Source organism: Notechis scutatus, chromosome 2 (genome assembly GCF_049901735.1).
Source record: "Notechis scutatus isolate UNSWTSFEM ecotype Mainland chromosome 2, rNotScu1.2, whole genome shotgun sequence".
In the NCBI taxonomy this organism is placed as follows: domain Eukaryota; kingdom Metazoa; phylum Chordata; class Lepidosauria; order Squamata; family Elapidae; genus Notechis; species Notechis scutatus.
In genome coordinates this window covers 267521856-267632500 of record NC_142010.1, presented here as the reverse complement: position 1 = coordinate 267632500, position 110645 = coordinate 267521856, and the positions used below count along the sequence as shown (strand labels likewise).

The window sequence follows — 110645 nt, the reverse complement described above, 5'->3', positions numbered from 1 at the left end:
AGGCCGCTTGTGGAGAGATTAAATGTGTTGTTCTGGGAGAGCTTGAATAGAAGACGCTCCCAGTGGTGTGTTCCCTCCAAAGCACAGAATCACAAAACATTCAGTGCAGCTCGCTAAGTGAGCTTAATCGTCTTCCCACAAAACCCCTTTTAATGCTGGAGTTCTTAGAAGAGGTTGGAGCTGCACGGAGCAGCCCTGGCGCAATTAATGCTGTTGCGGAGGGGCTGCCCCCCCTCATTATCTCCCGATTTACATTCTTCTTTCGGTGTTCAGCCTTTGTAGAGTCAGTGGATGCTTTCCACCCACAGGCCAATTATCCTAATTCCAGTAACTCTGTTAATGGCGCTCCATGTTTTTATTTGTATTTATAATTATGTTTTTTTTTGAAGAAATCTAAGGTTGACGTGAGCTCTTATATCCCTTTTCCTTTGGAGCCTTGTACCCTACAGAGGAAGGTGGCTGCAGGGCAGAAAGTTTGGCGCTCCAGAAATCCCGAAGAAGGGCTGAAGCTGGCCTGGCTTTTCCCCCTTTTCTAACAAACACAGGCAAAGCATGAAAGACGAGGCTCAGCTCTAGCCCACTGGGAGGGTCGTCTTCTAATCCCCTCACCAAGACGGCTTGCCTGCACCCTGGCTTCTCCCTGGCTTAACCATGGCTTGAACCATAAATTGGTAGGGAGAAGCAGTAAACACCAGTTTGCAGGCCCGTTGTGGGGTTTGGGTTCACTGTTTTATGCCTTTGGTTCATCGCCAACCTTTCTGCCACCACCCCCCCCCCCCCCCAAAAGCAGGGCTCCTGTCAAGTTTGCCTTGGGTGGCATCCATATCGTGGCTTAAGCCAGGAGGCCTGTCTATACCACGATTCAGCCATGGCCTCTTCAGCAAAACCCTGGATGTTTTGAATCAACAGCCTCTCTGGCTATCAGTTGGCTAAACAGTCAATCCAAGTCAGACCCTGAATCCGATTTGACGTTTGTTGCAATCAGCATTGTGTGTAGATTGAAATAAGCTCAGGAATAAGGACCCCAGTTCCCCTCCCTCCCCTCCCCCCCTTGCCTTCCAGTGCTGAGTGGCTGCCTGGGTCTCTGGGAAAGGGGACCTCTTGACCGAAGAAGGGTCATCCCCCCTGAGCCTGTTGCTCTTTCACTTGGAAGGGGGTTTCGAGGAAAACTGGTGTAGAAAGTGCGCTTGAGGTCCAAGGAAGTGCTGGGTGTGGCCCAATGCCATACAGGCTGACTTCACACTGAAACGAAGCCACCCGTGATCTATACTGGCTGAGCTCTTACATCTTTCCAAACCAAGCATTGCCCCTGCCTGAAAGGTACAGGGGTGGTTAAGGAGCTGAAGACAGAAGGGGTTGCTCCCACCACCAGCTCTGCAGCTGTGTGTGTCTTACAGGCATACGAGATTTTGGCAGTTCACACCACCTGCTCGGATGTCATATGGCTCGTTCTGGGCTCGGCCCACTGTAAAATTCATATTTTTGCTGTAAAGGCCATGGATAAACAAACAATAGCTTGACCTGGTGAGAGAGAGAAAAGCCAGCTCTTCCCTCTGGAAAGCTCCCAGAAAACTGAGGATGCGGAGTGGGGGGGTGGTTGGTCCTTCAGAGTGGAAGGTGGTTGAATGACACGATTGGTGCAATTTAGAGGCTGGTGTGAGCATCTTAGCATTTGGGGGGAGCAGCTCCATTTAGTGCACCACCTCGCCTCACGTTGCCAAAGCTGCATTGGTTTTCTTTTGTTGTGCGGTGTTTTTGGTCACAGGATCTATGTCTATGCTTCCAGGAATAGGAGCCCTTTTTTGAAATAAGGAAGCTTGCCAAAATTCAAATGAAGTGCAGAGATTTTGCCGAAGTGCTGTCAGTGTTTCCCGGGTTTTTAATTCAGTTCACTTGGAAAATATTTATAGTGCAGAGGGACATCAAAGTGACTCTCTGCAAACATTCAAGTGCTCAGTAGCCGTTCATCTTTCGAGTATCTGAACCACCTGCAATGTTATGTGCTCAGCATTTCTTTATTATTTGATGGCCTGCTTTTAAAGATCACGCTCCTTCCCTTTGAACCTAAAATTGACACCAGGTTTGAAAATGGTGGTATCAATTTAGCCAATCTATTGGGAGAAGCCCACACTAAGACATACAAATTTGACAGTTCAAGAAATTAGGAGGTTCAGGTCTCTCTCCTATTTTCTGAACAATCCTTGGATTCTGGCATTGCCAGTTTCATTCTTGCATCCTTATTGCATTCCCCCTTAATGCATCCCCCTTTGTATTAACATAACATGGCTATTTTGTGGCCAGGTGTCTTAGGGACGCCCAGGAACACTTAGGCACACATAGCTCTGCTTTCATGCACATTTAAAAAGAACCAGGAGAGAAAAAGTTCAGTATCTTTAATAAACACAATATAAAATCAGGCATCACGTGCTGCCCTCGGGGTTTGTATCTGGGTCTCTCTCTTCACACCCGATGCTTAGGTGGTTTGTGCTGATGTGCAGAATGAGCCCCCGTGAGGTTGACCCGTCCCTTTCCGCATGTCTCCGTCCCTGGTGAGGGTATTAATCACTTCATTTATTGAGATTAGATGGCTGGCGAATTCTAATGGAAGTTTTTTGTCCACTGCTACCTAGCTGAGTGTCAGTGTGGGCCTGGTGCTTGAAAGGACGGATGAAGTGGGGATGCTGAAAATGTTTGTGTTTGGGCACAGAAGTGCGGTGTAAAGCAGGGGTGTCCAATCTTGGCGACTTTAAGACTTGTGGACTTCAACTCCCAGAATTCCCCAGCCAGCATAAGACTACAAGTCTTAAAGTCGCCAAAGTTGGACACCCCTGGTGTACAAAGTGCAGATAAGTGTAAGTGAAGCTTTTTGGTGCTGTGAAAATGTTCCGTGGGAGAGACGTTCAACTGAAACAGGAATTCTCTCCCAATAAAGCCGAGTGCAAGCCAGAGAGAGAGAGAAAGACAGAACTAAAAAATCATTCCTCACAATGAATCCCAACAAGCCGCCTCTCTTCCGCACACAAAGCACGGCCGGCCCAGAGGACTTGTGGATTGGGTTACAGCCAGTACTGCTTGCTGCAGATGGGAGGCAGGGAACAATGGAGCCGAGCTTTCCTCTTGTAGCTGGGGTCGTAGTAGTCCCACTCAAAGGGGTCGGCTTGCTGGCGATGCACAACGGGTGTGTTGGGGCTCCCTTCGCTGTCGGTTGACAGGATCCGGACAGAAACGCCTGGAGGGAGGGAGAGAGAGGGAGAAAAGCAGCCACGTTATCAAGAGATCCTGCCAGGACTCTCGTTATATATCAACCTAGGTGATTCTACGTTATCGCCTAAATAGGAAACCTTTATGTGGCACACCATGCTAGCGATGTGCGGGGGAGGTGTGCAGAACTACGAGGAGAGAAATACAGAAAGGAGCCCAAGGGAGACCTTGGCGAGAGGAGGAAAGAAGGGGGAAAACATGGCCAGTTGCCCCTCCGAGTCTCCCTTGTTTTAGCTCTCACTTTTCCGCTCAGCTGGCGGGCTGGAAGAAGAATCCAAGGGTGCCCCAGGAGGCAGAAAGGGAGCCTTTTCTGTACTCGGTGTCTCATACCCAGATTACGTATTTGTTGGCAGAGTCGAGTACTACAGAAATGCTATTAAAAAATCCCACCCTCCTTATGTCTCATCGCTCTTCATTAATCACCCCCCTTAGCGGAAGACGATCTGGTTGAGTGTTGGTAGATCTGTCAGGAGCTTAAGGAGGTTTGGTGTCAGAAGCAATCACGTTCTTCAGCTGTAGCCGAGGAAGGCGTCCGCCTTCGAAATGTCAGAAGAATTACTAGCTCAGAAGAGCAGGTTGTGGTCACTGCAGCTCAAAGGCCTTGGAACGGTCTTGGGGAAGAAAGTCAAGGAGGTCCTTCCAACCATGGCAGCTGGGCTGATAGCCCCATCAAACCATCAGCCAACCTTCTAAGCTAGTATTTCTCAACCTCGTCGACTTTAAGATGGGTGAACAACTCAACTCCTCCCAGAATTCTGGGAGTTGTTGTTCACCCATCTTAAAGTCAACTAGGTTGAGACATTGACTTGGTCTTCACAATGTGCTCAACTTAGTTCAAAAAGGGTTGTGTATGTAAACCATGGGTCTATTTTGCCTTTAAAGGAACCAAATAGACCAGCCATGGCCAACCCTGGCCACTCAGGACCTCTTTCTGGACACCGATTGCACGATCAACCTCTGCCATGCCTCTTGCTGCCTCTCTGGCCTGGCAGAGGCCAATGAAGTCGAGGTGCCTTGTGGGTCTTTTTCCCAGATGATAAGTTGGCACAAGGGCTTTGTCAGAAGGAGGACTTGATAGGCTGGGGGTAAATCAACATTCCTGTTGACCAAAGAGGGGCCGTTTCCCAGGCTTCAATCCCTTCTCTGGCCATTTTTGTGCCTGCTCATCCAACAATCTTAGTAGCTGCAAAATGGAATGTGCGGCCTTGTTCCTTGGGGCCACCTGATCCTTTCCCCACCCCAGGCAGGGGAGTGACCTGCAGGGTGGAAGGTGGACTGGGGCAGGTCCCCAGGTTGCTCAGCCACTAGCTGTTGAAGCCCCACCAGCATATACACTCATTATTCCTGGGCACAGGAGAAGACCAAGGCTGGGGGGGGGGGGGCTTCTGCCTTGTGGCCCCCACTTTCCCTGTCCCAGGGCTGCCTTGCTCTGGAGCTCCTTTCCCTCTGCCTGTCCCTCCAGGCTCCCTGAAATCCCTGGGAAAGGAGGCACTCGAGTCACCTCCGGCGCAACACAGCCGTCTCCTCCAGGAGGGGCCTCCTCTGGGCATGTGGCCTTGCAGCCCTCCGTCCCCCCCAAGACTCCTTCCCAACTCGTCTGCTGCCTTTGACGCTCTGGGGGGGCCAAGAGCTCCAACCCACCAGGAGCCGCTCATCATTTCGGCCCCTCTTGGCCCCACTCACCAGCACTGGCACCAAAGTCCGAGTCGAGGCCGGGCCCTTGCGAGGCCGTGAAGTTGGCAGAGTTGAGGTGGGTCCTCCTGTCCCCGGGCCGGATGCTGCTGCCAAACTCAAAAGGCCCCGTGCTGGAATGGGCGCCCAGTGCCACCCTGCTGCTGCAGCTACGGGGCTTCCTCTGGGTGCTGGTGTGGCAGCTGGAGAAGACTCGCTGCAGAGAGGGGAGGGAGGGGGTTGCCAGGAATCTCCGGGGATCTGTTCCCAACTCTCACCAGGATCCTTTTGGCCAGGCCAACCTGGCACCAATTCCACCCCTTCCAGCCTTTTCCATCCTGAGCTGCCCCGCCCTGAAGGAGCGGGGAGGGGGCAGCATTTGGGGCTGGCTCAATGCTTCCAGCTGGATTAGCTCATTGCCCCATCAGGGAGCTCGGACCCCGAAGTTGGAGGGGGAAGCAAAGCCCTCGTTTAAGTGGGAGCTTCGACCCCCCGCCCCCAGCAAAGCAGGCCGGAGACTGGCTGGGAAGCTGCGGCTCGCAGGGAGAGGCAGGCAAGAGGGTCCCCAGGGTTCGCCCCCTACTCACCCCAGTGCCGGAGGAGGTGACAAGAGTGTTGGGGGCACCAAGACGAGGTGCTTTTCCAAGTCGGTGGAGGAACCGGCCGCGGACGGCGCCCTCTCTCCGGCCCGAGCAAACGGGGACTGGATGCGGGCAGGTAGGACGCGGCCGCCCTCCTCCCGCAACAGGGCGCCCGGGGCCCGTCGGGGCTGCACCCCCGGTCTGCGCGAGCTGCCGCCGGGCCATCCCGCCGCCCGGACTGTGCCTGAGCACGGCAGCCTTGGGGGTCTCCGGGAGGCCGCGGGGGGGCGTGGAGGGGCCCGTGGCGGCCCCCACCCTCCGGCAGAGGCGCCAGCGCAGGAGGAGCAGCGCGCTGAGCAGGAGCAGCAGGAGCAGGCAGGGCACCAGCAGCCCCAGGAGCAGGCGGAGGGAGCGGCGCAGGGCCCACACCTGGCCCGCCAGACCCCGCAGGGGCTCCATCGCGGCCGAGGCGGAAGGGGGGCAGGGCCGGCCGGCGGATCTTAAGGAGCCCCAGCTGCGACGGCCGGAGATGGGATTCAGGTGCCGGAGAGCCGCTCGCGGGGCTTAAAGGCGAAGCGCTTCGCTCCCGGGAGAGCTTGACCGGCCCTGCCTGGGGGCGGCACCCGCGGACCCCCAGCTGGGGAGGGGGCAGGCTGGCTTCGCCCGAAACTCTCCCGCCTCGCCAGCCCCTTGGCACCAGCGGCTCCCTTGCAGCTGACGGAAGCCCCGGAGAAGGAACCCCTCGCCGGCTGCCCTGCAAAAGACACCGCGGGGGAGCAAAGCCCTCGCAGCAATAGGGGTCCTTCTGTGGGCACTCGAGGAGGGGCAGCCCCTCCCCCTTGCAGGAGGGGTACTGTGGACTTCTTTGCTTGGGGGGGAGGGAAGGGCGAGGCTCCTTTGTCCAGCGCCGGGTGCAAGCGGGGTCTGGGGTTGGGGGGAATGATTCCATGGCACAGGAAGGGCGGGGCTGGTAGGCCTTCACACTTTGTGCTTTTCCAAAAGGCAACAAGACTTTCTTTCTTAGGTTTTTCCTCTGAAAATGTTTCGCTTCACACCCAAGAAGAGAACGGAAGAAGCTTCATCAAGAAACATTCTCCCAAAATACTGCTGTACCCCAACTTTCCCCAAAACAATGTAACATCACCCCCCACCCAAAAAAAAACAGCACCCTCTCCAGATCACCCTGGCACAAGCAGCCCTGTGGTTGCACTAGCTGAAAGACGTTTGGAGCCACAATCCTGCACCCCAGGCTGGCCCTCTCGTGTGGGGGGGGGAGCCCCACCTGCCCCATGGCCGGCCCAGGGTGCCCCCTTCTGTTTTCAGTTGTGATGCGTTTATTTCTTGCCCAGCCCCAATCCCAGTGAAAGCCCCCTCATGTTGGAGGATGGGGGGGATCGCACTCCTCTGGGGGAGAAGGCCTGCTGGGTATGATCCCCCCTCCCCTTTTTGTGCAGGGGAGATCCTTGGTAATGGAATCTCCAGCTAGACTGGAGGGAGGGGTTAAGGGGGGGGTGGCAGCTTAGAGTCCTTGCACTGTAGAAAGTGGCAGAGTGGAGATTCCTCCTCCCTCCCTCCCTCCCTCCCTCTTCTCCCTCGTCTTTCTGCTTTCTTCTGTTCCTCCTCCTCTCTCCTCCCTCCCTCCCTCCTTGGAATGGAATCTCCAGTTTAAGCCCTGCAGGAGGGAGGGGTGAAGAGGGGGCGAGCTTAGCATCTCTGCAGTGCAGAAAGTGGGGAGGCCTGATGTCCCCCGGAATTCCCAGGGGTTCTTGCAAGGAAGTGGACTGGCGATCAGAATGCCTCCTGCTCAGACTCTTCCCAGATGGTTCTGGTGGCTTCTTCTGTCTGATGGGGCCTCTCAGCAACGTGACCCCGAATCAGGTTAGTCTCAGAGGGGCCCTGACGGAAGGGGCAAATCCCTGGCTGGCAGGCTGCCCAGCTCTGGTGCCCACAGGAAAGCCTCTCTTGCTCCAACCCCAGGGGCCAAGGGAGCCCCTCGCCCAGGACCAAATCCCCCTTCCTGGTCTGCAAGGAGGGGGCTGTGCCATGTTCCCATGTTGGAAGAAACGTCCATCTGGGTTCAGTTCCAAGGGGGAAAAGGACACTGGAAACATGGAGGCCATTTGGAAAGATGGTTTAATGGTGGACAGGACCGCATGCCTTGGGGGAAGAAAGAAGGAAGGAGATGCAGAGGGTCCCTGGGTTTTATAGCCTCTGTTGGGATTTGAATTGGAGCTTGTATTCTGATTGGTTGTCAGACTCCCATAGGACCCTGCAGAGGCAACTCGGTAGGCTGTCCTGAGTCCCAGGCTTGGTTGAGCCTTGCTGGGTGATGATGTAATGAAAGGGCTTTGGGCAATTCCTATCATAGCTCTACCTGGAGTAGGTCTTTGTTATGTAAAATAGACTGGCCTAGGCCAGAGTAATGGTCCATTAGGAAAGGGGGGGGCTGAGTTTCTGCCTCTCTGAGCTTCTACTTTTCTTTTTAGGGGAAATATTCTGCCTTTTCAAGTATATCCCATTTCTCTAGGAGAGGGGTGGGTTTTAATTTTCAACCCCATCACCTTGGCGCCCCTCATTTTGGACTGGCACAGACTCCCCCCCCCCGTCTGGGTCCCTGGGCTTCTATTGCTGCCCCAACACTCGGAGCCCCCTCTGAGCCCCCCCCCTCCTTTCCTTCCAGCACCACCAGCCACTCCCTTGGCAGCTCCCTCCCCCGCCAGGGCCGGTCTGGAGTTGCGATTGTGTGGATTGCACCGCCTCCTTTGCACCTCCCACGGCCTCCAACCAGGTCAGCCGGGAGAGGCTGAGTCACAGCGGAGACCCCCTCCCGCCCCCCCTCCTGGGCTTGCCCCTGGCTGCCCCTGACTGGGGGCTCCCTCTGCCCCCTTCTATTTCCTCCCTGGCACAAGTGAGCAGCCCCACCAACCCTTGTCTGCACCCCACCCCCAGTGCAGGAAAGAGGCTTCCCCTCCTCCCCCAATTGGAAGCTGCTTTGTGGGCAGGGGACAAGCCCCCGTCCCGCTCCTGCGTTGGCTCTGGGGCTTCCTTCACTCAGCATCCCTCCAGGCAAGAGGACCTCTGAGCATGGGCAGAGTGCCCTTCTCTAGCGCGTAACCCATTGTCCTTTTTTGGGGTGGGGGAGGGACCTTCCTAGGGGCACCGCGGAGTGATGAAAGCCTTCCGGGACGTCACACCAGCTCTCAGCCAGCTGCTCGGCCATCTGGGCCCCAGACAGGCGGGGAGCCGCGTGCCTTCCCCCGCCGCTGCCGTCGCTCAGCCCCCGGCTTTGCAGGGAAAGCGAGCCCGCCAGACGCCTCTTCTGTGCGCAGCAAGAGCGCGGCAGGCGCTGCCCCCGCGCGGCTCTGCCCACGGCTGACGAAAGCCGTGCGTGGCAGGGAACCAAGGCGGGGTGGGGGGAGAGAGACGCAAGCTGGTGGTTCTGCCTGGGGAGAGAGGCAGGCTGGGGACCAAAGGCAGCGTCCCCCACCCCACCTGAAGCCGCTTCCTGCCCTCCCTCCTCCCTGGGATCTGGGCAGGAGGGGAGCTGAGGTGGCTGCCCCCCCCATCCCCTCTCATCCCCTCTCCCACCGGCTGTTTGCTGAAGGAACTCGGGGCGCCCACAGGAGCTTCATCCCTGGAACCTTTCAAGAAGAGGCTGGCCTGGCTGCCATCTGTCAGAAATGGTGTAGGGCCTGCTGGGTGGGTGGGGGTTGGACTGGATGACCTACCAGGTCCCTTCCAACTCTGTTAATCTGTAATCCAAGGTGCCCAGTTCAGTTCATGGCAAAGCTTCTCCCTTTAGACCCCAAACCGGACGGTCTCCCCTAACAGTTTCACTTTCATGGATGCCGAAGTTGATCAGAAGGGAGAGAGGCTCACCACTCCCCAAGCCCCCTTTGCCATTCCAGACTCCGAGCTTTCTGCCCCTCCTGGTTTTGACCCCAAGCCCCATTTGGGCACCTGGCTTGTGGGGGAGGGGGGGAGGAAAAGCGGCCCAGGCAGGGCAATTGAAAGCCCTCCACCCTGGTCCTTGGATGGACTCAGCTGAAAGGCCCCCCAAAGGTTCAAGCCACAAGATTATGAAGAAATTGCAGGGTTTGCACCCCATGTGCGGCTGGGCTCAGGTGGGTTGGAGGAGTTTGTGGTTCAGCCGTTATCTTGGCGTGTTGCACCAATGCATTCGACCATCACTTCGCTGCCTTGTAAGCTCTGGCTTGTTCTATATAGACCAATATTGATGGTTTAATATATTTATATGGGCACCCATGGGGCTGATTGCTTCTTGTTTTGTATTAGGTTTTGAGCTTAAGTCACCAAGAGTGAGTTCAGCGCCCATATAAATGTTCTTAAATAAATAAATAAATTCAATCCCACAGATGACGTGGTAAAATGCCTCTTCCACCAGTCTTAGGCTCTTCTTCAGGCCTGGAAGCCAGACTGACCATCCAGATCTTGAATCCTTTGTCCAGCACAGGGGATCTCCAACCTTGGCTGGCAGGACGATTCTGGGAGTTGAAGTCCACAGGTGTTCAGATCCCCTATCAGGGGTTTATATGCCAACCATTTATATACACTTCTAGCAGTTTTCTAACTTTGTTAGAAAATCAAATTTGGTGACTTGAAATTTGGTGATCACCCAATCAAATTTGGGGATTGCTGAAATCGCCTGATTCAAGCCCCTTTCTTACTGGTGAAGTTTCCTCCAGCCGCACTCTCCACCACGTCTTGCCATGGGGTGCGTAGCTCCTGTGGGCCTCTTTCCAAAATGCACCCTGTTGCTGTATCCAAACGGGGATCTCAGGGAGTCCTCAGTCCTATCAGCTGATGGGGAGCTTCTCTGCTGTCATGAGTTTGCTGTCACCAACATCAAAGCTTCTGTAGGAAGTTAGCACCCACCCGTCTCCCAGAAAAATGAAATAGCCTAGGAAATATGAAAAAGGCAGAATATTTCCCCTAAAAAGAAACTCATAACCAGAAACTCACCAAAGAGGCAGAAACTCAGCGCCCCCCCCCCCACTTTGCTAATGGGCCATTACTCTGGCCTAGGCCAGCCTATTTTACATAACAAAGATCTACTCCAGGTAGAGTTATGATAGGAATTTCTCAAAGCCCTTTCATTACATCATCACCCAGCAAGGCTCAACCAAGCCTGGGACTCAGGACAGCCTACCGAGTTGCCCCTGCAGGGTCCTATGGGAGTCTGACAACCAATCAGAATACAGGCTCAAATTCAAATCCCAACAGAGGGTATAAAACCCAGGGACCCTCTGCATCTCCTTCCTTCTTTCTTCCCCCAAGGCACGTGATCCTGTCCACCATTAAACCATCTTTCCAAACAGCCTCCATGTTTCCAGTGTCTTTCTTCCCCCCTTGGAACTGAACCCAGATGGACATTTCTTCCTTGCAGGAGGGACCTCCGCGGGTGGGGGGGGGCGCAGGGAGCATCTGAAGTCCACACAGGTTCTCTTTCCTACGGATGATGCCCTCAGGTTTACCCTTAAGGCAGCTGTTGGTCCTGCCTCCAGTTCCCTCCCCAATTTATTTAATTATTTGTGTCCGTTTATTATTTCTACAAATAACTCAGCGCAATGAAGACATCCAACCGGACTTCAGAGCGGAAGAAGCTTCTTGGACGAGGAGCAAAAGATCTTCAGAGAAAAACCAGGAAGTCCAGTTGCCTCCTGGAAAAGGCAGCCGTGACCGGAGTGACTGAGAATCTCCATACAGACATTTATCCCCCATTATCCTCCCTCCACCTATTTCCCCCACAACAACAACACCCTCCTGTGGGATGGGTTGGGCTGGGTTGGGCTGGGGGGTTGGTCCAAAGACACCTGGCTGGTTTTCTTGCCTGAGGTGGGACAGGGACGCAGGCTCTCCCGTTCCCCAGCCCGGTGCCTTCACCACTAGACCAAATGGGCTCTGCTTGACCACCACTAGGTATTCCAGCACCTGGCCTGTCCAGGGAGGGGCAGGAGACGTCCTGGGTGGGCCTGCAGAAAAGAGCTGCCTCGGGCCCCTGCCTTGAAAGGGCCCTGGGTGTCCCAGGAGGAGGAGGAGGAGGAGGAGGAGGAGGCATCCCCAGGGCTTCTTTTCAGGTGGGCAGCCCCCAAAGGGCTCTGATGGGGGGGGGCAAAACCGCTGCCCACACCTGCAGGGCGAGGCCAGCTGGATGGGGTTTCTTGGGGGGGAGGGCGGTGTGGGGGCTGGCAGGCCTTTCATATGAATCAAGCAAGTGTGGGACGAAGGTGCGAAGTCAGACGTGGCTGCAGAGTGGGGCAGATGCTGAGTGGCATCACAGCACCTCCCACTCACCTGGCAGCTGCCGCTCAGGTAGGAGAGCCAGCGGGAGTGACGCTGCCTGCCAAAACCAGCCCAACTGTGGGGCTCCTGCAGAGAGCCGGTTGCCTGCCAGTCCCAGGCTGAAGAAGGGGGGACCACCTGCCCAGGTGCTCCTCCTCCCCCCTTGCAACACCTTCCCCCGCCTCATGGGATGGGATCCAGCAGAGCCCTTGAGCGGCAGAAGCGGCGCCCTTGGAAGGCCTGAAGGGGAAGCTCGCCTTGGCCCTCCCCTGGAGAGCATCCCGCCCCCGCCTTCCGGGCTGGGTGGAAAGAGGCCCCCTTCCCGGGACCCTCCCCGGAGCGCCACCGCTGCAAGGGCCGCCGGCTCCTCCCGCCGAGTGGAGAGCCGGCAGGTTCGCGGGGGGGTGGAATCTGCCGCCCTAGATACCGTAACCGTAGTAACCGGCGGCGCTTGGCAACCGGGCCCCGGCCTCCCCCCGCCCGCCCAGCAGAGCCTCTCCGGGGGCGCTGGAAGTTACACAACGCCGGGCGGCGCCCCCGTCACGACGCCCAGCCGAGAATCCCGCCACGCGCGGAGCGGCTTCCGGCAGCCGCCGCCCCCGGCCTGGCTCTGCGCCGAGGATGCGCTGCTCCGGTGGCCCCGCCGGCGTCTCGGGACGGGGCAGCAGCTCCCCGCCCAGCCCCCAGAGCCCCCTGGGCCTCTCCCTCCGAAGGGACCCCGGACGGGGCAGCCCTGCCGGCCTCGGGCGTCCTTTCGCTCGAATTTGGGAAGCCCCCCCGGAGGCCGCCCTCGTCCTCTCCATCCAGGCCTTTGGGCCGGGGCTCTTGGCTCCTCCGCAGAGGCGCCCCAGGCTTGCCCCGGAGCAGCACTTGCCACCTGCCCGGCCTCCTCTGGGCCGAGCATGGGATGCGCCTGGGTGGGCCACGCCTGGGAGGGTCTGTGGCACAAGGCCGGGCTCGCCAAACAGGGCAACTCCCAGAATCCCCCAGCTCAGCTCTCCTCTCCTCCTATTCCTTCTCTTTTCTTCTCTTCTTCTCCTCTTCCTCCCCTCCCCCATCTCCCCCTTCATTCCATTCCATTCATCCTTCCCATTTCTGCCCAGGGATCATCCGGCCTGCCAACTTCCTCTTGAATGCTGACACTATCCTTTGCTATGCCCCAGCCTCGGGCAGATCTGGATGGCAGCATTTTCTCTTGGAGTCCATTTGCACGCACGCGCGCACACACACACACACACACACACACACACAGGCTGTGTGGCACAGGGCCTCGGGCACAGCCCCGCCAGGCTTCCTTCTCTTCCCTCCACATGCAGAGCCAGGGATGGGCAGCCTGAGCAATTGTGCAATTGTTCGCCAGCTCCGTCTCCGTCGGCTGAGTGGGGCAGGCCAGCCTGGCTCCTGCCACCTTCTCTGCTGGAGATGAGGCTGGCTAAACCGGTCACTCTGCCAGAAAAGGAAGAGCGGGCTGGGCTGGTGGATGCATTCCGGGGCATTTCTGCCAGGCGGTCTTTCTTTTCAAAATGGGCAGGAGCCAACCGCTGATTGTTCTCCTGCAGCGCCTTGATCAACCTTGATGTCAGGCTGCTCAGCCTGAGGTTACCCTGGCTCTCTCTTGCCCGTTGACAGGGTGAGGGCAGCCCCCCTCACCATGCCCGTCTTCCTGGATTTCTCAGCTGAGAAAAAGGGCAGGGGGGCTTTCCAAGGCAGCCCCCTGGGCCCCCTGCCCGCCTTCTCTTCTCTTGGTTGCTCTGCTTGCAGCTGTTTGAGTGGTTTGGCTTCCCTTGCCGCCTTGCCCTCGTCTCCAAGCAGGACCCTCACCCCTTCCTTCCTTCTCTCCCCCAAGGACCCCTTGGCTGGTTCTGGTTTCTCCTGCGGGTTTCAGCCTAGCTTCCCTTGGGCGGCCCTGGACTACTGGTAGGTAGGGTCTCCGTGAGAGTTTCTCCGCCTCCCCTCCCCCGCTTCTTCCTTTTGACCAGTCAAAGGTTCTGCAGGGGCTTCCCAAGTGCCCCTCCCCCGTTTGGTTTCTCACGGGGGAGGGGGGTCATTGCATCTCCACTGTATTTTTGGTTTTTAGCCCTCCTGCACCCCCTTTCTCCTGCGGAGTTTGGTCCATGGGATGTCCCCTAGTATTTCAAGCAGGCTAACAGAGTAACAGAGTTGGAAGGGAGCTTGAGGTCTTCTAGTCCATCCCCTTGCTTGAACAAGAGACCCTATACCATTCTAGACAATATCTTCTTAACCCCCACCCCCTGCCCCAGTGATGGAGCACCCACAGCTTCTGGAGTCCAGCTGTTCCACGGGTTAATTAATTGTCCTCAGTGTCAAGAAATTTTCTCCTCAATTCCAGGTTGCTTCTCTCCTCGATTAAGTTTCCATCCGTTGCTTCTTGTCCTGCCTTCAGGGGCCTTTGGAGAATAGCTTGACTGCCTCTTCTTTGGGGCAGCCCCTCAAATATTTGGAAGATGCTATCATGTCACCCCACCCCACCCCCGTCTTTCTATTTTCTGCTTATTGTGGTGATCCGTATTTGCATCCTTGTTTCCCCCCCAGAAAACTCTCCTTTGGCCCCTGGGGCTCATCCTGGCTCTCTGTCTCGCAGCCCTAAACATGCGATCATAGGCCTGGGGGGCCTGGGGGGGCTTTGAGCAGCTCTGTTCCAGCCCCTTCCTGGATGCGGGGAGGGAGGGAGCTGGGGGGGCAGAGGGGCTGTTCCTGGGGTGTGGAGTGGGGCCTTTAGTCCTCACACTTTCGGCCAGGCCTATTTGTGGGCAAATGCCTGCCTTGAAAGGCTTCCCGGGAAAGGGAGGGGGCGGAGGGGCCCAAGGACACTCTGTGGGGGGAGCCTTTCAGTGAGGGGGGAGGGCAAACCGGGGCTTTTCAGAGAAACTTGCCCGGCTGCCAGGCGGAATTCCAGAGGGCTTTTGTGCCCTGAAGGGAACAGATACAGCAAAGAAAAGGCTGCGGGGTGTGTGTGTGTGTGTGTGTGTGAGAGAGAGAGAGAGAGAGAGAGAGAGAGAGAGATTTGAATGGCAGCCCCTGCAGTGCCAGGCAGAGAAGCCTCCCGGGTCAAAATGGCTCCCCGTTGCTTTCGTCATGCAGGGTGGCCACTGGGGGTGGGGGGTGGGGGGTTTATCCTGGGTCTGTTCAAGAGAGAGAATTGGCAGCTTCTTCACTCTCTTTCCTTTCCACCCAAGAGAGGCATCCCGTAAGAGATCTGGGGGGTGTCTGATAGTCTCCCCCCCTCTTATTCTCTCTCATCCTCCCTCCCTCCCTCCCTCTCTCTCCTGCCTGCATTAATGATGGTTGCAGCTTTCCACGGTCATCTGATCGTCATCTGTGACCTTCCCAGCTGGCTTCTGACAGGCGTTGGGGGGAGCCGGATTTGCATAACCAGGGCAAAAACAGGCAGCTGACGTAACAATAGCAACCACATTACTTAGGGACAGAAACCCTGGTCCCCATCGTGGTCATAAGTTGAGGACTACCTGTAATAGACCATCCTGGCTGGGAAGTTCCAGGAATTGAGTTTTAAAGTTGTCCCCCCCAAAAAAAACAAAAACAAAAAAACCCCGTTCAGACACAGAGAAATATTTAACAAGGAACCTGATATCACACTTTGATTTTGATGCATCTGTACTAAGTACGATGTTGATGTGCCCTTTTATCCTTATTTTCCGAGTGTAAATTTGGTGATTGCTGTAGGTAAACAGTTTGATTCCCAGGCTTCTAACTCTGTTTCCACTGGAGATCCTCTGGTGATCTGTAATTGGAACAGAATCACGGGGTAGGAAGGGGCCTCGGAGGTCTTCTAGTCCAACCCCCTGTCCAAGTAGGAGACCTTGTACCATTTCAGACAAGTGGCTGTCCAGTCTCTTCTTAAAAACCTCCAGTGTTGGAGCAGCCACGGTTTCTGAATGGCAAGTTGTTCCATTGTCCTCCCTGTCAGGAAATTCCTCCTCAATTCCAGGTTGCCTCTCTCCTTGATGAGTTTCCATCCGTTGCTTGTTGACCTGCCTTCTCTGGGGCTTTGGAGAAGAGCTTGACCCCCCCCCCCCTCTTCTTTGGGGCAGCCCCTCGAATATTGGAAGGCTGCTATCCTGTCACCCTGGTCCTTCTCTTCACTGGACCAGCCAGGCCCAGTTCCTGCAACCGCTCCGTATTTGGCCTCTGCTTGGTGGATGAACCTTTCACAGGTGTCCTTTGCGCTAGAAAGGAACTTTTCCCACCATTCCCACCCTACAGACTTTCCTTCTGAGATGCAATGGGGGGCTGGTGGGGGTGGGCTGCTCTTGGGTCAGGGGCCTGGGGGGACAGATGGGGGGGCTGGTTAGAGGCTCCGTCTCCATCGGTTCTCCCCTCTGCGAGGAGCCAGAGTCGGTGTGCCTAAGCCTCTTCCTGCTGGATGGGCTCCCAGTAGGAATTGTCCAGGACATCCTTCCCACTCAGGCCAAGCAGAAACAGCCCTAGAACTCCAAGCATCTCCCCAGGCACAACGCACACACCCTCCTCCTCCTCCTCCTCCTCCTCCGTCCCAGGTTGTGGGGGTTGCCCGAGAGGGGAGCGGATGGGGAGCGGCTGCCTGGAGGGCTGGATCTCTTCCCCGAAGGACCCTCTCCGCTCTCCATCCGGGATGGACTACAACTCCCATGGCTGCAGAGGCAGGGAATCCAGGGGGCCCTGGGATAATCCACTGCACGGGTAGTCCTCAACCTACGACCTCAATGGAGCCCGGTTTCTGTTGCTAAGCGAAACATTGGTTAAGTGAGTTTTGCCCCGTCCTATGACCTTTCTTGTCACCGTTGTTAAGTGAATCACTGCAATTGATAAGTTCATAACCTGGTGGTTAAGTGAATCCGGCTTCCCCGTTGACTTTCGCTAGTTAGAAGGTCGCAAAAGGGGATCACGAGATCCCCCTTCTCAAGGACGCTGCCACCGTCGTAAGTCTGAGCCCATTTGCCAAATGTCTGAATTCGGATCACATGACCCCCGGGATACTGTAATGGTCATAAATGTGAAGAATGGTCGTAAGTCCCTTTTTTCAGTGATGCTGTAACTTTGAACGGTCGCTGAATGGAGTGCTGTAAGTCAAGGCCCACCTGTAGTTGGAGGAGGCTGCTGTTGTGTGTGGGAGGGAGGGGCTTCCCAGAGGTCATCTGGACCCAGAATTGCTCAGACGTGGGAAATGCTTGGTGTGAACTTGGCTACCGGGGCCTCTCCGGGAGGCTCTGGGCACCCCGAGAAGACTCTGCCAGGGCCCTGCTTAGCCCGGTGTGAGGGGGGGAACAGGCTCCACCTGCCCCAAACTTTGGTTGCAGGCAGAGGCCCTGATGTGCCCAGGAGGCTTCCAAAACCTGCCATCAAACCACAAACTTTTAATCTGGCGGAAGGGAATTCTTTTGAAAATGCAGAATAGCCCCATCAGTTATATTAATTATATCCATTACCCTAATTACATTTTAATTAAGATACAATCACGAGAAACACAACTAAAGCTAATTTACACCAATTTAGCCCTGGGAATCCTTCCCTGGGCCTCTGCAAAACCTGCTCGTTTCCTCAAGGTCCCCGGAGAGGTTGGGGCGCTGCCTTCACCTCCCTCCCTCCCAAGAAGAGTATCTCAGCCCTTTCCCTTTCCTGGACTGCATCCGGCCATGGCGGCCATGGCGGCCTTCTCCTCCTCGGGCCTTTCGTCCTTCCCCTCAGTGGTGCTTCCTCTCAGCCTTTTCTTTTTGGTGGAAGAGCAATATAAAAAACATAAAATGAAACGGGTCGCCATTATCTTGATAGGGCCCAGGTACCCACAGTGTCAGCCTTCAAGACTCCTTTCTTTCGCTATCTTTTTGGCTGCCATAGTAACGGGGGGGAGGGTGAAATAATTGGGCTTTGTGGGGTGGGAAGTGTGCTGGAGGCTTTAGAGAATGAACTGTATAACTTGGGGAAAACTTTATTGCTTATGCTTACTTGCTTGCTTACTGCGCAACTGCGAGTCTTTATCAAACCAGCCCAAGGTCAACGGCCAGATGTCTACACCCCCCACCTGAAGATGCCCCACAGGACCTTATACACATCTTCGATTGGATGGACCATTTGAACTATGGTGGGGGGGAACGTTGCCATCACTTTGTATGTGTTTTTTTGCGCGTAAATCCTCAGATCTAGAATCCTTTTGATGCTACCACTTGATTTCCAGTAAAAGTTTTTTCTCTCTATAACAATGGAGTCCAAGGGTGTCTTTCTTGGATTTTGAATGGAGTCTGAAATGCTATAGGTTCTCCTGCTTGAGCAGTGGGCTGGACTAGAAGACCTCCAAGGTCCCTGCCAGCTCTATTCCTATTCTGTTCTGTTCTAATTATCTTTCTACTAGCATTTGCCCATTTTAAAATTGTGAAGTCCTTGGTGTTTCCTGAACTTGGTTGGTTTTTTGGGGGGACGTTTCATGACCCAAATTGGTAACATCATCAGTGCTAGAAGGGAAGTGGGGGTAGCGCCTTGTTTATATAGACCAGCCTGCCCTGCCAGGGTGATGATGGTGGGGTCTTCTTCTTGATTAGTCTATTGACTGTTGGATTGTTTGACAACCAAGAATGCTCCGACCAGCACTTGCATACAGAAAGCGAACCCCACTCCCTTCCAGCACTGATGATGTTGCCTAGTTTGGTCATGAAACGTCTGCAAGAAAATAAGCCAAGCTCAGAGAGCACCAAGGACCCCTCACGTCAACCCAGGGCTACAAACAGTCTCTTCTATTGGCATATTAAAATTCTATTTCTTTCTTTTTAATACCAAAGTAGGCAAATCAATCTCTTTCCTACAAATAAATCTCATTCCATTCTGTTTCTCTGGTGGATGGAAGCTTTGAAAACCGGGCAGTGTACAAACCTGTTTAGTAAATATTATACCTAGCTTTTTTATTTTCTTTAATTTTCAGATCCACCCCATCTCGTACAGGCGTCTTCCTTTCCACCCCCAAACGCCACCTTTTTTCTTAGGAAGCGGCCTTTCTCTTTGGGGCCCGATTTCCCAGCCTGCTGAGACTCTCCGGCCCTGCTGGGCGTTGTCCAGGTGGCCCCATTCTGAGCCACCCTCAGGCCTGACAAGCAGCCCCTCCACCCTGTTCCATCCAACACAGCCTCGGTTGGTGCCGCTTTCCCCTCCGATTAGGGGAGCGACACTGGCGTTTTTCCAGCTGTCGTGCCCAAATGTGGCTTCACCCAGGTTAAACAAGTTGCACAGCTGCTCCTCGGGCAAAGCACACCCATACATTAACATTTTTTGCATTGTACACCCTCAACCCCTGCAGCCTTACTTTTTTTTTTAGCATTCTCTCAAAAAATCATGGCCATCCTTCCCACCGTCCTGTTTGTGGTCCTGGTTTCTGCCCTTCCGCATTGCACGATGGCTGTCGTGTGCTTTAAATCTCTGTTTTCCTCTTTACAACCCCCCTTTTTTTTTCTTCCCATGCAATGAATTTCTCTTTTGGAATCCTTCTGACAAGCAAAGTCAATGGGGAACCCAGGTTCATTTAACGACCAGGTTGCTTATTAAGTGTGCTGATTCGTTTAACAACCGTGGCAAGAAAGGTCGTAAAATGGGGCAAACCAAATGTCCCACTTAACAACAGAAATTTTGAGCTCAGTTATGGTCATACTTCGAAGACCGCCTGTATCGAATGGAGGCGATTCTGGCCCCAGGTTCCTTCTGGCCTAGAGATCCAGGCCTCGGTTGTCCCAAAGATGCTTTCTCGGCTTTTCCCTTCTCCAGGTGGGACTGGCTGGAGGGAAGTGAAAGGTTTTCCAATCCTTCCGTTCCCCACCAGCCAGTCAAAACGGAAGAAACTTCTTGGATGACGATTTCCAGCAATGGGTTGCAGCATCCAGAGCTGCGTTTCTCAACCGGGCCATTTGTCTGGACTTCGACTCTAAGAATTCTGGGAGTTGAAGTCCACAAGGTAAAAGCTGCCAAGGTTGAACCCCCCCCTCCCCCTGCTCTACATCATGTGGGGTTTGAGATCGTGGGGGTGGGGGAGGCGTCCGTTTCCTCCAGAAATAGCAGTGGCTTCGGGCACCAAATTGGCACCTAGGGAGACAGGAATGGGTGGCGAGAGCCGTCACATCCAGCCGGTCCTCTGAATCATGTGCTCAGCTGGGAGCTGCAATTATCTCTCCCCGACTTCCTGTTGATTTGGGAGGCCTTGGCACAGATAAGGAGTTTGGGCCGAGCTCGGATGGAGAGCAATAAGGCCACCCTCCCTACGCTCTCTCTGCTCCTTCTGTACACTCCAGGCGGAGAGAATCTACCTGCCCACAAAGGGAGGAGGGGAAGTGACTTTCACCCCGGATCCCTGTGGATCACGGCTGGCCCCGTGAGAAAGAGAGGAGGGGACACCTTGTCAGGTCAAGAGTGATCAGTGCCATCACGCTTTTGGGGGTGGGTGGGGGAGGCAGCTGTGAAACGGGGCATTTTTTTTCTGCGGAGGTCAAACATTTATTTAAAGCCAGACACACCAAAATGAGTTTTATTATAACACAACAGCCTCATCCCAAATGCACAGAAAGTAGAATCAGTGTAAACATGGCTTCGGCTGCGTTCACACAACAGCCTGAATTAGAAAACTAACTTAACAGCAAGTATAGCCTGGATCTGAATCCCAGAAACGGTGTGGCTAGCGGATGGGAGCTAAACAGCTTGAAACGGATATTCTAGTCTCCCTTTATTTCTTTGTTGGTAAAATATTCTGTGTATACCCAACTGCACCCCACCGTATAACACCAATGCAATTATTGAATTTGTGGACGACATGACCGTGGTGGGGCTCATTAATAAGAACACTGAGTTTGCTTATAGAAAGGAAGTACAAGGGCTGACACTGGGGTGTAAAGAAAGTAATCTTACACTTGACACCCCCCAAAACTAAAGAACTTATAACTGACTTCAGGAGAAAGAGAGGTATACATTTACCATTGTACATAAATGGCGAGGAGGTGGAGAGGGTTGGTAGTTTTAAATTTCTGGGCACTTCTATCTCGGAGGACTATGAATGCTAACATGCTTGTGAAGAAGGCACAGAAGAGGCTGCACTTCCTGAGAATGCTCAGGAAGATAAATCTATCTCAGCATCTACTTCTGTCCTACTACCGCAGCACCACTGAGAGTGTCCTGACATGCGGCACCCTTGCATGGAAGGGGACCAGCTCTGAAGTGGACAAAAAAGGCTCTACAGAGAATCATTAAAACTGCCCAGAAGATCATTGGGCTCCAGCTACCGGCCCTGGATGACATCTTTGCATCTCGCTGTTTAAGGAAGTTGCACAACATTCTCAGAGACTCTTCCCATCCTGCTCACAATCTTTGTGGACTGTTGCCTTCTGGCAGAAGATGCAGAGCCATTCAAACTCAGACCACACGAGTTTTCTGAACAGTTTTTATCCAGAGCTATAATGACACTTGACAATGCACTTGAGGACCACCATCAGTGAGCTGTTGGACAGGATTACTTGGTCTGTTGTGTGGATGCTTGTGTGTTTTTAGGAGGGGGGAATTTTGGTGGGTGGGGAAGTGTTTGGGGATTGTGTGTGCATGTTGGGTCTGGTCTCTGGGTGTGATGTGAATTTCGTATGGCTTTGTTGTGCACATACGTACAGTGACAATAAAGAATTCAACTCAATTCAATATAAATTTAACAGTGGTAAGTCAAGGACTACCTGCATTATCTCCAGGTGGGAGACTTGCCATTGTACTGCAGCGTCCCTGGAAGTTGGGCAGCATATTAACATGAGAGACAGTCCTCTACTGGCAACCAACTTGTTTACTGACCGCTTGAAGTTACAACTGCACTGAAGAAAGTGATTTATGACACGGCTGTTGGAGCATCCCTGCAGCCATGTGGTCAAAGTTCAGAGGCTTGGCAACTGGCATGTACTTATGGCGGCTGCACTGTCCTGGGATCACGGGTTCCCCATTTGTGACCTTCCCGGCTGCAAAGTCAATGGGGGAAGCCGGATTTGCTTAAGAACCGCATGATTCACTGAATAACAACTGCAGCGATTTGCTTTAACAGCTGTGGCAAGAAAAGTCGTAAAATAGAAGAAAGCTCACTTAACGACTGGCTTGCTAAGCAGCAAACATTTTGGGCTCCGATGTGACCGTTGAGGTGCTTTTTTCCCTTGTGCAAATGTTTCTTGCTCTGACTTGGGTCTGCATCTCCACCTGTTCTCACATGGCCCATGTCCATCCATCTGATGAAGTGGGCAGGGCCTAGGAACTCAATTCGGTTTGCCCAGGTGCCCATCTCACCTAGGGGGCTCTGGGGGCTCCCTCCCCCCTCCCCCTTGAGACCAAGGCAAACGCAGAAACGAAGAGGCACACTTGCAATTAAAGAGAACAGAGTCTTATATGCTATGGGAATTATTTTATCAGTGGCTGGAGAATAAATATGGACATTCGACATTTTAAAAAGATTAGTAAACGTGAATAAAATTAAATATGTGAAGATGGGGATTGTTATAATAATTAGATACGTTCCGTCTATCAGTATCAAGTAAGACTAGAGCATCAATACTAAAGTAATGAATGTGTATCAACCGTAATTGTTATTGCAGAAGGTATTTGTACCCAGACGAGACGAGGGACTGTTCGCATAAAAGGAAAGAAAAAGAATCCAAGGCAACGCTAGGAATGAACCCAGAAACGTGTTAAAAAGCCCACAAGGCACAGCATGAAAAACGTGGTCAGCGCCCGAGTGGGATCCGATCCTAAGAATGCGACCCCCCCCGGCAGCCCCCCCCTCCAGAGCCCACCCAAGGGGCCGCCCCGCCCCCACGGCCATCCCATAATTCTGGGGAGGGGGAGGGGGGTCTTTTAAGGCCGCTGAGGCTGCCGGACTCCAACTCCCAGGATCCCCCAGCCAGCTTGGCTCTGACGCCCCCGGCTTTGCCGGCTGGGGGAGTCTGGGAGCTGAAGGGGCTCCGAGCCCAGCGGGCATCAGGCCGTCCCGACAGAGACTCTCCGGAGCGCGGAAGCTCCCGGGGGCTCCTGGCCGAGGGAAGCGGGAACTCGGCTTGACGGGATCGTGGTTTGTTTAGGAAGCCCCTCCCCCTACGAAGGCATCTCTGCGATTCCCGGGGGATCCAGCTGGAAAGGCTCCCTTGGGGGGGAGGGCTGGCCGGAGAACTCGCTCGATCCCGGGTCAAGGGAAGCAGAGAAGCCACGTTACGCTCCGGGCGCAACAAGCCAGGATCCGGCGCGGGGCGGAGCGCGTAACTTCTACGTGCTCCGAAGCCCCGCCCACCGAGGGGGAGGCGCTCCCTCCCTCCGCCGCCTTTGTGACGTCACGGGGCTTCCAGAAGGCTCCCGCGGGCTTTCCTACGGAAAGGCCAAGCGGAGCGCCGGCAGCCAATGGGAGCGGCGCGCGCGGGGTCCGGGGGCGGGGAGGGAAGGGCCGCGCGGCCCGCCCTCGTCTCCTAGAGACCAATGCCAGCGGAGAATGGGCGGGGCCGGCGGAGGCGAGACCAATGGGGGCCGAGGAGCGCGGCCCTTCTCAGGAGGCGGGCGGGGGGCGTGGCCCGCTCGGCCTTCCTCTTCTCCAAAGGGAATGGGCCCCGGATCGAGACGGGCGGCGCCCAAAGCCAATAGCGCGCTGGGGCGGGACGGGGCGCGCCGTTGCTAGGCGAGGGCGGGCTCCCGGTCCGCTAGTTGCCCCGGCTCGGCCGAGCGGGTGGCGGCGGCGGCGGCGGCGGCAGGAGGCCAGGCGCGGGCGGTGAGTGGCGGCGGGGGGGGGGGCGGGCTGGGCTGGGCCGGTCGGGCGCCGCCTCCGCCTCGGCAGGTGCCGCCGGAGAGGGAGGAAGCGGAGGGGAGGGAGGGGCGGCTCCGGCGTTGCGGCGGGGGCGGCGGACGCGCTTCTCGGCATTCCTCGCCAGCCAGCCGCGCTCGCCGCCGCCGCTCCGCCATGCCCGCCGTCCTGCTCTTCTGGAGCCGCCTGGAGAGGTAGGGCGCCGCTGCCCCGCAGGCTCCCCGGCTGGCCCCTCGCCCCGGAGGCTCCCCTGCCCGCACAGCTGACCTCGCGGGGTCCCGCCGTGGCGGGAGGAAACGGGCGTCGGGGACGGGCCGCCCTTCCGATGGGCTCTGGCGGGGGAGGTCTCCGAGCCCGGCTGGCCCTTCCCGGCCGTGGGGGTCCGCGGGGGTCCCGGGCGGAGGGCGGGCGGGGGAGCCTGCGGGGCGGCTGAGCCCTCCTGCCCTGCCCGGCGGCCGCTCTCCAGGGCCTCCCGGCGGCTGCGGGTCGGGGGTCTTCGGGGCGGCGCGTGTCCCGATCCCCTCCGGGGCGGGGGCGCCGGGGACCCGCGAGGCTGGCAGCTTCCCCGCCGCCGGGTTGGGTCGGGGGCTGCTTGGAGTTCCCCAGCCCAGCCTTTCCCCCGGACGCCCAGCGATGCCAGTCCGGTGCGCCCCCTCCCCGCCCTGGTTGGGGCCCCTCGCCGGTGCGCAGCCCGGAGCTGGACCCCCCACCCCCTCCCGTGCGTGGGGTTGGGACCCTTTGCTGCCGCCCCACCTGCCGGGCGGTTATTTCCGGCTCCTGATCTCATCCCTTAACTTCGGGGATTCTTCCTTTCGGTGTCAGCAGCGCCGCTGGCGTCACCCGCCGCCTCCCCGAGCAGCGGCGGCGGCGCATGGAGAGCGGCAGCCCCCCTGCTCCCCTCTCCGGGCTGAGCCGGATTCTGGGCTCAGCCGGGCAGCATCGGGCCACGCGTGGGGGGCCGTGGGGTCTCCGCAGAGCCTGGCCCGGCGACCTTCCTTTGCGCCTGGGTGCTCCGCTCTCCCGCAGGGCTGGATTGCAGCACCCATCATCCCCAGCCTATGCTGGAGAGGAAGGGGCCCCCTCCTGAAGGGACGAAGCGGGGTGGGAAGGTGGGCTGTGGGCTACCAGACAGGGTCTCTCCCTCTCCGTGTTTTTCTATCCCCCCAAATGTCTGAAATCCAGCCCACGGGGGAATGAACGGTGCCCCTTTCCGGCCTTTGGTGCCCCCGTGAGAGAGGGTGGGGCCTTCAGGGGCAGCCTGGAGCTGATGGGGGGCGATGTGCCGCCCTGTTGGACTTGGCTGCCTCCGGAGGCAGGTGGGATGGGGGTCTCCGCAGTGCCTCCAGGGGAGCCTCAACCGGAGCATCCTCGCCCTGGGCAGGCGGCCCCTCCCTGCCCTTGGGATGCCAGCTGCGGGGAGTCCCGGCTGCTGCCGCCACGGCTGAGCCCTTGGGCAGCCCTTCCCTGCCGTGGTGGGCTCCCATTCGGGCGTTCTTTAAAAATAGCCTGCCTCCGCGGCAAGACGATGCCTCCTCCGTCTCGCAGCCCCATCCTCTGCCGGCGTCTCTGCCGGAAGGAAGGCGCTGGGAACGTGTGTGTGTCCCTGGGTGAACTCCGGGCCGAGCGCTCGCTCCCTCGCTCTCTTCCGAGGCAATCTGCTGCCCTGTCTCGTCTGGGGAGAAGCGCCTGTCCTGGGCTGGGAGGCTTCCCCCACTGCCGGCGGTGGCCGTGGCGATGGCCGGCCGAGGCTCCCAGGGTCCCGCCTGCTTTCCCCGCCCGCCTCTTTGTGAGCTGTCTGGGCAGGGCTCACGTGGTGCCCTGCAGATGCCAGCTCGGCCGGTGCCGCCCCCCTTCCCAGCTCTTCCCCCCTGACCCGGCTCCCTCCCTCCCTCCCTCCCTGGTGCAGGAACAAGGAGTGCACGGCTGGCCCCGTCTCGGCCATGGGGAAGGACTACTACAAGGCCCTGGGCATCCAGTCGGGGGCCAACGAGGATGAGGTCAAGAAGGCCTACCGCAAAATGGCCCTGAAGTACCACCCGGACAAGAACAAGGACCCCCACGCGGGGGACAAGTTCAAGGAAATCGCCGAGGCCTACGACGTGCTGAGCGACCCCAAGAAGCGGGCTGTCTATGACCAGTACGGAGAGGAGGGTAAGCGGGACCCCAACGATTCTTTGCCCCCCCAAAAAAATATTCTCCTTGGCCAAGGAGCCCTGAGTCAGCCCCCATATCCCCTCCCTGGCAGGCGAGGGCGAGGGGGGAGGGGCAGATCCAGACCCCTTTCTCCCTGGGGTCCCTGGATGGGATTGGTGCAGGGGGCCTGGCTGCTTCTGCCGGGGGTGTGTGTGTGTGTGTGTGTGTGTGTGTGTGTCTTTTCAGGATGGGCCGAAGGGTGTGGGGGGGCACAACTTCTGCTTCCTTTTCAGTCCATTCTGCTGCTGCTGCTGCTTCTTCTCTCTCCCTCCCCCTCTCTCCCTCTCTCCCTCCCTCTCTCTGTCTCTCTCTCTCTCTCTCTCTCTCTCTCTCTGCTGTGTGTGTGTGTGTGTGTGTGTGTTTGGACCTGGAGAGCCATTCCCAATTTTAGTAATCCTTTCCTAAGCTATCCCGGGCCGTTTGGCAGCGAGGGAGGGAGTGGGGCAACTTTTGGCAGGCTGTGTTGTTGTCGTTACCCGGGCGCCTGGGAATAACTTCCAAGAGCCCAGGAAAAAGCCCTAAATTTAAATAAATAAACGGGGGTGGGGGTGGGGTGACTCCCGGGCTTCTTCAGGTGCTGAGGGGGAAACCTGGGGTAAAGAATTTGGGGTGCAGCTGCTTCCCCTGGAAACTTCCTTCCTTGCAAACAGTCCCCCTCCTCGAGTCACATTGCAAAGATCTGCTCTGCGTTTGGCAGGTTGTGAAGGACGGGGGGCAGGGAAGGGGCACCCAAGGTCTCTGCGGGGAGCCGGAGGGGCCACCGAGGCCGGAGTGGGGCCCTTCTCTCCAGGGCCTTGCCCCCATTTCTGCCCCTCCTGGGGGAGGGGGCCTTTCCTTGGGGGAGTTGGGGGCCCCCTCCAAAAGGGTCTAAAAATAAAAGGCCGTTGCTGTCATCTCTGAGCGGGCCTTCTAATTATGTCGGAGTGACTGGCAAGGCCCGGTTGGTCCTGTCACTGGTGCTGGGGGTCTGCGAGGAATTGGGGGTGGGGGGAAGAAGTCCACTGACATGTTCCTCCCTGGGAAGAATGAAGTCAGCAGGGAGGGAGGGCTGGAGGGAGGGAGGGCCTCCCCGTCCCAATTTAGCCCGTTAATCAGAGAATGCCCACGGGGGGGGACGGGGGGGGGGGACACTTTGGCCACAAAGTGGGAGACTTATATTATTAGTGGCAGCCCCTCCCCCCCTTTTTAGCCGAGCTCTCCCTCCTGGGACGGGGGCTGCCGCTGCTGCCGCTGCTGCCGCCGCCCAGTTATGGAAAGCCAACAGCTGTGGGGCAGCTGGTCAAGCAGCGTCCAGAAATTGCTGCCCCAGCCCTCCCTCTCCCTCCAGGCCTTCGGGCCCCTGCTTGCCCTGAGCACCCGGGGGCTACGGAAGCCCCCTTTGAAACAGGCAGCTGGGCTGGGCTGGGAGGAAGAGCCGAGAGCGACGGGAGGAAACCCACCAAGGAGAGGAGCAACCTGGAACTGGGGAGAAAGTTTCCTATCCGTGAGAACGATGAGCCAGGGGAACTCCTTGCCACCAGAAGTGGTGGGTGCTCCGTCCCTGGAGGCTTTTAAGAAGAAGGGACTGGACAAGAGTCACTGGTGTGAAATGGTCTCTCGACTCCTGCTTGAGCCCAGGGCTGGACTAGAAGACCCCCCGAGGTCCCTTCCAGCTCCATCCGGATTCCCTTTCAGGGCTGGCTTTGCTGCTGCTGCTGCTTTCCTCCGACTCTGCTTTTGGGGCTATCTCAGAGTCCTTTTCACAGAGAATTTGGATCGGGGGTCCCTTAGAGGGGCAAGAGCCCCCCCACCCCCATTTTCGCAAAGGTTCTGCCCTTCCTGCATCGGGGAGTGGGGGGGGGAGGGCAGAACCGTTGTGCAAATGCTCCAGGGTCGCCTTCTGGACGCCTGCCCAAAGCACAAGGTCTCCATTGAAGGACGAGCAGGAGCGGCCCTGGACTGGCGGCTTGGTCCTTGCAGAGGGTTTCCTTAAGAGTCCGACTGGCTGAAGGGCTCCAGACGTGGCCACTTTAAGACTTATGGACTTCAAAGCAGGCCGGGGAATTCTGGGAGTTGAAGTCCACAAGTCTTAAAGTGGCCAAGGTTGGAGGCCCCCGCCTTAGACTCTGGTGGTCAGCCTCCCCTGACCGAAATGGCCATGGAGTGCAGGGCCCATAGCCCTTAATCTGGACCCCATCGTTGCAAAACTAATGGGAGACATCAGCCAAATGATATACAAACAACCAGAATAGAGCTGGAAGGGGTCCTGGAGGTCTTCTAGTCCAACCCCCTCCTCAAGCAGGAGGCCCTACTCTATTTCAGACAAGTGGCTGTTTCCAGTCTTTTTTTTTTTTTTTTTGAAAACGTCCACTTCCGGAGTCGAGCTGTTCCACTTTTTAATCGTCCTCAGGAAATTCCTCCTGAGTTCCAGGTTGAATCTCCCCTGGATGAGTTTCCACCCGTTGCTTCTCGTCCTGCCTTGAGATACTTTGGAGAATAGGTTGACCCACCCCCCCGCCCCCCCTTCTCTGGGGCAGCCCCTCAGATATTGGAACCTGTCTGTCATTTCACCCCCCCCAGTCCTTCTTTCTTCGTCTGAAATGCTTCAGGGTCTCCTGCTTGACCTCCCAACCTTTGTGTTAGACGTGCAACCCCCCCAGGAGTTTGTGCCATCCCGGGGGCCCAGTGCTGCGGAAGGTGGAGGTCGAGGGCCAGAGTAGGTTCTGGGTGGCCCAGGCTGAGGGCTGCGCTCCCACAAATGGGCTCCCCCCGGATGGTGGGCAAAGGCCGTGGCTCCAAGGGGCATCTCTGCTTGTCAGGGTTCCAGCAGTTCCTCCAGTTCAACCACGAGCCTCGAGCCAGACTCCCAAAACTCCCCCAAAGGATTTATTAGAAGTTAACCTGCTGGCATTAGCCTGGGCGTAGCCGACTCTGAGAAACAAAATTCCCTGCCCCCCCCCTTGTTCCTGCTTTCCCCCCACCCCGCATCCCTCTGGGTGTATCTCCCAAGGAAATGCGTCCATGGCCCAGAGTCATCCATGCTGCTCTCCAGTTAGACTTTGGCAGGGCAGAAGCTTCAGCCCCCTGACCAGCCTCTGAAGAAAATGTGAATAAGGACAACCATAAACTGTGTGTGCAAAACGTTTGATGAGTTGGCCCTGCTCCCCTGACGGTTCCTCCCTTCGGTTCCCTTCCAGGGCTCAAAACGGGCGGGGGTCCCTCGGGGCCTTCCGGGAGCACCTTCCACTACACCTTCCACGGAGACCCTCACGCCACATTTGCCTCCTTCTTTGGGGGCTCCAACCCCTTCGACCTCTTCTTCAGCAGCAGCCGGTCCCGGGTCTTCAACGGCTTCGACCACGAGGACATGGACGTGGATGACGAGAGCGACGACCCCTTTGGCGCCTTCAGCCGCTTCGGCTTCAACGGCCTCAACGGGGTGCACCGGCGGCACCCGGAGCCCATCCACATGCGCCGGAGGGTGCAGGACCCGCCCGTGGTGCACGAGCTGAAGGTGTCCCTGGAGGAGATCTACCACGGGGCCACCAAGCGCATGAAGATCACCCGCCGGCGGCTGAACCCGGACGGGCGGACGGTGCGGACGGAGGACAAGATCCTGAACATCGTCATCAAGCGAGGGTGGAAGGAGGGCACCAAGATCACCTTCCCCAAGGAGGGGGACGCCACCCCCGACAACATCCCGGCCGACATCGTCTTCGTCCTGAAGGACAAGCCCCATGGCCACTTCCGCCGCGACGGGACGAACATCATCTACACGGCCATGATCAGTCTTAAGGAGGTGGGTCCTCGGCCGGAGGGTGAGGGAGGGGCGGGCGTCCCTCTCGGGCACAGGGGGGGGGGCGAGGCAGACGGGCAGGTAGGAGAGTTCGATGCAGAAATAAACCCTGGGAGGGTTCAAGAAGAGGTTGGAGAACGCTTTGCCTGAAGAGGTGTAGTAGGGTTTCCTGCCTAGGCTGGGGGTTGGACTAGAAGACCTCCCAGGTCCCTTCCAACTCTGCTATTCTATTCTGTTCTGATGGAACTCCTTGAGGATGGAACGTTGGGCACAACCGGTTGCCTCCGTTGGCTTTCCTGGGCCTCGGCTCCCTTCCCTCGTTCCTCTCCTGCGTCCCCTAGGAGGACGAGAAGACTTCAAGAGTCCCAGAGTTGGGGTCCCCAGGAGGTGGTCTCCTGTCTGAGGGACTAGAGACCCTCTGAAGGGCCCCAGAAAGGAGGAACAAAAGCCAGCCAGCTCCGGGCGTCTGTGGAGAGTCTCAGCCCCCATCCAGGTCCTGGTGGTCCCAACGGGGCTTTTTTCAAGAGGCAGCTGGGCCTTCTGGGTTGTCTCTGAAGGCTTTTCTTTGAAGCTCCTTGGAGGAGAAGCGAAACGTCTTCAAAGAAAAGCCAGAAAGTCCAGTTGCCTCTTGAAGGGGGGAAAAAAAAAGGCACCTTTGGGACCACCATGCTGAGGTCTTCTCCAAGGAAGCTGGCAGACCTGAGTCAGCAACCTTCTCCAGTGTGGCCAAGATGGAGCTTCAACCAAGATGGAGCTTCAACCAAGATGGAGCTTCAACCAAGATCTGTCTTGGCCGCCTTGGAGAAAATTGCCCTCTGCCCCCCCACCCAGTGGTTTAGAAGAAGCCGGCCTTTCTCCACCTGCCCTGCTGCCCACGGGGTTTTAGCCAAGGGTCCCCCTCTCCGACCTTGGCAGCATTAGGACAACTCAGCTGGCTTTGCTGGGAGTTGAGTTCCACAAGGTGGGAGACCCCTGCCCTGGGGGTGGCTAAGAGTCCAGGCCCCACGCATAAGGCCACCTTCCTGCCTTCTTTCCCTTTGACTGAAGACACTTCAGGGTGTGAAGAGAGGGGACCGGGGGGGTCCTCGGCCCTACTTCCCACCAGAGTAGCCCCTCAAGCGTAAAGCAAAAGGAATCTCTGCCCCCGAAGGAGCAGCTGCCAAGGGTGCGCAAGCTGCTCTCAGAGTCAGGCTGTTCCCTTTCCCACCCTTGGCTGGGGGTTCAGTGGCTGCTCCTGAAAAGATCGGGCCAACTGTGCGTTTCCCAGCTTGTGTGCGAGAGACGCTTCTGTTCCTGCCACCTGGGCACCAGCGCCCCCCCCCCACCGCTCTGCTTCTAGGGAATGGGGGGGGCAGCGGCGTTTGCAGTTTTAGGAGAGGGGGTGCGATGGGCCTCTGGTGTCCATGCAGCCCCTGAAATCCATCGCCAAGAGGCTGGGGTACAATAGTCCTCGACTTGTGAGCACAGTAGCGCCCCACTTTGCTGCTGCTGCTAAGTGAAACATTTGCTAGGTGGATTTTTCCCTGTTTTATGATTTTGCTTGCCGCAGTCGCTAAGTGAATCGCTGCACTTCTTAAGTTAGTTAAGTGAATCTGGCTTATCAAGAGGTCACAAAAGGGGATCCCGGGACCGTCATAAATAAGAGTCAGTTGCCCAGCGCCTGAATTTTGATCACATGACTCTGGGGATGCTGCAACGGCCGTAAGAGTGAAAAACAGTCATAAGTCACTTTTTCCAGTGTTGTCGTAACTTCGAACTGTCCCTGAATGAGCAGATGCAAGTCGAGGACTAGCTGTGCTGCAGCCCCCTCCCCCCACAAGCTGGGGGACCCTCCCTCTTGATTCTCCTCTGCCCCTGCCCTGGGGGGGTGGGGGGGTCCCAGCCTTGTCCGAAGGCGCAAACCCCCTCCTCCCGAACTGCCCTCCACCCCCACAGACTCAGGGGTTCCCCGTCTCCTGGTGACGCGGGAAGGGAGTTGGCGGGCGAGTAAATCTCTGAGAAAGATTAACAAGCCCTCGGCTCCTCCGGCGCAGCTTCCCTGCTCTTCCCCGAGAGCCTCCGAGGCTGCTTGGCTGGCTCAGACAAGGGCCGGATTGAGGGGGCCGGCCGGCCAGCTGCCGCCTCTGAGCCGTTCCAGCTCGGGGCACAATGGCGTTGGGCCAGGTAGCCACGAGGGAGAACGGCCTGCATGAGGGGGTAGACCTGGCTGGACCAGAAACGAGGCTCCCCGCTGGGAGGGAAGAGATGTCCTACCTCATCCTGGCGCTGAGACCGGCATTGCCGTGCGCGGCTGAAGGGAAGCGGGGTGGGAGGCAGGGAGGGGCCTCGGGACATTTTGTCTGTGCAGAAATGAGAGGTCAGGTTCCCAAAACCAAGAAAGATACATTGAGAATCTCTACGCAGCTTCCCTGCTCGTTCCTCACTTGCGGACAGAATCTTGCCAGACCGAAGCAGACTATTTGCGCCACAAAACAGGCACGCTGGGAACCGTTAGGGAGGAGCTGTCTTCACTCTCTTTCTCCCACATAAATTTATTCATCCCCGTCAGGATCCACATATTTTAAAAAAAGACACATTGTCAGCCTTCCAAGCAGAATTTTTGTTGTTGTTCCTCGCCCCTAGACGGAGTCTTGCCAGACGAAAGCACGCTGACTCTCCCCAAAGGCCTCCATTCTGGGAACGGCTGGGGAGGAGCCTTCTTCGCCCTCTTTCTCTCACACAAAGTACATGAGCCGAGTGGTCTCTTGCCCCTCCGGAAGGCACCTCCTCCCTCCGGGGAATCCAGACCACGTCCCATCACAGGGGGGACCTTGGAGGCCAGGGGGCCGAAAGGCGGGTAGCCTGGTGTCTGTTTTGGGTTTGTGGTTGATTAACCTTGCTGACCGTACCAGAGGTGGTGGAGGCAGGTCTCCCACGTTTCTTGGGTGCGAGTCTCTTCGGGAGGGGATTTCGGGGGGATCTGGGCTCCAGCCTAGGACCTCTCAGGGCTGCTCTGCCTTCCCATCCTGGGTCACAGCAGCGCTTGCTTTTTGGCAGCCGGCGGGGTCAGCTGTGGGCAAAAAATAACCCCGTTCTGGTTGGGCCCTCCTGGGCCTTGTGGAAGTTGGCAGGAGCAGCAGCAGCATCGCTCCAGAGTTTCCACTCCTGGACGTCTGCCCAGGCCGGAGAAGGGAGAAGGCCTCTGGGGGGGCTCCTGCCCTGCCAGCCTCGGAGGCCGCAGGCTGCCCTTCCACCGGCCCACCGAAGGCTCGTCCCCTAGTCCTGCTTAGGTTCCCCGAGGCCTGGGGCTGCGGGAGGCCATCAAGACTCATCCTCATGTGGTCTTGCCAGGGCTTGAGGATGGTGAGGCCTGCACGATGCCCTGCAAAAGCTCCGGGTTTCCTGCTGGTCTGCTTGCGGCCGGCCTGGCACGGCACCCGGGCTGGGCAGCGAGAGCCACTTTGGGGCCTCTTCGACCCCCAGAAGTTGCCCTCCAAGGGACCCTGGGGGTCGGGGTTCAAGTCGTGGCGTTTGCGACCCGCAGCGGCTGCTCACCCCGCTTCTCTCCTCCTCTCTCGCAGGCCCTGTGCGGCTGCACCGTCAACATCCCCACGGTGGACGGGCGAGTGATCCCCTTGCCCTGCAGCGACATCATCAAGCCGGGCACCGTGAAGCGGCTGCGGGGGGAGGGGCTGCCTTTCCCCAAGGTGCCCTCCCAGCGTGGAGACTTGATCGTGGAGTTCAAAGTCCGCTTCCCGGACAGAATAGCCCCCCAGACCCGCCAGATCCTCAAGCAGCACCTGCCCTGCTCCTAGAGCGGCCGGGCCGGGCCTGCCCACCTCACACACTCGCTCGCTCGCTCTCTCTCTCTCTCTCGCTCCGCCAGCTGGCTTTGCTCTCCAAGCAGCAGCCGCACTTCCTGCTGGGCCGCGTTGCACCCGGGCTGGGCGTCGCCCCGGGACCCTCCCTGCCCCCGCCCCACCCCCCTCCGTCCTCTGGCCGCTTGGCCTCCTTCAAGGGCTCCCCGTTTTTGGATCCGGTGTCCCTGCTTTGCGAGAGTCTCGGGGGGCTCCATTCCCTGGGGACTTGACTTCTCCTAGAGCTGGGGAGGGTCTCCCCAAATTTTGCCAAGGAGCACCACAGCCCTGTAAATAGAACCGCCTCCTCCCCTGCCTGCTCTTTCCGTTCCTGGCCTCCCTAGAGGAGCCGGTGGGGGGGTTGCAAAGCCAGCCTCGTCCTCCAGGGCAGGGGGTTGGGCCCTCCCTCCTGTTTCTGGCACCGAGAGGGCCCCCCTGACCCTGCGGGGTTGGCCCCACAGAACTTCTCCAGCCCTGTCTGGGCTCACAACAAGGACCTGCCATTCAAGGGTGCTTCGGACTTTGTATTCGAATAGAACCTTCATGAGGACTAACCTCTCCTTGGCTGTGTTGGCTTTTCATCTGAGTTCTGGGGGAAGGGCTCCCTGGGGAAGGGGAGAGGGAAGGTGCAGCGAGCACTGCCGGAGGCTGGGAGGGGGCCTGGGGGCCGCCTGATGTTGATTTTTTTGGGGGTGGGGTTGTTTCCTGGGAGGTGGGCGAAGGGGGGGGAGGGGCACCACGGGGTCCAGAGGCTGCCTTTATTTTCACTTTTAGAGGGAGAATTTTCAAGAAACGTTTTCTTAATCCTCGACCATTACGTTGTGTTTTGGGCCAGCACTGGCAGGGAGGCTGGGTCTGTGGGGTGGGTGGGTGGGGGGAGGGTTCGGGGGAGGCTTTGCAAGAGAGCATCTTACCATCCTCTTCCTCCCTCCCCTCCCCCCTCCCCTCCCCTCCTGACTTAAAACCCGGGGTGAGATTTTCCACTCATCCTTTTTGTTCTGAATTTTCTCTTGACTGAAAATTGGAGGTGCTTCCTTGGGGGTCCCCTCAGTCCGTCCCTGCCAAGGCTGGCCCTCCATTGGGTGAGGGGGAGCCGAGCTTGGCTGAACCCGGGAGTGGAGGAGGGGCCGCCCCCCCAGCCGCTCCCTGCACGGCTGGGCAGAACCAGGCGCTTCCCGCCTGTACAAAATGGCCGATGGTTGGAAAGGGGGCGGCGCTGCGGGGGGACCAGGGACTCCATGCCTGGATGCTTCCGGCCTTCGGGGCCCCCCCTTTTTCTTGGCACCCTCCGGTGGTTGTGCGTGTGTGTGTGTTCCCAGTACGTGGGCTGCTGCTGACCCGGCGGGCCGAAAGGAAGGGGGGGGGGATCGGAGAGGGCCATGCCTTGCTGGGGTTCCTCCATTTCAGGGAGACCCTGGGTGGTTTTATAGCGTTTTTTGGAATTCCTCCTTTTGTAACGTCCTGTATTAATATTTAAAAAAAAATAAAGTATTTTAAAAATCGGGGGTTGTGTCGTCTGTTAAAGACCAGGATGCCCCCCAACTCCTGAGTCTTGCCAGGAAAGGAAGACCCCCCCCCCCCTCCAGTCCCCCAAGGCTTATCTGGGCACTGCCTGTCCTGTGGGGTGGGGGGGGTGAAGCTGTCAGCCCAGAGATGAGGCGGCTGGCCGGGCCCTCAGCCAGATGGGGCCACAGGGCCCCACCCTCTCTGGTCCCTCCCCCCCGCCTGAGTTGGGGCACCTTTTGGCATCGAGCACCGAATTCCCATGGAAATGCCCGCCTGGGAGGCTTCTGTGAAGTGCAGCTGGTCCTTGACTTACAACAGCTCATTTAGTGACCATTCAAAGTTACAACGGCACTTATCACCGTTTTCCGCAGTTACAACCTTTTCCCCACCATCAGACAATCAAAATCCAGGCGCTCAGCAACTGACTCATCTTTATGACGGTCGCTGTGTCCGGAGGGGGTCAGGCAATATCCCCTTTTGCGACCTTCTGCCAAGCAGCGTCAGTGGGGAAATCAAATTCACTTAACAACCACGTGATACACTTAACAACTGGGGCAAGAAAGGTTGTATTGGCCAAATTCCCTGTCCTGCTTGGCTACAGAACGTTTCGGCTCAGTTGTAAGTTGAGGATGCCTCTGCCAAGTGTCCCCAGCCCCCCCCAGCCCCTCTTCTGTGTGGCCCCCCCCCCAGGAGAGGGATGTGAGGAGCTGCCCCTCCAGGCTGGGCTGCCCTTTGGATTCAGGGCAGGGGGGTGTTGGGTGTGTCTCGGCCTCCTTGAGGCCCTTCCCAGGGACAGGAGGGGCTGAGGGGCTACGGGACAAGGCAACTGGTACCCAAGTCAAACTAATCCCAACGGGACCAGAATCACAAAACAAGCCAGAGTCGATCTAGAAACACAAAGAGTTGTAATAATGGGGATGGAAACCAGCCATAAAAGCCACGGAATGAAACGGTTCCCAGAACGTTGGGTTGTCCCGGGATGAGCCGTCCCAGAGCCCCTGAGGAAGAGGCTGCCGGTGCTGGGAGGGGCCGGTGGGCCTGGGTCTGCCTGGAGGGCTCCGAGGCCCCTTCTCTCCTTCCCAACGGACCCCTTCCGGCAGCCAATCCCCCCCACCTGCCTCTCCGCTGGGTTGAGAAACGTTTCTAAGGGATGTGAGGCCTGGAGAGGAGGGGAAAAAACACTCCCGATCTGTGCTGCTGTAATGTCACCCCCTCCCCCAGCGCCCCCCCCCCCTGCACGCCTGGCCAAAGCCTCCCGGTCTTCTTCGCCTTATAGGGCAGCTTCTCGGCCCGGGATGCTTTCCTGCGCAGAGTCCCATCTCCTCTGACGAGATCCAGGGCTGAGGGGTGGGGGTCAGGCCAGCAGCCAAAGGGGCTTGTCAGGCAGGGGGGCTTCTGGGTTGTCCCGGAGGAAGGGGCTACTAGGGTCAGTGGGCTCCGCCGAGGGTCCGTTCTTGGGCCAGGCGCTTTGGCCTCGGGGCCTGATTCAGAGGAGCGAATGGGGAAGTGCCAATCCGGTTAGCACAACTGGAAAATATTACTGAGGACGCAAATCCTGATTCAGGATGACCTCACAGGGCTCCTCGGGGAGCCAAACCCAGGAGGAGGCTGGTGAGAGGACAAATCGGAGGCAGGAGTGGGAAGGCAGCGGGGGGGGGGTGGGGGGGGGGGGAGGGATGACGAGCAGGCCCCCAGCTGGGAAAGAAGAGCAAGCAGGCTGAGGCAGCAGCTCAAAGGCCAACAGAAATTCCATCTCCAGCTGTCGGAGATTTGACTTCCATAATTCTGCTGGTTAGACCTTGGTGAATGTCCTGTGTCCAGTTGTAGCTAAAATCAGCCTTAAGAGGAGAGGAGAAGAGAAGAGAAGCAAAAGAAAAGAGAAAAGAAGAAGAGAAAAAAGAAAATGAAAAAAAGAAAGGAGAACAGAAAAAGAGAAAAAAAGAAAAGAGATGGATCGGGTAGGATAGAGCAGAATAGAGTAGCGTAGAAGAGTTAAAAGAACAGGTTAAAAAGAGTAGTAACTGAAGAGTACAGAGGTCTGTCAATCCTGTCAGCTGAGCCCCCTTGGCTTGACTGGATGCAGAACTCTAGATGTGGCCTTACTAAGGCTTTATAGAGTGGTATTAGTACCTCACTTGATCTTGATTGTGTCCTTCTGTTAATGCAATTTAGGATTTCATTGGCTTTTTTGGCGGCTGCTGCACACTGCTGGCTCCTATTTAGCTGGTTGTCCACTAAGACTCCAAGATCCCTCTCCCAGTTCCTGCTATTGAGCCTGGTTGCACCCAGTCTAGATGTGTCCTTTCAGTTTTTCTTGCCTAAGTGGAGGACTTTATTTTCCTCTACACTGAATTTAATGTTGTTAGATATGGCCCAGTGTTCTAGTCTGTCAAGATCCATCTGGATCTTGAGCCTACCTTCTTGGGTGTTAGCTATTCCTACCAACTTAGTATCATCTGCAAATTTGGTAAGTTCCCCTTCTATTCCCTCATCTAAGTCGTTAATGAAGCTATGGAAGAGTCCTGGGCCTAAGGAGTCCTCCTTCCAGATGGACAAGCAACTTCAGGCTGAAGGTACCCTGTTTCTCCAACAATACGGCCTCCCCCAATAGGAAGTCCCAGCATGTTTTATAGGCATAAAATCAAATTAAGCCCCTCCCCAAATTAAGGCCTATATTAAACATGCAAAATGGGGGGAATGGCGGGGGGGGCCTTGCCGTTAGGAAGTATTTTTGTTGCATACCCGGATATGGTGCTGCCTGCGTTGACTTTGGCATTGGTGGGGCACTTTGTATCGGGAGACCTTCCACCACCGTTGCTTTCCCTTCTCCCCGTGCTGCCGCGGCCTTTAGAGCAACGCTGCGGCGTTTGGTGCAGCCATGCGCGGCCAGCCAGGGCTCCTCCCTGCAACTGGAGCCCAGCGGAGACACTCGGCTTCAGGCGCTCCTGTCGCCACCTTCCCTTTGCCTTCGAAGGCAAAGCCAATTCTTTTAAAAACGACGCCCTACTACCGGTACGACAAAGCCTCCTCTGCCTGAGAGGGCAGCCCAACCCCACATGGGGAGGCGAATCTCCCACGGCTGCAGCGCAGGATTGGCCCACCCCGGGAGAAGCTCCCAGCCGCCATCCTTGCCTGGCGCCAGGCAGAGCGTGAAGAGCTTCGCCTGGGGCGCCCAGCGCAGCTGACAGGCGGGCCCTCCTGCCCGGCGGTGGAGTTCTCACCAAGGCAGCAAGCGCCTCCCCACCGGGCCCTCCGCTCATCCTGCCAGGGCCGCACCAGAGCCGTGCAGGCTGGGCAGAGCCGGGAAAGCGAGCCGCGGGTGTGCGCCCATCTGCCAAGCGAACGAGCCAGGCCGACCTGAGCTTGGCTTCCTTCCCAAGTCCCTCCAGCCCAAACCTGAAGGGGCCACCGGGAGAGGCTGCCCGAGGCTGTGATAGCGCCCACCCGTCCGCAGATAGGGAGGCGAGGCGACGACAGCGCTGCTTCCCTGGCCGGCGGGTCTGGCAGAGAGAGCCCGAAGCCGCCCGTCCTTTCCACCCCTCGCCCAACCCGTCCCCGTCCCCATGCATCTCCAAATGTGCCGGCAGCTCCAAATGCTGCAGCGGCACGAGCATCGGGTAGAGGTACTCACTTGGCGGGGCTCAGCTTGGAGGAGGACGTGGCACAGGCTGTCGCCTTGCCTCCCTGTCCACGGATGGATGGGTGCTATCACTGCCTCGGGCGGCCTCTCCTGGTGGCCCCTTCGGGTTTGGGCTGGAGGGACTTGGGAAGGAAGCCAAGCTCAGGTCGACCCGGCTGTTTCGCTTGGCAGGCGGGCGTGCACCCACGGCTCGCTTTCCCGGCGCTGCCCAGCCAGCATGGCTCTGGCGCGGCCCTGGCAGGATGAGCGGAGGGCCTGGCGGGGAGGTGCTCGCTGCCTTGGTGAGAGCTCCACCACCGGGCAGGAGGGCCTGCCTGTCACCTGTGCTGGGCGCCCCAGGCGAAGCTCTTCGCGCTCTGCCCGGCGCCAGGAAGGGATGGCGGCTGGGCGCTTCTCCCAGGGTGGGCCGATTCTGCACTGCGGCCCTGGGAGATTCGCCTCCCCACGTGGGGTTGGGCTGCCCTCTTGGGCAGAGGAGGCTTTGTCGTACCGGTAGTAGGGCGTCGTTTTTAAAAGAATTGGCTTTGCCTTCAAAGGCGAAGGGAAGGTGGCGACAGGAGCGCCTGAAGCCGAGTGTCTCCGCCGGGCTCTGGTTGCAGGGAGGAGCCCTGACTGGCCACGCGTGGCTGCACCAAACGCCGTAGCGTTGCTCTAAACGCTGCGGCAGCACGGGGAGAAGGGAAAGCAACGGTGGCAGAAGGTCTCCCGATACAAAGTGCCCCACCAACGCCGAGGTCAACATCCAAGCTGTCGCCGCCAGCCTGAGGATGCAAGGGGGGGGGAATTAAGTCACCCCCGAAAAGACGACCTAGCCGTTTTTTCAGGGGTCAAAAAAAAAAAAAAAAGGCCCGGCCTTATTTTGTGAGAAACATGGTAGTTATGCAAGTATGTGGATTTCCTAAGATTCTGGGCATCTCTGTTGGTCACACAACAGAGCACAAAAGCACCACAAAGAATGTTCTTTCTGCGCCAACTCAGGAAGCTCAAACTGCCCAAAAGGAGCTGCTGATCCAGTTCTACAGAGGAACGATTGAGTCTGTCATCTGCACCTCTGTAGCTGTCTGGTTTGGCACAGCAACCACATAAGACAGACACAGACTTCAACAGACAGAACTGCAGAAAAAGTGGATACCACCACCTGGCCCCAGCTATCTCTCAGCTCCAGGGCTGCCTCCTTTCACAATCTGGGTGTGTGTGTCTCTGTGTGTACCAGATCAAATAAAAAGTAGTTGAGCTCAAAGTTTGCAAGTCTTGTCCACGCTCACATTTGTGGTTGTGTTCCGGATGCATTCTGGTGCCTAAAAGAGCCAGTTGGGCTGGGCGGTTCAGGCGCTTGCAGGGAGACCTGGACAATTCTAGGCCTCCCTCAGACGTGAAAGCTGGCTGGGAAACTTTGGGTTGTTTTATTGGGGAGGGGGAATGGGGGGTCAATTTGCAGAGTCTGTCTTTCCCTGGGGGGGAGGGGGCATCACTGGTGCTTCATCCAATTAATCAGTAAATCAGCTCCCCTCCCGAAGTTGTCGGTTGCTCCATCACTGGAGGTTTTTAAAGAAAAAAACTGGATAACCGTTTGTCTGGAATGGCACATAGGGGTCTCCTGTCTTGGGCAGGGGGCTGGACTAGAGGACCTCCAAAGTCCCTTCCAGCTCCAGGACTCTATGGTTCCAACTCCACCCACTTTAAAGCCTGCTGGTGGGGGAATTCTGGGAGTTGAAGTCAGAGGGAGCTCCAGCCTGGAACTAAGGAGGAACTTCCTGACAGAGCCATGGACCAAGGGAGCGGCTTGCACCGCAGAGTCCTGGGTTCTTCGCGGACGGAGGTTCCTAAGAAAAGATTGGACGGCCATTTGTCTGGGATGGAATTAGGACTCCTGCCTTGGGCAGGGGGTTGGACTAGAAGACCTCTACGTTCTAGGCTTTGTATGCAGTCAGAGTGTCCCACTTCTGGCTCTCTCTCTCTCTCTCTCTCTGTCTCGGTGCCCGGCTGCCCTCTGGTGGAGAGAAACTCCAGGAGCAACCACAGGAAAACCCAGCCTCTACTCTCTGCTCCTGCATGAGGAGGACCCGGCGGATTCCATCCCAGAGGCCATCGCAGAACCACTGCACCCCATCTTTCAAAAACCCCGGAGCACCAGGGAGCTACCAGAGGACTGGGAAAGAGCTGAGGTGGTTCCCATCTTGAATACAGAATAACTGAATTGGGAGGGACCTTGGAGGTCTTCTAGTTCAACCCCCTGCTCAGGCAGGAGCCCCTAGACCACTTCAGACAAATGGCTCTGCAATCTCTTCTTTAAAACGTCCAGTGTTGGAGCATTCACAACCCCTGGAGTCCAGCTGTTCCACTGATTGATTGTTCTGTCAAGAAATTTCTCCTTACTGCTAGGTTGCTTCTCTCCTTGATGAGTTTCCACCTGTTGCTTCTCGTCCTACCCTCAGGGGCTTTGGGGAATAGCTTGACCCCCTCTTTCTTTGGGGCAGCCCCTGAGATATTGGAAGTCTGCTATCACGTCCTCCCTATTCCTTCTTCTCATCAAGCTAGACCTACCCAATTCCTGCAACCCTTCTTCATATGTTTTAGCCTCCGCCCCCCTAGTCCTCATTGTTGCTCTTCTCTGCACCCTTTCTAGAGTCTCCGCATCTTTTTTACGTCGTAGCAACCAAAACTGGATGCAGGATTCCAAGTGTGGCCTTACCAAGGAATCATAAGGCGGTACGAATGCTTCCCGTGATCTTGATTCTCTCCCTCCGTTCATGCAGCCCAGGACTGTGTTGGCTTTTCTGGCAGCTGCCACACACGGCTGGCTCCTATTTCAATGATTGTCCCCTAGGACTCCAAGATCCGTCTCACAGTTACTACTGCCGAGAGAGGTACCACATATACTGTACCTGTGCACTTTGGTTTTCTTGCCTAAAGAGAGAACCTTTTTTCACCCTTGAATTTCGTTTTATTAAATAGTGCCCAATGTTCAAGTCTGTCAAGATCCTTCTGTACCTTAAGCCTGTCTCCTGGAGTGTTGGCTATTCCTGACAGTGTGGTGTCATCTGCAAATCTGATGAGTTCCCCATCTATCCCCTCGTCCAAGTCATTGATGAAGATGTTGAAGAGTCCTGGGCCTAAAACAGAGCCTTGGGGTCCCCCACTGCATACTTCCCTCCATGTAGATGCAGTTCCATTGAGGACTTCAAAAAAGGGGGAAAGAAACAGACCCAGGAAACTATAGACCAATCAGCCTAACATCAATACCTGGGAAGATACTGGAAAAGATAATAAAAAAACAGATCTGCCAACATCTAGAAACAAGTAAAGTAATAACTAGCAGTCAGCACGGGTTTGTTAAGAACAGATCATGCCAAACCAATCTTATTTCATTCTTCAACACAGTGACTAAATTAGGAGACCAGCGAAATACTGTGGACATAATATGTTTAGACTTCAGCAAGGCATTCGACAAAGCAGACCACAACCTACTTCTTGGTAAGCTAGAAAAAGTGGGATAGACAGTATCAACACCAGATGGATTTACAACTGGCTAAACAACCATACTCAATGACTAGTCTTTAACAGGGCTATGTCTACACGGAGGGAAGTAAGCGGTGGGGTGCCACGAGGTTCTGTCCAAGGCCCAGGACTCTTCAATATGTTCATAAACAACAGTTGAGAGAATAGAAGGGGAACTTACCAAATTTGCAGATGACACCAAGCTGGCAGGAATAGCTAACACCCTAGATCAGGGGTGTCAAACTCAGGTCGTCATGGTGTCATCACGTGATGTACTGGGACTTCCCCCCCCCCTTTCACTGAACTGGGCATGGGCGTGGCCAACGCGAGACATCTCCGTCCCGTGGACCAGGAGGTTGACAGCCCTGCCCCAGATGATGATAGGCTCAAGATCCAGATGGATCTTGACAGACTTGAACACTGGAGAATTCTGGGAGTTGAAGTCCACAAGTCTTAAAGTTGCCAGTTTGGGGGCCTCTGGTGTAGACAGAGAACCAGCATGTTGCAAGAATCCTGTATGTTTTTGATCAGTGGATTGTGAAAATACATTGAGAGGCAGTTTTGTCTAGTGGCTAAGTGTTGAGCTAAAACTCAGGAGGTTCTGTGTTCTAATCCCACCCTTGGCATGGAATCCAGCTGGGTGACTTTGGGCCAGTCATTCTCTCTCAGCCCATCCCACCTCACAGGGTTGTTGTTGTGGGGAAAATAGGAAGGAATGTTACATACATTTTCACTGCCTTGAGTTATTTATAACAATAATAAAGGCAGGATAAAAATAAATAAATAAAATTTAAAAAAAAAGATTAACTCAGGAAACAATTGCTTTGTCTGAACCCAACAGTCGAGTTCCCGTATATCTGGGCTCTGCTTGGCCATGAAAGATGCCGGATGGTTTTTCCAGCTTATAAAAAAAAACCCTACAGAGATTCTCCGCCACCATCCAGGCCCTGGTTGTCCCCAAGGGGTTTTTTTCTTCTTGGATGAGATGCTTCACTTCTCCAAGAAGCTTCCTCAGCTCTGACTGGATGGAGGGGAAGGGAAGGATTGATACTCCCTGCAGACAGCCGGTCATTTGCATCCTTTTAGAGGGTCATTGAGGCCACTGGGAGGTTTCTCTGTGTCTTCAGGGTCCCCTGAGTGGTGCAAATGGATGTGAAGCCTTCTTGGAACGGCTGAAAGGACCCTGTTGTAGACTGGAGATAGAGGATGTCGCATCCCTCCCCCTCTGTTGAGGGAGGGCTCTTCAATTCGGACACAGCTGGCCTCTTTGACCCACTCTTTCAAGCCAGCGGTGCTCTCTGCCCAAAATGTGGACTATGTTGGTGGTGCTTGCCTTGAGTAGCCACCAGATGGTGGGGTAGCTCTTTGCAAATGCTTCTCCTGACTTCCGGTCTCCAGAATTAAAAGTTCTCAGCGATGCACCAGGCAGGGTGTGCCAACATAAAAGGGAGGCTCCTGCATGGAGGGCAAACTAAGAAGATGGCACAGTACACCGCACCGCAGTGTTTCTCCACCTGGGTAACTTTCAGTTGTGTGGATGTCCATTCCCGGAATCCTAAGGGTTGAAGTTCACCCATCTAAAGTTGCCAGGTTTGCTTGAGAAACAGGGTTGTAGGAGGAGGGGAGGGAGGAGAAAGAGGATCGTCCGTCTGCCATCAGAGTTCAGTTCGACTCTGAGCGCCCAAGTCTCTTGCAAGACGAGCCCTTCTCCCCTGGTCTCCAGGTCTTCCCAACGAAGGCTGGAAGCAGAACCTCCACAAAGAGAGACAACTTCCAACCAAGTTAAAGAAAACTTTAAGAGGAAAGACAAGAGCTTTTGGGGGTATTCTGAACAGCCCCACCTTCCCCACTTTTTAATACCCTCCAGGGACTTTTGCCTTGACAACGCTCAGCAGCCGATAGCTAGGATTGAGGATCGCGGTGTCCGGCTCACCTGATTTCTCTCTCTCTCTCTCTCTCTCTCTCGGTGCAATTCATTCAGCGGAAGGGTAAAACGGCAAAGGCCCATTTGGAAGTCAGGCCCTTTAATTTTCCTCCCCCCCCCCAAGAAATGGTCAGAAATATTGGAAACGGCCATGGCTGCTTTGCAACTGAGTTTCCAGGACCTTGGAGAAGTCCGGCAATTGGCCAGCTTTTCCAGGGGGCTCAGCCCTGCCCCTCCCTCCGTGGCCGGGGGTGGGTGTGGTGGTGGTGGAGGTGGGGGCAGGAGAAGAAACCTATGCTAAATCCCTCCCCTCTCTTTATGCCTCCCCCCTCCCTTCGGCTTGGGAAGAAGGCAGCAAAGCGGGGGTTGGACTAGATGACCTACAAGGTCCCTTCCAACTTAGTTATTCTATATTCTAAATCCTTCTAAAGTGAGAAGCTCCTCCTGCCAGGATTTGGAGGGCTGGGGTGGGAGTGGGGGGCACAGCTCTGTGCTGCTGCTGCACTTCCTTCCTCCGGGACCATCCCCAGGCGGTGTTGACCATGAGGGAGCAATCCAGCCTGGGCGCCGCTGGGCTCGGCTTTCTCTCTGCCCCCTTTGAATACTTACCTGGAGCTGCTGGGGACGTCCCCAGGGGTGGGTCAGAGCCAGGTGTGCGCCTCTGTCCCAGGCCAAGTGAGCGATGCTGGGGTGGGGAGGCTGTGGGGAGGGGGCTCTGGATGGGGGACAATAGGCTTTGACTGAAGCCTGGTTAGGCGGAGTGGCTGTGGGTCTCTTCTGTATCTTGTGGAGGGGGGCGGGTTGCCTTCTTTGATCCTGGGCGGGATTGCATTGCCCCAACAGGCCTGCTGTGCAATCTGCCCCCCACCTCAACTCCCCCCCCCCGGTGCTGGACTCATGACTCCTGCTGGAGGAGCAGGTAGCAATTGTGGTCTTTGCTCAACTTCGGGTTGGGCATCACTGATGCCCCCTTCCCGGGTGAAGAAGCCCCCCTTTCAGTCATTCCTGCCCCGATCATCTCCCAGATAAATTACTGCAATGTCTGTTCTGCATGGGGCTACCCTTGAAGATTGTCTGCAGAGGTGTGTTCTGACCCAAACCTTGTTCCAAGGGAAAAAAAACCAAACAGAGGTAACAGCAAAAACTTTTAATGATTCTTTGCAAATTCCATTCCTTCCTGGTTAAAAAGGCTGTTTCAAACTCATTGTCTCTGATAAGAACGAGCCCTGCCAAAGTTGTGCAAGGCTGCCAAGAACACCAGGTCAAGTTACTAAGAAATATTTCAAACACAAAGAGTCCCCAAACACCTACCAGGATACTCCGAACGTCCACAAGCCTTGAGGGCAAGAACTTCTTTGCTTCCTGCAAAGAACTCTGGTTTCTCAGCTGGCTTTTATCTTCTCAGGGAGGGGCCACTACCTTGCAGCTTTACTCCCGAGTCGCCTGTGCTGCTGTAGCTGCTCTTTCCTACGCGTGCTGGGCACAGGCTCCTCGGGGTCCTCTTCCTCACTGCTGACAGCCTCCACAACCTCCGAAGGCAGCACTCCACTCCCTGATGGTCCTGGCCCCATCCCTGCATCACACGCAGGCCCCTCATCCGAGTCCTCACTCTCCGAGACCTCAGCCATCCGCACCTGCTGCTGGCGAACCACAACAAGATGTGAGCAGTTGTCCCTGTGGCACCCCTGTTGCGTGAGGTGCGACCGGTTGCTGGTTTGCTTCCAAATCCAATCCAGGTGCTGGCTATCACCTTTAAAGGCCTCCATGGCCTGGGACCAGGTTAGCGGAGGAGCCGCCGTGCCCCAATTACATCGTCCCATCTGCAAAGCATGACCGTGTTCACCGCGCTGGTTAGACAATATATAGTTAGTTTAGGAATGAGAGCTGCCCCCTTAATGAATGCTTCATGGGCAACGTAGTTGATACCTCATGGGAGATGTAGTTCATGTCGCGGGGTCACATCTATAACCCTGATTGGTCACTGACTTTATGTTTGGTTGGGCTGGGGGAGTTTTTGGGCCTTCTCACCTGGACCCCAGCATTGTGCAGGCGTCTTCCTCTGCTATAACGCTATGGGATGAAGATAACCGTCTTTTCACACTATGGAGGCAAAGATTGGACATTCAATGAATCTCAACATAACGGTGAGTTATACTTTGAGGATGCCTAATAAAATCCAATCAATTAACTTTGCATGGAAGCCTTTGTAGTGTTGGACTCCTTGTCCGGTGATGTCCAGAAGCGTGGGGCATGAAACTCACTGTAACACGCCAAGACAATCCCGCCAAAGGCCTCCTGTCCCTGGCCTGGCTCGTCCAGGCGCTAAGCCGATGGTTGAGACATAACCTCCCCACCCCAGTGCAAGGCAGGCCCCCTGGGAAGCTTCCCGCATCTGTGTGTGGAAAACCAGCATTCCAGGAATGATCTGGGATCCTAAGCTTTATATCCCACACTGAGTAGAAATGGAAAGTGCAACAAAAATCTTTATTGCACTACTTTCGTTTTTTTTCCCCCCAATTTTTTTTTTTACAGATTTTCATAATTAGAAACCAATTCTAGGAAAAAGGCCAGAACCAATCAAGGACTGGATGGAAATCACTTTCTTTTCTACCATGTCTGAACTGGCCAAGAATTTTCTATGTTTATTAAGTTTTAAAAAGCAGATTCTCTAAAATGTTGGCCTTCCTTCCTGGCACGTCCCGGAATGCTTGTATCAGTGGCGGAATCTCTTTGGCAGACGGTCAAGCCAGGAAGACTTTCACTTTTCTTTCTTTTTCTTTCTTCTTTCTCATCTATCTAGATCTATCCATCCATCTATCCTTCTTTTTTTAAAAAGCAGCAGATGCTCCTAAACTCCTTTGCAAATTAGGAAGAGCAACCGACCTTCTGTCTTACTCTGGATTTTTCTAGGAAACATGTTATTGTGGCTAATTGTATAACTAACTTTCTATAAAGGTTTGCACAAATAACTTGTTACTAGTGTAAAAAAAAAAAATCCTCATTTATTCCAGGCTGTAATTGTGGCCTTTGTTTTTTGGTCCCTGGAGATGAGATTAAAATGTACCATGTGAAATCTTGGAATAGACGGCCAGGGTCCTTGTCTATATTTCCCGCCCCCCCCCCCCCCATGCTCAATGGATAGCTTGTTAAGAATAAACCACATGGAGGAAATAACCCCCCTAACTTAATTATGCAACCCCTGCAATAATATTGCAAGAAGACCAAGTAATGTACATCATTTATTCATATCACAGAGTTTGGGCTGCCTTACAACAGAATGAACAGGGTCTCTTGAGAGGGAAGGGGAGGGGACCCCTGGGGTTTGGTTCAGGGATTTAGGCATCTCTGGGGAATTGGGTGAAAAGGGGGGCTCCTCAGTCCTGAAAGGGTCTTCCAGAAACAAGTGGGGCGCACTAGGAAGGCCATACAGTACCTTCTCAACGAACATCTGTTGGTCTTCTACATCTCAGGTTCAGCAGGTCAGCTGGTCTCCTGTTTCTCCTACCTTTGGGGAGCTCTTATCAAGAGGTGAGACCTGTGTGCTCTTCCCCTCTGGCGCAATCTGGTTTCAGGGCTGACGGGGGGCCCCTCCAGACACCCCAAACCAGGGCTCTCCAACCTTGGAAACTTTCAGCCTGGGTGTTGAAGTCCCCCGGGCTTAAAACTGCCAAGGTTGGAGAGCCCTGCATCAAAGCATCCCAAGGCCCGAGGGATTCCCTTGGGTTGGAACAGCTCCCGGGGGCTTCACAGAAGGAGAGGAGGCCTGGGGGTCTCAAAGAGGCTTCCCCCCCCCAAAAGGCAGTTGGGTTTTCTTGGTGTCTTCTACCGTTCCAACTGACTGGTGGAACGATTTGGAAGGTTTATACTCCAGTGTAAAAGTCCAGTGCAGCGGCCTAGAGGATGGCGCTCTCACCTCACAAACAGGAGGCTGTGAGGTTCAATCCTAGGCAGAGGCTAATATTTGGAATATCTCCTGCTTGAGTGGGGGGTTGGACTAGATGACCTCCAAGGTCCCTTCCAACTCTGCTATTCTATTCTATGTCTACTCCTTGCGGACAGATGGTCATTTGCATCCCTTTTAGAGTCATTGAGGCCATTGGGAGGTTTGTCTGTGCCCTCAGGGTCCCCTGAGTGGTGCAAATGGGTGTGGAGCCTTCTTGGGGACCACTGAAAGGACTGTGTTGTAAGCAGGAGGTGGGTGGTGCCGTATCCTTCCCCCTCTGTTGAGGGAGGGCCGTTCCATTTGGACCCCTCTTTCAAAGCAGCAGTCCTCTCTGTCCAGAATGTGGACTTTGCTGCTTTCAAAAGAATGGACTTCGTCTTGTCCTCATGGTTTTGTTCTTCTGTGTTGTGTCCTGTGTTTGTGAAATGGTTGTTTTGAGGTGCTAACACCACTCTATAAAGCCTTAGTAAGGCCACACTTAGAGTCCTGCATCCAGTTTTGGTCACCACACTATAAAAAAGATGTTGAGGCTCTAGAAAAAGTGCAGAGAAGAGCAACCAGGATGATGAGGGGACTGGAGGCTAAAACATACGACGAAAGGTTGCAGGAACTGGGCATAGCTAATCTAGGGAAGAGAAGGACCAGGGGAGACAGGAGAGCAGCCTTCCAATATTTGGGGGGCTGCTACAGAGAGGGTCAATCTATTCTCCAAAGCACCCAAAGCCCAGACAAGGAAGAATGGATGGATACTGAACAAGGAGAGAGATTCAACCTGGAAACAAGGAGAAATTTTCTGTCAATGAGAACAATCAACCAATGGAACAGAAGTTGCCTTCGGAAGTTGTGGGAGCTGCATCATTGGAGGCTTTCAAGAAGAGGCTTGCCTGCCCTCTGTCAGAAATGGTGTAGGGTCTCCTGCTTGGGCGGGGGGTTGGACTAGATGACCTACAAGGTCCCTTCCAACTCTGGTTATCTGTTGTGTTTCCCCAACATACAGGTCTGTACATGTCTCGCTGCACTGCACTGCATAGACCCCACTGCTCCCATTGCGTCTGGGTCTTTTGTCCTCGGGGTGGACAAGCTTCTGCCTCAATGCCTTGAAAGCCAATGACCAACCCTCCAGAGTGCTAAGGACCAGAGGACCCGCTAAGGAATATAAACCCTTCCCTTCTCCACCATTCAGTCAGAACTGAAGAAGCTTCTTAGGATGAGAAGCAAAACATCTTCAAAGGGGAAAAAAAAAGCAAGAAATCCCAGTTGCCTCTTGGAAAAAAGCACCCTTGGGACAACCAGGGCCTGGAGGATGGAGAATCTCGGTTAGACGTTCAGGCACAAGGATTTTCTTCTTCTGGCCTTATGATGCCAGGGAGTCTCCATGGAGACGGAGGGCACCAGCCGGCCTGCCACTCCCAGCAGTCAAGGCCTTGGCTGGGGTGGTCCTGCTTGGTCTTTGTTCAGTTGCCCTGGGAGGACAGGTGGCTCTTGGCCTCATCCTGCAACATGGCTCTTGGGGGAGGAGGAGGAGGAGGAGGAGGAGGCACAGTGGAGGAGGCAAGGTCGACCAGGCCTCCGCGGGCTCAAACCCCCTTCCAGGCAAGGCAACGTTTCCTCGGGAGACAGAAGCTTCCGGTCACATGAGGGCGATGGCTTAGGAGTGGCCAGGATGCTGTGATCCAGATTCCACCTTTTCTTTTTAACGTGGAATCACCCAGTTCTGACCACGCCCTGTGGACGCCCCGCTTCAGAGCAGCAGAAACAGAGAAGAAGTGCAGGAAAGTCCTCAGCTTACGACCAGAATTGAGCCCCAAAATTTTTGTTGGCCGTGAGTTTTGCCCCGTTTTATGACCTTTCTCGGCACAGTCACTAAGTGAATCACTGCCGTTGTGGTCTGACTTCCCCGTTGACTTTGCTTGTCAGAAGGTCGCAAAAGGGGATCTCGTGACCCCGGAACTCTGCAACCGTCATAAATATAAGTCAGTTACCAAGCGTCTGAATTTTGACCATGTGACCAGGAGGATGCTGCAACAGTCGTGAAAGTCCCTTTTTCCAGTGCCCTTGTCATTTTGAGCAGTCACTAAATGAATGTTTGTTAAGCCAGGGACTACCCATGTCTCAGATTCCCACTGGGGTTATGGGGAGGCAGGCAAACCGTCTGGAATTTCCTCTACACCAGGGGTGTCAAACTCAAGGCCCATGGGGAGGACCTGGCTCACGGGGGGCTTAGATCTGGCCTGCGGGGCCACCCTGGACGCCGTGAAGGAGCGGCCCGGGGTACTTCTGCCAGTGGAAACGGGCTCCTCCCGAGCTCCATTTTCAGCTGCAGTGGCCTCCTGCAACCCTCTGCCAGTGGAAACGGAGCTCAGGAGGGTTGCAGGAGACCGTTAGAGCAGGAAATGGAGCTCGGGAGCCGCCCGTTTTCCTTGGCAGAGCACTTGAGCCGTCACAGCCGCCGATAGGAGTGATGTTGAGCTGGCCAGCTCCCCGCCCGAGGTTACACACAACCCTGATGCAGCCTTCAATGAACCCCAGTTTGACGCCCCTCTTCCCCACAATGCTGCGTTTTGCTAGAAAGGAGACCGTCCCCAGGTAACCCGGAGCTTCCCAACAAACCAGGGTTTTCTCTGAGGCTGGGACGATCTTATGGCTTTGAATCTGAGGGTTGTCTTCCCTTTGAACCCCAGCCCCCTTCTCCCCCCCAAAGGAGAACGGCCACTGCAGGCAGGCGGCCGCCGAGGGGATGAAGCCCACCGGGTCAGCCAGGACCTCAGGCGGGGATTCGTCAGGTTTCCCCCTTGGGGTGCTGAATGGTCTGGCAGGACCTGCAGAACAAGCGGCCACAGCCAGACCAGGAGTCGTGGCTGCTCCATCCCTGGAGGTTTCCAAGCACACACAGGACCGCCATTTGTCCGGGGTGATAGAAGGTCTCCTGCTGGAGCAGGGGGTTGGACTAGAAGACCTCCAAGGTCCCTTCCCCATCGGTTGTTCTATGTTCCAAAGGAGCACAACAGGCAGCCTGCCCCGCCCCTTGGCTCTGGCGGTGGGGGGGCCTGGGAATCCAATATGCCCCCCCCCGTCCCCATTATTTGCATGCAGATGGTGGAGGTCTCTAAGCCCCTCCCTCCCCCTCCCCCAAACACAGTCCAGGATTTCCACAACTCTCCAAACCCTCCTCCCAGAGGCTGGAGGAAGGGCAGGAAAGCCCGGGATGGATCATGTGGGAGCAGGGCTTTGATTCTTGGAGGCAGACAAGCCCAGGCCGGCGGGGGGGAGGATTCCCTGGCTGGCAACGCTGCGGCCCTGGCAGGAGACCCCTTCTCGGGAGGTCGGGGCTCAGCTCCAGGAGAGGCGCTCCCCGAAGGAAAAGCGGCTCTTACTGAGACATGAAATAGTCACGGCTCCTCCTGGGATGGCGAGGGAAGGAGAGGGGGGTGGGGCAATGGAAACGCTGAACGTGCCCCTGGCCGACTGTGCGGGGTAGACCGGGCATCCTCCAAGGTGGCAAAGGCAGTTTTCTTTTTGGGAGCAAGGCTGGACCAGCACACAGGAAACCCCCTGGCCGCCCCCTTTCCTTAGGAAGACCAAGTGGCCAAGACCAGGAAGAAGCCCCAGGGAAGAGAAGGGTGGGTGAAGCCCCCCCACCCAGAAGAGGAAGGCCTTCGGGTCCACTGGAGGGCCAAAATAAGCCAGCAAGTGGCGCCTGGTTTCCTTGGCCAGCCAGAAACCGGAGTCTGCAGGGATGCTGCCCTCGGTTTCTCTCCCTCCCTGCCTGCCATTCCAAGCCAGAAAGCCACGGAGCTCCATCCATCTTGACCAGTCGGAAACCAGGCTGTTCCCCCCTGGCTTGACCTCGCTGTGAAGAGGGGAGAGGAGGGCCGAGGGATGGACGCTCCAGTTTCATCCCCAGAGGCTGGGATGCTGTCGGAACACCTGGATTCAGGGTCCCTCCCGCAGGTCAGCACCAAAGGAAGGGAGCAGAAACGGAAGAAAGCTGGACGCTGCTCTGGCCCTTCGGCTGAAGTCACGGAGGAAAAGGGGTTGCTCTCCCCCTCAGCCCGCATTCTGGTGAGGCTGCAGGGACTGGGAGAGAGGGAGAGAGGAGGAGGGTATACGGAGTCCTCCGGAAGGCCAAGGCGCTTCCCTCAGCCCTCCTGCGATTGTCCTGGCAGGGGGTGGCAGCTCCCGGGGGGCCTCCAGCAATTTTGGGGCAGCCAGTCCAGCGTCTGTCGCGAGGGCAAGAAGCTCCTTCCTTCCTTCCTTCCTTCCTTCCTTCCTCCTTTTGGGCTCCCTTCTCCTGGCTCCGCCAAACGGCCTCACATCAATGGCTTGAGATGGATGGCGGCACTGTTGGGCCGGGCAGCAAGGATGTAGACGGTGCTTTCTCTCAGGAAGGCCGGCCAGGTGACGGACCTGCTGGGGGCAAAGCAGAGGACAAGCAGGGTGAGGGTCCCCAAAGGGGCTTCCTTGGCTTGTGGTTTTTGTTTTGTTCGAAAACATTTCGCTTCTCCTCCAAGAAGCTTCTTCAGTTCTATCGGAACTGAAGTGGGGAAATAAAGCCAGTTAGAACTGAAGAAGTTTGTCGGGTGAGAAGGGAAACGTTTTCGAAGGAAGAAACCAAGGGAGCCCAGCCATCTTTTGGAAAAGCAGTTCTGGGGCCACCAGAGGTGAAGGGGAGGCTGGCTAAGCCAAGCAGGGCCCAACCTGAGTGATGCCCCGTGGCCTGAGGCTGGGGAGCTGGGACTGGCCCGGGGCCGCCTCCTCCCTCCCTCCCTCCCCTCCCCCCTCTCTCTTGCTCTCCCAGGAACTTACCACAAAAGGTAGGTATTTTTTTTAATGAAAAGAAACTTTTTAATGTGTTCTTTTGTTGGAAATTGTGCTACCAGACTCCTTATATCTGTAATTTAAGGAAAAATCAACCCCCTGGGCTCTGTCAGCACACGGCATGCCCCTCAATCAGATTAGATCTGGAAGGGACCTTGGAGGTCTTCTAGTCCAACCCCCCTGCTTAAGAAGGAGACCCCCATACCATTCCAGACAAGTGGCTGTCTGGTCTCTTCTTGAAAACCTTCCAGGGATGGAGCACCCACAACTTCTGGTGGCAAGGAGTTCCACTGGTTAATGGTTCTCATTGTCTGGAAATTTCTCCTTCATTCTAGGCTGGTTCTCCCCTTGGTTAGTTTCCATCCCTTGTTTCTTGTCCTGCCTTCAGGTGCTTTGGGGAATAAGTTGACCCCCAAATCTTCTTTAGGGCAGCCCCTCAGTTACTAGAATGCTTCTATCATGCGCCCCCCCTGGTCCTTCTTTCCTCTAGAGTAGCCAAGCCCAAATCCTGCAATTGTTCTTCGTATATTTTAGTCTCCAGGCCTTGAATCCTCTTAGTTGCTCTTCTTTGCATGTTTTCCAAAATCTCAACCTCTTTTTTGTAATGGGGTGACCAAAACTGGATGCAGCGTTCCAGATGTGGCCTTACTCAGGCTTTATAAAGTGGAACTAATATACCAGGTGATTTGGATCTTATGGCTCCGTTTACACAACCCAGGATCGCCTTTTTGGTTCCTGCCACACACGGCTGGCAGATGTGGCCAACTCGATTTGCAAGATGGTCTCTGGTCCGAGAGCGTCTCCTTGGGGTAGAACTCAGGTCAAGGTGTGGGACGTCTGCCTGATTGCTTAAAATATCAGTGGGCAGATGAGGGAGGGACACGTGGCAACAGCAGAGGCGCATCGGGGGTAGCGCATGGAGGACGCCATTTTGCTGGCTGGGAACATAAATCGTTTTTGCCCAGTTTATGTCCGGCCAAGAGGGGGAAGGAAGACAGGGAACGGTCATTTACCAAGGACCTCACAGTTGTATTAGACAGTGAAAGTGGAGGCATCGACAGCAAGTTTTACACAAATGTTGGAAAAGGAGACCAAGAAAATGAACTTGTGTCTCTTTGCAGAAAACTTTTAAAGAGATGGAATTTGTGTAAAAGATGAAAGGTGGAAGGCCAGGTAATCGGTCTATGCTGGCAGAAAAGTAGGGGGTGAGCTAGGCCTGCTATCAAAGCTCTGTTGCTAAGCAAGACCGTTGTTAAGCAGGTTTTGCCTCCTTTTACGACCTTTGGGTGGGCGTGGCCTCGTCGGCCTCCTGCACCACGGTGTGTGTGTGTGTGTGTGGATGTTTTCAGTCACTTTGAACAGTCACTAGATAAGCTGTTATAAGTCGAGGACTACCGACAGAAGAAAGCAATTGACTAGATATCCTTTCCAATCAAGTAAACTGGCTGGGGAATTCTGGGAGTTGAAGTCCTCCAGCCTTAAAGTCGCTAAGCAAGGTTGGAGACCCCTGAACTAAAGGACTCCTTAATTTAACAAAAAAAACCCAACTCTCTTCGGGATTCTTTGGTGCTTCGGGAGTGGCCCAGCCAGATGCTCTTCATCTTAGACTTTGATTCAACTTTGATGGATTTATCTCCGCCAAGACGAAGGAAGGTGCACCCGAAATTTTTGCTGGAGACCAAACACAGATCCTGGCTTTCGTACTTTGCACGCTTCTCTTGCCCAACCAGGCCATCGGGAAGGGCCCTGCCTTTTCCAGAGCGCCCGGGTGCTTGGCAAGGCCTTCGGTGCCTGGAGGAATGGAGGCTGGCATCCCTGCATGTCCCCTGTGGATCTTCCCCAGGCCTGAGTGGGTGAGCCGGCAGTGCCCACAATGCAAACGGCAGGCGGGTGGCAGGAGGAATCGGACAGCGGGGCAGTCTAGCCTTCCCTGGGTGCCTCCCTGACCGCAGATTCGCAGCTCCAGCAGGGAGCCCTTTCCCTACCTGCCTCCTTCTTGACCACGGCTGCCCGGCTGAGCCAGGTGCCATCCCTCCCACGCCTCCAAAGACTCATGGCGTACTCCCCTGCCAACTGTTCCCATGGCAACGCTGGTGTCTCGTCTCAACTCCCTAACGAGGCTGAGCTGATTGCCAGCGCTGACTCCTCTCGCCAGCAGGCCCCAAAGGTAGAAGAAGCGGCCACGGGAAGAGAGGCATTCCACGCGTGGCTGGAAGTGGGGATTCTGCTCGTGAAATGTTGGCCTCCAGGCTGACTGATCCGCCTGTCCTGGCTCAGCGTAACAGAAGAACAAAATTGGAAGGGACCTTGGAGGTCTTCTAGTCCAACTCCCTGCTGGAGCAGAAGACTCACATACCGTTCCAGACATGTGGCTGTCCAGCCTCTTCTTAAAAGCCTCCAGTGCTGGAGCGGCCACAACTTCTGAAGCCAGGCCATTTGTCTGACTAATTAACAGAATAACAGAGGGTTGCCATCCTTTTGGACCTCAGGGACCACCAAACTCATAGTTTTAAATTCCACCGACCACTCATATGAATTTGGACTGACGGGGCTTGCTGACGTTGGTGGGAAAGTCGGTCCCCTATTCCAGAGCTGCTGGAGTCCCAGGACTGGCCCTTTGGTCATCCTGGAGCGGCTGCTCCTTCACCTGGCTGCACCGGCCTGCCATGGACTGGAGGAGCTGCTGCTCCAGGATGACCAAAGAAAGACTTTGGCTGCTTTCCTTGCCTGCAGCCAAAAGCAGAAAAAGAAAGAAGCGGAAAGAAGCAGCCCAGTGGCCAGGCCAGGCGCGTGGGGTGAGTGGGGCAAATTCCCCCCTCCGCCCTTTCCCCCCTCCCCTCACTACCTCATGTTGTTCGCAATGCAAGCGACGCAAACCTTGTGTTCCCGCAGGCCATGTGGGTGGCACAGCCTTGTGTTCCCGCGCAGCCTGGATTAATTGCTTTGGAGGGGGGGAGATTTCTCTGCGGACCACCAAAATTGGTGGTCTGCAGCCCACTGGTTGGCGACCACTGTTCTAGTCCAACTCCCTGACTGAGCAGGAGATCCTATATCATTCCAGACAAGTAGCTGTCCAGCCTCTTCTTAAAAGCCTCCAAGGATGGAACACCCACAAATTCTGGTGGCAAGTTGTTCCACTGATGAATTGTTCTTATGGTCAGGAAGGTGGGGTGCTAGGATAACTACCTAATATTCAATATTAGTTGCTCCCCTCTGGGAGAAGGTTTCGAGGTATCTATCGCAGGACTACACATTCTGGAACAGCTTTGTCCATCTGGCAAACTGGCAAGGTTTGTTTTTCTCACCATGGACATGCACACAGACCGTGTTGTTTCTCCGTGTCATAGAATATGTGCCGTTATATGCATATATTTTAATTAATCAATTAATGGAGTCATATTTATGTAGTGTATATTGGCGGTGGAGACCCTTTCAGAGCTGCATGCAATAAAATTTCATTTTAATCTACGCTTATTAGTGTACATTCAAAGTGACAATGAAGTTATTCTAAGTCTTATCCTGTTGAGGTATTAAGATTTAAGAGCTGACGAGCAGCAGTAATTGCTGCCAGCTGCTGTAAGTGTGATGCAGTTGTAAGGCTTATGAAATAAGAACGAATCAGCATAGCATGGGTATTTTCCTTTAAGGCTGGGGATAGGGTCTATATCCCTTTAGGAGAAGTTTATGTAAAGCAGCCATTAGAGGGCGTGTTTTCTCTCCTTGTGTCCGGTATTCATTGCAGAGTTGTCCGTGCGTTAAGAAGAGTTAAGAAGAAGTTTGATTGCTTGTAAGGTATTTTGCCTAACACGTATAGTATATAAACCACCACTGGTAAATCTCTAAGCCTGTGTGTGCTGTGTTTGGCTCCTGGGTTGTCTCATAATAGCAGTCATGCTGCAAATGCTCTGACATATTCTATGAATCCACAGCACCTCCTAAAGCACTTCGTAAGCTGACAAGACCCCCAGGGGTGGGATCCTACCGGCATAACAACTGGTTCGGTGAGTGCGCGTCAAACGCGTGCTGTGTGCGCACGCACAGTACTTGCAAAACAACTTCCCCTGCAAGCAAACACCATCACCTGCTGACACGTGGCACTCAGCTGGGCTGCGCGAAACCACTAAGGTAAGAATAAAGGACAGCCTAGAGCCCGGGGGGGCCCAACCGAAGAAAATAAGATCTTCAGAGAGAACCGGTTCGATGTCAGCTGCTCTTTGGAGCTACTGGTTCTATAGAACTGGCCAGAACCGGTAGAATCCCACCCCTGAAGACACCCCAATAAATGGAGTCCAGGTCTGCTTGCCTAAAAACCTCTTCTAGAAGGCCCTTTGTAAAGGCTGGCTCTTTTTCAGCCCACCAGAAGTCGTTAGAGAAAAAGTGGATTTGGCTGCAGAATAAATGTTGAACTGCGGACTGCATCGTTTCCCCCGATTGGGCAAAGCAGCTGTCAGTCTCCCCAAAGGGGATGCTTTTCAATCACCCTTCTTGCTCCACAAACTGGGAGAAGGGATGAAAAGGAGAGCAGTTGATGGCTCTGCCTGCCAACATCAAGGCTGGAGGAGACCCAGACAATCGCTCAGCGGCTGCTTTCTCTGCCAGGTGCTGCGATCCTGTGCTGAGGGCCAGAGTGGCTAAGCCAGGGTAACGCAAGCAGCTCGGTTAGCTAGATTGTTCATTTGATTTGGAATTTGGGTGCGAAACTGTGTCTTCCCTGTTTTTCCTGCCTGTTTTCCTACACACCTGGTCTAAACCAGGGCTCTCCAACCGTGGCAACTTTCAAGTCTTGTGGACTTCAACTCCCAGAATTCCTCAGTTGCTCTGGAGAATTCTGGGAGTTGAAGTCTGCAAGTCTTAAAGTTGGCAAGATTGGAGAGCCCTGGACTAAACCAAATTTGGGGACACCCTGGTTGAAACTTTTAGACCCCTGATCAAAACTTTCCACAAGTCTTAAAAAGTTTGGGGACCCTGGTCTAAACTCCCGATCTAAGCTTTATGATTCACTGCCCAGAGTCCTTCAGGATCAGGGCAGGCTAGAAATATTGCTAAAATCCATACCTCCCCAGAGATCTGACTTCACTGGCCTCATCAGAAATACTTCCTTAACAGAAATACTCACCAGTAACATTATCCAGTATCCTTAACACAAAAGGCTACTTAAATCCTGCATTTCTTGATTTGGGGCGTTTCTTGATTTGGGGAAGTGGTCCCCCCTTCTACAGGGCTGGTGGAAATGGGCACCTTCTTGGCACCACAGCTAAAAGCACCCCAGATGGTACCAGGAGAATGGTCGGCTGGCAATGCAACCCTCTGAGAAGAACACCATATTTCTACCTTCCTCACTTTGAGCACCTTGGCCAACGGGGCTGGTTGGAGCTCTGTACCAGCACCTGGTTGCTCTTCTGGATTCTCCAGGTAGAATCCATTCATTTTTGCTTATTATTTCAATTTGTAATAACAATAGCAATAGCCCTTAGACTTATATACCGCTCCACAGTGCTTTATACCCCTCTCTAAGCAGTTTACAAAGTCAGCCTCTTGCACCCAACAACCTGGGCCCCCATTGTACCCACCATGGAAGGATGGAAGGCTGAGTCCACCTGGAGCTGCTCAGGATCGAACTCTTGGCTGTGGGCAGTGGATTAGCCTACAATACTGCATTCTAACCACTGCGCCACCACAAGCCTTCCTTCCCTCCCTCCCTCCCTCCCTCCCTTCCCACTTAGCAATAGCACTTATGATATACCATTTCACCGTGCTTTCCAGCCCTCTCTACGCGGTTTACAGAGTCAGCCTCTTGCCCTCAACAACAATCTGGGTCCTCATTTTAACCACCTTGGAAGGATGGATGGAAGGCTGAGTCAACCTTGAGCCGGGTGGGATTTGAACTGCCAAATTGCAGGCAGCTGATAGTCAGCAGAAGGAGCCTGCAATACTACACTCTAACCACTGTGCCACCACGGCTCTTATAAGGAACTTGGGCTTGCTTACGACACAGGGGAAGCTTTCACTGTAGGGGAGGGGAGAGAGCCCTTCTCAATGGATGTTGCAGTCCAGGGAGAGTATGGACACCCAGAGGTTCTTTGGCCAGGACCCCTGGCACGCAGCACTGCCCGGACCCCTCCCTGGAAGCCCCGGGGCATCTTTGGGGGAGGGTCTCAGCGCCTACCTTGGTTCCCCTGGCTCTTCTCTGGGCAGCTCTTTGTCCTCCTGCCTTTGGCTGTTGCCTTCAGAGACGGGGTCCACCTGGCTGGCGCTGGAAGAGAGACACACACAGACCCAGGCCCAGCATTAGGGGAGGGGAATAGTCCGGAGAGAGGCCGACTGGATCATCTCATTGGCCACAAGTCATCCCAGCATTTGGGGGGTGGATGGATATGAAGGCTTCTCCCACATGTGCTGCTCAGCTGGCGGGTGGAAAATCAGGGTGACCTCCCCCACAAAGAAACCACGCCTCTCTTCTGCCAGACACGGAATTCATTGTCACCCTTGACCCTGGTTTCCCCCCACTCTTTTGGGTGCACCGTAATTCATATTCTCCAAAATATGAATTCATATTCATATTCTCAATCACGTTCTCCAATTAGAGATTTTTGTGGGCAGAAACTCCGGTCGCCTGGTTATAGTTATCTTTGCAAGATATGAATGGAATGCACTTTCGGTTCCAAACTGCTGCAGTGCCCCCTTCGAATTTCCTCCCCTCCCAACTTCTGTTCGTGGCAACCCTGAAACGGGCATGGAAATGTTTTACGAGTTGACAGCTTCTGCCTTGATTCCAGCTAGTCCTCAACCTGAGATCAAAATTGAGCCTGGCAATTACGGTCATATATTATGACCGTTGTAAAGAAGGTCAACAGGTGACCAACTACATTTTAGGACATTTTTTTGTGGTGGTCATTAAGCAAACGCAACAGTCATTAAATGAAACCACTGCTGTTTTAATGGAATAAATGCCGGCTTTTGGCAAAAACGTTTTAAATTGCAGTCATGCGACTGTGGGAACAGCTGGAAATGTGAACTGGTTGCCAAGTAACCACGACACAGTCACACTATTGTGGGATGGGGGGGGGGGCATCAGTCAGAACCTCAGAACTGGGTCTGAAGAACCTTTTTGGGGGTCCATAGTAACTTCTAAGAGTCACTAAGTGACCGGTCGTAAGTCGAGGATGCCCGTATGTCCTGAGGTCTTGGGCACAAAGTGGCCTTGCCTTGCTTGGCCCAGCTGTGTCTCCAGCTGCCTCCCACCCTGCTTTGATGGTCATCCCATCCTTGGCGGCCCTCGGGGCTCTCAAGCGAGGGCTCTCCAACTTTGGCGACTTTAAGACCGGTGGACTTCAACTCCCAGAAGTGAGGGATCCTGGGAGATGAAGTTTCCAAGTCTTAATGTTGCCATGCTGGCTGGGGAATTCTGGGAGTTGAAATTGCCAAGGTTGGAGACCTCCAGCCAAGTGGACCGAGTACTGTGAGGTTAGGGGGCAGCTTGCCAGGTGTTGTGACCCTCCGGCAGCCTGTGGCAATGGCAGCAGAGTCGGACAGTGGGGAGGAACATGGGTCAGTCTGGGAGTCTGGGGAGGGCTTGGACGAGGGTCCTGCATCCAACACAGAGATGGGGCCGGGGCCATCTGGAAGTGGGTTGCTGACTCCGGAGCCTCCAGAATCTGACAGCAGCGAGGAAGAGGAAGAAGGGGAGCCTGTTCCCAGTACGTGCTTGCACAGAGCTGCCAGAAGGCAAGAATAGTTAAGACAAAAGGGGCCACTCAGGAGTAAGGCTTGGAAGTAATTGGCCCTCCCATAAGACATAAAGGAGGAGCAAAGGGACAGGAGCAGATGATACAACAGTGGTGGGACGTATCTCTGGGAGGGAGGATGAGTCTGCCTACCGAGATGAGGTGGACCGGTTGCTTTCGTGGTGTGGAGACAACAACTTGGTTCTCAACACCAATAAGACCAAGGAGCTTTATAGTGGACTATAGAAGGAACAGACCAGACCTCCAGCCCTTGCTTATCCATGGAGACTGAGGGGAACAAGTGGCCAGTTTTAAGTTTCTGGGTGTTACCATAAAAGAGGACCTGACCTGGGGGGCTCACATTGCAGCCCTGGTCAGAAGGGCCCAGCAGAGATTATACTACCTGAAGCTTCTCAGGAAACAACAACTGAATGAGAAACTGCTGGTGACCTTCTACCACTGCACCATAGAGAGTATCTTAACTCACTGCACCTCTGTAGGGTTTGCCAATTGCACAGTGGCAGATAGGACAGCACTCCAGAGGGTGAACGCCATTGCCCAGAAGATCAGGGGATGCCCTCTCCCCTCTTTGGAAGAGCTTTATAGCTCCCACTGCCTTAAGAAAGTTCAAAACATTCTCAAAGATCCATCTCATCCTGGGAACCCTTTTTTTGAACTATTACCATCTGGCAGCCGGTACAGGATAATAATAAAAACAAGCACAAATAGGCTGAAAAACAGCTTCTATCCCAGGGCAGGAGCTCTTTTGAATCCTGCTGTATAGTGCAGTGTTGGTGTGGTGTTGGGGTTTCTGGTTCAATGTGTGAAGGGTGAAGGATGTGTGTTTGTGTTTATTTTCATGGTCATGATGTGCACTGTTTGATTTCGTTGTACGAGGTGCAATGACAATCAAGTAAACTAAACTTTGCAGGAAGCAACTTTGTTTGTACTAGTCGGTTTGAAACCTGAAGCTCGGTATGGAATTTGTGTTCCATTTTGTCCTGGTATAACTAATTGGACATTTAGTCATTGGCAGCATTTCAAGGGAGATAAAGGTGGGTGCTTATCAGACTTATCCCGAAGGACTTTGGACTATTTATAAACTATTTATGGCTGTGAACGACTATGATTCACAGCAGCTGAAATAAAGAAAAGAGGATTTTGGGACTAACGTGTGTTTGTAAGTGTCTCCGTAAGCCTTGGTCAGAACAATGGGGGTGGGGGGGTGGGGGGTGGAACCAGCCCACAAAAACTTGCCCACAGGTGAGGCTTCCTTCCTCCAGTGATGGCCAGCCAGCCAGCCAGCCACAGGGGCCCAGGTAACCCATCGCTCACCTGCCGAGGTCTTACCTGGCGCTGGAACCCGGAGGCCGTTTTCGGAACCAAGCATGCTGGGCGCGCCGGCTCTGGTCCCGGCTGATGAGCCCATCCCCGTGCTGGTTGAGGGCCAGGAAGGCTTCCCGCGCCCGCTCCCTCTCCTTGCCCGTCAGCAGGTGCAGCAGACCCTTCTGGGGAGGGAAGCAAAGCAGGGGCTCTCCAACCTCGGCCACTTTATCCCAGAATTCCCCAGGGAGCAAAGCTCGCTGAGGAATTCTGGGAGTTGAAGTCCACAAGCCTTAAAGGGGCCCTGGAGACCCCTCACTTCTTTTTGGAGGGGGGCGGGTGCGTCTTCACAAGGCCTTCTCCCACCCCCCAACTCAGCCTCAGGGTTGGGCCAAGCCTGGTAGCTGAGCCGCTCTGACGTGGAGGGGGGTGTGTTTCCTTCCCTCTCTGTAGCCCCCCCCACCTGCGTGCGTGTTCTCTGCAGCAGCACCAGGGACTCGTGGGAGAGGAAGTCCGTCCAGGCGACGCGGCCCTTCTGCCCGGGGTCCAGGGCCCGAAACTGCTGGGCCTGCCGTTCCTTTTCTTCCCGGCTGCCGGGCTGCCCCCCGAGGCCCTTGTAGCGCAAGAAGTCCTCCAGGCTCAGGCTGCTGTCTGTGGAAACAGCCCCCAAGTCGCGGTTAGAGGGGCCCTTTGCTGCCTGGCCTCCCCAGGGCAGAACCCCCCCGCAGGAGCCGCCCCAGTGCTCTATCCTCCCACGGAAGAGGAAGCCCCTCCCCATGTCTCCCCTTCGTGTCTTGGCTAAGTCTGGGGTTTGGGGACCAATCCTCCCCCGGCCTCAGAGGTGGCCTTCAGCCGGTTCTGACCACTTCTGGAGAACCAGGGAGCGGAAATTTGGAGTGGTTGGGAGAACCGGCCTCTGACTGTCCCCGCCACCCCCACCTCTTCTCTGCCTCCCATCGAGTCCCAGCTGATCGGCTGGGTCTCCTTTGGTTGCCCTGCCCAGGAGAACGGAGCTGGAAAGCAGGTTAGTGGGGTGGGGAGGGAAGGGGGATTTTGCAGAATATCCTTCCCCTGCCACGCCCACCAAACCACGCCCACCAAGCCACACCCACCAGCCCCATCATGCCTACAAGCCACGCCCACCAAGCCACACCCACCAGCCCCATCATGCCTACAAGCCACGCCCACCAAGCCACACCCACCAGCCCCATCATGCCTACAAGCCACGCCCACCAAGCCAGGCCCACAGAACTAGTAGTAAAAAGATGGAATCCCAGGGCGGTCTGGCATCAACCCCTTCTTGAAGCAGATGGGGAGGGGGCTCCACCCTCTGAAGGAGACCCCAATGGGCTGACATGCCCCTCTGCCAGTGCTCCCCCTCTGCCCTCAACAGGTTGGGTGGGCAGCCTTACCAGGCGCGATGTTGCTCTGCCGGAAGGCATCGGACAGCGAGTTCATCTCCTCTTCGGTGAGCAGCAAGTTCAGGTTATCCTGCCCGGAAGAAGGGAAGGGGTGGAGTTACAACTGGGGGAGGGGCTTCAAGAATTTCAGCAAGGGGTTCTCTGCCCGGTTGCTGGGTGGGCGTGGCCTAGTCGGCCTCCTGCCCTACGGTGGGCGGGGTTTGCCCTCCCTGGGCTCCGGAGGCTTTCCTTGAGCTTCCGGGAGGGTGAAAGCGGCCTGCGCGGGCTACGAAGGCTCTCTGGAAGCTGGAAACGGGCCCATTTCCGGCCTTCCGGGACTTCCGGGAGGCCCATTTTTCACCCTCCCCGAGCCTCTGCGGGTGCCCTGCACTCACCTGCATCCAAAACGGGCCACAGGGAGACTCCCAGGAGGGGTGGGGTGGGCGGGGCCAGCCAGGGGTGGGATTTACTGGTTCACTGAACCGGTAATTAAAAAGGATAAAATTAGCTACCGGTTTGCCGGAACCAGGGAGAACCAGTAGCAGCCCAACCCTGGTTACAACACAGCCGGTCCCAATTAGCTGTGTTTTCCCCACGGTGGGTGGGAATGGAGGGTGCCTGCCGAGCCCCCTTTGTTGCCCAGGGGCCGTGGGCATCTGGGCGGTTTTGCAAACCCGCTTTCCTTCTGGATGGGTTACAGCGCAGCCTCCCCCGCCCCACCCATTCCCCAGGCGAGATTTCCCATGCGGTTTTGCAGCCCTCCCCTCCCCCTTTTCTCTGGGAATGGCCGTGGCCTCCTCCAGCCCACCGCGGCCTCCCTGGCCCCCTCCCAGCCCCACGACTTACGCAGTGGTAGCAGCTCCAGCCGACCGCTGAGTGGGCCGCCTGGATGGCCTCGGAGGGCTCAGCCGGGGAGAGCAGCCCCATGCGCTGCAGGCAGCCGTCGTGGTAGACCTTGGTGCACACCCGGCAGGCCAGGAGGCTCCCCCCCCCCCCCACCCCCCACCCCCCCCCCCGCCTCGGCCCCCCAGCCCCACAGCCTCGCACTGCACACCATCTCATCGTTGGTCACCTGCAGGGGGAAGGCGGGCTGGGAAAGATCCGAGAGGAGCCCTCCGGTCCTGAGACCCCAGCCCCAGTGGGCGAGCCCCTCGTGGGCATCTGGCACAGCCGAGCCCCTGGCCTTCGGATCAGGCAATGCCCAGAGGGAGCAAGGAGAGGAAGAGAGCTAGAAGGGGCCTTGGAGCCCTGGTGGCGCAGTGGTTAGAATGCAGGACTGCAGGTGAACTCACTGCTCACTCCAGGAGTTCGATCCTGACCAGCTCCAGGTTGACTCAGCCTTCCGTCCTTCCAAGGTGGGTCAAATGAGGACCCAGATGGTTGGGGGCCAGAGGCTGACTCTTAGAGAGGCCCTGTGGAGCAGTGTATAAGTGGAAGTGCTCTTGCTATTTCTAGTCCAAGCAAGAGATCTTCTACCATTCTGGACCAACGGCTCTCCGGCCTCTTCTTGAAAACCTCCAGTGTTGGAGGGAAGCCGTTCCACTGGCTAATTGTTCTGTCAGGAAATTCCTCCTTATTTCCAGGTTGAATCTCTCCTTGTTCAGTTTCCAACTGTTCCTCCTTGTCCTGCCTTTGGGGGCTTTGGAGAAGAGCTTGACTGCCTCTTCTCTGGGGCAGCCCCTCAAACACTGGAAGGCTGCTATCGTGTCTCCCCTCGTCCTTCTTTTTATTAAACTAGGCCAGAGGTCTCCAAACTTGGCAGCTGTAAGACTTGTGGACTTCAACTCCCAGAATTCTCCAGTGGGAGAATTCTGGGAGTTGAAGTCCACAAGTCTTAAAGTGGCCAAGTTTGGGGACCCCTGAACTAGACACCCCAATTCCTGCATCCCTTCTTCCTATTCTTTAGCTTCCAGTCCCCTCATCCTCTTGGTTGCTCTTCTCTGCACTTTCTCAGGTGACTCACAACTCTTCCTTCTCAGAGCCGGCCCAAAGGATGAAGAGGAGGAGGAGGAGGAGGGGAGGAGGAGGCCTCGCCCAGGCAGAGGGGCAACTGGGCTGCAGGAAGAGCTCAGGATCCCTTCCCGGACAGGAAGTGGATGGGTCCCCCAGTGGCCCTGGAGAATATGACCGCTCAAGCCAGGGGCCGCTAAATTTGCTCCGCAAAGGACAGGTATTAACGATGAGCACCAGACAGCGGTGTTTCCAGCCTCTTCTGGAGAGAAGCCACGTTCTTGGACCAGCAGCTCCAGGATCCCAACTGGGGCATGAGGGTGACCTCTGTCCTGGGAGAACAAAGCAGCTGGAAGTGGTTTGGATTCTCCCAAGCATTTCTCCTCGGTTCTACTGCTTGTCCTTCCAACCACATGTGATTCCTTTTCTTCTCGTGGCATCACCCCCAAAATAGACCCTTCTCGTTTATCTTTTTCGTGGCCTTTTTCAGAAAATTCCCCTACCTTGCAAACCCCCCCCCCAAAACCCCCATTCTTTCCTGTGTTAACTAATACACAGTAGTCCGTTTTCCTCCAGCTGTTTGGCGATGGAGAACTGCACCAAAATGGGAGAAATGGCTTATTTTTTTCTATTAAAACACCATTTGGTTTGTGTTTGGTTCAGAAAGACTAATTTAAGCAGGTTCACATTCAGAAACGGACAGTTTCCTGGTCATTCTTCTCTCCCTCCCAAAAGCACTTGAGATTCTGAGGGTGGCAGTGAAGAAAAAAAAGATATTTGTTTTTGCTGTGGTAATATTTTTGATTGTTTTAGAATTTTAACCCACCCAGAATCACTTGGTCGATTTGGGCAGCTACAGAAATGGAAGGAAGAAGCAAAAGAGGATGGCCAGCCGTGAACGGGGTCTTTTTAGGGCAGGCCTTTCCAACGTTGCGCCTTCCAGATGTGTGAGACAATGAACCCTGAGAGCAGCACATCAGGACTGGGTCGTTGGGGAGTGCTGGTTCTTGCGGGGGAGGGGGGGCAAACGTCCTTTGTTTAGCATCTTCCCCTGGGGAGGCGGTTTATTTGCCTCCTCCTGGGCTTCACCTATTCCAGACGTGACTGAATTTTCTATGAGGCTCCTGGAGAGGCTGTTTGTTCTCCCCGGCCTCCGATACGGACGGGCAGAGAAAGTTTGCTTTCAAGACTGCAAGATAATTGTGTGACACACACACACACACACACACACACACACACACACACTGGCAGAACCGTTCAGTCTAAGAGGGGGTGGGGGGATGGGTAATTTTTGCTGTGGAAAGAAATCCAGCTATTCTATTCTCTTTTCTTTTCTTTTCTTTTCTTTTCTTTTCTTTTCTCTTTCCTCTTTTCTATTCTATTCTATTCTATTCTATTCTATTCTATTCTATTCTATTCTATTCTATTGTCTATTTCTATCCTCTATATTCTGAATCCTATTCTGTTCTATTCTTTCCTCTTCTATTCTATTTTCTGTTCTATTCTATTCTATTCTATTCTATTCTATTCTATTCTATTCTAGTCTAGTCTAGTCTAGTCTAGTCTAGTCTAGTCTAGTCTATTTCTATCCTCTATCTCTTCTGAATCCTATTCTGTTCTATTCTTTCCTCTTCTATTCTATTTTCTGTTCTGTTCTATTTATTCTAATCTATTCTATTCTATTCTCTTGCTCTGTTCTGTTCTATTTTCTATTCTATTCTATTCTATTCTATTCTATTCTATTCTATTCTATTCTATTCTATTCTATTCTATTCTATTCTATTCTATTCTATTCTATTCTATTCCTTTTCTATTCCTTTTCTATATTCTATTCTGTTCTGTTCTCTTCTATATTCTGTTCTGTTCCGTTCCGTTCTTATTCTATTCCATATTTTATTCTTCTCTTCTCTTCTTCTCTTCATTTCACCCTTCCAGCCACTGCCGCATCCCCACGATCACCCCCATTCGGACGCTTGGCAACACACTCACGGCAGTGCCAGGGTCCTGGGGGTCACATGACCCCCTTTTGTGGCCTTCCGAGGAGCAGAGTGAATGGGGAGACCAGGCTTGTCTCACAAACGTCTCAACAACTGCGGAGATTCACTTCAGGAAGGCCAGAGCAAGGAAGGTCATAAAACCGGGGTGTTGGGGGGTGGAATTCATCTCGCTTGGAAATGTGGGGCTCCTTGACTAAGGCTCCACTGGTCCTAAGCCGAAGACACGCCCCCCTCACATATAAGGGATGCAGGCCGGCAGCATCTCTGCATGGGTGCATCGCTGCGGGGACTGCGAAGTGACTTTGAAGCCCTGAAGGACAATGATGGGAACGGCAACCAGGTTCCGGGCTGCGTTACCCGAAGGGGGAAATCACACGCCTGGGATCCCCTCGCAAAGAGAAAGGAAGATGCACGCTGGATGCACATTAGCGGCCAGGCCACGGCTCGGTCGGTGCTCTTGGGTTCCGGGTGCTGCGCCTTAAGGGAGAGACGACCGAACTGGGGGAGGGGCTGAAAGGGGCACCAAGGAAACAAGGGAGGGGCTGGCGCAGGCCGCCCCCTCCCCTCTTTGGGAAGCTGCCCAGTCTGGGGGGAGGAGAGGGTCTGGCCCAGGGCTGCCCCGCAGAGGCCTTCCCTTGCCCGAAATGTAAGAAGACCCAGGCCAAGCGAAGAAGGGGGGGTCTCCTGCCCGCAGCTCTGTCCAGCTCTGGGAATCGTTGCTGGTTCTTATAGGGATGGCAGCCAATGGGGGTCATCGGGGGTGTCTTCGATTGACTTAGATTAACAGAGTTGGAAGGGACCTTGCGGGTCATCTAGTCCAACCCCCCGCCCAAGCAGGAGACCCTACACCGTTTCTGACAGATGGGCAGTCCAATCTCTTCTTGAAGGCCTGCAGGGATGAAGCTCCCACAACTTCCGAGGTCAAATCTCTCTCTCTCTCTCTCTGTGTGTGTCTGAAAATCCAGTCTCGGGTGGGTTGACTAGGATCTGGCTCTCAGGGACCCTGAAAACTCCCAGGGTTGTTCACTTACGCTCCCCGTTAACAGAGACCCAGACTTGGAAGGGACCTTGGAGGTCATCTAGTCCAACCCCCGCCCAAGCAGGAGACCCATTACCTGTCTTTGCTGGCTGACCCCCCCTCCCTTGTGGGAAACGGGTTCCTAAGGACACCTGGGCAGAAGGGGGCGGGGCCTGGCACCAGCAGGTGCAGGACGGCCCCGCCCACTTGATTTGGTCGCTCCTCCGATCGTGGGTCGGTCCCAGGAACCGCTGCCCCCTGCCCCCCTGGAAAGGTTGGTGGGGAGCTCACCTGCTCGCGCTGCTCCAGGCTGATCTCCAGCCGCTCATCCTCCTCCTGGCGCGGCGGCCGGACGGGGCGGACCAGGGCCGGGGGCACGAAGCGGCCAGGCCGCTCCAGGTCTTCGGGTTCCACGCCGCGCCCGTCCCGCAGCCTCGCCCAGGCGGCGCTCCGAGTCCCGCCGCCCCCGGGCCGGGAGGCTCCCCCGGCGCCGCCTTCTCCTCTTCCTCCTCCTCCTCCTCCTCCTCGCGGAGCTCCCGCACGGCGTGCTCTTCCAGGGTCCCGCGGCGGCTGGCGGCGCCCTCGGCCGGGCGCTTGGCGGCGGGCCGTTCCCGGAGCCCGTCCTTGAAGGCCGAGACGGCCAGGCTGACCTTCTGCACCTGCTCCACCGTCTGCCGCCGGGACATCAGCACCCCATGGCTGCCCCTGCCGAGACACACGCGGCGCGGCCGGTCAGCGCAGCCAGCGGCTCCGGCGCCCTTGGACTCGCCGGCCGGGCCCCACCGCAGCCCTCCCGCCGCCGCCGCTCTCCGCCGTCCCGCCTCCCCCCGCTAGGACAGTACGAGTCCCGCGGAGCTCTTCCCGGGCAGCCTCGTCCTTCCCTCCCGGAGAGCAGCGCCTGGCGCGCCCTTTGGGGAGGAGGAGGAGGAGGGGCACCTGCCGCAGCCCCCCCAGCTGGCACTGAACTTCAGCGGACGCCCAAAGACGATTGGGGGCTCTGCAGGACCAGGGGCTGCGTCGGTCCTCAGACGGGGACGCTCCAGCTGGGTTGGGCTACCACCGGCACGGGGAACCCAGAGACCACGAGAGGAGGATGCTGGCAGGAGCGTTCCTCTTGCCTCTGGGTTCCCCCTTGCGTGGAGCAGAAGCTTCTTCAGGAAGCCTGGGGGGGATTCCCCCTCCACTTCCGGCAGTTGCCTTATTCCCACCCACCGCAGACCCCAAGAACAGGGGAGGTCCCTGGGGAGAGCAGCAGGACCAAAGGGGCAGAGAAGCTGTTGGGTCGTCCCTTCCCTGGGCCCTTCCTCCCCCAGCAAGGCAGCCGCCCTGTTCCCAACACCTCCTCAGTCCTGCTCATTTGCGCCTCCTTGGGAGGGAAAACATCCCTTTTCCAAGACAAGAACCAGCGAAAGACCAGAGTTGGAAGGGACCTTGGAGGTCTTCTAGTCTAACCCCCTGCTCTATGCAATTTCAGACAGGTGGCTGTCCAGTCAATTTTTGAAAACCTCCCAGGATGGATCACCCACGACTTTTGGAGGCAAGCCTTTCCATTGATTAATTACCAGAATACCAGAGTTGGAAGGGACCTTGGAGGTCATCTAGTCCAACCCCCTGCTCAGGCGGGAGACCCTGGACCGTGCCAGACAAGTGGCTCTCCAGTCTCTTCTTGAAAGTCTCCAGGGATGGATCCCCCACAATCTCTGGAGGGAAGCCGTCCCACTGATTCAATTAAGAGAATAACAGAGTGGGAAAGGGACCTTGGAGGTCATTTAGACCAACCCCCTACTCAAGCAGGGGACCCTAGACCATGCCAGAAAAGTGGCTGTCCCACCCCTTTTTAAAAACCTCCAGGGACGGAGCATCCACAACTTCTGGAGCTGTTTGGAAGATACGCAAGTGGATACACATAAAAGGCCGAATAGAAAAACCATTTTTTCCCCCAACTTCTTGAAATGAAAAGAGGGAAGATGGCAGACGAGCCAGGCCTGGTTCAGGAGATCTCAGAAAATCTGAGTGAAGAAAGAATATTGCACTCTGAATCTTTGCTGCTCTTCGGGGAAGAAAGACAATATGGGAAGAGGCGGGAAAAGGCAGGGCTTGGCTCACGCTTCTCCAGCCAGGAAGCCTTTGAGCGGGAAAGGGTACCAAGAGCAGGACCGAAGCCTGACAGAAATACGACCAAGGACGTTTCTTTAGTTTTAACTCCGTTTAGAGCTTCACAACCAGGAGAAAATGCAGCCTGGTGAAGGAACCAGCTGACTCCTGGACCTGCCTTTGCCTCTGATCTTTGAGAAGGTCCTGGGCAAACGTCGAAATGCCGGATGATTCAAGAAAAGCAACCGTCACTTTATCTCCAAAAGGAGGATCTGCAGACCAGTCAGTCTGAAGTCAACGTCTTAAGAAGATTCCTGCACAGATCATGAAATGGTTATTCCAAAGTATCTTTAAAACGATACAGTGATTACTAAAAATTGGCATGGATTTGTCAGGAATGAGTTTATTTCACAACTTTTTATTGTTTCGCGGTTTTTATTGCTTTATTTATTGTTATTCTCATTACTGTGAGCCACCCAGAATTACTGAAGATGGCCATACAGATCTTTTAAATCAATCAATCACCAATCAATGAAGTCAATCACTCTTCTCTCACTTTTTTAATTAGGAGATTCCCTAACACAATGCTGTAAATTGGAGTCTTAGGGAACACGATCCAAATACTTGAACCAACCAAAAACTCTACCTCGTAATTAGTGCTGCTAATTGGGAACACTTAAATGTAGGTGGATGGTACGACATTAAATAGATACGTAGCTGGTTTAAAAACAAACAAACTTCAAGAGTACTTAATAATAGCTAATCCTTCAATTGGAGAGCCATATCAAGCAGAGTCGCCCTGACCGACTCATCCTGGCCAACTTCCTGAAGTCAACTTGCTACGAGGACAACTCATTGCAAGACAATTTTACATGGGATAATTCAAGAGAGGGACAAGTGAATTGCAGCTCACTCCAGACTCAAGAACTTCTACCTTGAGAAGGTTCAAACATAAAGCAAGACAAGGCCCACTGCAACCCACATGTCTTTTTCTTCAGTTGTCCCCTGTTGAATTGCCCTGCGATGAATTATCCTCGCAGTGAGTCAGCTGGGGCAAATTGTCCTAGACCAGCCCCCCCCAAACTTGGCATCTGTAAGGCTTGGGGACTTCAACTCCCAGAATTCTCCAGCCAGCCTTAAAGTTGCCAAGTTTGGAGACCTCTGCCCTAGACCTTATCAAGAGGACCAATCCTGAGGACCAACCCTGGTCTTCCACTCTTCAACATCGTAACTTGGAAGGGATGTGACAGAAGCCTGCGTGGCAGGAATAAAATTCAGAAAGATCTGGAGGAGGCACAGAAAAGAGCTGAAAATAAGCCAATGAAATGGAACAGCAGCAAAGGAACAAGTCAAGGGCAGAGGTCCAGGATGAGGAAAAGGTGACTTGGAATTAATATAGGCCAACTGCCAGGAATGGCAAAAAAGGCAGAGGCCAGGCTAGGTTGTCCCAAGGGAAGGACAGCCTCTAAATCTTGGGAATCCATTTCTTGCTCTTCTCTTCTTTCCAGAGTAGACATCATGGCTGAAGATGGATCCAGAAAAACAAAGGTGGGTCCAGAGAAGAAGAACATCAAGGATGATCAAGGGGCTTTCTAGAAGCCAAGTCTTATGAAGACAGCGAGAGAAAGAAATGGAGAATGTGTAGCCCAGGAAAAAGAAGATCAAGAGATGCAGAACAAACACTCTTCAAAAATTTCAGGGAACCAAATGGAGAGTGGTGAACTTGAATAGAAGGAAGAAGATATTCCAGCTGAACACGTCCTCTCTTCTCCCAAAGACACGAAGCCCAAATAGATAGAATGCTGCCTCTCTTTTCAGCATCCCCACACAGCAGCTGCTCTGGATGTCCTTCCTCTCCTGAATCCGGTCATCAGGCTGCCCTTATGCCACAACAAAGAAGTCCATCATCCTGCCGGTCTCTTCCCTCTTCCGTCCCTCAGTCCCTGCTCTGTAACAGGAAACTCCACTGGCAGGGAACATTTTGGGAAGACCAGGAAAGAAGGTGAAGGAAATAAGCATGCTCAGGATTGAAACCGCAGGGGTTGCATTTGGCTGAAGTCCCATGCTGAAAAACTGGAGGAAGCTAAATATATATATATATTCAGATTTGGTTTCAGCAGGTGTGGTCCTCCAGAGGACATCTGGAATACTGCATCCAGTTTTGGTCACCGCTTTATAAAAAAGATGTTGAGACTTGAAAAAAAGGGCAGAGAAAGGCAGCTAAGATGATTAAAGGCCTGGAGACTAAAATCTATGAAGAACAATTGCAGGAACTGGGTTTGGCTAGTCTAGAGAAAAGGACTAAGGGAGACACGATAGCATCTTCCAATACTTGAGGGGCTCCTACGAAGAAGAGGGGGATCAAGCTATTCTCCAAAACACCAGAAGGCAGGAGAAGAAGCAACGGATGGAAACTAATCAAGTATAGAAGCAACCTGGAACTAAGGAGAAACTTCCTAACAGTGAGCACAATTGACCAGCGGAACTCCTTGCCATCAGAAGTTGTGGGTGCTCCATCCCTGGAGGCTTTTAGGAAGAGTCTGGACAGCCTCCTGTCTCAAATGGGAGGGGGTCTCCTGCTTGAGCAGGGGGGTGGAGTAGAAGACCTCCAAGGTCCCACCCAACTCTGGGATTCTGTATTCTGATGGTACCCTGAAGATTGACGAGTTAAAAAATTATAATAATAAACCATACTTACTTGGTTTCCATGACGAGAAGTGTAAAATCAAGATTATCTCCTTCCCCAACCATAGTCTGAGGTTGCCTTAGTTGGCAAAAATAGAAGTGGAGGCAATTTTATGCCAACCAAAGCGTATCAATGTGACCCAGTTGCATAGTTTACGGAGAAATTGGCCAGATCCCTGCTTTGTGTATTCTTCAGCACAAAGAATGAGTCTGTAGCCAACACAATGTCCTACAGTATTTCATAGCTGATAGCAAATAGATGGTTTCTCTCCTGCCATCTGTCACATGGATTCATTGTATATGCTCAGCTCTGGTCTTGAAAGTCGAGAGGGAAATTATAGGGCTGCTCGGAGAGTCATCAACCTGAAGACGCTCTAGGATGGGGGCCTCCAACGTTGGCGAGTTTAAGACCCACAGACTTCAACTCCCAGAATCCCACAGCCAGAATGGCTGGCTGGGAAATTCTGGGAGTTGAATTCCACAAGATTTAAAATTGCCAAGGTTAGACATACCTAGGAGAAGAGCGGTTTTAGTCTATCGTAAGCAAAAATCCTTAATCTGGAAAACCTTTTCCAGGTAGCAAATTGTATTTAAAAAGGCATAAGCTTATGTCAGCAGCAGCTCACAAAAGATTATGCACTTTAATATGATTTGTTAGACTCAGTCTGTCCTCTCCCCTGCCCCCCCCCCCCCATCAACCTGGAATGTCTTTTGCAGTGGTGCCAATTGTTCCAGACATCCCCCTTCAAGGGGCGTGAAAGAGCCAGGCCTGTGAGCATCTCCACGGAAAGACATTTACAAGAAGGTGAAGATTTAAGGTTTCCGGAGGTTTTTCCCACCTATCCCAGGAGAGAGTGTCAAAAATTTAGCCCAAGGCACCTTTCTCCAGCCTGGCACCTCTAGATTACAACTCTCACAGCCGCAGCCAAGATGCCCAAAATGAAGTGATAAAAACATGACAGTTTCAAGATTCATGGGAATAATTGGCCAGGATCAAAGTCCAGACAGAGCAAAAGAACTGACGAATACAATCCAGCCACAGTCTGGCTGGATGTTGATCCCGATTCTCTGTCCTTTGATTTTTCTCTTTTCCTGGTGAGGAGGAGATAACAGAATCACAGAGCTGGAAGGGACCCTGGAGGTCCTCTAGTCAACCCCCCCCTGCTCAGGCAGGAGACCCTGTACCATGTCTCTCTTCTTAAAAGCCTCCAGGGATGGAGCCCCCTTAACCTCCGGAGAGAAGCCCTTCCACTGGTTAATGGCTGGTATTTTTACTGTGCAAGCATTTACCGCACCTGCTGTTGCAGGTAAGCGCACCCTGGTCACAACCCTGCTTGATCCCCTGCACTTCTGATCCAATCCACGCCAGCCTTTTCCCCCCAGGCACTCAGGCCTTTACCCGATTCCCCCCCCCCCACGTTTCTGTGGATACACACCCTCCATGCTGCTTCCCCTGCCCATCTCATTAGTCATTTAATCTGGGGAGGCTCCGCTCATTTGCAGTCACACCAAGAACTTACACAAGCTGCTCCTTCAGGCCCCTCCCTCATTTGGCATTCTCCAGCCCCCCCCCCCTCCGCTTTGCTAACTGCACTGCATCTGGGTGCAATTGGCTCACTTTCTGGTTGCCAGGGAAACCCAGAATCCCACCTCTACGATTTGGCAGGTGAGCTCCATGAAGTGCTTCTATCTGCTGAAAACAGCCCTTCCCCTGATGGTTGACAATGGGCCTCCCTGGACTTGACATGGCCAGCTGATCCGTGCTGGCTGTCCTCCTGCCGATCGATCGGCCAAGGGGTCCCTTGTCTTGGCTCACAAGGGCCAGTCCCCCAGGGCACAATATTCTGGCAGCTGAGGGTGGGGTTCGAAGGAAATGAACGCCGTCCTCCCAAGTTAAACCCATTCAGAAGGTTCAGAATCCAGAAAGCTCTCCCTGCAAGCCAAGTGGGCCTTGACCTGGGGCACCCACTGGATGCCTGGGCTGCCACGAGAACCGGGCTCACAGGGGAAGGGGGGAGTTGGCTTCCCCTCCACCTGCCGAGAGAGAGAGAGCAGTTGTGTGCCGTGATGTTCAGTGGAGGGGTTGGTTTTTTGTTTTTTTTTGATGGCTGCAATCCCAGGGGAGCCACTACAGGTGACTCATTTGGTGAACAAGAATCAAACCTAGCTTGCAGATGTCATGCGGGTGCTGAACATGCCAAGATGTAGAAGTTGGAGAGCGTGAAATGGACACCTGGCTTTGAATTCTGCAACCCCCTAAAAGCTGAATTAATGAGTCCCAACGTTGTCGTTCTGGAAACCGGAGTGCTGACAGAAAGGCTGCCATGGCTGCTTCCCTTCCCTCCGCCAGAGGAGATGCCACTGCCCAGAAGCCACAGCCACGACTGGGAGTCTTTGGGTGGGACAGAAATGGGCACAAAGCAGGAAGACCCAAGTTCCAGCAGGTGTTGCCTGAGGGTGCAGCCTCCCCTGCCAGGAGACCCTCCTCCCTCCTTCAGAGCTGAGCTCAGTCCAGAGACCATCCTGAGGGGCCCCGAGGAACCTCCCAGCTGGGCGGTTTTCTTCCAGTGATGATGATGTTACCCAGTTGGGTCATGAAACATCTGCAAGAAAACCACCCAGCTCAGAGAGTCCCAAGGACCCCACAATCCTTCTTCTTCTTCTTCTTCTTCTTCTTCTTCTTCTTCTTCTTCTTCTTCTTCTTCTTCTTCTTCTTCTTCTTCTTCTTCTTCTTCTTCTTCTTCTTCTTCTTCTTCTTCTTCTTCTTCTTCTTCTTCCTCCTCCTCCTCCTCCTCCTCCTCCTCCTCCTCCTCCTCCTCCTCCTCCTCCTCCTCCTCCTCCTCCTCCTCCTCCTCCTCCTCCAGAAAGCCACCAAGTTCAAAGAGCACCAAGGACCCCTCATTTCAACCCTGAGCTACCAACCTTTTCCTTCACTAGAGGCCGTCCTGGTCCCAGCTTCCCGGGGCAGAAGTAAATCTTTGGAGCCAATCCTGCTGCCAAGGGTCTGCCTCTTATCCCCCTGCCTCTTCCTGCCCACCCTGGGCTGGGCCCTACATCCCGACTGCCTAGACAGGGTGTCGCTCCTGGCATCTCTGGTTAAAAGACGGCTTGAATGCTGGTTGCCATTGCTATGCCAACCTCCCAAGAGATCCGCCTGGTAATAGGATTTCAACAACAGCGAGACGACCCGCCTGATCAGATTAACCCGAAGCTGTGCTGGAAGCTGTGCCAGTTGCCCTGAACTCCATTCATAAAAGGCATCGATGGGCCAAAAGGGGGTCAGGCAAGGGGGGTCCTGAAGGAGGCTTGTGCCAGCAGGTGCCCACAGCAGCAGCAGCAGCCATGCCCCAGACCCTCAGCAGTGGTGGGGCCCCACCCGCTCCACTCAAAGAGGCAAAAGTGCGCCTGCTCTACCTTTCCACCCACTTATGGTCTCGGCACCTGGATGGTGATGGGTGGGGGGAAGTGGAGAGAAGGGGGCTCAGGAGAGAGAGGGGGGCATGCTGCTTTCTGCAAGGAGGTGGCCCACAAATGGAAGAAGAGAGGAGAAAGAGAGAGAGAAGAGAGAGAGAGAGAGAGGAGAGAAGGAGAAAGAAAGAAAGAAGAGACAGAGGAGAGAGAGAGAGAGAGAAGAGAGAGAAGAAGAGAGAGAGGAGAGAAGGAGAAAGAAAGAGAGAAAGAAAGAGAGAAAGAAGAGACAGAGGAGAGAGAGAGAAGAGAGAGAGAAGAGAGAGGAGAGAAGGAGAAAGAAAGAGAGAAAGAAGAGAGAGAGGAGAGAGAGAGGAGAGAGAGAGAGAGAGAGGAGAGAGAAGGAGAAAGAAGAAAGAGAGAAAGAAGAGACAGAGGAGAGAGAGAGGAGAGAGAGAGAGAGAGAGAGAGAGAAGAGAGAAGGGAGAAAGAAAGAAAGAAGAGAAGAGACAGAGGAGAGAGAGAGGAGAGAGAGAAGAGAGAGAGAGAGAGAGGAGAGAAGGAGAAAGAAAGAGAGAAAGAAAGAGAGAAAGAAGAGAGGAGAGAGAGAGAGAGAGAGAGAGAAGAGAGAGGAGAGAAGGAGAAAGAAAGAGAGAAAGAAGAGAGAGAGGAGAGAGAGAGGAGAGAGAAGAGAGAGGAGAGGGAGAAAGAGAGAGAGAGAAGAAGAGACAGAGGAGAGAGAGAGAGAGAGAGAGAGAGAGAGAGAGAGAGAGGAGAGAAGGAGAAAGAAAGAGAGAAAAGAAGAGAGAGAGGAGAGAGAGAGAGAGAGAGAGAATGAGTCATACAACTCTGTGTATTTTCATGGACGTATAAGGAATTTCTTCCAGCTCCAATTCAAGGGCTGTGCTGGCCCCGGGTTTCACCTGCCTTGCCCCAGTGGACTGGCCTGCCCCACTTGTTCCAATGGGAGGAGGGGGTGATCCCGTCTGCTAAAGGATTCTGGCTGAGGGGGTCCAGGAGAAGAAGAGCCTTTCCTGCAGGGCCCCCCCCCCCCCCAGAGATTCCCCTCCTGGAGGTGACCTCTGACCCGATTCTCCTGGCCTTCTGGAAGGGCTCGGAAACTTGGCTCTGCCGCGCGTCTGGGGCCCCTGCAGGGCCCTGCTATGTTGGGGGTGGCCGATCCGGTAGAGGAGACCACCACCCCCAGGCCGCCCATCCTCTTGGTTGGAATGTTTCCTATTTCGCTCTCCTAATTTTAATCACTTGCATTATATCCTTTTAAAAACTTTTAATTACACTGTAAGCCACCCAGAGTCACCATATCGCTGAGATGGGCAGCATAAGTCATTCAATAAAACAAACAAATAAATCACTGCCGTGCCCTAAAAATGTCAGGGGGGAATCTAGAAAAGGACCCAAAGGGCTCTTCTGGATGCCCCCAGGAGGGCCTCCTGACTCACCTCTGCACAGACGGAGGGGTTCTGGTTCCTGTGAGCGCCAGCTGAGGGCGGAAGAGATGCCACAGCCGCTGAGATCAGCCAAAGGGCAGAGCCAATGCAGCTGGCCTGGGTGAGTGTGGCAGCCTCCCTACTTGCCTTCTGGCTTCGCAAAGCTGCCCAGCACAGAGTGTGAGCCACCAAAAGTGGAGGGTGTGTGTGTGTGTGTGTGTCAGGTGATGGGAGCCCTTGTGTGTCTGTGCTGGTTTGCATGCGACGCCTGGGTGGGTTTTTTTAGCTGCCCAGAGCGGCCTGGCAAACACACCAGTAAAATCCCAGGGATGCCAACCGTTGCCTGCCACGATACCCTCCCCCCCCTCTTACCAAAGATGCCAGATGCCTTCTTACACACACACACACACACACACACACACACACACACACGGTTCTCCACGGAGCCGTTTCCGAAGGTGTTGGGAACAGAAGCCCGGAACCACAATGACTCACAACCTGGGAGCCCCCCTCCCCTCTCTGCCCCCCTCCCCGCCCCCATCGGATAGCGGGACTCCACAGAGCCCCCATATCCGAACCAAAAGGCTTTCGAACACTTCCGGAGGGCAGTCGACCCAAACGGCGCCTTTCAGTGACCAGGAAGGGCAAAACCTTCCCCCACCCCCAAGTCCAGGGCCCCCAAAGCCTCTTTGCACCTGTCCCCCCCTCCTCTGGTCCTCCTCTGGGGTGACCCAGCCTTTTCCACCCGGAGGACGAATCTCAGCGCAGGTGAGTCCCTCCGTGGCCTAAGGACACCTTTTGCCAGACAGGGGCGGGCTCTTCCGTGGCAGGGAGCCCGTGCGCCATTTTCCAAGGAATTCTGGTGGTGCCCAGCGGAGGAGAAAAAAAAAATCCGCCTCCTGTTTCGGAGGCATCCAGTTGTGTAGATCCAACCCGGAATGGGCTGGGCCTTTGAACCCACAGCGCGGCTCCTGCTCCGGGTTTTTTGCATCGGAAAGGCGGCTGCTGTTGCTGCGTCCCCACGACCACCCATCTTGGCTTGTGCCCCTCCCGCAGCCCCCGAGCGCTTCGAAAGAGGGCCTGGAATTGACCCTGCAGCCCTCGCCCCCTCCCCCGCCCCCCAATCTGCTGCTCCTGAAGACGGCGGGGGAGGGGAGGGGGCACACCCAGCCCTTCGCCCGCCCCTCCCTCTCTCGCCCCGCACGGCTGGACCCCGCCTCGGCTTCTGGGGCTCAGGTAGCCCCCCCCTCCCCCCATCTCAGAGCATTGCCGGGGTCGCGGGATGCGGAGCTGCGCTGGAGCCGGTGGCAGCGATGCGCCAGCCAGTCCCGCTGCGGGGCACAATCGCTCGGCTCTCGGATCGCCCGCGACGCTTCCAGGGGCCGCCGCCACCGCCTTCCAGGAGGCCCGGAGGGCCCCCTCGACCTGATCATTTTGGGGGTGCGCCGGGGGGCGGCGGCCGTTGGACTCGACCCGCGGGCCAGGGGATACGGGACGACCCGCGGCTTTCCGGGCAGCGAGGGCGTCTCCTCTGCTGGGGGGGAGGGAGCTGTCCAGCGGCTCCTGCCGTTCCTGCTTTCCAGCCCCTCCTCGATTGCACCCCGGAAGGCGCCCCTCTGCACGCACGGCAGGGGCGGGGGGCGGTTTTCCTGGGCCTGGGTTGGATCCCCCTGGCTGCCCCTCGCCCGGGAGCGCCTTCCCCCCACCCCGCCCTAGACAGCCCTCCCGACCAGTCCTCCCCACCACTGCCCCGTAGCCCCGGTGGCCGGAAACCCGCATCTGGCCGCAGCCCAGCCCAGCCCCGCAGCGCTCACCTGAGGCGCTCCGGCCGCGCTGGCTGCTCTCCTAGCGAGCTGCCCGTCTCCAGCCCATGCCGCCACCAGGAAAGGCCCCGAAGCTGCGCTGCCCGGGATCCAGGCGGGCTGCCGCAGGGGGGAGGGCAGGCGTGGCTGGCTGGACCCTGCCCGGAGCGCGAGGCTGGCACGAGGAGGAGGAAGAGGAGGAGGAGGAGCCGCCGTCCCTGCGCCCCTCGCCCGCCCGGCTCCGCGCCGCCCGGCGGCTTTTAACAACGCCGCAGCCCCGGGAAGCGCCCGCGAAGAAGCCCCGCCCCGCCCTTACTCAGGCGCCGCGCCCGCTGCGCCCCCCGGCAGGGCGATCCCCAAATGGCCGGCCGGAGCCCGAGCGCCGCTTCTGGCCTGGGCTGGTCCTCTGTAGCGGGGCGTTCCGAGGGCCAGAGCCGGTTGGGCGAGGGAAGCGGAGGGGGAGCTGGGCAGGGTCCGCTCTCGCCCGGCTGGCCCACCGAGTCTTAAAGGGGGGGAAGCAGCGCCAAGCCAGCTCCTTCCTGCCTTGCAGCCCTCGTAATAGCATCGACCGGAGTTGGGCGGGGGTCTCTCCGCCTGGCTAAGTGGGTCTGAACGGAGATGGTGGTCGTGCCAAGCGGCCCCCATCCCAGCGGGCTCTGCTCTCAGCCCTCCTTCAAAGCATCTCCCCCCGCTCTGGCGGCAGAGGAGGCGGGGAGGGCTGCAGGGGTCCCGGTTGCATCCCAAGGGGGCCTGGGGGTGGGGTGGGAGGGAGTGAATGTCCCCAGACAAAGGTTCCCACCGCCCTCCCCATCGCCTGTCCTCCCTGGGAAATTGCTTCCCTCCCCTCGCCTTGGGAGTGGAGGGTCCTGTCCTGGAGAGGGGAAGAGCAGCCACCCGGCCCTCTCCCTGGATGAGTGGGGCTTCAGCTGGGGCTCCCCGTCTCTCCCCCAGAACCAGCCCCTCGGGCCAGGAGGACTGGCGGCCATGCTGCATCCAAGTTTGGCTGATGAAGTGCCTTGAGGTCTCCAAAGAACAAAGGGCCACAGGGTGCCGGCTGGGAAAAGAAACATGGGCCAGGAGAGATCCTAGTGCAGGGCTCTTCAAACTCGACAGCTTGAAGACTTGTGGACTTCAACTCCCAGAATTCCCCAGCCAGCAGAGTCCTTGATGGACCGTTTGAACAGCATGGAAAAAAGTGACTTATTTTTTCACACTTACGACCGTTGCAGCATTCCCAGGTGATCAAAAGCTTGGCAACCGGCTCATATTTATGACGGTTGCCATGTCCCTGAGGGGTGTGTGTCACAAGATCCCCTTTTGCCACCGTCTGACAAGCAAAGTTAATGGGGGAGGCCAGATTCACTTAACAACCCGGTTACTAACCCAACAAGTGCAGTGATTCACTCAACAACAAGAAAGGTGTGGAATGGAGCAAAACTCACTTAACAACGCACTTAAGCAGCATGAATGTTGGGCTCAAGTATTCTCCAAAGCCCCTGAAGGCAGGACGAGAAGCAACCGATGGAAACCCAACCTGGAACTAAGGAGGAATTTAATCAGTGGGACGGTTTGCATGTAGAAGTTGCGGTTGCTCCATCACGGGATGACATTAGGCAACCACTTGTCTGAAAGGGTGTAGGGGCCCCTGCTCAAGCAGCGGGTTGGACTAGAAGACCTCCAAGGTCCCTTCCCACTCTTTGATGTTCTGTGGGGCAGCTAAGTGGTGGGGACGGTCCCATCACTATCTCTTCCAAGGAGGGTGCTGCAGGCCTTCAGCTGGCCCTGAGTCCTTCCTTTGTTCTCCTGCCTCGGGCTGAGGGTTGGGCTAGAAGACCTCCGTGGTCCCTTCCAACTCTTTGATGTTCTGTGGGGCAGCTAAATAGTGGGGACGGTCCCATCGCTATCTCTTCCAAGGAGGATGCTGCAGGCCTTCAGCTGGCCCTGAGTCCTTCCTTTGTACTCCTGCCTCGGGCTGAGGGTTGGGCTAGAAGACCTCCGTGGTCCCGTGAGTGTGTGAAGGAGCGGTTCTCCAAGCTTGGTGAGAAGGTGAAGCCGGTGTGACCCGGGTCCTTCTGTGTCCCTGGGGTGAAAGACGGGCTGGGGATGCCCCTCTCCCCAGACCCCCTTCCCTCCCCCTCCCCTCCCTGCCTGGTCCGATCCTTCTTCAAGGGGCCTGGAGGCCAATGGTGGGAGGGGGAAACCTCGGTGGATGGAATAACCTGCGGAAAGGAGCACGAAAGGCTTGCTTAGCTTGGGGGGGACGACGACTCTTCCTTCTTTTCACAGAATCAAAGAACCCGAGAATTGTGCTGCGTTTCAACCATCTCATCCTCCCATTAGCAAATACTCCCTTTGTTCCCTTGCGTAACTCATTTCTTTCATCAACTGTGCTGGGTAGGGGGTGAGGGGCTCCACTCTGGCACCAGAACAAGGGGGGCTGCAACCTGTGCTTGAGAGAAGCACTTCAAACTCTCCAGGGGATGCAGAGCCCCCAACAACCAGGGAGTGGTGGGCAAGCAGACCTGGGGGCCTCAGAGACCCGCTGGACACCGGGGGGAACCTTCACTGTAGGCCCAGCAAGATCTTAAGCAACATCTCCCCTCCCTCTCTTTCTCTCTCTCTCTCCCTGTCTCTCTGTCCCTCTCCCTTTCTTTCTCTCCCTCCCTCCCTCCTACCCTTCTCTTCCTCTCTTCTCTCTGTCCCTCTCTTCTCTCCTTCATCCATCCCTTTCTCTCCCTCCCTCTCTCTCTCCCCCTCTCTCCATCCCTCTCCCTTCCTTTTCCTCTTCCTTTCTCCCTTCTCTTCCCTCCCTCTCTCCCCCCTCTTCCTTCCTCTTTCTCTCTCTATTCCCCTGGGTAGCCCTCGGGAGCCGCCTCTTCCAGGTAGGTGTCTGGCTGGGGGTGGGGGAGGCGGCAGAGGAGGGGAGAAAGAGCTTTGTTAGAAAGGGGCAGAGCAGCTCAGGGTATTCAACGCCCCCTCCCATTCTTGTTGTGGTCCACCAGTGGCCATCGGAGCTGGCGGCAGACTCGGACAGTGAGGAGGTTGGGGAGGGACCTGGGCCAGTCCTGGAGTCTGGGGAAGGCTCTGACGAGGGCTCTGTGTCGGAGGCAGAGATGGGGCCAGTGCCGCCTGACAGTTATCAGCTGCCTTCGGAGTCAGATATCAGTGGGGAAGAAGGACAGCTGGAGCCTGTTCCCAGTGGGCACATGCACAGAGCTGCCGGGAGAAGGGAACAGCTAAGGAACAAGGGTTGACTTGGGAGTAAAGCCACAGGTGAATGGGCCCTCCCATAGGGAATAAAGAGGAGCTAAAGGGGAATGGTCCTTGCAGGAGACAATGAGTTCAATTCATTAAGGTGAAGATCTGTTCCTGACTTCTAGCCAAGTAATTGCTGCTACAGCGGGGCATTTGGAAGCTTTCGGCCTGGCAGCTCTCCAAGCCTGATCAAGGTCTGTCGTTGTGAAATCTCTTGAAAGACTGTTGGCCGGGACTTTGCTGGAGAGGAATTCCCTTTCACCTAAATAAAAGGGGTTTTTATCGGGACGAGGAGTCGGCTTCGTGATCTTGGGAAGGTCTGGGTCAGAACAATTCTGTCTTGCCTCCTGCAGAGAGAACGGGAAAAGCCCACCTTTGCACGCCTGTCTGAACCACAGGCAAGCATCTCAGTCCTGGTTGAGTTTCAACATCTTTGCCCTGGGGAGTTGGGGTCTGGCTTCTTCTCAAAGTGCCTTCAGCCCCTCAGCTTAGCTCCAGCCCCATGGGGACCCACCTGAAGCATTTGGGGGAAGGCAGGACGAGAAGCGAGGGATGGAAACCCATCAAGGAGAGAAGCAACGTGGAACGAAGGAGGAATTTCCTGGCAGTTAGAATAAACAGTGTAGGTCTATCTATCTATCTAGCTAGCATGTGTATATGTGTGTTATGTATGTGTATGGGTAGATAGATACTTTCTTTTGACATCAGGCAACAGAGTTCCTTTTTCAATATGTGCCAGTGTGCCCACAGTAAAAAATAACAAAGCTTCTCTTCTCTTTCTCTTCTCTTCTCTTCTCTTCTCTTCTCTTCCTTCTCTTCTCTTCTCTTCTCTTCTCTTCTCTTCTCTTGTAATTCTCTTCTCTTCTCTTCTCTTTATTCTTCTCTTCTCTTCTCTTCTCTTCTCTTCTCTTCTCTTCTCTTCTCTTCTCTTCTCTATTCCTATTCCTATTCCTATTCCTATTCCTATTCCTATTCCACTCTCCTCTCCTCTCCTCTCCTCTCCTCCCATCATCTTGTCTTAGCTTAGCTTACCATCTTATCAGTGGAATGGCTTTCCTCCAGAAGTTGTCAGTATGTCCACATTGGAAGAATTTAAGGAAACATTTGTCCGAAATGGAATGGCGTCTCCTGCTTGAGCAGGAGGTTGGACTAAAAGACCTCTGGGGTCCCTTCCAACTCTGTTACTCTGGATTGCAGCTCCTGGACAGGGCAGAGGCCCTCTGCAGCAAGCGAAGAAACTTCGCGCCCTCAATGTCTGAGATTCACAGAGGAGGATCCGGGGGGGCAGAGAGGGATCCCTTGAGCGGATCCCACAAAGCCTGTAGGGTCGGCCATGGACGAAAGGCAGGTGCGGTCCGGGAAATCCAGGTTTAACCCCCAGTGTTTGCAAACCACCGTGAAAGTGTATCTGAGCGCCTCCCTCTGGGTTTGCTGAGCCTGTTTCCCAGAAGCTGGACGCTTGGTGTCCGATTTCAGATCAACAAGACAGATGACCGGGGAGAAGGAGGGAACGAGAAAGAGGTGACAGCGTTTGAAAAAGCAAAGGAAGGAGAGGGGGCTCCCCCTCCTTCCCCAGGCACAGTCCCCCTTCCCTTTGCAGCCTTTGGGTCTGAAAGCACCTGCGGTGCGGGTGGGCCGGTGGCATCTCCTTCTTTGTAGCGGATGCCCTCCCTCCCTCCCTCCCTCCCTCCCTCCCTCCCTCCCTCTCCAAAGCTTCCCCCGGTGGAAACCTTCCTTTGGGTGGAATGCAGAGCCACCCAAGGAAGGCAGAAGGCGGCCCTCAGGTCTGCTGGCTCAGCAGGGCTGGAGAGTTTTCAAAGCCATCCAGCGGCAGAAGGCACAAACACCCCGGCCTCCCCAATGGGGACCTGGGGGAAGAGGGTGAGGGGCCAGAGACTGGAGGGGGCTGGCGGGCTTGAACGATGGAGCTGTGGGATTGTAAATGCAGGTGGGACGAATCGTCATTTGGCCTGGCAGAAACTTGGCCCTGAGAAAACCCCTTTCCGTGGGGTCCTTGGTGCTCTCAGAGGCTGTTGCTTTCTTGCAGATGTTTCATGACCCAACTAAGAGACATCATCAGTGCTATAAGAGAATGGACTTTGCGGGGAGGAGGAAGAGAAGCGGGGAGGAATAGGAGGACTGTGGGGGTCCTTGGTGCTCTCTGAGCTTGGTTGGTGGTTTTCTTGCAGATGTTTCATCAGCCAACTAGGGAGCATCTTCAGTGCTATGAGGGAGGGGGGTTTGTGGGGGAGGGGGAGGAGGGGGGTGTGTGTCAAGGATGACTATGGAATCCAGGACTCCACAGTTCCATCCTGAGCGGCAGAGATTCCCCCCTTTCCTGCCCCAGCGGCAACTGGTCATCTAAGGCTCTCACTTACAAGCTGAGTAAGTGGCCAGGTTTGCAATTCCATATCAAACAGGAGAAACGATAGACAGGAGATGCGCATTCCCAGGAGCGTTTACGCATTCCCCCTAGGCCGTCGGTCTGGTAAACGTGCAAGATTTGTTTCTCTTGGCATGTTCATGTACACATCTGGACTAGGCTGTGTTGTTTCTCTGTGCATTATAATATGTGTGGGTATATGCATAATGTTGAATGTCTTTTGTCATGTTTATGCAGTGCATATTGGAGGTGTTGACCCTTTGAGAGCTACATGCAACAAATTTTCATTTTAATGTACGTCTCTTAGTGTACATTCAAAGCGACAATAGAGTCATTCTAAGTCCTGAGTGAGTTGAGGCTGGAGAGATTCAGGTACCAAGAAGAGCCGGGTCTCTAGACAGGTCTCCCCCCACCCACCCATCAGCACCACGGAGAGCTCCCCGCTCAACCCAGCGGGTGGAAGGAGGGTCCCTGCAGGCCTTGAGGGGTCTCCAACTGTGGCCACTTTAAGACCTGTGGACTTCAACTCCCAGAATGCTGGCTGGGGAATTCTGGGAGTTGAAGTCCACAGGTCTTAAAGTGGCCAGGGTTAGACTGCCTTGGCTTAGCCTGGTGGAAAAGTGACCATAAGGCCCTAAAGGTGCTTTTTTTTTTTTAAGAGGCAACTGGACTTTCTGGTTTTCCTTGGAGATGTTTCACTTCTCATCCAAGAAGCTTCTTCAGCTCTAAAGAAGGAGGACAGAGCTGAAGAAGCTGCTTGGATGGGAAGCGAAACATCTCCCAGGAAAAACCAGAAAGTCCAGTTGCCTCTTGAAAGAAAAGCACCTTTGGGACAACCAGGACCTGGGTGATGGCTGAGAACCTCCCTAGACATGTGACCACAAGGGCATCTTCTAACCATTAGCCTTTCTTGCCCACAATCTGGACTTCTCTCCGGCATCCCGGTCCCTTTGCTCACCTGCTAAGTCTCCCCTGGCAGAGGCCTTCACAGACTGGCAACCCCGGAGGGACCCCTGGGCCCTGGAGGCGTCAACCACAGAGGGCAAAGTCAGCCTTGGGGCAGAGGACGGGAGCTCTGCCTCCCAGATCCCCGTAGCTCCCATCTGAACAGCTTTCGCTTGACAAGGCTTCTCCCTGTTTGGGTGCTGAGTGCCATGGAAACGCCTGCTGGCAGTGGGTGGTGGAGACGAGTGTGTCAGCTTGTTGCTCTGATGCCGTAGCAGTTTTGGGCATGATGTGTTGCTTCTGTAATGGGTAGGTGCTAGCCCGAGACCCCTCAGTTCTTCCTTCCAATCACAAGGACACTCACAATGGAAGATTGTCAACGCCAACGGGGAGGCATCACGCAATTGCTAGAAAGAAGGTCAAAAGGCCAGCAAGACACTCCTGTGCCAGTTATTTGGGGAAGAGGGTGAGCTCAGCAACCTCAGTGAGTGGTGGCAGCTGGTGGGCTCAGAACCTAAGCCAGGATGGGCCTTCTCAGTATTTGGATGAGGCACCAGCTGGAAATCCCAGCACTCAAGAGTGGATTACCTCTCTCCATCCACCCATCTCTATGTCCATCTGTCTTTTATCTCTCTTGCCTCTCTCTCTCTGTCTCATCCATCCATCCATCCATCCATCCACCCATCCATCCATCCATCCATCCATCCATCCATCCATCCATCCATCCATCCATCCATCCATCTATCTATCATCTATCTATCTATCCATCCATTCACACACTCAACCATCTACCCATTTATTCATCACATTACTCTCCCATCCATCCATCCATCCATCCATCCATCCATCCATCCATCCATCCATCCATCCATCCATCTATCCATCCATCCATTCACACACTCAACCAGCCACCCATTTATTCATCACATTACTCTCTCCATCCATCCATCCATCCATCCATCCATCCATCCATCCATCCATCCATCCATCCATCTATCCATCCATCCATTCACACACTCAACCAGCCACCCATTTATTCATCACATTACTCTCTCCATCCATCCATCCATCTATCCATCCATCCATCCATCCATCCATCCATCCATTCACACACTCAACCAGCCACCCATTTATTCATCACATTACTCTCTCCATCCATCCATCTAGCCATCCATCACCCATTCATCTACAGTCATATCTATCTGTCTGTCTATCATCTATCTATCTATCTATCTATCTATCTATCTATCTATCTATCTATCTATCTATCTATCTATCTATCTATCTATCTATCTATCTATCTATCTATCTATCATATCTATCTATCTATCTATCTATCTATCTATCTATCTATCATCTATCTGTCTATCTATCTATCTATCTATCTATCTATCTATCTATCTATCTATCTATCTATCTATCTATCTATCTATCTCTATCATCTCTATCCATCATCTATCCACCTATCCACCCATCCAATCTATACCTCTATAATTTCCTGGGAAAGGGCCAGCAGAGAACCTCCACAATGCTGTAAAGAATTCTCCATGGATTGGTGAGCCTAGCGGTTGAATGTGACTTGGTGGAGACTTTGCCTTCCTCTGTGTAGTAAGGACCCGGGGCCCCTAGTTGCGTCCACCCCGTCTGTTGCAAACAACAGCTCCCTGGGTCAGCAGCTCCAAAGGGCCGAGGCTTTGAGAGCCACTCTTAACTTTGCAGCCTGCTCTCTCTGTGTGCATGTCTCTCTCTGAATGGATTCCAGTCAGCATGAAATGGGAGTGGGGGGGTCATAGGGGGAAGGAAAGTGGGGAGGTGTTCAACTGGTATCCTAAAAGAGGTCACACCACTAGAACCAGGGATGTTCAAAACCTCCAGGGATGGAGCATCCACAATTTCTGGAGGCAAACAGTTCCACTGATTAATTAACAGGATAACAAGAGCTGGAAGGGACCTCGGAGGTCTTCTAGTCCAACCCTCTGCTCAAGCAGGAAACCTTATACAACTTCAGACAAATGGATGTCCCGTCTCTTCTTGATGGAGCACCCACAGCTTCTGGAGGAAAGTTGTTCCCCTGGTTAATTGTTCTAACCGTCAGGAAATGTCTCCTGAGAACTAGCTTCTTGCTTCTCTCCTTGATGGGTTTCCACCCATTGCTTCTTTTCCTGCCCTCAGGTGCTTTGGAGAATAGCTGGACTGCCTCTTCTGTGGGGCGGCCCTTGAGGTATTGGAAGACTGCTATTATGTCACCGATTCACAAGAGCAGGGTGAGGCCGCTGTTGTGTCTCCAGGGTGTGGTCCCAGACAGTCACCCTCTGCTTTCTCCCAAGCCCATGGGGAGGCCGCCTCTATCCTTCCCATTTCCCCCATTAAATCTGCAAAGGTGTGTTTTTGGACCTGGGCCAGCTGGAGGGATTCCTCCCCCACCCCTCGTTGTCCTGCTGTGTTCATTTCATTATAGGCCCCTCCAATAATTCATCGCTTGCCATTTTCTGCCCCCAAATCTCCAAGATGAGCATCTGGACAAGTTCTTTGGGCAAGTTCATGGTCAGAAGAGGGGTCTCCCTCCCCCCCCGTTCCCTTTTAAGCCTGTCCCTTATCCCTGGGGAATTTCAAAGGTGCTTCCCCCCCCCCACAAAGGCAACGTGACTTTGTTGATATTTTCTTTGAAAACATCTTGCTTCTCATCTAAAAGCTTCTTCAGTTCTCTTTGTGGATGAGCTTCTTGGAGGAGAAGAGAAATGCTTCGAAAGAGAAAGCCAAGAAATTCCAGCTGCCTTTTATTTGGGGGGTGTGGGGGGGAATCACAACCACGACCTGGATGGCTGAGAATCTCACATCACTTGGGAAATGAGAGCTTGCAGGTGTGTTTCCCCCCCTCCTTTCTGGTTTCCCCAGTTGGGAAAGGGAAAGGAAAGAAGGGGCTCCCTCAGCCAGGCCCCGTCTGGACAGAACGCCCGGCCACAGCAGAGGAGAGCCAAGGGCTTCCCAGCCTCCTCCATCGGCAGCCCGCTTCTGCAGACAACCCAACTTGGCCGCAGTGCAGGAAAACCCTCCGCATTGGAGGCGTTCTGTGCAGAACATTTTCTCTGCTTCAACACCAGCAGAATTCGCCTTCTTTTGCCTGGGGGGCTCAAGGGAGACGGACGTCCAATGCGGAATTCTGAGCCGAGTTCCAGATTCTCCTGCCCAGGCCCAGAACCGCAACACAACGATGCTGAAGAAAATGCCGCCTGCTGGCGTGTGCTTTTCCTGCCTCAGACGGAGGGGCCTGCGCGTCTCTTTGTAAATTTGCCTAGAGTGTGTCTATCCAGGGTGGGTGTTTCGTTTTCACGCTTTGCTGCGCAGCGGAAGAGCTGAAACGAGCCGCTCCAAATGGAGGCTATTCATGCTTCCGTTTCAACAAGGCGCAAAGGTCTGTCAGAGAAACGGGGTCGGCCTCGCCCGGAGCACCCAAGCGTGCAACACAAGCTAGGACAACCAAAAGGCAACCCACAACTGCAAGCGTCTGCCTGGATGCATCAGACGCAGGGATGCATCTGTCTGTGTGTGCCAGACAAGCCTCCGGGGGCCTGAGGTTGGCTTTTCTCTGCTCTCCCCAGAGGGTGGGATGGCCTCACTTAGACAGGCAGAGCCTCTTCGTGGCTGGTCGGCTGGAGGGGATAAGCAGCTGAGAGACGGAGGAGAAGGGGGGGGGGAACGGGGGGGGGGCAGAGAGAGGGGAGGGGAATCAGCCTCCCCAAAAGGGGTGGCTGGAATTGTGTAAGGCAAAGTGGAGACCCACCCAGGCTCCTCTCTGGCTCTGCACACCTGCAGGGGGCTGTTTTATCCTGGGGGGCCCAGAATGGCATGGGTGCCACGGAGGGCATGGTGGGCACCATGGCCTGCCAGCCTCTCTGTGCATTTGGATCTGAGCAGCCCCACACCTGGCCCCTGAGGGGTCCCTCGGGCGGGAGAGCGAAGGGCTAGATGAGGACGGTCAGTCCTCCCAAGGGAAGGCAGAGGAGAAAGAGTTGCCTGTTATTGTTCAAGAAACCCGAGGTTTATTATTGTGATAGAAATGGCCAGGGCACATCATTATGCAAAAGGAAACAGTCAAATCTGTATGCTATTACCTTATTCTACTGCATTCAATGCTTTTTTTTTTCTTTTCATCTTTACTCTACACTTCTTCCTCCTCCCTTCCCCTTTCCTTATTTTCCCACTATTTGCATTTTCGTTTATCTTTTATTCTTTGATAAACTAATAAAAATTGAAGAGAATAACCGAATAAGAGAGTGGGAAAGGACCTTGGAATTAGTCCAACTGCCCAGTTTAATTTGTCAATTAAAAAAAACAAACGATAGGGACACGGGGAAATATCCATGAAATCACCCAGAATCCAGGTCAACCTAATGGGGCTTCATTTTCATTTGTTTTAGAGCGGAGCTGGGGAATTATGGCCCTTTTATGACTTGGGGACTTCAACTCCCAGAATTCCTGAGCCAGCATGGAATTCTTTGTCAGGGCTGCCTCTGACCAGTCTGGAGGGAAGAAAACCTTTGGCTCCATAGACTCCAAGAAAAGGGAATTTTACTATGAAAGAACCAACCTGCATGAAAAAGACACATTGAAAGTAATGCCAGAGCCCACCCCATGGTAGCCAGGCAACCAGAGTCCAATCATCAACCAGGAAGATGTTTTGGGAATGTCTCTGGTCCAGGTGCTCCAGGCTGCCTTCCTGCATGCAGGATGGTTGGTCCCCCTCCTCCTCCCCCTTCCCTCCCCCTCCCCTCCCTTTCCCTCCCTCTCCCTCTCCTTCCCTCCCCCCTCCCCTCTCTCAAGGAAGATGGCAAATCGTTTTCATCTTTGACCTATTCCTTTTGTACTATATATGCAGTACGCTTAAGTGATGATAATTGTATGGAGATCTACATTTATAATTTTGTGCAGATCTGTAATAGTCCCTAGTTATTTTTCCTTGTGAATACTAGGTTCCCTTGTGCACTATTATTTTGGGATTAATTGTCATTAGCCTGGTGCAAAATTTGCTTGGAACATAGGCCTTATTTCCATGGAGTCCAGATGGTTCTTCAGAATTCCATGATAAACCTTTAAAAGTCTTGATTTCAATATGTGGTCCCCTAGAAGTAAAGGCAGAATATTATATTTCTCTCGATGAGAAATTGAGAAACATGCTCTTGGTGCCAGCCTATCTACACAACAAAAGATCTCAGCTCCAGGATGATGGGATTATCCTTCAGGGCAAAGCCATTCGGCCACAATAGGAAATTGCCCTTCATTGCATCTCCCAGCAAGAGTCAACCAAGCCTGGGACACAGACAGCCTACAAAGTTAGCTAAGACCCCCTCCCTCTGGGAGTCTGACAACCAATAGGATAATTGCCCTTGCCACAGGAACAGGAAGCTCAAGTTCAAAGCCCAAGAGAGGAAATAACACTCACTCTCCACTCCATGTGTTCAGCTACCCAGGACTTCAAACCCATGTGGCCCTGTCCACCATTAAGCCATCCTTCCAAGCAGCCTCCATGTTTCCAGTGTCTTTCTCCCCACTTGGAACTGAACCCAGATGGGCATTTCTTCCGACAGGATCAGGTTTGGTTGGCAATGAGATGGGAGACCACCGAGAAGCTCCAGGCCATAGGCTGGACTAGGACCCAGAGACCCTCCCTTTTTAAGGGGAGGGGGGGGTCTCTGTCATCTGCTTTGGAGCAGAACCTGCCCATACTAGCCACGGGTTCTTTTGCTGCCCTTGGAGAGGCAGAGTTCAGCTTGGCGAGGAAAAAGCAACAGTTTCCAGAAGCTGTTCAGCAAGTGGTCCTCCCTCTCCCGGGGGTCTCCCTGGGCACTTTAGCTCTTCACCGGCTTTCCTGCATCGAGACAAAGTGGGCTGTTCAGTGGGCTTATGCCTGGCTTGAACGAGGGGTTGGAAAGTAGGACAACTCAGTCTCCGAAGGACACCAAGATGATGAGGGGGCTGGAGGATAAAACCTCTGAAGAACCGTTACAGGAATTGGGCATGTCCAGTTTAATGAAAAGAAGGACCAGGAGAGACAGGATAGCAGTGATCCAATATCTCACAGGGACTGCCCCAAAGAAGAGGGAGTCAAGCTATTCTACAAAGCCCCCAAAGGCAGGACAAGAAACAACGGATGGACATTAATCAAGGAGAGAAGCAACCTGGAACTAAGGAGGAATTTCCTGACGCTGAGAACAATTATAGTTAATAGGATCTCCTGCTTGAGCAGAGGGCTGGACTAGAAGACCTCCAAGGTCCCTTCCAGCTCTATTCTGATTCTAATCAGTGGAACAACTTGCTTCCAGAAGAATAGAATAGAATAGAATAGAATAGAACAGAACAGAACAGAATAGCAATAGAACAGAACAGAACAGAATAGCAATAGAATAGAATAGAATAGAATAGCAATAGAATAGAATAGAATAGAATAGAATAGAATAGAATAGAACAGAACAGAACAGAATAGCAATAGAATAGAATAGAATAGAATAGCAATAGAATAGAATAGAATAGAATAGCAATAGAATAGAATAGAATAGAATAGAATAGAATAGAATAGAATAGAATACTTTATTGGCCAAGTGTGATTGGACACACAAGGAATTTGTCTTGGTGTAAATACTCTCAGTACACATAAAGAAAAAAATACATTGGTTAAGAATCAAGAATCATAACGTACAACACCTAATGATAGTCATAGGGTACAATCAACAATCAAATCATACTAGGAAACAGTCAAGTGGGAGGGGATGGGTGATAAGGAGTGGTGAGAAGATGAACAGTAATAGTAGTGTACACTTTGTAAATAGTTGGAACAGTGTTGAGGGAATTATTTGTTTAGCAGAGTGATGGCTTTCGGGAAAAAACTGTTCATGTGTCTAGTTGTTCTGGTGTGCAGTGCTCTATATAGTGTCTTTTTGAGGGAAGGAGTTGAAACAGTTTGTGTTCGGGATGTGAGGGGTCTGTAAATATTTTCACGGCCCTCTTTTTGACTCGTGCAATATACAGGTCCTCAATTGAAGGCAGGTTGGTAGCCATTGTTTTTTCTGCAGTCCTAATTACTCTCTGGAGTCCGTGTCTGTTCTGTTGGGTTGCAGAACCAAGCCAGACAGTTACAGAGGTGCAGATGATAGGCTCAATAATTCCTCTGTAGAACTGGATCAGCAGCTCCTTTTGGGCAGTTTGAGCTTCCTGAGTTGGCACAGAAAGAACATTCTTTGTTGTGCTTTTTTGATGACGTTTTTGATGTTAGGTGTCCATTTTAGGTCATGTGATATAGTAGAACCTAGAAATTGGAAGGTCTCTACTGTTGATAAAGTGTTGTCTAGTATTGTAAGAGGTGGTAGTATGGGAGGGTTTCTGCTAAAGTCCACCACCATTTCTACGGTTTCGAGTGTGTTCAGTTCCAGATTGTTCCGGTTACACCACGAGGCAAGTTGTATAACCTCCTGTCTGTATGCAGATTCATCGTTGTCTCGAATGAGACCAAACACTGTTGTGTCATCAGCAAACTTCAGTATTTTAACAGATGGATCATTTGAGATGCAGTCATTGGTATATAGGGAGAAGAGAAGTGGAGAAAGCACACAGCCTTGAGGGGGCCCTGTGCTGAGTGTACAGGTATCGGAGGTGATTCTGCCTAGCTTCACCTGCTGCTTCCTGTCTGTTAGGAAGCTTATGATCCACTTACAAGTGTGTTCAGATACCGCTAGTTGGTTTAATTTACTTAGAAGAGTGTCTGGAATGATGGTATTGAATGCTGAACTGAAGTCTACAAAGAGGACCCTTGCGTAGGTATTTGGAGATTCAAGGTGTTGTAGGATGTAATGCAGAGCCATGTTAACAGCATCATCTGTCGATCTATTTGCTCGGTATGCAAACTGCATGGGATCTAACAGTGGATCCGTGATGGTTTTCAGGTGGGACAGCACAAGCCTTTCAAAGATTTTCATAACTACAGATGTTAGATCAACTGGTCTGTAGTCATTCAGTTCCTTGATGAAGGGCTTCTTTGGCACTGGGATGATAGTAGAGCATTTGAAGCAGGAAGGAACATAGCACATCTCTAGTGATCTATTGAAGATTCGGGTGAAGATGCTCAGCAATTGGTCAGCACAGACTTTTAAGCAAGAAGGAGTTATCTTGTCTGGCCCTGGTGCTTTTCCTGGCTTCTGTCTGTGTAATAGATCTTGCACTTCCTTTTCTGTGATCTCCAGAGGTTGTGAACCCAATGGATTGGGGCCAGTTGTAGGAGGCTTGGCTGTTGTTGGTGTGTTTGAGATGTGGGTTGTGGAGATAGGAGGCTGAAGTTTCCTTTCAAACCTGCAGTAAAACACATTCAGGTCATCTGCTAGTTGTTGATTTCCTTCTGCCTGGGAAGGAGGTTTGCTGAAGCCAGTGATGTTTTTAAGAGTTTGCTGGTTCGTTTGTTGAGAACTGATTCCTTAACTTTTCAGAGTAGCTTCTTTTTGCTGCTCTGATCTCTCTTGTTAATATGTTTCTGGCCTGGTTGTATAGCATTCTGTCACCTTTTCTGTAGGCTTCCTCTTTGGAACGACGTAGCTGCTTAAGTTTAGCTGTGAACCAAGGTTTATTGTTAAGTTGTGAATGCTCCAACACTGGAGTTTTTTCTTAAAGAGACTGGGCAGCCATTTGTCTGGAATGGTGCAGGTTTTCCTCCTTGGGCAGGGGTTAATCTAGGAGACCCCCAAGGTCCCTTCCAACTCTGCTATTCCGACACAAAAGGAGAGGCATGACTTGACATGGTAGGGTGGAGGGCATCAAGACGGAGGAGGAACATGGCAAGTGGGACAAAGGGCATAAACCTGAAAGGTGACTTTCAGCAGGGACCAATGCAAAGTTCTTGGCTTAGGAAGGAAAATCCGAAGGCAAAACCACCACAGAGCAACAACACTTGCAACAGAACAGGGTATTTTTGTAGCACATTCCAAACCCGAGCCATAATATAATATAATAAAATAATGAAAATAAAATAATAAAACGAAACAAGATAAAATAGTGAAATGAAACAAAATAAAACAAAACAATACACATCCTTTCTCTGCACTTGGCTCAAACAGCAACTCAGATAGTGGACAATCAATCAACCAATCAATCAACCAATCAACCAATCAACTCATTGTACAACTTGTGTTCAATGAGATTGGCTGAGGCTCCCTTCGTGCACCACCCCCAACACAACTCACAGTGAGGACAGAAGTCCCTAACCCAGTCCCAACCTTATCGCACCATGTGACCTTGTTGCACAACACGCCGGCCCTGCCAGTCTATCCTACTATGTTGACATGAAGTTATTTTCTGTCCAGGAGTCTGACAGCCACGGTTAGAAACTGTTCTTCAGCCTGTTTCTACCACTGGCTCTGCTTCTCTGTCTCCTTCCTGATGGCAGGAGAGTGAAGAAGGGCTGACCGGGATGTGAGTCATCCCTGAGGATTTTCCTCACTCTTCTAAGGCAGCGAGCCCTAGCGAGGTCATCTAGCGGTATCAGGGAACAGTCCACGATGTTTTGTGCTGTGCTCACCACCCTCTCTAGTGTCTTTCTATCCACGGCTGTCAAGTCAGCCACCGTATGTGAGGACGCTTTCTATTGTGGACTGGTAAAAGGAGGTCATCAGTCGTTGATCCACTTTATTCTTTTGCAAGACCCTGAGGAAATGGAGTCTCTGTTGGGTCCTTCTGGCCACCTGGGTTGTGTTGGTTTTCCAGGTGAGATCTTCGCTGAGGTAAACTCCCAGGAATTTTATGGAGGAAACTCTCTCCACAGAGCCCCCCTCGATGTAAAGTGAGGTGGGTTCCTCTCTCTTCTTCCGGAAGTCTAACACCATCTCCTTTGTCTTGCTGATGTTCAGGTGCAGGTTGTTTTCTAGGCACCGTGAGGATAATTTTGAACCTCCCCCCTGTGTGCTGTTTCACCTCCACCGAAGCCACGAGAATCCGGCACTTGGGACACTAGCAGATAAATCACCTGCCCATTGAGTGAGAGGCTGACCAGCTGCCAGCTCTTTCCCCCACCCACCCACCCACCCACCTCTTGCCAATTAATTAGCCGCTGGTCAGCCAGACCCAGCCGAGCTCCAGCCTCATCATAGCAGCCTGGAGGGCTGCCGAGTGCCGGGTCTGCCAGGAGATCAATGCCATTGGGAGCCTCCAAGGCAGGGAAGACCCCCAGCTGCTCAGCAGGGCCCCCGAAGCTTCCTCCCCAGCACATGTGGGGGCCAATCTGCTGACTTGGAGGGCGGCAGGGCCATCCTTGGGGTGGGGTGGGGTCTTTGGCCTGACTTTACTCAGAGAGTCACCTCACTGGGAGGCCCACCCCTTTAGCAGTTGAGGAATTACATTCAGTAGGATTGATTTACTCCCCCTCCACAACACGAGAGGGTCTTGGGGGAGGGTTTCATGGGATCCACTTTTGCGACCTTCTGACAAGCAAATGTGGAAGTCAGCTTCGCTTCAGAGCTGGGTCACTAGCTTAACAACTCCCTCCCTCCCGCTCTCTTCCCATCTCCTTCCCCACTCTCTCCCCCCAATATTGAGGCCGAGTTCCCAGTTAATTGACCTCTGCTGGAGCTGGCATGAACTCCTGCCTGCCTCTCGCTCGGCCTCCGTGGGGCCTCCTCTTGGCCCAGCCCTGGAGCGAGTGTGCTCTGGGCCACAGGGCCTTCTCCCTTCAGCAGCCCTGAGAGCAAAAGCCACAGCTCTTGTCTGGCTTCTGATCTTGGCTGAGGCCCAACCTCTCTTGGGTGAGGCGCGCACCATCCAGCAACTCTGCTGGCAGATTTGTCAATTTTGGGGTGATTCATTTGGATAAGCTCTCTCTACGGAGTTGACCGGTTAAGCTGTCAATACTTGGAAAGGAAGCGATGACAGCTCTTAAGGCAGACGGCAGGGTGCCTCTGTGGGCCTGGCACAGGAGCCGCCTCTGGAAACGAAGTTGGCTGAACATAGAATGCCAGGCAACCGGCCTTCGGTTTAAGCAGGGGCCGAGCAGAGGCCCGAAGGAGGACTTGATGAGAGGAATGAGAACTTGCTGGGCATCTCAGGTCTGCTTTGGCTTTCTTGTCAGCAGAAGGGCCCCCACTTAAGGGATGGAGCCCCAAGTACCAGGAGAAGGAGAAGGAGAAGGAGAAGGAGAAGGAGAAGAGAGCTAAATGGAGGAGCACTAACTCACCTTGTGGGCCACTTTCAGAGGGAGCTGCCCACCAAAGCACGACAGAGGGCCAGGCTGACGGGTTCTCTCGCCCCCTGTCATTCTTCCTGTGCCTTGACCACAGAAACAGAAGGGAGGGGGAAGAATCCTTGGGGGAGTTGGGGGGTGGGCTGAGGGAACCAGCTGAACCTGGGAAAGTTCCTACAATTCAAGGTCACGTGATGAGAACTTTTCCAGGGGCACAGGCTGTTTCCCAAAACACAAAGAGTGCCTGGGGATTGGGGGACAATGGACAGTGGGGGGCCTAAAGAGGAAAAGGAGAATTTACCTGTGCCGCTTCCCATGGGAACTTCGAGAATGGGCTTTGCTTCTTCTGTGCCTGTATGGATCCATCAGTAAAGTTACACGCTTGGTAAAATTATGTCCCAGGAGTGCTTTTTCCCAGAGGCAGCTGAAGAAGCTTCTTGAAGTTCTCAAGGAAGGCAGGAGTGGAGTCTTTTGGGGTGAAGGGTTTGGCTTATTGGTTTGTTTTCAGTTTTGCTTTGAAAGAATCCCCAAACTGGACTGCCACCACAATGCAACTCCACCCCCTGAGCGGGGTGAGGCTTATGGCTTAGTGTTGGCGAGAACCCAGTCATGGCTTCTGTAAGCCTCCTTCCGGTTGGCTGGTTTATTGATTGAGGCACAACGTGTTATGGGAACCGTGCTTCATTCAGCGGGACTTAATCTCTTGTGTGTTGGGCAATCTCTTCCAACTGTGAGACAACAGGAGGAGAATTCCCATCCGAAGCGGTCAGCGAAGCAGCAAAACCCGGGAGAGGAGCAACCAGAAATGGACTCTTCTGCAGAAGGTTGTGTTGAAATGGAGGATCTGGGATTTGGGAGCCTTCGCTGAGATGGCAAGGAGGAAGATCAGATCCACTACAGGCACTGAGCACCAAGACAGAAACAGAATAACAGACTAACAGAGTTGGAAGGGACATTGTAGGTCATCTAGTCCAGGGGTCGCCAACCTTTTGGACCTCAGGGACCACCAAACTCATAATTTTAAATCCCACGGACCACTAACTGGTTCTGTGGGTGTGGCCTAATATGTGGGTGTGGCTTGGTGGTTATGTGACTGGCTGGGCATGGCTTGTATATAAATATTATAAATATTTATATCAACATTGATTTTTTTATTTAAAAAAAGAGCAACTTTTACCCCAAATCAGGCAAAGCAGGCAGGCAGATTGAGTTGCTCACAGAATCACAGATTAATTTAGAGATCTCTTTTTCTGCCATCGGCTAACTGAGTCTGTCACATAAAATTTGCTTGCAAGCAAATTCATAACATTTGCTAGCAAGCAAGCTCATAAAATTAACTGACAACATACCATGTATGTAAATATTGAATTTTTTATTAAAAAAGGGCAACTTTTACCCAAAATCAGGCAAAGCAGGCAGGTAGATTGAGTTGCTCACAGAATCACAGATTAATTTAGAGATCTCTTTTTCTGCCATCGGCTAACTGAGTCTGCACTGCCTCAGTCCTATGGAAGGTTCCGCTCTGCTTCACAGAGCCGAAGATCTAAAGATCAGCTAGAAAGCAAGAAATCCAATGATTTCCTGCTTCCTAGCTAATCTAAATCTCCTGGCACAGCAGAACAGATGATGGTTGGAAAAAAGGAAAATAGCAACTTAGCAGGCAAGTTTACCAGGTAAGGAGTGGGCAGGGAGGGTTCCTGCGGGCCACGTGGGTGATGCAGCCTTGTGTTCCCACACAGCCTGGATTAATTGCTTGGGGGTGGTGGTGCTCTGGGAGTGACATTTCTCTGCGGCCCACCAAAATTTTCTCATGGACCACCAGTGGGCCGTGGGCCACCAGTTGGCGAACGCTGATCTAGTCCAACCCCCTGCCCAAGCAGGAGATCCTACCCCTTTTCTAACAGATGGTACTCCAGTCTCCCGCAACTTCCGAAGGCAAGATGAATCTTTAATGGGATTGGGGGGGGGGAGGTCAGGACGAGGCCTGGTCCCATCATCCAGGAACAGAACTTCCGCTTTCCTCTGGGAAAATGCCTGCTTTTCCATGGATTGGCTGGCTCTGGGGAGGGGATGCCACCCTGCGAGGGATGAGGCATCAAGCCACGAAGAGCTTTGTGCAGAGGTGGGCTGCTGCCGGTTCGCACTGGTTCTGGAGAACCGGTAGTTAAGGTTAGGTGCACTTGGTGAACTGGCAAATCCCACCAATGGCTGGCCTCTCCCCAGCCCAGTTTTTGGCCTGTTTTGGGGCCATTTTCTGGGCCAAAATGGCCTGAAAAACAGCCTGAAAATGGCCCCAAAACAGCCTGAAAATGGCCAAAAAACAGGTCGAAAAATGGGCCAAAAACAGGCCAAAAAATGGGCAGGGGTGGGGCCAGCCACCTCATGAGAAGGAAGGAAGGGACTCCCTGGAGAAGAAGAGCCGAATGCTGGGAACGGTTGAGGGCAAGAGAAGAAGAAGAAGAAGGGGACGGCAGAGAAGGAGGGATGGAGACACTGAAGCAGTCGGCGTGAGCGTCAATGGACTCTGGGGGGTGGTAGAGGGCAGGAAGGCCTGGAGGAACCTTCTCCATGGGGCCACAATGAGTCGGACTCCACAATTTCGCAACTAACAACAACAAGAAGCTCCAGATGACCTACTCCTAGAAGGGGAGGCTCCCTAGAGTCAGGGGGCTGGCCGATGCAGGAGGCAGAGTCCGGGCTCAGGGAGCTTGGCCTGGCCCTGCAGGCACATCCTTCTTCCTCCGCTCTCTGCTCGGTGCCGGCCTCCGAGCACCAGAGACACAGGGCTGCCGAGGGGAGATGGCGCTTCCGGAGAGATCCGGCCCGATTGCCAACCCCTCCTCGGAGTGAGCAAAGCACGTGTCCCCCTCCTCGCTTGGAAAGTGCTCGCATTGCCACCCTTCTGCTTAAACAAAAGTCTCCCCGGGTGGCTTAGAGCAGAGCTATCAAAATGCAAACTGCCGGAGAAATAAAATAAGCAGACTAAGCAGCAGATTCTCTGGGGTCAGAGGGGCTTTCTCTGTCAGCCTGAAATCAGGATGGATGCTTTCTTTGGTCACACTCAGATATGAATATTAGAACAGGGAGGGATATTAGAGTTGGAAGGGACCTTGGAGGTCTTCTAGTCCAACCCTCTGCTCAATGGCTGGACAAATAGTTGTCTTATCTCTTCTTAAAAGCTTTCAAAGATGGAGCTTCCACAACTTCTGGAGGCAAGGAGTTCCACTGGTTAATTGTCCTCACTGTTAGGATGTTTCTCCTTAGTTCCAGGTTGCTTCTCTCCTTGATTAGTTGCTCCCTGTCCTGCCTTCTGGGGCTTTGGAAAATAAATGGACCCCCTTCTCCTTTGGGGTGGCCCCTCAAATACTGGAAGACTGCTTTAGTCCTTCTCTTCATTAGACGAGACATACTCAGTTCCTGCAACTGTTCTTTGCATATTCTAGCCTCCAGCCCCCTAATGCTCTCGGTTGCTCTTCTCTGCCCTCTTTCCAGACTTTCAACACCTTTTTTACATTCGTGGTGACCAAAACCGCATACAGTCTTCCAAGAGTGGCCGTAGCACAGCCTTCTAAAGGGGTATCGACACTTCACAGGGTCTTGATTCTATCCCTATCTTGATCCGGGTTGGACTAGAAAACTTCCAAGATCTCTTCTGACTCTGTTATTCTCTTAGTTCCTCCGAGCAAAGCTTTTTTCCCTCCGGCCCAGGGGTGGGATTCAAATTTTTTTAACAACTGGTTCTGTGGGTGTGGCTTAGTTGGTGGGCGTGGCTTGATGGTCATGTTATTGGCTGGGTGTGGCCAACTCAACATCCCTCACATCGAGTCACGCATCTCCTCGCCTGGCCTCTCGTGACTGTGGGGATGCTGCAACAGTCGTAAGTGTGAAAAAGGGTCATAAGTCACTTTTTTCAGTGCCACTGTAACTTTGAATGGTCACTCCACACAAGCAAAGTACCAGCAAAGGAAGGGGAAAAAAACTCCAGAGAAGTTCCTGAGACAGGAAGTCTAGTCCTGCCAAGAATGTAATAAGGGTTAACAGAGAGGCAGTTTCTGTAAGCAACTCCAGAATGTTTCCTTCCTGCCTTCCTTACAGGATTAGCCCAGTAATTTCTTCTAACAACTGGTTCTCCGAACTGCTTAGAATGTTAACAACCGGTTTTAGCGAATAGGTGCGAACCTGTAGAATCCCACCCCTGCTCTGGCCATGCACAGTGAGGCGGGGCCGACCCACATCTGGCACTGCAAACATCGCGAGACAATCGTCCACCTGGCCTGGCCCTTCGGGATGGGTCAGGCAGAAATAACTCCTTGCCCCAGATCTCCCTTTGCAACTCACCTCCTGCAAAGGCTGCAGATGTCAGAACTGTGTTGGCTTGGAAATGGCGCTTTCCTGCCTTTTATGCCACATCCTAACACACCTAACAGGAAAAAAGAAAGATCGTAGATGTTACACCTAAGAATGTTTTCAACGCGATCGTCCCTTTCTTTAGATTCCCTTCTTCGCCCATTTGCCTCACATTAGAGCGGGATCTCATTAAACCACTTCTTGCTGGTTATGAGTCATGCTGACTTCCGCAGCCTTTATGACTGAAGGGTTATTTTGTGCTGGCGGCTGAGCACAAGCATTAATCCCCCCCCCGATTTCCTCTCCAGCTCGCAAGCCCTATTCATCGCTGGCGCAATCCAATTAAAAAGTCCCACCCTGCGGATGACATGAACAGATCACAGAAATCTCATTCGGTTTGGCTCTCTGGACCTTGACCGAACACTTCGGATACGGCTGCAGTTGCTGAAGCTTGGCTCAAGAGCTGAACAGTCACCCTTGCCCCCTTCAGGAAGGCTGTGGTGGAATGTGGTCAGGATTCCCAGAAGGAGGGGCTGCATTTCAGAGGAGCCATTCAGAGGAGCCATCTAGGAGAGAAGCAATCTAGAACTATGGAGAAGTTTCCTGACATTTGAGAACAATTAATCGGTGGAACTGCTTCCCTCCAGAAACTGTGGATGCCCCATCACTGAAGTCACTTGTCTGGAATAGTATAGGGTCTCCTGCTTGAACAGGGGGTGGACTAGAAGACCTCCAAGGTCCCTTCCAGCTCTGTTATTCTGTTAGTAAGAGGCAATTCAATTCAGATAGCTTGTGTGAGGGAAAGGGGGTGAAGTTGGCTGCTTCCTAATGGTTCCCAGACTTTATGCCTTAGGAGGATGTTTGCATGCTTTAGTCTGGCAAGATTCTGCCTGCAGGTGAAGATCAACAAACAAATCTGATTGAAGGCATCACAATATAACTTTCTTGGCTTTTGGAATCCAACATCAATTTTGCCTAGCTAAAGCAAAGCGTTTGCATCATTAAAGATGTATTCTGGGAACCCTCTTTTTCCCATGCAAATCTCTCCATCCCAAAACCAAGAAAGGATGCTGAGGTTCTTCTAAGCAGATTCCTTTCTTGTTTCTCACCTATAGAGAAAATCTTGCCAAACTAAATTTATTTGCATCATTAAAGATATACTCTGTGAACTATTAGGGAGGAGCTGTCTTCATCCTCTTTCTCTCACACAAACTATCTGAACTCAGTTGCCTCTTGCCCCCCCCCCCCACTTCCTCCTGAGAATCCAGGCTGTATTCCTTCAAAAAGCCAGCTGCAAGCAAGAGGTAGCAGATGGTCAGGCTGAACCCAAGGGAGGGAGGGGTCAAGTATGTCTGTTAGGGATATACACCCTAGCAGAACCTGCACGGCAGTCAGGCAGTCAGGCAAATATGTGAGATGAACGTTGTTGTAGCTTACACTCAGTAAAACAGATACAATGTGCTAGTTAAATAGTTTTATTCCAGTAAGATTTTTAGCATAGTCAAACAGTCCATATATCATAAACTAGTTCAGTCCGTCCGGGGATTATTCAGTTGCAAAGTCCAGTGTCGAAAAAGAGGTCATTAAACTTACAAATATCAGTCCAGTAATTTATCTCTTCGCAGTAGAGATATGAAGAATTCAAACCTCTTTTCTTCCTTCAGCAACAGCAAAGAACTCGCAGTTATCACACCATCAATCCATCATCGTCAGCAAGCAATTCAGTAAGCCAGCAATACAGTAAGCTAGCAGGTTCTCTTGCTCCCTCTTATGGCGGTTTTACCACCGCACCCAAAATTACATGCTTTGCAGTTAAAGTGACACACACTTAAACTCACTATCATAGTTTATATATATTATTTTACCCAAACTACGTTAGGTAACCTATGTTATTCCTAACAATGTCATCAGTCTGGAGTCCCCACAAGAGATCTAAGTCCAGCCCTCCTTGAATTCCACTGACTTTTAGCTACCACCAATTTGTCTTGAGTTCAGATTCTGGTAGAGAGCTAGCGTGGAACAAACTTGAGCTTGTTTGAACAGCCTTGGTTCCTGATTTTTTGCGCCTGACATATCCCAAGAGATCACTGCTACAACCCTCCCTTGAACCCACCACCTCTCTAGGGAAATAGATCTACTCTCACCTTTAGGAAAGATTGACAGAATGCAGAACACAGACTAACAACATTCAGAGGGCATCTACCATCCCTTAACTGAAGGCCACTGATCTGGAACAAAACGTACCTTGAATTTGCCCCATACACCATCCTTTCGGGAGATCTGAGATGCTTCTCTGAACTCCTTTCATGTGGTACCCAAGACGATACCAGAAGACTAGCTGGCATGCGCTTTCCACTCCTATCAGGCTTCATGTTACAAACAAGATTATTCACAAAGTCAGCTGGAACGTGAGAAGGCAGCCAGGAAAATCTGCACTATCACTTCTTTTTACCTCAAAGCGGAGACTGGAAAACCAGCCTCTGGCCTTAGGAACTGGTTCCTTGCCAGAATCCCAGAGAAGGATAAATTTGAATTGGGTATCTCTAGTTTAATGAAAAGAAGAATTAAGGAGTGACATGATGGCAATCTTCCAATATTTGAGGGGCTGCCCCAAAGAAGAGGGAGTCAAGCTATTCTCCTTCAAGGCAGGACAAGAAGCAAAGGATGGAAACTCATCAAGGAGAGAAGCAACCTAGAACTAAAAAAATAGTCCTCGGGAGGGCCGCCTGCAGCCCTCCGGAGCTTCATTTTCACTGGCAAAGGCACCAAGGGCCGTGTCTGTTTCCAGGACAGCCCCGTGGGCCAGATCTAAGCACTCCATGGGCTGGATCCGGCCCCTGGGCCTTGAGTTTGGAACCCTGTTCTAGAGTCTCATCATCAGCTGTGCAATCAAACCATGTGAATGTGTTGCACGTGTAAGAGACCTGGAAAAAAGGAGGGTGGAGTGTTGATCACACTGGGGTGACACACTAGCTCCACTAGGTCTCCCCAACCTTGATGACTCTAAGACTGGTGGACTTCAACTCCCAGAATCCCCAGCCAGCTGTCAGGATTCCAGCAATCGCCCTAATTAAATCATGATTCTTGAGCCAAGCTTCAAAAAAAATTCAAAAGATTTATCAGGAGCAGCATGCTGGCATTAACTTAAATGAAGCCAACTCTGACATACGTCATTTACAGTCCCCTGTGATCCTGTTTCCCACCCTCCCCATGGTGTGTCATAAATCAGATTCTCCAATTGAGCACCTTCACAGGCTGGGTGTCACCATTCATGTTCTCCAATCAAATACACTGCTCAAAAAAATAAAGGGAACACAAAAATAAGACATCCTAGATCTGAATGAATGAAATATTCTTATTAAATACTTTGTTCATCACATAGTTGAATGTGCTGACAACAAAATCACACAAAAATTATCAATGGAAATCATATTTAGCAACCCGTGGAGGTCTGGATTTGGAGTTACACTCAAAATTAAAGTGGAAAAAAACACTACAGGCTGATCCAACTTTGATGTAATGTCCTTAAAACAAGTCAAAATGAGGCTCAGTAGTGTGTGTGGCCTCCACGTGCCTGTATGACCTCCCTACAACACCTGCTCCTGGTGAGGTGGCAGATGGTCTCCTGAGGGATCTCCTCCCACACCTGGACTAAAGCATCCCCCAACTCCTGGACAGTCTGTGGTGCAACGTGGCGTTGGTGGATGGAGTGAGACATGATGTCCCAGATGTGCTCAATTGGATTCAGGTCTGGGGAACGGGTGGGCCAGTCCATAGCATCAATGCCTTTGTCTTGCAGGAACTGCTGACACACTCCAGCCACATGAGGTCTAGCATTGTCTTGCATTAGGAGGAACCCAGGGCCAAGCGCACCAGCATATGGTCTCACAAGGGGTCTGAGGATCTCATCTTGGTACCTAATGGCAGTCAGGCTACCTCTGGCAAGCACATGAAGGGCTGTGCGGCCCCCTAAAGAAATGCCACCCCACACCATTACTGACCCAGTGCCAAACCTGGTCATGCTGGAGGATGTTGCAGGCAGCAGAATGTTCTCCACGGCGTCTCCAGACCCTGCCACGTCTGCCACATGTGCTCAGTATGAACCTGCTTTCATCTGTGAAGAGCACAGGGTGCCAGTGGCGATTTTGCCAATCTTGGTGTTCTCTGGCAAATGCCAAACGTCCTGCACGGTGTTGGGCTGTAAGCACAACCCCCACCTGTGGACATCGGGCCCTCATACCACCCTCATAGAGCCTGTTTCTGACCATTTGAGCAGCCACATGCACATTTGTGGCCCGCTGGAGGTCATTTTGCAGGGCTCTGGCAGTGCTCTTCCTGTCCCTCCTTGCACAAAGGCGGAGGTAGCGGTCCTGATGCTGGGTTGTTGCCCTCCTATGGCCTCCTCCACGTCTCCTGATGTACTGGCCTGTCTCCTGGTAGTGCCTTCGTGCTCTGGACACTACGCTGACAAACACAACAAACTTTCTTGCCACAGCTCGCATTGATGTGCCATCCTGGATGAGCTGCACTACCTGAGCCACTTGTGTGGGTTGTAGACTCCGTCTCATGCTACCACTAGAGTGAAAGCACTGCCAGCATTCAAAAGTGACCAAACCATCAGCCAGAAAGCATAGGAACTGAGAAGTGGTCTGTGGTCACCGCCTGCAGAACCACTCCTTTATTGGGGATGTCTTGCTAACTGCCTATGCTTTCCACCTGTTGTCTATTCCATTTGCACAACAGCATGTAAAATTGATTGTCAATCAATGTTGCTACCTAAGTGGACAGTTTGATTTCACAGAAGTGTGATTGACTTGGATTTACATTGTGTTGCTTAAGTGTTCCCTTTATTTTTTTGAGCAGTGTATATTCGCAGGCCAAAGCTCTGGTATTTTACTTACAATCTTTTAAAGATAAGAGTTGGGATGTACTTCCGCTTCCAAACTGCTGCACTGCTCTTCCAGATTTCCTTCCTCCCTCTTTTTTTAATGGCAACTACTAAAACTGGCATAGGAATGTTTTATAAGTTGACAGCAGCATAGCTGGCTGGGGAATTCTGGGAGTTGAAGTCCACCAGCCTTAGAGTTGGCAAGGTTGGGGGGAGGCTGATCTTGACTGCTTTAGCCCTACCTTGGAGACACCCCTGAAGTGCACTTTGGATGTACAAGAAGGCATTTTGGCGCAGATGGACCCACTCTAAACCATACAGTTGTCACTCTTAGCAGGAAGTGTTGCCTGAGACACGAGCGTAATTAAGACGGCAACTTAGACTGAGAACTTATTAAAAATAAGACCCTCTTGACTCATCAAAGCCATGGAAAGTAATGGAGGGAAATATCTGTGGGGCCACTGGCGGAGGGCATAGAAAGAATCACAACTCAGAAGGGAAACTGAGTAAGTCGCCAAGAGTTTGAATTATGAAACGAGATGAAACAATTGAGTCTTTGTGCACTGCAGGGAAAGGCCTGGGTGAAGAAGGTGAAGGTTTTAATTCTGAGTTAAAGGATGAAAACATGTGCCAGAAAATAAGCATTTAGTCATCCAGGTTGCTGTGGGTGTCTATGAAAAGTAGGAATCCAGAGGTTGCATGTTGCCCTCCAGGGGACAGGAGAAGATTCAAAATTAACTCGGGAAAAAAATGTTCTGAACCTCATTCATCCCGGAGAAAAATCACTTTGAACAGAAGGGCAGGAATGAGAGAAGAGAATCCATCAAAGGCGATTAGGCGAATGAATGAAAACAGTAGACTTTGCGGGGGGAATCTGCTTCGGAAAAGAGGTCTCTCTGTGGGGTCAGAACAGAAGAGAATAAAGCTGGAAGGGACCTTGGAGGTCATCTAGTCCAACCCCCTGATCAAGCAGGAGACCCCATACCATCATGGACAAATGGTTGTCCAGTCTCTTCTTAATAGCCTCCAGTGGTGAAGAAGCACCCACAACTTCTGGAGTCCAGCTGTTCCACTGGTTAATTGTCAGGAAGTTTCTGCTTAATTCCAGGTTGCTTCTGTCCTTGGTTAGTTTCCATCTGTTGCTTCTTCTTCTGCCTTCTGGGGCTTTGGCTGAGCCCCTCCCTCTTCTTTGTAGCAGCCTCTGCCACAAGGTATCATCTACCCCCAGTGACATTGTCTCTAGTTTGACCTAAGTTGTAGACAGTTGCCAATTTTCTAGAGGGAGACGGAATTATTGTTTGCTCTTGTGTTGTTATGGTTGAAGCTGAAGTATTCGTTGACAGGTAGGACATTGCAATGTGTGATTTTATATACGATACTTAGATCGGAGCGAAGGCGGCGTAGTTCTAGGTTTTCTAGGTCTAGAATTTCAAGTCTGGTGGCATAAGGTCTTCTGCAACGAGTAGAGGAGTGTAGAACTCTTCTTGTGAAATATTTCTGGACTTTCTTGTCTGTATTAATATCCGATATGTAATGCAGATTCCAGACTGATGAGCTGTATTCGAGTATTGGTCTAGTAAATGTTTTGTATGCTCTAGTTAGTAGTGTAATATTACCAGAGAAAAAGCTACTTAGGATTAGGTAAACAGCTCTTAACGCCTTTTTGGCTATGTAGTTACAGTGGGCTCTAGCACTTAGGTCATTTGAGGTGAGTACTCCAAGATTCCAAGCCTTTGTGGATCTCAACTCCCAGAATTCCCCAGCCAGCCACGATAGGGTGGAACTGCATCTGGGTGTCCAAAGGAGGGTGGAATGCATCAGAATATCAGAACAACACAGTTGCAAGGGACCTTGGAGATCTTCTAGTCCAACCCCCTGCTTGAGCAGGAGACCCAATCCCATTTCAGACCATTTCACCCTGTACCTATTTCATCTTTCCTCACCCCTGCGGAGAAGAGAAGCAGATTCATCTGGGAAAAGAAGGCTTTGCTTGCTAAAATGGCATGCGAGGGGCAAAGAGGATGGCTGGGAGAGTTCATCTCTCTCTCTGTCTCTGTCTCTGTCTCTGTCTCTGTCTCTCTCTCTCTCTCTCTTTCTCTCTGTATCTGTCTGTTTGTCTCTGTCTGTCTCTCTCTCTGTGTGTGTGTCTCTGTCTCTGTCTCTGTCTCTCTCTCTCTCTCTTTCTCTCTGTATCTGTCTGTTTGTCTCTGTCTCTCTCTCTCTCTCTTTCTCTCTGTATCTGTCTGTTTGTCTCTGTCTCTGTCTCTGTCTCTCTCTCTCTGTGTGTCTCTTTCTCTCTCTCTCTCTCTGTCTCTGTCTCTGTCTGTCTGTCTCTGTCTCTTTCTCTCTCTCTCTCTCTGCCCTCTCGTGGCAGTGGTGGGGGCTGCAGGGGGCAACTCCAATAGGATGCACTTGTGGTGGTGGTGGGGGCTCTTGCTGCTGTGCCTGCTGCCCCCAAATCAGCACTTTGCTCAAAAAGTGTGCTTTAAAATGAGAGAAGAGTTTCAGGTCTTCCGAAGACCCAGGAGTGCATTTGTATCCTTAAGCAGAAGAGGAAGAACACAGGAAACCGGGCGGAAAAAATAGGTGGAAGGAGGGGGAACCCATTTTGAGGCAGCTTCCCAAGGCAGAGCCAATAGTCAGACCTGTGTAGGAAGCCTCCCCCCCCCATCTAGAAGAATGAAATATTTCGGGGGGATATTAAAAAAAAGGCAGGATAGAATATTTCCCCTAAAGGAGAAATGGGGAAAAAATAATCTTAAAGGAGACAGTCTCCCTGCCCCCAAGTGGAAACGGAGGAGGGCAGCTTTTTAGAAATGCCGATTGGGTAATCCATTCTGAAAGGCTGGGTCAGACAGAAACTCCAGATAAGCAACACAGTTAAAGCAAGCCAAAGGTTGACAAGATTAGCTCAGACAAACACCCAGGATTTGCATTTTCCCCTTTGCCTGTAGAGCCAGCCATGACCCCTACATGACCCCATGGGAATCTGACAACAGCCAATAGAATATTAAAGGACATGTTCTTGCACAGGAACAGGAAGCTCAAGTGCAAAGCCCAGAGAAGGCATAATTCCCCCCCCCAACTCCATTTTGTCAGCTGTCCCAAAATCACATGTGGTTGGTGGTTTTGCTTCATCAATAAATGGAACCTTTCTTTCCAATCAGCCTCCAGCCCCCATTTTATTTCCAGTGCTTTTCCCCCCGGCTTGGAACTGGACTAGATTCTCCTTCCAATACTTGCAATCCCCAAAGACCCCCAGCTGAGAAATCTGGACCCTCCAGAAAGCCCCTGCTGCAGACCCAGCTCTTCCTCCAGTGAGTCTAGTTTGAAGGAGGCAGTTCCCTCCCATTGTGTATACACCAGCATGCAATGCTCACCCCTTGTGTACATAGTACATTAAAGGGCTTTCCATCAATTCGCAAAATGGATTAACAATTGCAAGAGGCCTAAAGTTGGTTGAATGAAAGCCTAGATTAATTTTTCTTTTGGGGTATATTTGAGTCAATGTTTACTTCTGGCTACTCCATGGACAAGTCCCTGCATTTTTCTTGACAAGATTTTGGAAATAATTTACCCTGGTCTCTTCCTCTTTCTCCTCTTCCTCCCCCCCCCCCCACCAGTTTGGAAGGACAGGCCGAAGATCCAATAGCTGACTTCATGCCCAAGGCAGGATTCAAACTCACAGCCTTCCGTTTTCTAACTTGGTGCCTTTCACTGCTACACCAGACTGCCTCTCAAAGCCTAGATCTGCACAATAAAGGTAAAGGACAAGTAACGGGAGCTCACTCCATTACGTGGCGCTAGGGATTCGCACCGCAGATCTACCGACTTTTTTGATCGACCAGCTCAGCGTCTTAGCCACTGAGCCACCGCATCCCTTTTAGATCTGCACAATAAGAACTCAGAAAAATGTCCCCAAAGGAGACAATGACAAACAACTTCCAGATGGTTGCTCAGAAACATATGTGGAAGTCACCGGGAGTCGCAACTCAGTTTATAGCATTTAAAAACTAACATTCCTTAGGA

General features: G+C 53.6%; 4 protein-coding genes across 7 annotated transcripts; 1 reads left to right on the top strand and 3 right to left on the bottom strand.

Moving 5' to 3' along the window:
• Positions 1-2397: 2397 nt before the first annotated feature.
• On the bottom strand, positions 2398-6310 carry LOC148132637 (protein huluwa-like). The gene is made up of 3 exons (XM_087954112.1): positions 5520-6310; positions 4945-5149; positions 2398-3229 (listed from the first exon to the last, which is right to left on the bottom strand). The coding sequence occupies exons 1-3, from the start codon at positions 5970-5972 to the stop codon at positions 3057-3059; spliced, it is 831 nt and encodes a 276-aa protein (XP_087810238.1). The 5' UTR covers positions 5973-6310; the 3' UTR covers positions 2398-3056.
• A 17161-nt stretch (positions 6311-23471) lies between these two features.
• DNAJB5 (DnaJ heat shock protein family (Hsp40) member B5) lies at positions 23472-34913 on the top strand. Of its 4 annotated transcripts, none has more exons than XM_026684967.2 (4): positions 23472-23574; positions 25514-25758; positions 28977-29578; positions 33136-34913. In XM_026684967.2, exons 2-4 carry the CDS (start codon positions 25548-25550, stop codon positions 33367-33369), a joined length of 1047 nt encoding a protein of 348 aa, XP_026540752.1. In that variant the 5' UTR covers positions 23472-23574; positions 25514-25547; the 3' UTR covers positions 33370-34913. The 4 variants fall into 4 exon arrangements, with proteins under 4 accessions (XP_026540752.1, XP_026540751.1, XP_087814903.1 ...); XM_026684966.2 differs by lacking the exon at positions 23472-23574 and adding an exon at positions 23679-23801; XM_087958777.1 differs by lacking the exons at positions 23472-23574; positions 33136-34913 and adding exons at positions 23679-23801; positions 32198-32412.
• A 17026-nt stretch (positions 34914-51939) lies between these two features.
• Positions 51940-64169, bottom strand: LOC113423547 (PHD finger protein 24). The gene is made up of 6 exons (XM_087954242.1): positions 64034-64169; positions 63200-63278; positions 62251-62438; positions 61815-61972; positions 58907-58993; positions 51940-52332 (listed from the first exon to the last, which is right to left on the bottom strand). Exons 1-6 carry the CDS (start codon positions 64112-64114, stop codon positions 52233-52235), a joined length of 693 nt encoding a protein of 230 aa, XP_087810368.1. The 5' UTR covers positions 64115-64169; the 3' UTR covers positions 51940-52232.
• Positions 64170-64238: 69 nt separating this feature from the next.
• On the bottom strand, positions 64239-79783 carry LOC148132636 (PHD finger protein 24-like; the record flags this gene model as incomplete). Its single annotated transcript, XM_087954241.1, is given in 4 exon segments — positions 64239-64259; positions 68444-68629; positions 68632-68857; positions 79602-79783. Coding segments are annotated over 3 exon segments (414 nt in total), but the record flags the coding sequence as incomplete, so codon positions are not given.
• Between the last annotated feature and the right edge of the window lie 30862 nt (positions 79784-110645).

Excerpts from the sequence above, each read along its gene's own strand:
- DNAJB5 (XM_026684966.2), top strand. The coding sequence starts at position 23,764 with ATGCCCGCCGTCCTGCTCTTCTGGAGCCGCCTGGAGAG. Across the intron at positions 23,802-25,513 it reads TTCTGGAGCCGCCTGGAGAG|GAACAAGGAGTGCACGGCTG; the intron begins GTAGGGCGCCGC and ends TCCCTGGTGCAG. Across the intron at positions 25,759-28,976 it reads TGACCAGTACGGAGAGGAGG|GGCTCAAAACGGGCGGGGGT; the intron begins GTAAGCGGGACC and ends GTTCCCTTCCAG.
- LOC148132637 (XM_087954112.1), bottom strand. The coding sequence starts at position 5,972 with ATGGAGCCCCTGCGGGGTCTGGCGGGCCAGGTGTGGGCCCTGCGCCGC. Across the intron at positions 5,150-5,519 it reads TCACCTCCTCCGGCACTGGG|CGAGTCTTCTCCAGCTGCCA; the intron begins GTGAGTAGGGGG and ends CCCTCTCTGCAG. Across the intron at positions 3,230-4,944 it reads GGACTTTGGTGCCAGTGCTG|GCGTTTCTGTCCGGATCCTG; the intron begins GTGAGTGGGGCC and ends CCCTCCCTCCAG.
- LOC113423547 (XM_087954242.1), bottom strand. The coding sequence starts at position 64,114 with ATGGGGCTGCTCTCCCCGGCTGAGCCCTCCGAGGCCATCCAGGCGGCC. Across the intron at positions 61,973-62,250 it reads TGCAGAGAACACGCACGCAG|AAGGGTCTGCTGCACCTGCT; the intron begins GTGGGGGGGGCT and ends TTCCCTCCCCAG. Across the intron at positions 58,994-61,814 it reads CCTCCGGGTTCCAGCGCCAG|CGCCAGCCAGGTGGACCCCG; the intron begins GTAAGACCTCGG and ends TCTCTCTTCCAG.